We start from the raw sequence: 123,289 nt of genomic DNA on the forward strand, positions 1-123,289 counted from the left end.
CTCGGCTCACCGCGCACCAGCGACCCCTGTGGTCTGGCCAGGCGCCTGCGGGCTTGCCTATAAGCTGCCTAGAGCTGCCTAGTCCTCAGACGCTGTAGCTCTGATGTGGCTGCATGGTCGGCCTGCAGTGTGTAAAAGAAGCGGTCGGCTGACGGCACATGCTTCGGAGGACAGTGTGTGTTAGTCTTCTCCCCTCCCGAGTCAGCGCGGGGATGGTAGCTGTGAGCTGAGCCTAAAAGTAATTGGCTATTCCAAATTGGGGAGAAAATGATAAAAACAATTGTCGACTACTACATTTAAAAAATAGATATACAGTGCCTTGCATAAGTATTCACCCCCCTTGGAGTTTTCCACATTTTGTAGTGTTACAACCTAGAATTAAAATGGATTTAATTAGGATTTTTTGTCACTGATCTACACAAAATAGTCCATAATGTCAAAGTGGGGAAAAACAATCTACGTATTTTTCAAAATTATTTACAAATAAAAAACTGAAAATTCTTAATTGCATAAGTATTCACCCCCTTTGCTGTGACACCCCTAAATAAGCTCTGGTACAACCAATTGCCTTCAGAAGTCACATAATTAGTTGAATGGAGTCCACCTGTGTGCACTTAAAGTGTCACATGATCTCAGATTAAATACACCTGTTTCTGGAAGGCCCCAGAGTTTGTTAGAGAGCATATCTAAACAAACAGCATCATGAAGACCAAGGAGCTATCAAAACAAGTCAGGGATAAAGTTCTGGAGAAGCACCAATCAGGGTTGGGTTATAAAATATATCCCAAACTTTGAACATCCCCCGGAGCACCGTTAAATCCATTATTAAAAAATGTAAAGAATATGGCACAACCGCGACTCTGCCTAGAGAAGGCCGTCCACCAAAACTCAGTGACCAGGTAAGGAGGGCATTAGTCAGAGAAGCAACCAAGAGGCCAATGGTAACTCTGAAGGAGCTGGAGAGATCCACAGCTGAGATGGGAGAAACCGTCCATGGGACAACTATAATGCGGACGCTCCACAAAGCTGGGCTTTATGGAAGAGTGGCGAGAAGAAAGCCATTGTTGAAAAAAACCCATATCAAATCCCGTTTGGATTTTGCGAAAAGGCATGTGGGAGACACAGCAAACATGTGGAAAAAGGTTCTCTGGTCTGATGATGAGACCAAAATTGAACTTTTTGGCTTTAGCGCAAAACGCTTTGTGGCGCAAAGCTCATCACCCTGAGAACTCCATCCCCACGGTGAAGCATGGTGGTGGCAGCATCATGTTATGGGGATGCTTTTCATCGGCAGGGACTGGGAAACTGGTCAGGATTGAGGGCAAGATGGATGGAGCCAAATACAGGGACATTCTAGAGGAAAACCTGTTTCAGTCTGCAAGAGACCTGGGACTGGGGCGGAGGTTCACCATCCAGCAGGACAATGACCCTAAACACACAGCCAAAGCTACACTGGAGTGGTTTAAAAACAAGAACCTGAATGTCTTAGAATGGCCCAGTCAAAGCCCAGACCTCAATCTGATTGAGAATCTATGGCAAGACTTGAAAATTGCTATTCACAAACAGTCCCCATCCAACTTGACAGAGCTTGAGCAATTTTGCCAAGAGGAATGGGCAAAAATTGCAGGATCCAGATGTGCAAAGCTGGTAGAGACTTACGCAAAAAGACTCACAGCTGTAATTGCTGCCAAAGGTGCTTCTACCAAGTATTGATTCAGGGGGGTGAATACTTATGCAACCAACAAATGTCTTTTTTTTTGTTTAATTAACTTTTGTGTCACAATAAAAAATATTTTGCACCTTCAAAGTGTTAAGTATGTTGTGTAAATCAAATGGTAAAAATGCCAAATAAATCCATTTTAATTCCAGGTTGTAACACTACAAAATGTGGAAAAGTCCAAGGGGGGTGAATACTTATGCAAGGCACTGTATATCCAGACCACTAAAGAGAGCTACCACGCTGTATAGCATATTGTACAAACTCTGTGGAGAATAGTAGAGATATCTGCATGTGAATTTGAGAGCATGAGGACAAACACTTGCTGGTTTGGGTCGAGTTGCAAGTTTTATTAAAGCGGTCGGGTTGCGGATAAGAAGATGGTGTTAGAGCGTGTTGCGGGTTCGGGTCAGGTCCTGTAGTAGCAGGTCCGGGTCAGAATCGAGTTGTAAAAATCAGACCCGTTCAGGGCTGTCTTATGCTACTATTTACCAAAGATTTGCTGTTTCAACCACTTCTAAAAGTGGAATTCCTGAAGAGATGGTTCTGTAAGTGACCACTTGGGTTCTGAAGTGAAGGTAGGAGTGTGCAACTGTAATGTATCCTCTATCTGCAACTGTGTTAACTGTGTAAATATAAAATCTCTATACAAAATCACAGCTACAGAAAAGGCCAAACTTTTAAAAGTGCTTATAAAAGGACATGTTTTACTGGAATATTTAGTGAGCATGGTAAAAAAAAAAGATCTGAGAGGAAGCATCAATATGAATGATTAAGAATAAACAATACATTTTCAAAATGTAAGAAATGAAAATATAGGAACATGTAGACAATATAATATACAAGTACTGCGAGTACTGTGGCAAAAATAATATAACTAAATAGACCATATGCACCGAGGTTAAGAAGTTCAACAATAATTGAATGATTACATTACATTATCGTGGTAAACAAATTATATGGTTCAATAGTTCAGGACATTCCAACAACCTGAGTAAATGCAAATGAATTAAATTGATTGAACATGTTACATTTAGAACATAGCTGTGGTCCCTCTTACTGTAGCCATGGGACTATTGCCAAGCCATTAGACTAGGCAATTGGAACTCCCCTTGTGTTTTTGATTATTGGTTAGACCGAAGGAGCAGTTGCTAGGATGGAGATGGGGGGTGGTGTGTTGTTAATTAACATAATAGAGGTAGGCAATTGATTTCATTTCTAATTTATAAATGAATTGGAAGAAAGAGGCATATGTTGAAGGCGTAGCCTCCACCAGAATTTTCCAAAAGCTTTAAAATAAAATGTATTTCTCCATAACACTACTGGTCTGTTTTTCTTCTTTTTCTCAGCTATGGATTAATGGAGCATGGTTTTTGTGACATTCGACGTAAATAAAGTTACATCCTATGAACTGGCAGGCTCAATTTTTGAGCACTGTGTTAAAGACTTGGTAAAATCACAGTCCATGAAAGTCAGAAAAGTCTGTTTGAAAGAGGTACAAATTCAGAAACCTGTGTGCCAGCATAATCCCTTTTTAATCATCCATTTTTATTATTATTATTTGCTCTACATCTAATCAAATGTCGCTTTATTTAATATGATATTTCAATTTCTGAAAGTTAGGTTATTGGATTTAAGCACTGTAATAAATAAAAAAATATATATGTATGGCTCATGTACTAGTGTGATAAGAGGAGACCAGGAAACAACAGTACACTATAATAATACCTCTCTGAAGTAAACACATGCATGTTTAATAAGCCTCTTTGATACATCTGAAGTAAACACATGCATGTTTAATGTGCCTCATTGACACAACGTGAATTAAAATCCTCCTTCAAAAACAGATATATTGAAGTAAGAATGGCCGCTGGACAAAAAAAAAATAACAAACAAACAAAAAAAAAACGTGATTGTCGGGCCCCTTTAGAGCCTGAGCGCCAGTTATTGAACATCTTGGTAGAGTTGCAGATGTCTGCTTTGCTTCCCAGTTATTGCATAAGTGAACTGTTGGCAGATGTAAGTGAACAAAAAAAAAAATAGTGTTGTTACTGGAAACTTTTATTCAAATGGCTTTAATGGAACATCTAATGGCACATCTAGATATTGACGTTATGATGTTGATGTATTTTTTTTTTTTCATCCTTACTGTACGTTTTACAGCTGTTTGCAAATATCCAACAGCACCAAACCTGTGATGTAAAAGGGTAGTTTGCAACTGATGGTAAATAGCAAAATGTACATTCTCGGAAAATAATTAATGCTTCAGTTGTGTTTGTGTATTGCTTTGTTGAACAGTAAGTCAAACTACGGAAGCTGATTAGCGTCACAAATAAAAAATGTAGTGCTTTATTATGAGATAGCAGGGGTGAAATTCTGCCGATACTCTGTACCGTGATTTATTTAATCTGCTTTCATCCAACGCGGATGCATTCCATCCGCTCACAAAATCCAGTAGCTCAACGTTTCTCAAATGTGCGTTCATTCAGCACAGTGCGTGCTGCTGGCATCCTGTTTATCATACTGCTTCTGTTTCTGTTAGCTGCTATTGGCCACCATGAACGTCAGTATAATCAGTGCATGTTGATTGGCCGAGCTTTCATTCTGATCAGATTTCATTTTGGCGTGAGTCACAAATCTCCTCCCATTTCGCTTTGTGTCAGTGTTCATTCATTGGTCAACGAGAGAAGACTTTAGCAGTGCAACGTGAAAACAGTGATGTGAATTATTTTCTTTAGTGTGACAGAGAAACTATTTGAATTATTCGAAATTACCATTGCTGCACATGAATTTGAAGGCAAAAATTCACGTCAGTGTTCGCCATAAATTACATAGTTGATACATTTTAGAAATAATTAACATAACGTGTTTTGCCTTGTAACGATTTACCACATTGCCAGAATATGTTTGAAATTTTCTAAAATGGCAAGTGATGTGTGGGACGGTAGGGATTAACAACAACATGAAAAAAAACAGGATCAAAGTGTAGCTTTAGATTTGGTAAGCGAGTCAAAATCGGGATACAGATGGAGGTGTGCTTCACGCTTTTCAAACACTGGCCCAACTTGCAAGCTACATGTTAGCATAGTGATCAATGTTTTGTTTTGTTTTGATCCTAGTATTTTCTGTTATGAGGATTTTAATAAACGAAAAACAAAACGGTGAGGTGTTTTTTCTTTGTACAACGCCCCCTTTTCTAAAACATTTTGCGATCAAGATAGCAGGGGTTGAAGTGCAGCTCCACAGTGAGAAACTGTAACATCTCTATTACAGTTCCCTAAATGTGAAAAAAATAAAAAAATAAAAAAAATAATCGTTTGCAATTGTGTATAAAATTAAATGGCAAACGTTTGACTAAGCTATTCTCAGTTTTTATACGTTTCTTTCAGTTTTACTCCATTTACCACAACTGAGGGTTTTACAGTTATGGATGATAAGATGACGTTGCTTATGAGAAGAGAACGGTGAGATCACGATATTAATGACGCTAAGTGTGACATGTTACAAGAGACCTATCAGGGCACTGTCCAAGTGCTGAAATAGAAACTGCAGTAAGACCATTTTTATTGTAGTACACTGTAATAAGAATCTTTCGTAACTACCTTTCCAAGCAATCTTTTTCTAACCTAGTACGTCTGGAGAGAAAATATTATATTTTCATACTATTCACATGATAAGACCTTGAATTCATTTAATCATAAGGGACATACAGTTGGTTGTCTGTCAATTTTTACTAATGACAATTTTAATTTCAATAATACAGAGCTACAAACTTTACAAAGATCATTCTTGTGTACATATTTGTCTTACATTTTCTGAAGCGCTTGGAGGATAATTTTCCTTGTATAAGTGTTCCACAAAAAGGATATAAGGATTACACAAAATTCTTGTTTAAGCTTGCATTTAAAGTTAGATGCGTTATATTACATACACGATAATTGGTATTTGGAACATGACTGAAACACTCCTAACGCCCTTTGCCACCGTTCCATCAAGGGTTTATAATTAGCTTCAGCTGGCAGTGATTTGCATAGAGAGGGAACAAGTTCCCTGCAAATGTGAGCAACAGTCATGACCATTCATTACAGCATTCCAGTTATATATTGGGGTGTGTGTGTGTGTGTGTGTGTGTGTGTGTGTGTGTGTGTGTGTCTGTGTGTGTGTGTGTGTGTGTGTGTATATATATATATATATATATATATATATATATATATATATATATATATATATATAATATTCTACTGAGCAGCCTCCAGGCTAACATGTAGCCTTACAGAGCGAGTATTTAAACGAAACTAACTTGCTAGCCTGTACCATTATGTGTCATTTGATTTGTTTCCCGTGCTGTTTCATTCAAAGAAGTGTCATTTGTGGCTTTGATTACTCCAGTCTGAGGGAGCTGTGGAGGGATGTAGTCATACCAAAGATCTGTCTTGTGAAAGGGCGGTCACAGACTGTAAAGATTTCAATCAGGAACCGTTAAATATATGGGATAAACAGAATCCTTCTGGAAAGTGTAGTCGGATTACACTTTCAAAAAGGTGAGTTGGAGAGCTGAATTGATGCCTATGCAGATGCTGGATAAATAAGGGCAACTCAATAGTTTAATCTTGTTAATGCATTGTGAAGTGAAGACACGGCTATGATTTATAGCCATTATGCACTCATTTGAGTTATAGTGTTTACACCACTTGTAACCATGTTCGTAATGCAATTACTTGCAAGTCATAACGTATTTGTATTTGTTTATTATTAACAGTATTAGGCCAATAAATCGTGTTGTTATGAAACGCCAGTGGCATTTTATTTGTTTTTAAATGTAACATACACTTGTGAATGCCTTGTTTAGTGCTTGCTGCTCCATGTGGCTACATCTCCATCTATTCTCCATCTACCAGTCTAGCTGCCCATTAAGCGCTTACTGAATGGACCGCTTTTAAAGAATTTATGTTTTGCAGTCTTCTCTTGTGGTGAGGATTCTTCAAGTGTTAAGTTGTACTACACTGAATTGTCTGATTGGTTTTTTTAAATTGATTTTTTGATATATATATATTTTTTTTTTAACTACAGCCCTACACGACTATTTACGTTTCACTGGAGTAGCATGTTACTTCAAGATGAACTATAGGGAAAGGTGAAACATACAAGGAATCATTACAGTATTTTCATTTTGATAATCAGCCTACGTTGTAACTTTTGCATTGCAAAAGTAACACCCAGTCGAACACTTTTAAATAAATTTGAAAACGTAATTGACATGTTTTAAACGAGTTAATAATGTTATGTGGCTGCAACTCATTTTTTTTTAAAACCCTCCAAATTGCTAATGTTTCTAAACATGCTCCTTATTTTTCTAGATACAAATGTGATATTTAGGTTGGCACTGGCAACAACTGTGCTTTTCTGTAATACATTTAACTACGGTATAAAAAACAGATTATGTAGTCTTGTTAGGTGCTAAAGTGAACAATAAATGCAATTATCAAAATTGCATATGTATAATAAGTTAAAAGCACTCATTCCAATCTTAGTGTGTAATTGCACATGAATACAACATTAAACAATGCCATTTGGTTGGTAATTTAGAATATACACGTAGGAAACACTAATTATTTAGCTTTGTGTGGAGAATCATTGCTGCAAATAATTATACGTCTCTGAGAATACATACCTATACAGCTGGGGGCCTATATTAATTTGTTATTTAGAAACTGATTTTTTTTTTCTGTTTAAGGCTATAGTACAGTATGAAACCTATAGAATGGAATGTGACAGGCGTCTTGCACAGGACAGTGAGCTGCAGCTTAACTGTCTAAATGACTGAGTGGATGGTGCTGCCCTTTACTCGTTTATGGTATCCATAACTGCTAAACACACAAGTACAAATATACGGCAAAACGTAAAAGAAAGTAAATGTTTGATTTTATAATCCCGTAAACTCTCGTGTGTATTTTTTTTATTTAAGTATTACAGTACCAGGGAATACACCTTTGTTTCAATCATATTTTTAAAATTGTAATCCAAGAATCCCAGCGGGGTATAGGTTGATCAAATCAACCCCTCAGCCAAGTAGACAAACATTTTGACTCTCGCCTCCCACCTGCTTTCCCCAATTGAACCGTGTCTCCAAAAGAGCTACGCCGCACCACTTTATGTATTCATAAGTAAATGTTTATTGAACATCTCTGCGAGCCAGTCAGGCAGAACATTACTCATCTGTTTCACTCTGAGACAGAACTTACGTATTTTTCAAATACATTTTTTTAAAAAAAATTACATGTGTACTTATTATGGAATGTCTCGAATATAGGTGGCCTCTTTTTGGGCTCTTATGCAGTTAAACCTTCATCAGCTTTGTCTTGCAGATATGTTTCTTTCATAAATTGCAGAATACAGTCATTTTACAAAACAAAAACTATATAGCCTACAGTACTTGAATGCTAATCATGGTTTTCTGTTGCCTGGAGCACGCTGTGTTTGTACTAAGTGACAACTTGGATGGAAACAAATAATAAAGAGAATAACAAAGTCCTTATATGTACTCGCGTAATGTAATGTTATTTATAATCGTATTGTTTGGATATTGATGTTGCATGGGCGGAGGGGTTATTAATAGGTACTGGTACAAATTAGACCTCACATTAAATGGATGACAACCGATTTTCTAAATGCCTTGATAATTCATCTTTAGGAAAGATGAATATAACTAAGGTTTTATTATACCACGTAGCTGTAAACCTTTTATATAATATAGTGTGCTGAACATACTATTTACAAATTAAATAGCATTTTATAATAATTCCTTACACGATAATACATATTTTCTTTAAAAAAAGATAGACAACTTCCATGAGTGGGACAGCACACGTTGATATTTTAATCTAGTGTGTGTGTGTGTGTGTGTGTGTGTGTGTGTGTGTGTGTGTGTGTGTGTGTGTGTGTGTGTATATATATATATATACCATTTTGAATTCATAACTATAGTTGTATCCAAAAACATTGAAATGATTGCAAGACATACAGTGAAACATCCAATGCAATTACAAGAAAGTTACAAGACAAATAATCAGAATTTAATAAACCACCTAGACTATTTGACTTTTGACGCCACATTACACATTGATATTATAATCAATATTGTTAACTGTTAACTGATTTAAAAAAATGGAAAACACCATTTTAAACACATTCATTTGTCATGTTTCCTTTCCATTTTATAACCTGTAAACTTTATTTCAATAAAGTTTACAGGTTATATATATATATATAAACGCCGCGGTGTTCTATGAAATGAAATGAAATGAAAAAAATCTTATCATACATATAACTGGAAAAAAATGAAAAAACGGATTTGTAAATTATATATATATATATATATATATATATATATATATATATATATATATATATATATATATACTGTAGATTTTTATTGTTACTCATGTTTGCGGTAAAAGTGTTTAGAAGAGATTAAAAAACAGATACCTTAAGTGTCACGGATTTTACCTTCACCTGGAAATTACCAAGAACCGCAATAGCGGCTTCTGGATATAGCACAGAAAGATTTCAATGTCAGGCGGCAAGGATTTCAGGTAGTGAAACAGAGTCAGCAAGCTAGTCAAGCATTCGAACAGTTGGACAGTGCTAGCTTTAGGACCCAGCAGAACGATGTCGTCTGGAGGCAGGAGAAGACTTGCAATCCCTATATTAGCTCGCATTTGGAGAAGATTGCTTATCTCTGAAACATCTCTCCCAGCAGTTAGACGGTGGCCTGTCCTTTAAGTTCCATTCCTATTTAAATGCAGACTTGTCTAAGCAGAAAGGATGCACTAGAGAATTCAAATCCAGAAGAATCTATGTACCATGTATATTTCATCAAATGGACTCTCCAAGTGTCTAATCTTTCAAACCATCTTTTCCATGAGCAGTAACATTTCTGCACCGAGTAAAGGAATCTGTGGATGAAGCTTGCACACATTGTTGTAGGATATCCTCGGCGCCAGAGCTAATTGAAGTGATTTATGTCCCCCTTGAGCGCCTGCTACGTGTTCATATAAAAGAAAATGAAATTTGCAAGCACAGGAGTTGCATTTGGGTCTGGAGAGTGAAACAAGGGGACATTGTCTGCCAAAAGCACGTCTAAAAGTTTATCAAGAAACGTTTTGAAGGAAGATCTGTTCAATATTGTGACAGGATCTTGATCATCATAAGGGGATACTGTGAGTCTGTTTAATTGTGCTGGCCCAGCGGTCCAGGACAGTGATCACTCACTTATTTTGAAGTCACCACTTAGATCCCATACAACAATCTAAGGCAAAGTGGCACTACATTTCAAGGATGATTGACTTGCGTTAAGAAACCTCGACATCCCGTTCATTTAGTCAGCTCATTAACTCCTGCATCATCAACTTATTTTTTTCTCATGCGATTTTTATGTGTGCTCATCAAATTTAGATTTACCACACGTGTTTTAAAAAGGACCCATTGGTCATTATTGAACTTGTTGAACACTGATGAAGGCTGGAGACCATAGGATCACAAAATCTGTCTGATCGCCGTTGAGTGTTTCCAAACGTATGATTTCTCCACACTAGTAAGTATTTTTTGTTATTATTTCATTAAAGTTTATTTCAATATCTTTATAGATCACGTTCTGTTATATTTTGACTTGAGCTAAACTTAATACACCATGCTATCTTTTTACTATTTCAGTTAAATTCAGTCACAAACTGTTGTTACTTTAACCAACTAAGACCATGTTTGACGTATGTTTTGTTAATATTACCTTTTAATATGTGACGTACTTTCAGACTGGATTTTAACAATTTTGTGAACAAGAGTTGTGGTTCTGTTCCTGGCCCAACTGCTTGCCTGCACTGTTTAATATGTTATTTACAGCGCTGTAATTCAAACACAGTATTATTTATGTGTCCTTTATGTTAAAGTGTTTAAAGTAGTAATTCACCCTTGTACTTTAGGTCTATTTGACAGGCATATCTCAATTGTGAATAGAGATAGCGCCCTCTGGTGGCATAATCTACATTTGCTAAAACTTCTTGCTGTTGATTGTGCAGGTGTTCGTGTTTTTGTTTTTGTAGCCGACTATATGCAATTAAAAATAAATAACAAAACAAATACAATGCCATGATACATGTTAAATAATTAGATTTCAGTTGATGTATATACAGTAAAATATAACATAACAGAATCTGAGAAATGTACTTTTTGCTTTTCCAGATAACCACCTTCTTCTTCTTCTTCTTCTTCTTCTTCTTCTTCTTCTTCTTCTTGTGCTGCAGTTTTTGTTTTTGTATTTAGTTTTTTGTTTGACCGAAGTGTAACGAAGCAATCGTGTACATTCCTGTTAGATTATAGTAAAACATTGAATAAATGACATTGGCTACATACAGTCATCTTTGTTTTTTGTTGTTTTAATTACACGCATAGTAACGTATCGATAGAATTAAATGGCACCTTCATTTCGGTGTAACAAAATGATTTCTTCAAGTATTACTAAATTCAGTTTCAAATGTAAAATTATATATCATTTTGGAATGACTGTTTAAAAGTATTTTTTGCATTTAATGAGTTAACCATTATAATTTGATAGATTAGTGCCTGTGTTAGATGCAAATAATTCGCAAGTTCTGCTGACAACTGCCGCGTGTTATTATGTTAGATACATTTTATACATCACCACATGCTTAAAATGTACTAAAAAATGTAAATACGTATTACAGCTTAGTTATACAGATGTGCCCTACAAACCGCCCATAGCTACGTACAGTTCAAATATTTCTCATTGACCACGAATTCTACTAGTCTCCAGCAAGTAGCTACTGTTAAGGTACATGTAATATGTTATCAAAATTAATCTAAGGTTTTTTTGTTTTGTTTTGTTTTGATCAGCTGTATTTTCAGGGGAATGTCGTTTTTCTGCACACAGTATCACAGTGATGGTGGTAATGTGTTATTGGAATTTGTTACATGGGCACCATCTCTCATAATTAATATTGGTTATTGGTTAATAGTTGGCTTCGGAAATACAAATCCTTACTGTAAATTGATTCTGCAAAATAAGATGCTCAAAGAGTTCAGTTAAAAGACAATACCTGTTGTGTCATCCAAACAGCATTGTCCTATTATAGACACAGTTGTACACCATATTATACATTTCTACAATCTCAAGTGTGGTGGAATTGAAGGTGCATCCCACAGATTAGTCAATAGAATGCCAACATGCCTTATATTGTACAGTCTTTATATGACACCTACATTACCTGGAAGTTGAGGTTTCAATTGTATGTGTCAAGTTTGTTTTGACATTTTTAGCATTTGTTGCCAGAGCCTGAGAACAACCTTCTTAAACCTTCCCAAAAAGTTATATACAATATAATTGTTGTTGTGCATCCATTTTCAACAGCACGGCAGTACAGCACATACTCAGAGCCCTGAGTAGGTGTGCATTTACACGCCACTCATTAATATCTCCAGTTGGTACAAAATGAAAGAAAAAAAGGCAGCTGATAACTTTATCTTCTTAATGCTGTTGGGTTAAATAGGTTATGACCGTTCTTTGTCTTGTCATTAAATGTAGTACTAGTGAGCCCTTAATGCATTGCTAATAGATTTATCAATACGGAAAAATAAATCCATCCATATTCCATCTCAAGTCTGAAGTTATTTATGTATGTGTCACAGTTTGTTATGGAAGTTGTTTTCATCCCTGACCCTTTTAAGAAAAGTGTTTTTAATAATATATAAAGGGTACAAAATAAATGTGGTAAGGAACATTTGGTCCAAGCATCAGCAGTCCCTTTGAATATACAGGGAAGGGAATATTCCCTGATCATCTCTGTTCAAAGGAGAAACAAATATGCCAGTCTGGCTAAAGGAGTACTGTTTATTAGCTAGCAGTTATATATCATGAGAGGTCCCAATGTATAAAGCTTTGTTACATTTCAAATAAACTGTAAATGGCAGTTGTTCAAGACGCAAGGCATGAGCAGACTATAAAATCATTCAACCGTGTCACTGCCTCTACTGAAATGTAAACTCTTTATTTAAATGCTTTGGCTTTATGTGGCACTTAAAATCAAAGTGGCTTTGGACCTGTCTGCCACACTAAAATACACTCGGAGGGGATGAGATGAGAGCTTTAGGGAATTGTCTGGGGTTTTTTTTTTCTTTTTTTTTCTTAAATATATTTCGGTCCCCTTAGAATTAATGTTTCGATATTTTGTCAGTGGATGTTTAAAATGGCATTAGCTTGATTATCATTTGCTGAATGTGTCCATTTGTGATTGCTTTTAATGTCAAAATCTTTAAATGTTAAGTGTCCATAGTGAGGTTAATCCTTTTGGTATTTTGTCTTATATTTGCTGTATTCATTCTTAAAACATTGATTGGAGAATGTAAACTTCTGTGAGGCCTGTCAAACAATTACCATCAGCCTTACAGCCGAGACCCTGTTTGGCTCCTGCTTGGCATTTTGATTGTAAGGTGCTCTCACAGAGACATTAAACAGCACACTACTCCCCCGCACTGCTGCTGGGGAAAAAGGGTACCTACAAGGTGTATATGAGTATCTGAACAGTCGTAATCAGCTACTGGCATGTATGGGTGCTGAGCTTTAAAACACCCCTTCATGCACCACTGCCTGTGGGTACAAAATAAAAGCAGACACTCACTAGCATTTCAGAATCTTAAAATCACATGCAATACTGTTCATGTAAAACTAATGTATATTTATGGCTTTTAACCTGGCAAATTACATCACTGAACTGCAGTATTTATATGCAGGTAAAATATATACAGTGCTTGCAATTTTCTTCCAAGGAATTTAGTGCATTTTAATAGAATCCTTTAAATGATTTAATAATTGAAATTCCTACAGTAGGTAGAAGAACTACAAAAACAACTATAACAGGTTGACTTTTAACAATTAGGGTTTGACATTTTAGGGGAAAACTAGCTACCAGTACATAACTGCATGATTATTAAGCAATACATCTGAAGTTATTTAATATTGGGTGTAATTGCTTAAATAAAAGCATTATTCATTTATATATTGCCTTTTAAACCCTAGCTATTCACAATGATTAAAATGTTATAGTAAATCCAGCCACACACTATAAAATGCATTACATTCTCTTTATTATAAGTATCAAGTTTCAAACCTTTTTCAATATAGTTTGAAATGCAGAGGCTTACATTTTGCTCATATTTAACACCTCGAATATATTAGGCTTAATCTAAGACTGAGGATTTATCCGCTACTAAACCATATATTGGTCTTGCTTATAATGCTGAGCACGATATGTTCCTTCCACCATGACACTGAAATGCAAGTATGGAATAATGAGAAAAAGACTCATATGTGAATTGTAAAAGTGGGAATGACCTCTGCATGTGATCTTTAATATTCTTTGGTCCTTATCTAGCCCTGTATTGGTAGTAGCTCATTAGACCGATCTTTTGCAGGCTAACTGGGCCTACCCATATTACTTCTTGAAAAGGTCTGACATTTTTAATACATTAATATTATGCCTATAAAGTAATGGGAGACTATTAATCACTACTTGTATGCCAGCATTTTTGCTATAATTGGCTGCTTCTCTGGAATTTCTTGCACAGACCATCCAATATTCAATACATCAAATTCTAAATTCCATTACACTTTTTCCCTATTCAGTGCAATACATTCAATTACGGTTCTAATCTATAATTTCAGATAATGGTCATTTTAATGGAAAGGAATTACATAGAAATATACAGTATCACCTTACAATACTTTCAACATCTGGAACCAACCTTTATTGTATGGTCATAGTTATATTTATGCATTTATGCATTTAATACTATAAAAGTATTTATTGTATTTGTTTTTCTTTTTATTTATTTATTTTTTTAAACAACTTTTGCAATCTTTCTCACAACCTTAAAAAAATACTGCATGTTTATGCATAGTAAGCTATTGCATTAGCAGATGTCTTTTTGAAATAGTTTATACAGTGTGTCCAAAAACACTTGGAAAGACAGTACTGTACATTACTGCTGGCTAGTTTTCACTTTTTTTTTGTTTTCATAGCTTACAAAAATTGGGTGAAGATTTAGGTTCACTGGTTCTCTGGCCCAGCATTGCTTTCTCCATGTTGCTTCATCAGAAACATTTTATGCTTCATCTTTTTTTGTGCATGTTGTTGCTTTCGACAGATTTTGGAAAGTATCCCGGAGTTGCAAAACATTGCAGGAAAGCATCCGTGTTCTACTAAAGACCCACTTGCACTTATCTACTTATACTATTTTGGTTGTATTTTTTTTTTTTAAAAAAAGAGCATTTAAGTGATTAGATGATTTCTTAAATTGGCCAGTTTCCTTCTCTATTTTGAGATGCTTTTATCCCCTTAGGGTGTGTGACATATAAAAACCTGAACCTGGTTTCCATTGTTGAATTAATAAACATCCGACAATAATTCAAAAAGTATTTCTCTGTAAACCATACACTTCTTTAAAGTCTAAAAAACTAAAACCAAAAAATGATGGTTACAATTGTGCCTTGGTGTAAAGAACCATTTTTGGTTCAATGGTCTTTCAGCTGTAGTCAGTTGTATTTCAGAAGGTTGTATGGCTCATCACATTACAAAGCACATTGCATTTTAATCATAATGAGGTTTTAGGTTATAGTACAGTATCATGCACTATTCTGTTACCTTTTGCATCCATTTCAAGATATAGTTGTGAAGTCCACAAGGGGTACAATAAACACTTTGTCCTTTGCCAGTTGAAAGCAATTATTAGTAAATTGCTTTGCTATGGAAACACTGCTTAACTTAGCAGAATTTTGTCAATGCACACAATCTGTCTGCAAACTGTCTTCAATTATGCTTTAATTTAAAAATCACCATTTAAATGCAAGTCTTAGGCAAAATAGGTAATGAGTTAATTAATTAAAATGGAATGAGATCAGCAGTTTGTGCGCTTTGGTTTTAATAAACAGTAAGTCTGCAAACCTTTGTTGTACTTTTAATTAAGAGCAGTAGTTAGTATGGATACCATGCTTGTATTTAGAGAAAGCATGAGGTGATTACTGTAGGTGGTTCACTGGCTTTTGATTTGGAGTCCTGTTTTTTGATCTGGTTAAGGACACAAATGGTAGTCTTAGTTTTCAGAGGACAGTAGTTGACATCACAAAACCACCAGAGTCTCATACATGGATTCTTCCATTCCCCTAAAGATAGCTCCTACAAGGCAGACTCAAGGCATCCTCACAGGGCATAGTCAGATTGGAAAGCTTATGCGCTATCCCTTATTTGTGGATAAATAGAGATCATCAGTTTCCAGTATTATATGTTTGCGTCTGACATTTGTTAATTTGCCCTGTCTATAAGTACACACTTCTTGCTCTGAACCTGAGAAACAGCAGCATATTAATGCAGTCATTCCCACCCAAGCTGTAACACCTAACACCCACCTAGCATAACCCCCAAAGTCTGCACTTATCATTTTATTTTTTTAATAACCACAAAATGTCAATCTCTCACAAACTGCCAAAATGATAATTTTCACCCTTATTGTTTCCTACAGGGTCTTCGTGTGAGAAGAAAATGATGATTGATGGCAAACAGGCTTTAGGCAGCAGACACTCATCACTTTGCCCGAGATTCTGATTTATCAGCCCGTCAGGCAATCTCTCATGAGCCCTGAACACCCCTCATCCCTTTAGGTTATCAGTTTAAGACCCTCTACTGCTTGCAATAATCAGAGAACTTGCAGACTGACATAACACAGTAAAACAAAAAACTAGCACCCCAAAGCAATTATCAAAAAGCATTACAGATTATGCTGGGACCTAGCCAAAGCCCTCAATTCAATACAAGTTGGATTATTTTCTAAAATCACCTGGGATAACATTAAAAAAGAAAAGAGAGAAAACAAAAAAAGAAACAGTTTTTCGAGAGACCATCAAAGGACAAGATAATGCATTTTCCTGGTTTGTTGTCACTGCAGGCCCTTTGGGTAGCTCTGTCTCATGCCATGCAGCACTACCCTTCTGTTTGGGGACATTATGACGTTTGCAAATCACAAATTTATTCTGATGAAGGCATAACCTGGGATTACATGGCCTGTCAGCCGGAGGCGACTGACATGACCAAATACCTCAAAGTGAAGCTCGACCCCCCTGGCATCACATGCGGAGACCCACCCGAGACATACTGCGCTTTGGTAAGTGTGGATGCTTCTCGTCTTTAATATTCAAATGTAATATTTAAAAAAGGTTGGTTTTCTTGAAGAGTACCCTTTGCCAAAAAGTACACTAAATGACTGATTAGCTACTATGTTTGTTCTACTTTTGTATGCCTCACAAACAATGTGGCATAGCCTTTGCAACACAATGGGAAAAGAATGTTCTGTAGTTCACATAAAGAACTGAGGTCATGATTTAACACAAGCAATAACTATTTTTGGTGATTGGCGTTTGATTGCTTTTACCTTGAGTTTTTAAAACGTGAAACAAAAACACATTGAAAATGAAGGCCATGCCAGTAGTAACGGTACAGTTTGAAAGGGCCTGTCCAGTGTACACTTTAATCATCATGATAAAGTAAAAAAAAAAAACAGTTTTTCAGTTCAATTACTGAATCTGTAGTGATTCAAACGTTAATGTAAAGATGAAGATTATCAAAAAGAAATTAAAGAGACACGAAATTAAAGCTTTGTATCCCTGTGGGCAGGTTAATAACTACAGCTTCTTACAGTAATTGTGATTGGTTAAGAATGTAGCTTCTCAAAAGCATGTACACCTCAAGTGTCAGCCAATCAGATTCTTAGTAGAGCCATCATTAACCAGTCAGTCTATATTGCTTAGAATTACAGCTTGCAATAATTACTACTGGCCTTCAGCTCAGGATGCTTATCTGTCTAGCAAGTAATGCCCACTGTATTGGTATCTCAGGTGAATAGGACCATGGAAGAGCTGTTTCAGTCAGGAAACAAACTAAGCACGGTTTCCAGTTATATATAAGATCAGTGTTATTCTTTAAGTGACCTTAGACCTTCTAATTTTCAAGAATACTTAAAAATCGATCCAAGCAGTAGCAGAAACAGGCCCCCACATTCCCTGCTGTACAACTCAAAACCCAAGCCGTTCATCTATTTACAATACTGATTGCGTCGCTAATGAACCCATTTGGAATTAATAACATAACGACGAAAGAAAGTAAGACAGGGCAATTTCATTTTTTTAAAATGTTTTACCTTATTGTAATATATACATTTATGTAATTGAGTGTATTCCTTGTAAATTATTTAAAATTCACACCAGCAGCCATAATTACATTAAATGGAATGCATTGAACCAGAGAAAGTATTCACCCTTTAAGATTTTTTTTAAATGTTAGTGATGCCAAGCATGAACCTATTGGGCACACTCATGAAAGCACCTTGGGAAAAGCTGTATAAGTTATTGGGTTGTTTTCGAGTATGATAGTCCTGCCTATCACATCACTCAGCAGGAGCCTTGCTTGCTTTTGTAAAATTATCTGCAATTATCTCCAGACTGCAGCTAATTTTCAAGATAGGTTAAACAGAGGCTTTGAAAAGAAGCTCCCAGACGGAAGAAGTCTTGTGCATTTGTACAATTTATGGCAGAGAAGTGCTGATGACTGGAGAAATGTGAGCCCTTGAGTGCTTCTATGGATTTCATAGCCAATCAAAACTAAATTAGGAAACAAAGAGATTATTAAAAACTCCTCTGTGCATGCAATTCCAGCATAATATTATGAGATAGACATTAATATATTCCTGAGAGACCAACAGTAATGCAACATGTCCTTAATTGCTGAGGTTCATTTAATGGTAAAGTATGTTAAAGAAAGAGCCATGAAGTTCCTCCTATAAATAATATGATTTTGGTTATAAAATTAATGAAAAGATGCACAAGTGGCTTTGGTATTGCAGAGGGAATGCAATGTTGAAATGATGTAAGTATATGTTTTGTCAGTCAGCACAATACATTTTGTAATAATCAAAACCTTATGGGAAGCCCAAAAAAATATATATTTGAGAAAATAATAATAATAAAAATGGTTTTAAATTTATTCTTTCACTTTATTCTTTTTTCAGTGACGTGCACAAATATAGGGCAAATTGACCTTACTTTTTGTCATCCAGTACACAAGTGACATATTGTTTGGAAGTCTGAGAATCATTTAAGTGTTTTTAGGTGTTTTGTATTTAGTGGAATAATGCTCAAACAATTGCATTTTGGAGCTTTGAAAAACAGTTTTGTACAATACATTTTTTATATAAACTCTACAAGTACTGGTATCTATTTCACTGTCTATACAATTCTCTTTTGTTTATAGTGTAGATGTAACATTTAGCATGTTGATTTATTATGGGGTTATACTGTTAGTATTGCTTGTCTTATCTCAGGCAGGATTTAATGGAGCAAGTGGTAAAATTAGGTCCCAAAGGTGAATATTTTTCCTAACCAAGAACTGTAGGATCTGTCTTCCCCCAGGACAGTTATGCTCCAATGACTCATTTCATATTTTCTTGGTTTGTTTTGTTGGGAATCAAACCCAATCATAAGCTGTCTTGTTCAGCATTAGAGCATGATAAGTCATACTACCATACAACATCTTTTACCCGATCTGCTGCTGTCAATGCTCCTGAGGGCCATTCACTGGAGTTTGGGAGAGGGTTTTTGACAAATAGTATTAATGCATTTGGAATGACTTTGGTTGAAAACAAAGGTTTTGATAAGAAATGAAAGTTTAAAATGTGTGTTTCTAAACTTACCAGAATGGTTTTTTTTTTTTTCCACCAGGAATGGATATCAGGCTTTTGTTCAATTTTTTATCTGAAAATGCATACTTGTAGGTCACGTTACAATTTATATAGAATTGGAATACGCATTTAAATGACAAAGTCAAAGAGAAGATATTGTTACAGTGGCAATGCTTTCTTCTTGGACAAATAAATCCTGATGTTTCATTTCAAACAGAAACACAATTCACATGCACCCATGGCAATTTTAAAACTGCATAATATGCTTTAGGTAAAAAGCAAGAAATCAAAACTGCTGACTTCAAAAAATGGCATTGAAAGCTAGAAATATTTGCACCCTTCATGAATGAGAAACACATGTCATGTAGGCTGTAGCACATAGTGTTGTTACATCTGAGTTGTTGTTAATTTTTTTGTTTATATACCACTTTAATATGTTTAGCCAAAATGATGTAACATTTAGGGGTAGATGTAAGGATACACGCAAAGTGATTTGCAGGTGCAAAACCCCCAAAACGTTGCCGTAAATCACGTTTAGCCGCTATAAAATCAGATTTTTACCAGTAAGTGAATGGACCCACTATCAAATTTGTACTTTGCCATCATTAATCCATTACAGTTATATTGAAATGCATTCAAATGAGAAAGAGCATGGAATTGGGTGGGATCTGGCTACTAAGCGTGCCAAACATTATAATTTGATGTAAGGATTTTGCCTTGCACTTAGGCAATTGCTGACCCTCCAAAAACTTTACACCTCTTTTTACAAGGTGCAAACCATTGTAGAAGTGAGTAACTAAGAGCTGTATAAAAGCACACACCTGCAGAGACCTGTTATTGGCAAAAAAAAGCCTAGACCCATTTACTTCTCTTAAAATATTTCTCCTCTTGCTGGAAATGGACATGCAGCTATAAAGTTTGCATGAGTGCCAGTAAATAGTTGGTGTTCTTGTGAGGATGCATCGAGGGCAACTGCCACATAGCCATCTGCCGATTGCGTTTTCAAAGAAAGTCATTAACAAGGTGAAGGGAAACTGCAACATTTTCATTTGAATGGAACAGCCTTCACCATGCATGACAACACACCTCGCAGTTTGAAGTGACATGATGCTGTAAGGCTTTGTCACCATGCAGCAGTTCCTGTTTCTAATTCCTAGTGACACGCAGTGTTTAATTCACAAAGAAATGTAAGGAGCAGCTGGGACGATTCCTGCAGACACGCTATCTATAATAAGCACTGCTTATTTGCATTATTCATCAGTTAAGGGTACTGATTTGCATGTAGTTCTGCCTCTCTCACTTTGCCAGAGCATGCATCCAGGAGACTACATTTAAGGTATACAGCCAACATGAACTTTTTCACATTTCTCTGCAGTGTTTAGGTGTAATAACAAAAAAACAGTGGCTGCCCACAGGAATTGTATAGTGGTACAGATTACTTATTTATTTGAAATAAATAAATAAATAAATAAATGGGAGAGGCATTCTACATTCTTTTGTCTTTTGCAAACCCATGAATGGTTAGATTGAATGTAGTGTTTTGCACCTGTCATAAATATCTTTAATTTGCCATTAAGGTATAGCAGCCCAGTACATTTCAGTAAACAGTGAATTATATTATTGTTCTCCCTGGTAAAAAGGTTGATCAACATGTTTTCAATATTTTACAGATGTTAAGAGGAGCTTTGTTTAAAAGCAGTATTATGCTTAAAACTGTTTCCACAATATGACACAAATACGCCTGTTTTAATAACATATTGTTTGTACAGGTCTGACAGTAAAACAGAGCGGTGTAAATGTGCTGCATGGCAGGGAACAAGACATCTGTTTCAAAATCTGTAACTTCACCAGTGGACAGGAAACAGAATGCTCAATATAAGGGGTACAGTAGATACTGCTGTTGTTCACAGAAATACATTTTCTAATTCATTTTATGAGACCAAATCTGTACCCTAATATACAATCTATAATAAATAATGTAACTTCATCGGCTGGTTTTATAGATCTCGATTAAGTCCAGTCTTGAGACTACTGTAAATCTACTGTTAATCAGGAACTGTGAAACTTGCTGAATAAGTGGGGGGCCTAATAATAAAAAAAGAACTCTCTCACATATTTTCACTATGGCAAAGCACAGTTGAGTGAAATGCCATGACAGAACAAATCTGGTAGAATGAGTTGTTTCAGCTGGCTCTGTTAGATTCACACTAAATGCTTGTCTACGCGTGTATTCAAAATGAAGTCAGTGGTTAATAATTGTCACTTAACTTTAACTGTGATAATTCATCTTCAAATGCAGGGTAATTCTTCCCTTGAGAAAATTGAGAAATGATAAATCTTGCTTTAAAAAAAGAAAAATTACAGCGGCATTTTGGATAACACAATAGTGCTTTCTGCTATATCTTAGTGCTGGCATTTTACACCACGACCACCATATCCTTTCATTATTTAATATCTGACACCTTTTTTTCCCAGTGGGCTTGACAAATCTTACAAGCACTTCACCTTTTTTTTTTTTTTTTTTTTTTTAATTGACAAGTTTATTTCATTTTAATTTGGTTTGAAGCTAGGGGACAGACGTCTAGTTCTCTGTAACAAGTTACCAACTACTAATTTGTTCAGATAAGTCTTTGAAGTCATGATATTGGATTTATTCAGAGTACTAACAAAATATACAACTTCATTTAAAAAATTGGATCATCATACAGCTAGCCTACATATACCAGAAATAAAACCCTTAAAAGCTGGGGTGTACTGTACGTACAAAGGTAAGCCGACTTGGATTGCCTTTAGCCCAAAGCAAGCCTGAGCACTAAATATCCTCCCAAATGAGCCCAAATCCCAGGGTACATTAACCACCATCTTAATCTATATTGCTTTATTAGCACATAGATTTTACCCATCAGTTATTTTCAGCCCTTGCTCACACAATTGTTTTTCTGCATTTCACATACCTTTAGTTGATTTTTGTATTAAAAACATTACTGTCGGGTATGAGACTGAATCAGTGTACCACATGGGTATTTATTCCTGTTCAGGATAAATTAAAGATGTAGCTGTACAAATTCAAGAACAGTGCAAGCATTATTTAGGGAATACAGAAAGAGCATACCTATGCTGCAATCAGCAAGTAAGGGTGTCTCTGGTGTACAATGGGAAGCTTCATTAGCTGCTCAACCTACCTTAAAAAAAAAAATAAAAAAAAATAATTGTCCTCCCATATAGTAGCTGTATGTTTTAGCTGTGACATTTCATTTTTGGACTGAGCCTGGTGTCCTCCATGTTTCTTTTCAATCTCGCCCTTGGTATAAGACAGTGACATAGTGACGGCTTTGTTCACACAGCCAGCACAGCGTCTTCTGTGAGTAGCAAGAACATCAGCATAATCAGCTACTATGAAGAATTCACTTGATTCTTCTCCCTCAGCACATTTACACATGGTTCATGTGGTACTAGTGAAACTGGCTCACATGGTTCATGTGGTACTAGTGAAACTGGCTCACATGGTTCATGTGGTACTAGTGAAACTGGCTCACATGGTTCATGCGGTACTAGTGAAACTGGTACACATGGTTCATGTGGTACTAGTGAAACCGGTTCACATGGTTCATGCGGTGCTAGTGAAACTGGTTCACATGGTTCATGCGGTGCTAGTGAAACCGGTTCACATGGTTCATGTGGTACTAGTGAAACCGGTTCACATGGTTCATGTGGTGCTAGTGAAACTGGCTCACATGGTTCATGCGGTGCTAGTGAAACTGGTACACATGGTTCATGCGGTGCTAGTGAAACTGGCTCACATGGTTCATGTGGTACTAGTGGAACTGGCTCACATGGTTCATGTGGTACTAGTGAAACTGGCTCACATGGTTCATGTGGTACTAGTGAAACCGGTTCACATGGTTCATGTGGTACTAGTGAAATTGGCTCACATGGTTCATGTGGTACTAGTGAAACCGGTTCACATGGTTCATGCGGTACTAGTGAAACTGGCTCACATAGTTCATGTGGTACTAGTGAAACTGGCTGACATGGTTCATGTGGTACAACTGAAACCGGTTCACATGGTTCATGTGGTACTAGTGAAACTGGCTCACATGGTTCATGTGGTTCTAGTGAAACCGGTTCATATGGTACAACTGAAACCGGTTCATGTGGTACTAGTGAAACTAGTTCACATGGTTCATGTGGTACTAGTGAAATTGGTTCTTGGAATGCAGTCGTTTTTCTCAGTATATGTTTGAACCAGGATCAGCTTCACGTGTAGAAACCTCTGATGCAGTTCTGGGAACAATTAACTACAAGGTATTATAGTAGGAACTAGTTGAGCATTGATGTGACTTGAATTTCCAACCAGGCATATCTACAACATAAAGGAAACATAAAGTAGAAAACATCATTTTTAACTTTGCAGTGTTGTGTAACGGTATTTTACTACCTTTTTAAACAATTTGACCATTTACTAACTGACTATCTGTTACAACTACTCAGTAGGAAGAAGAACCATGTAAGAGAACTTGAGCCTTATACACAAAGCTGTAAGTCGTGTTTATCTGAAAATGTCAATAACCTGAATATTAAACTTAATTTTATTCATAACAACAATAGTGCTTCTTTCTCCTACAATTGTTTTAGAATGAATTCCCAATCTGCCAGCTGCTGATCAGATTTTGCTTGTAGATGAGGGAATGACAAGTCTCACTTGCAGTGCAGTTTGCTAATGAAAATCAGATGATTGTTATTAACAGAAAAAAAGTGTATGTTTTTTCTTCCTTGGAGGCAGATGCAATGATACATTTAATGAAATCCGTACACAGCACAGCACAGTACTTCCCACAATACTTGTAATTCACAGTATATGCTTTGAAATCGTCTTTCAATTTGCTACTAAAGTATTAGATGTTATAATATGGAGAAGAGCCAAGTTATACAACAGAATGTGGGTGTCATGGTTTTAATAATTAGATAATACCACAACTATTTTTACAGTGGTTCATTAAGGATGTGAAAAATATGTATTTAAGAAATACGTACTACGTCAATATCACAAGATATCCATATTTTAAATTGGTTATGTCGCGATCACCATTATTATCTAAAATGAAGTTAAAATCTTGTGATCTCTACACAACCAATTTGAAATGTCAAGACACTTACATAATGGATCCTAGTCACAAAACTTGAAGGTAATCAACACTCTAAACAGTTTTACCAGGCATAGCTAAGATTCTTCTGCAATGACTGATTGACCAGGCATGCCTGAAGAAAGGTAAAAAAATGGTGTGATAGATTCTACAAGTACAGATACTGTATGCTGTAAATGGCACTGTGTCTTAAAATGCATAATCCTGAAAGATATTTTATCACCTTGACTCGTATGTGCTTTAGTACAATATAGACTCTCCATGTCTTGGAAAGCAGACATAGATAATAATGAAGTGTTCAAAATGTATACATTTCAATAACATTTTTAGTTACTGTAGTTTTTTATTACATGCTCCACTCTGTCTTTATACATGGTCTTGTAAGGATCTTTGGATGTTTGTTTGTTTCAGTGATAGCTTGTGAGTCTTTTAACTTGTGAACAATTTGCTGGATTGATTAGAAAAATGGAATGCATCTTTTATATAGTGAGGAAATGAAACACGCACAATTGCAGGTTGTTATGACAAAGTGTTCCCCCAAAAACACTGATAACACTGGCTACTAATAGATCCACGAGAATAATCATTCGCAAGCGAGCATTATTCTAGTTCCAGAGAATTCAAAAGGCTCCTGTTGCAGGATACACTGAAGGTATCAAAAATAGAAAAAAGGGTTAAGGTATCTTGAATATGAGTGTTACAATTCTGCTCTGGAAGGTGGGGTAGGGGAATAGGATCATCTGGCTTTTATAGGAACAAAATAGACAGATTTATTTATTTTTTCTATTCTGCATTTGACAAACTACGGTACAGTATATAGATCTCACGATTTACATTTTTTTTTAAATGCAGGTTTTTCTATAAATAGCAAAACGTGTAAAACACTAACAAAAAGAAATAACCTTGTGACAGTTAGCTGGGTGTTATGCCCACATTAACAGTGTCAGTGATGCACACATTAATGATCAGATGGAATCAACCACTAATAGGTAAAGCTTTGTCACATTCCCAGGTGAAGCACATGTCTCATAGAAGCATCTGTTGCATTTGTTATTTTACCAATAGATTGGAAAAATAAATCAGATACAGCATATTATATAACCATCACAGTCCCCTGTAGAACAGATAATGTAACTAACTCTTATTATGAACCTTATAAAAGTATTTTATAGTAAAATTATAGCAAAGTGTAATAAAGCATAGTGTAAGCATTGTAAAGCGCAGGGAGGTTTGTAAAACATGGCGAACTATGGTAAACTGTGGTAAATTCATATTGCAACCATGGGAAAACTGCAAAATTACAGTGCAGAAATACTATGGTAAACTATAAAGGCAATTAAATCAAGATGCTGAAGTAATAGTCTTGAACTCTTGCCCTTCTGAGGAAGTTTTCTGTTTGGTGGACTAGATTCCTCTTCTCCTGAGGCTTCCTACTAAAAAAACATGCTAACACTGTCAGATCTCAGCTAGCCCCTGGATTACAAGGATTGACAGGTCACAAATACAATGATCTGTTTTGTCTGGCCTTAGCAGTACTGTGAAAATTTTAAATCAATAACAATGATATCAGAACTGGAAATGAAATGCAAAAATAATTCCCCTGTCTTCCTGCACATAATGACATTTGCTCTTTTGATGAATTGCTAATGTGTTTTTGGCCAGAAACTATCAACAGATTGGTCAAGTTTGAGCAGTACAGTGGGATGATGGGGCTTTGTATCAGAGCTGTATCAAGGCTGAAGAAATGTTGTGAAAAATGTAATCTTAAAACATCAAGCGAAGACCATAAAGACTGCATTTCAATGAGATTACAATGCAAGAAGAACAATGTAATCATATTTTGGTGGATTGGCAGCTTTTTCTGTTTTGCTTCGTAGGCAATTGGAATTCACTGTAACATTAAATTTTATTCACAGTATAATCATTTTAAAGGATAGGTTAGCAATATCTATTTTTGAGAAACATCAGCAGAATTGTGATATTAGGGCCTTACCAATCTTTAAAATGTTTGGAGCATAAACTCTGCCTTTTATTTTGATTACAGTGCTGTACCACATGATAGTTATTAGTGTATTATTAAATAGATGATTATTTAGCATTTGTATTGGTATTTAGTAGCACTGGTTTCAAGGATGGTTTGTCAAAGTGGTGTCTTATTAAAAATGCTTTAACTCATGAGTTATTCAGAGTCACTTTGTGATTAATCCAATTAGGTTTCATGAATAGGCACAAATAAAGAACTAAAATATCTTATTACAAGGAAAAGGGGATATTGTTGCTAGTTCTAATAAGTGGTAAGAAAATGGATTTTAAAACCTTGGCTCTTACTCATTTAGTGGTAATAAATCAATAAGGCAGTAGTCTTAAATAGAATACTGTGGCCTTTAAATCTCAGAGGAAACTGACACAGAACCCCACCATAGTTTATATTTACATTTCCTACTCTATGTCTTGTTAAGTGGAATATTCACAACATAAAAGGCACGAACCATCCCTTGAATTAGCTTGTCTAGCTGATTATTCCCACAGAGAGAATGAATAGTTAGAGAATTAGAGCTTGCTGATTAGGCTGTTTAACAATTTATAACAGTCACAGGATCAACTATGAATCAAGACTGCTAGAGAATGTAATGCCAGGCTGTGAATATATTGTCTGCATTTTCTGTTTTGAAGGCTGAGCAGTTGCATGACTGGCATATAAAGCAATAGACAGGATTCCTGCATGGAACGGAGTCCTATAGCAGTATCTACTGATGATGAAGTGGACTCATTTCCAATTATATTTTAATTGACCACTGTACTCTGACCTGCATGTGTAAGTCTGATTACAATATCTTTGACACACATTTGTATTTATTAACAGTAGTACTGCAGTATATTACATAAATAATTAGGAACTGTAACTAATATAGTAGTGTTGAACATTCAGTATTTTACTATTGTAAATAATGAAGTCATACATTTTAAAATATATAAATACAGTATGTTTGTTTGTTTGTTTGCTTCTATGGAACAACCAAGAGAAACAGCATTTATTTAGTACTTTTTGATAACTTGCATCACATGTTCTCAAGAATGTTAAAGTATAATTTGAGATGAATGCATCTCAGTGCTTGCTACCTGTAGGAGCAGGCGGACAGGGGATATGGTCTGAAAGCAGAATCTATTGCTTCTGTTCATTGGCTCTAAGCAACATACAGGCACCTTGTTTAGTGCGTAGAAACAAAAGGTAAGCACGTTGCAACGCAGTCCTGTGGTTTAATTAAAAGGCACCCAATTATCAAGCTGTGAAGATGAAGATGAAGGAATATTTCATACTTGCTCACAGTGTTATATTTTTTCCTCTGTCACCACAAACTATGTTACAGGAATAATCCACATTTTTTATTATTAGTCCCTATGACTCTTGTAGGTGAAACACATGCAGATGAGTCATCTTTATAAATTGAAACGGCTGAAGTTAGATAAACTTATTTTCATACCTTTAACAGACATCACCTGTTGCTTAAAATTCCAGATCCAAAAAAGGCCCTTAAAGAGAGAGGCCATTCAGAGAAGGTTTAAATCAGCTGCAGCCTCAATTGTCAGCTGGCCTGCTGTCTCTAGGCCAAGGCAATCATCGGTGAACAGTTTAGGAATTGTGTGTAGCAACCTGGTAACGCAGTGCTTTTTGAAGAAAAAAAAACAGTAATTAAATCAACCCAGGTTACTGTAAGGGTAAATTCTAACAGCTATGCAATTACAGAAATTGTGTAACAATTTTGACTACTGAGTAAATTGTTTAATTTTTAATTAAGTAATTTGCCAAGTTACCCATCTGACTTTTCTATTACATGCTTTTTAAATGTCTCTTCATGTGATATTTAAAAAACATGTGCATCTACACATACTGTATAGTAACTTACTGATCTTACTTTGTACCTAAATAGTTGTTAACCCCAGAGCCCCCATTAGCTCGGCACTAGAGAATGAATATGCTTGGCAGAGGCAATTACAACAGAAAAGTACTGGAGAAAAGTTTAGGAAGGAAGGAAGAACATTGAATATTTATGTTATATAAATGTTTATTTATTTATTTATTTATCAGTCATTTAAGTTGTAAGGTTATCTCACACACCAGGACAATATTGAAGGAACCTTCAAGGGATGCCTTTTGCCTTAAGATTATTTTCATTATAAATTATTGCAGAAACCTTTTGCTTCCTACAGTTCTTGTCTTTGATTTAGACAAAACTTGGTATGTTGAATTGGTCGATAGAAAAAAAACACCAAATTACAGGTTTTTATCACACATCATTTAGAACAAAAGTTCATATTAAAAAAAAAATCACAGAGTCAGAAAGAAAATGGAATTAGTCAGTTTCTAAGTACCATCAGTAAATTCATGACTCTCTTGTGTTAATCTGAAGAGGTGAAGCTTTCAACTATTTTTGTGATTGCAGTGCAGTACTGTAAATTGCTAAAGATATTATTTATTCTGCTGGCCTGAGATGGGTACTGTGTTTTTCTTTCTTTGTTCACCTTATTGTGTAGGTGTATTAATTGACTGTAGCTTCGAGGGATGAGGTCTCACACTGACTACAACAAATTACGGTCATTATTAATTTCTGCCATACCAGAATTTATTAAAAATTGCAGGTATGTAGTATTTGATGTAACATTTCTTGTACTTGGATTAGAAATTCAGGCACAGATATGAGCACCTATCATCCAGAGCAGCTTGACTGGGGTTTGACTTGGTCTGATTTCATAGGGATGTTCACAGAGTTATGCAGTAATCTATGCATGTTTATCAGTAAGCAATCACAGCTGCAAATAACTACAGCACACATTAAATAGTAAAACTGATGAGGAGTTTGCATCCCAGAAATGCAATGATTACATGCAAACAACAGATGGAACTGAATTTTTATATGTTTACTTATTTCATTCCTAAGGTGTGTTTGTTTTTTGTTTTTTTTCAGAAGTCATAATTGGGGTTAATGTTTAGGCTGTCAAAAGCAAACCATTATGGATTGGTTCTATCTATAGCCATTGACAAGAGGAAAAGGGTAAACCACGATCTTTATCTAGCTGGTCATCCTATCTCCCTGTTAATATGCACAATGCATTTCAGAACTCTAGAGACGTTCAAAGAGCAGCTGACTGCTTTAATTGCTTCTGAGATGAGTATTTAGATTAATTATTCTGTTTGTACAGCATGTTCAGGAGTCTGAATGCCATTCTGGCGATTGATTGCTCGTTCGAACTTCCTTGTGGTTTTGCGGCTAGAGCGACCCTAAGGATACTACATACCCAGCATGCTTATGGTTTTGTTACAGGTTTCATGACACATATATCATTTTGACTTTCTATAAACGTAGCAATTATATATATATTTTTTTGTTTTTGTTTTTTTAGATAGGATAAGAAGGTACAGGACACTTACACAATACTAATTCTACCATGAAAGTAGAAAATAAACCTTCTCGTTTAATGCTGCTGCTTGAGTTGTGTTTAGCAGTGGATTATAGCACTGCCTTTTAACTCGGATTTCTAAGAGCGGATGTAAGCCAGACCAAATGGGCAGAACATCATCTGACGCCAGAACATCTTGTAGATAAGTATGCCATGTGTTGCTCTGAAACTGACACTTTATTGACACACTCTGCTGAAGAATTGTCCCAGGCTTGAATATATTTGAAGACATTACTTAATAGGCTGCAAATAAGATTATGTATGGGGGGGGGTCAGTAATAAATCCACGGTTTATCGGTGTGATGCAATATACAGTTATGGTAGTTTTGCTGTTTTTGACAAAGAGTGGTCTGAATTGATGCTTCATTGCACTCCTATGTTAGTAAGATTGTATCTTTGCCCCTTTATGTTCTAGAAAGCCAGCGAGTGCCTTAAAAGCTATTTATCCCTTCCATTGTCTTGTATTGATTGGTCTAAAGGTGCAGCACTTCATTAGAAATTTGTTAGGCAGGCTCCTTGTAGAATCTAGAGGGTTATTACGGACATACAGATTACATTTTCAAATGTTTTCGGTGTATTTGGCATGCGGGAGAAGGAGACAGAGTAAAAAAAAAGCTCATGTTATTTTAAAATGCTCTTCTGTATTATTTAGCACTACTTTCAGCTTCATATCTTGAACAACCAATGACAGAGGCAAGACAGAGGGCTGTTTCTCAAGGTCAGACAGCAGCAGTCACAGGGCTGTTTCAGCTCTCTGCAGTGTGGTGTCTTTCCCTGTCCTTCTCTGAAGCAGCTACTGTGTGCACAGCTTATGATTAAAGTGACTATGGGCTTCATTTTATTGTGAAAGAAATTCACGGAACAAGAGCAAGGGCTGAGAAGAATAAGCCTGGGACTTGAAATAGAAATATGCCCTCGTGAAGCTGAGACCGAACCACTCTGCCTCCAAGGCTAGGAAGCTAGAGTTACTTCCCCTGTGGGAAAATGAAGAGAAGGATAGAGGATACATTTGAGAAGACTGGAAGAAGTCGCCCAGACTAACAAGGAACGCCTATGCTGCGGGAGGTTGGCATGGCCAGACCTCCGAGACAGAGCCACGTGGGGTGACAGGAATCCTGAAAGAGAAGGAAATGAACATTCAAAGATGCCAGAGAGGAACACTGGCATAGATGAAAGCAAGTTTGTTAGTAAAGAATACAGGGTTGCCCCCTGGCTCAGAGAGATACTGCCCTCACAGAGATGAGACCGAATTGATTGGCCTCCAAGGCTGGGGAGCATGTATGCTGCCACCAGAGGAACCTGGAATGGTAGAGAGATTGTTAAGACTTGGCCGGGGGTCCCCTCTGACTCTCTGAGAATCTTCCTCTCATAGGTCGAGGCCAGCTCAGCCCCCAAAAGAGGACCCCCGGCTCCCTGCATCTGCGCCACCAATGCAAAAAATAAAATAAAATAGAATGGTTAGTAAAGAAACGTACGTTAATAAGTGACGATCAATACTGGCAGATTTTTTAATTTATTAAAAAATATAAAATATATAAAAACGTAATTGGGAGGAGACCTATGGTGGTCCCGGTGGAGAGTTGGCCCCCACTCCAGACATACTAGCAATATTGTGTTGGGCTGAATAAATATCAGGAAGTGAAGAACAAATTATTTAATATATATGGTCCCCCCATGGGGGATGTATCAGATATTACTGAAGAACAGATATTTCACCAAAATAGAAATACAATAAATATATTTAAAATAGCTAATCACCAAAATCTGATATGAGTGGGGATCTGGAGAATTTCACTCTTGGGAGAAGGGACACCTCTAACGGCAGAAACTGGCTATTGCTCGATTTGCGACAATGAGCTTGATTTGTGACAGTGAGTTTGTCGTTTGCAGTGAGCTTGTAGCTTACGGCTTCAGTTGAGAGTTTATGGCTACTGCTGAAGGAGAGAAAGAATATTGCTGAATGGATTGCCTGGTCAAGATGCAGCAGATTGCATAGGGAGCATTATAAGATAGAACGAGATGACATGAGCGTGAAATATTGGTAGCTGCAGTGCCGGGCGAGCGTGGCCAAATCAAGGATAGGACAAACCAAACACCTTAACCATTCGATCGTGCAACCCATGATTCAATGTGCATATCCACGATCCACTACAGGCGCCATTATTGGAGCCCACTCAGAGGTGTGGGTAACAAGCATTGCCACTCCATAATTAATGTAGACAGAACGAACATAGTCGTGAGCATAAGAGGCACAGTGGTAATGAAATACTTTAGCATGAATGAATCTGTTGCTACAAATTCTGGAACATGAACGGGTCAGCGGGGCTGAGCTGGCAGGCTTGGGGTTGTACAAACAAGTAAACACAACAAAACACAGAGCAAGTAGGATAGGACCATCAATCCCCTGATTCAATCGTGCTATCCCATGATTCAATGCTTGTATCACTACAGATGGCATTATTGCAGCCCACTCAGAGGTGGAGGTAAACAAAGCATTGGACAGAGCAGAAGAAACTGACTTTTTCTACAATTCATTTTGAAAATCAGCTTATTACCAAAATTGCATTGGGAATTATTGGAAGCCAGAACGAGGTGTCATGAATACGTGCTGCCATAATTAATGTAGACAGAACCAACAGTCATGACGATAATGTAAACACAGAGCACTGCTGACGGAACACAGAGCAGGGTGGAGTTTACACAGACACGGTGAAGCCGAGAGAGATATGGCAGAGCCCACCAAACAAACACATATAAATTAAAACAAACTAGGGGAACCGCTCCTGTACAAATTTCTCACAACCAAAGCACAGAAAAATGAAACAACGTAACCAAATAAATGCATATACCAAATAAAACGCATATAAATTAAAACAGATTAGGGCGAATCGCTCCTATCAAATTTTCTCACAACCAAAGCACAGAAAAATGTAACAATGTAAGCAAAAACCTGGTGACACATAGGGAAGCACAGGTGGCAGAAATGAAAACAACAAGTGGGGTCTGCAGCACTGCGTGGCAATATGCAAACGCAAAAAAAAAACAGGGCTTCAATAGGGAGGTTAATTGATAGATTAGCTTAATTAATAGATTGGCTTGATTAACTAAGGAGGATGAATAATGCCTAAAGGCTACAAGAAAAAACAATGTCAATGCTATAAAACTGTAATAGCACACTACATGTAGGTGCGGCTGATAGACGCATTACATGCTTGCTAGTTTTATATCATTTTTATAGCAGTGAGTGTAAATCTAGCAATGTTGACATTGTCCCATGTTCTGTTTTAATAACACTTGACATTAAGGGCTGGATTCATAAAGCATTCTACTCCAAGTTATTATAATCATTTCTTCTTAAAGGAAAAACACCAATTGCAGTTCTAAATATAATAAGAAATAACTTGAGACTACTTACAAATCTGTATGTGAGATATGAGTTGCTTATTTATGGTTTGTGTGCTTTTTTCCAAATTATCCTTATTATGCATTGGAGTAAAGAATAGCTTTGAGAATCAGACGATTTTCTCTTAATAACAGTGTAATTACACAACAGCTACAAGTGGTTGTGTAGTTACATTGCAACTACATGTTTAATTACAAATTAGATTGAAATTTAACACAGGCCAAAGCCAAACATGGACACATACAAAAATAAATATCTTTAGTCTTGTGGTTTACCTACTTTTATTTGTATTTATTTTTTTTCCAGTTCAGCTACTATAAATATATGAAGACAATCCACTAAAAGATTCTGGAATAGTCTGGTGCTTAATATTTCAGACCAACTTTTGTTTTTTAAAAGTCCTTTTAAACTGTAAAAAACAAACGTTTTTAAAACACTGTCACCTCCTGTCAGTCGCTGCATACTAAAGCAATTCAAATAATGAAAAAAGGTATTACAACTCATGTCTTAGTCGATAACAAATCCCTCCCTAATACTTTTATTTTTTTGGCCCTCGGCATGGTTTCCATTTTATTGTAAGCCCACCTAATGAATATTTAATACAGTGTACTTGAAGGTTCTGTGAAATACACAAGATATGGTGGTGACTGGCAGCTACAAAACATCTTCAATAAACCCTGTTCAGATGTCTGCAAGCCTGAAGCATAACAATTAAAAAATCCACTTGATAATAACTCTGTCATTGGTTGTGACAGCTGTCAGGATGTGAATGTGATTTTAATTAATAAAGATGAATGCACTGAATACCTGTACTGACAAAACGGACCAGTCTTATTTCTTCTCTTTGGGGAATGGATCAGTTTCCATCGACAGTCATACACCCGTTACCATGGATGCAGATACCTAAGTGAAAACAGAAGATTACAATGTGCTTAAATATTTCTTCTTTCATAGAAGATATCCTTCTTTAACCTTTTGTTCATTACTGGATCAAATAAATCATTAAACCCCAACTTTACTGTCTACTGTATCATTGACCTTTGCTGCAATGTAATAGTTCACTCATTCATGAGTCTTGGTATATCTGCTCCTAGTAAAACAGTGAATGTTGCTTAGAGCAGAGTTGGAATGGTCTGGAAAATGCGTTTCTTAGTTTTCACAAAGTGATGTTCATTTACTGCTGGTTTCACAGGCGCTAATTATCGCTAATCTGGGACTGCCTTACCTAAAGTAACATTAGGAATTTCAGTATTAGGGCACAAAACACACCATCTGACCTTTTTTTGAAGCAACAATGAGTGTAACAAAACCATTGTATCTGTATAAAACAAGCAAGAAACAACATCATTCAAGCTGTTGCAGCAAACTAAACATTTTTGTTTTGCCAGATGTTGTTTATGTTCCTATCCAAACCCTCCCCTAACACTCCCCTATCCTAAACTCTTCGAGGCAGCTCTTAATTTAAAACTTGTATTAGCTGCTAATTTACTGTCCCCAATAACGGGTCAAACTGTGCTGTTCGTTCATGCTACGAGTTGATATCAAGACAACAAGAAACAGTGCCTGATTGAACTGCTTGGCTTTCTCCTGTTAAAAAGGAATTCTGTGTGGATTACTTCCAAAGGGTGTCACAACACAGCAGACGATTTTAGAATCTAAAGAGCTCTACCCCAGTGGTGCACAAAGTGGGGCGTGCGGAGGGTCAGTAAGGGAGGGTGCGACTGACTAAAGGGGCAGGTCTGTAATATATATATATTTAAAGGGTAGAACCTTTTTAATAAATTCATAAATGACAACTAATAGTCCAAGTTCTTACCTTTCAAATGAGCCATTGACGATCACTCTAGGGCTTGTAGAACCGGAGAAATTATGTTTGAAGTGGCAAGTATGTCAGTGAAACTGCAGAACAGAGCCAAAATGGCAGCTTCCATGTATGGTTTAACCAAAAAAAGTCCAGATTTAGCTAGTTACATGTATTTTTTCACTGATTTATTTGTTAAGTGTTAGATAAATGTTGCCAAGTGTAAAAAAATTAATTAAATAATTCACTGATTTATTTGTTAGAAACACGTCAGCTAAATGTTCAACAAGTGTTATAGACTGATTTTAAATGCTGAATTTGTGATAAGCTTATGTATTTAGCTAAATCTAGACTTGTGGATAAGGAAAAATATGTGATTTACATTAAATCAGGGGGGAAAAAACACCTGTTAATATACAAAGTTAAGGTCTAATGTTTTAATATGTGTGTCGGGGGGCGCAACAAAATGTATGCTAAAAAAAGGGGGTGGCATTTAAACTGTTTATGCACCACTGCTGTACACTGCACTTCGAAACGCAGTAGAAGCGGGGTTACAGATTATGACATATTGCTTGTTGACAGATCTCTCGACTAATCAAAACATAATGAAACAGACTCCAGGAATACAAGCACCAATAAGAGCAGCGGGTAGGTGAATGTAAGAATGAATAAATAAATAAATAAATAAATAAATAAATAAAGCGAGAAATCACGTCCCGAGTTGGTCATTTGTAGATGTGCGATGATGCTAATAGCACGTTTATTATTTATTTATTTATTTATTTATTTATTTATTCATGCATATTTGGTTACTTGAAGAGCCAGTTAGGTTGCTGACCCCTGCTTTAGAGGCTTATTTTTCTAGTGCAGTGGTTCCCAACCTGTGGTCCATGAGTAAAATCCTGGTGGTCCACAAACAACTCCCAAAATTTATTTACGGAGTTCTAAGCAACACAACAAACAGCTCGTGATCATGTAAACACGATCATACTGAAGTGTCATTCTGGGCCTGTGACCGGGTAAATGAGATAAAAAACGCACTTTATTTCTTTGACTTGCTGGGCCACCGTAATTTGCAGTACAGCTTGTTAACGCATATCATTGGATAGGGAAGAAATATAATTTCACTGCCTGCTTGTTTGTTTTTTCCTGTGAGGTCACTGAGACGAGCATTTAATTTTTAAAGGGCAGGGACATTTTCAACAGCACAGAGAAACAAAACATGACACAAGAACTTGTTTACAGCTAAGAAAACATGAAAACACTGTAAATCTTATATATTTGACTTATTATATAAGAACATTATTCTCTCATGTGTTTATATATGTTTTTACAACATTTATAAATAACAAAAAACAAGTGGGCAGCAGTGTGGAGTAGTGGTTAGGGCTTTGGATGCTTGACCAGAGGGTCGTGGGTTCAATCCCAGGTGGGGGACACTGTTGCTGTACCCTTGAGCAAGGTACTTTTAGATTGCTCCAGTAAAGACCAAACTGTATAATGGGTAATTGTATGTAAAAATAATGTGATATCTTGTAACAATTGTAAGTCGCTCTGGATAAGGGCGTCTGCTAAGAAATAAATAATAATAAGCAGATAATATTTCATGAATTGAATTTGGCAGGTATGTTTTTTTTTTCTTTATTACTGATAATAATGGAATTAATTAACTATGTTATTTATAAATATTTATCTTGAGAAAATAATCGAGAGTAGTTCCATTATTGCTTATAAAAACCCTGAGAATAAACATGTATTATGTCATTCCAATCACTCTGGTGAAAACAAATATGTCTTGTAATTTGCCCAAACATCAATATGTCTCAATAAAACTTTCAGGATGTATTGTAAGGTCCTTTGGGTCATAGAATAACAGGTTTTTATACATGTATATCTAAGCAGAATATATGATAATAAAAAATATTTAACGTTTAAAAAAACAAAATAAAATAAATGAAAATACCATGTTGAAAAACAAACGCAAAGTCTATATGGTTTCTGAAGTACTTTATAATGTCCTCCAGTGTTCTGAAAAAAAGGACGCCATTTCCAAGATGCTACTGTAAAAAATAGATGTTTTGGTCCTGGGGGAGCATCCCACTGAAAAACACTTGGTACTTATTATTATTATTATTATTATTTATTTCTTAGCAGACGCCCTTATCCAGGGCGACTTACAATCGTAAGCAAACTTAAACTTATATATAGGAAGGCTTTGTGGTCCAGTGGTTAAAGAAAAGGGCTTGTAACCAGGAGGTCCCCAGTTCAAATCCCACCTCAGCCACTGACTCATTGTGTGACCCTGAGCAAGTCACTTAACCTCTTTGTGCTCCGACTTTCAGGTGAGACATAATTGTAAGTGACTCTGCAGCTGATGCATAGTTCACACACCCTAGTCTCTGTAAGTTGCCTTGGATAAAGGCGTCTGCTAAATAAACAAATAATATATATATAAATTATAAGACATTTATGTAGTTTGCATTTTTCCCCTTTAACTGTTTTCTTTTATTATGGGTGTGCAGTAGTTATTGGCAACTCAGTGAGTGCAATAAGTTGCATTAGAAATGGAGAGATTAATTTGCTACATGAGGTAACTGTTGCGGGAACCTGCACTGGTATTTACATTTACTGGATCCGAGGATGAATCAAGCCTCGGTGCATTATTTGTCAGGAGGTTTTGTCAAACAAAACTCTTAATCCTGCAAAATTGAGATGCCATTTATCTACAAAGCATTCAAAATGTGAAAAGAATACTTTTTTAAACAAAACAAATAGGAACTTTGCCATCAGCAACTTTCAAAATGTAAAATGACAACATGAACTGATGAACTGGTAGTGAAGATTCAAGCCTAGGAATCTCATTAAGTTAGGTATGTTATATAAATACTTTACTTTCTACATGTACTTATACATATACACCTACAAATTAGTTTCAAAATGCTGTTGAGAAAAAAAGCGTAGCAAATAGTCAGTGGTAAAATTCCAAACACCAAGATGGTCCCTATTTTGAAAAAGGTTGAGAACCACTGCTCTAGCATAATGCAAATGTATACAGGAAAATGTAAGGAGAATTGATTTTCTTGACTTTACACAAAGGTCAACCGAAATATATTTCAAGGAATTACCAGCAAAACTGCAGAAACATCTTTAAAGTGTTTTCCAAGTTCCTTTTTACATTAAAAATAACAAATGCAATTGAACAAAACAGACAGGGTACTAAATCATGTATTTTACAATCCTCTCCCTTGCACATTAGTATGCCTCATAAGTCTTAGGAGTCTTATAAACAAGGTTGGAGCTCTGTATCTATTCTAGTGGCTTAGTTTCCAATCACATTACAGTACCAGGAAAATACAATTGAACTACCATGTTTTAGTACCTAATGAGATTCAAAGAAGAAATGTTAGACACCCTATGTGCAGAACTGACATTGCATCTCAGGGTATCCCACACATCAATGAAACAGAATGCAGAGGCAAATCATTTTCTACCTACGTTCTTACTCATGAATGAGTAAAAAAAAAAACCCACATGAGCATGAAATGAAAACCTAACTGTTATAAACACACATCTGAAAACCAAATGGCTGAAGGAGGCAAAACAAATTGTTTGGAAACATTTATTTTTTATTTAATATAAGTATGAGTAAATGGTGCCTCCTGCCTCTGAGGAAAACTTACAACACAGCTTCCAATAAACAAACCACAGGGATTTGGACTCAGAACATTATTGAACTCAGACCTTTATTACAGCAAGTGATGAGCTAACCTGACCTTGAACTGCACGTCTACAAGTTAACCTAACTGTATGGCTCCTGACTTATCTTGTGAGTTCAAGCTGCCTCTCCCAGTCACATTGCACCTAGAACTAAATCAACAGCCACCTTTCCCCCAAGAAACCAAAGGTCTTACACACTCTTACCATTTAAACATCCTACGCCACACAAAAGACAAGTTAGTCCCCAAATGGAGAATAATACTACCAATACTGCCCATTGCTGCTTGACTGCTATCAAATACAGTATGAATACAAACATAACTTATACTGTATGTAATAGTTTGTCAAGTGCACCTGTTAGCCAGCTGTCAGTTGTTTTGCTTTTATGTGCAGGAGCTTTGCCTTCTCAGAATGATTTCTCATCCCCTCAGCTGAGCTTCTCATATGCTGTGGTTTGCGTTTAAGGTCTGACAGGGGGCACTGGGAACTTGTACCCTTTCAGAAACAAAGCAGCTGATGCTGCCACAAGTGCCAGCCGGTGTGGTCTTTTCTTTTTCTTTCTGCCTTTCCCCTTTGCTTGGAAATCTCAGTGGAACGATAGCCCTCAGAACCTTTCTGCTGAAGGAGGAGGGAAAGGTTACATTACATATTTATTAAATATATTTGTACTCAATATCACAAATCATGGATTGACATCCTATCCAGGCAGACTGTTAGAAGGTCAGTAGGTAACGTCCCTTTGCTTTTCTAGTTTGCGTTTAACCACTGGTGATATAGAAAGCATGTTGCAGCTTAACAAGGCACTCTGTCCTGACTGGGACAAATAAGTAGCTGAAATGTAATTTAAGTACCATATAGCTAGTGCTTTTCTTAAACAATCTTATGATATAATATATAATATAATCGTATAAAAGTTCTAATTTAACTGACATTTTAGCTGAGGGAACAAAAGGTTTGGAAAAACAATAATGTAACACAATCAAATTTATATTTGATTGAATTCTAATTACCTACAATGATATTTCCCCCCCAGGTAAAATGTTAATTGAATTTGGAGCAGTGTTATGTTATTGTTTAGCATAGAGTATACTGATATGCTGCTGGTGTTGATAATGGAAGAACATATACATTATTAAGCAATCACTGGTAATTTGCCAGTTTAAACTTCAATAGGGGTAACCTGCTAACATTCCCACACTGTGTTTTAAAGGGCATCCTCCTGTTGACTATACATTATACCAAGGTTGTATCAGCTCAGCAAGCGCTAACCACTCCCTGACATTTGTTGAGGAAAGTTAACCATGAAAATTCAGTGTTCTATGAACAGTATAAAATTTTCGGCCCCCTCTAACTGCCCTGTGCAAGGAACACTTGGCGAGAGAGTGCCACAGGTCAACAGCGCTTTATTCAGCTCTGACAAGAGCTGACTGCCAATTACCAGTCCTAGTTTCAAAGCTTTTTTTCTTTCCCTCTCTCTTTTCTGACTGCCGTAGCACTATTCCCTTCCTTTTCCATCATTCCCTTGTTGTGGGGCTACGGTACAACATGATGTGCCCTCAACTCAGCATGCCTTTGTGATGATCCCTTGTTCATTACAGTATGCGACTTTAGAAAAGACAGCCCAATAAATGTTGCCTCATGTTTTGCCTACTTTATTTCAGGGGATATTCTTAATAAAATGGCTGCACTGTATAATAATAGCATACATTAACTGGCAATTTCTTCAATGGGCTCGCCCAGTTTATATTCCCCATATTACACGGCCGTGTGAAATGGGAAACATGCGCTCATTAATACCAGCAACAGAGCGCTACCCCAGCACGAGCTGTCAAACTGTCAAACAGCAATACATTTCCACAATTCTCTGGTGTGTACTTGATAAAGAAAACCCTCCAGAGCCCTCCACGTCCAGTGAAAACCAGGTAAATCCAAGAGAAACGCACGTTTCCAACATCAAAACAACCTCGGCAACAGACCCTCTATTCAATCTCGGGGAAAAAAAAAACGAATTGACACGGAAACCTCACTGCAAAAAAACAACACAACTGGCAAAGCACAGAAGAAGAAAAATGCAGTTCCACAACACCAGATTCCATGAAAACCACAGGAAACTTGCTGTTTTAAAGTTACAAGTTTAAACTGTTCACTTACAGTCGCGTTATAACTCCTAGTACAGACTGAACTTTAGAACTCTGGCAGGAATAAAATTGCTCACCAGAGATTATAAAAAATACTGCATGGGTTAGTGTGTGATAAATGAGAATTGAATGCCTACCCCTCAGTGTGCACTACATTCTCATATCAGACACTACTCCATGCAGTATTCTATATTTATTAGAAATGCTTCACCAAGGAAATGACAACTGATACTTTGGTTGTGTATAATTTTACTGATCAAGGGAGTGCTATCATAGCTTACCCATTGTTTGAACTAAAAGCCTGGAGATTGGTGAAATTAGTGCTGCCTCTTGAAAGACCTAATGTTTGCTGGAGAACTGATTACCAACATTCTTGAAATCTACTTTTAAATTTTGTTTTCAAAAATAAATCTAAACTCACATTTACATATGAGAAAAGACTAAACCACAGTTACAGAATTACAGTAGCAATCCACATTTATTATTAATCTGAGTTGACCTGGCAGTATGCCATACACTGTAATGGATAAAATGTGTTTTGATACTTATCTCAAACCTTAGGTATCAAGTTTGTGTAATTGGAGTGAAGGTCACATGGGACCTTGATGCACCATCACAACTAGAAGAGAAAGTGAAACTACCAAGAATCTTACCAGTTCATATTATTAGCAACCAAGACCAAATCTTAAAAAGAAGCTTCCTTGTCATGCAACCTGGAGGTTTTTTCAGATCACTGTATTTTAGAATAAGACAAAAAACACAATAATGCAAATGCTGGAGATGTTTTTATTCTTACATTCCAGTATAAATATATTCAGCAATTAAATGCAAAATGAACAGGACCATTTTTGCTATATATCTGGACTATAGGTGGACGACGGTGTAGTACAGGGGTCCCCAAACTTTTTTTTTTACCAAAGGGCCATATATAAATGTGTACTCACCTTTACAGGCTGGCCCAGGAAAAAATACTATAGTAAAACTGTAGTGCATTTACTATAGTTTTATCACAGTAAGTTACCATTGTATTTTTACGGAAACTATAGTTTTACTATAGTATTATTTTTCCTGGGCCACTATAGTAATTACAGTTTATACTACACCTTCAACTATAGTAATTTACTATAGTATTAACATACTACTGTGTTTACTGTAGTTACTATATTGAAAACTACAGCTAATAATACATAATTTACTGTAGTTTAACTATAGCTTCAGTTTGAATGCTTTCACATAACTGTACAAGTTGCATACAAGCTTCCCTTTGCCCTGCAGCTTTGTATTGAGGTCATTTATGTGCTGTGTTATGTCAGTTAGGAAAGCTAGTTTCCATATCCATTGGCTGTCGGAGAGTTCCTTGACAGGTTGATCCTTTTCAGCCATGAAGGTGTTAATTTCAGAGTGAAGCTCCAAAAACCTCTTGAGCACTCTGCCGCGACTGAGCCACCTGACCTCACTGTGGTACAGCACATTGTGGTACACTGCATCCATTTCTTCCAAATAACTTTGGAATGGCCTATGATTCAATCCACGGGAACAAATTAAATTTATTGTGGAAACCACAGAGTGACTGTTGATGGATAATGCAGTGTAGTCTTATTGGTTTTGCTACATTCATGGATTCTACGTGGCTGTGAATTCGACCCATCAGCCCGGCTTTTCTTTCCCAGTAATATTCCTAGCCCCGTCAGTAGTTACGCACTTCTTCAGGTTATACAAATTTAAATCCAAATGTTCGAAAGTATTGTACAAATTAAAAAAAAAAAAGTCCGCTAGCTCTTCCGTAACAGTAAACGTTTCATCAATACCTCGAATGAATACAAGTAACTGAGCTGTATCAACTATGTCATTACTCTCCTCCAAAGCAACGGAAAAAAATTCGACATTTTGGCATTACATTGTAATTGTGTTAACAGTTCGCCACCCAGATCCTCCACTCTTCTGGTAACTGTGCTAGCTAACAGACTTACCTAATAGTTCTCACTTTTCTGGACATATTTCTTCTACCACTTGCAGCGTACACTGCTTGACTACCTATCCTTCTGTAAAAGGTTTACCCCCTGCTGCTAATAACTGTGGTAGCTGGCTCTGAATGCGGCAATGTTTTCCTCAAATATCCTCTTAAAGATATTTTGCTGGGCTGCAAGGTTTTTCTTTAGATACAAGTTTTTCCTTCCAGCGTTCACTCGTATATTCAGAGCACTAATCTTGGTGCTTTGTTTCTTAATGTCTCCGTATGTTATAATCCTTGAAAACGGCAATGGTTTCTTGGCATATCAAACAAATAATTTGGTCTTTGCTCGGGACACAGAAGTATTCATCGGTCCACTTTTCATTAAACTCTGCGACACTCTGCATCTACCTTCCTTTTCTTTGACTGAAGCTAATGCGGTAAAAAAAATTTGGTCACAATATGTTCACGTCTTCAGTATTGAGTAGGAAATCAACTTTTCCAAATAACATTTTTTTTTTAATGCCGAGGCCTATAAATGTGTTGTGTCACCGCGATGATAACTGCTTGTATGTGAGCGTTATTTCATTGGTTGTTTCCCTAGCAACTTGAATGGAGCACGCTGCGAGTTTGCCCGCTGAGCCAGTGGAAGTTAGAAGAGGCATGTCTGTGAATGTTCTGTCTCTGTTCCTGCCTGTTTGTGTGTGTTCTTGGTAGTGTGAGAGTGCTTAGATCGCATAGTTTTCAGTCAGAGTAATTTTTTATAGAAATTTTCCACATTAGCAGGCCGGTCATGAAAGTTGCACGTGCCGGATTTGGCCCGTTGGCCATAGTTTGGGGACCCCTGGTGTAGTATAATATTTTGACACCTTTTTATAGTGTCCTGGTGGTAAGAATAATATAATAGTAGTATCATGACATGCACCCACCCCCTTTATAAGGTTAAAGTTGAGGCTGGGGTCAAATGATACCAGTACTGGGAATGTACTATTTTTCAACTGAACTGAATTGTGATGTTGAGTGGCAGCAGCACATTTGTAGTATCATTCTTAGCAGTTTATGCTGGCACAGTCATTTCTGAAGAAACTGATGAGAAAGGGACTCAGGGTACTGACCCAATGTTTTTTAGTTTGAAAAAGATCTGTCGGTGCAGGTGGGTTGCATTACAAAGGTATCTGATCTGATAACACAAACTCTGCGCTTACTCTCTGTCATCCTTGTCAGTTTTATCGATCTCAGCCATGGAACTGTCAACATGAACTAAGAGCAAGTGAGAACTGGGAGAACAAACAAATAAAAAGGGCTGGAAAAAAAGGTTCTGTTGACAGAAGGGAGAACAATCTTGAAACACATAGACAATAAAGAGAAGTAAGGGGAAAATGCAGAAGCACAGCTTAAAAGAAAGTATGTAATAATCATTTGGGAAGGAATGTTATCAAGTTGTATTGCCTTTTATTCTCTCTCTCTCTCTCTCTCTCTCTCTCTCTAAATGTGTGCTTTTTTAATCTGATGTATAGAGAATAATATTTCAAACAGGACTAAATAGTATTTCTGATTATTGTTTTAACATATACTGTACTGTCTATCGTTACCTGATTAGTCACATAAACAACAAAACATCTTGTGTCAGTGTGCTTTATAACAATACATGCTCTGCTCTCTTTCCCCTGTCAGTTTAGCAGTATAGTCATGGTGCAGCTAAACTCTGGTGGCCTGACATTTTTTAAATGTTTGGCAGCGTAGCATCACCTGAACTGTTTTCACCTCATGCCACACAAGGTGTATTGTTATTCTGATACTCTCGAGTCTCAAACATATTGTCTTCATCTGTCTCTTTATAAATATAACGGTAAGGTTGTGGCTCCCATTTCCCCCACAATGCAATTTGACTCACAAACCTCTGGTGAACTCTCGTTCCAACTAAACTGTAAGAAACATGGCAAGACCGCAAAAATTGAAAGTCGTTCTCTGTTAAAATGGAACTCGATGCGGTGGACAGATTGAGGAAAGGTGAAGCTCAAGCAGCAGTTTCTAAATATATAAATGTTTCAGAATCTACATGGATGGCTAAAAGAGGAAGAAAAACTAAGAGGTTTTCTTGATCAAACTGACTAAGAGGGCTACTCAAGAAAAAAAAGGCGCTGCGCTAAAGACAATGAATTAGACAATGAGTTAGGAGGTCCATCCGATTTTAAAGCAAGAATTGGGTAGCTGCAACACTTTCAGAAGAGGCATGCCATCAGTCAGGTTTCCATATGCGGGGAAATAAAATCTGCCGATCACGAAGCTGCATTTTTTTCCAAATGAGAGCACTGTTAAACAGTTGGAGGGAATCGTTTTGAAACTTTAAACTACCAATTGCAGTGACATTTTATTCTATTTTTTTACTCTGTCTTTGAATCAGACTTTATTGAGATCAAGCTACTGAAAATTGTAGAATACAGTAGCTTTGAATTACTTCATTTGCTTTTTTTTTTCTTTTGCTGCTTAGACATGCTGTCAAAAGATAGACTTGAGGAGGCCACAGAGTCCAACATGTGGGTTTCAGCATCAGCCAGTTCTTCTGTTATTTTTTTTAGTTTTATTTTTTCTTTCCTTCTGGTGTTATCAGCCATATCGGTGGTCAAGGTTATATAGTAGTGAGCGATTTGGGGTGAGAAAATAAAAATTATTATTATTTTAAGGTGAAACCCGCAGAGCTCTTTTTTTTTGTGTCTCATTATAACGCCGCCATACCGAAGTCCACAGAAAATGGTTTTGAAGTTCACACCACAAGTTTTTTTCTTTCTTTTGTTGTATGTTTTGTAATTCATTTTCTGTTAGGTCACTGAATCGCACTTCAGCAGTTTTTTCATTCAGCCATTTTATTGTTTAGGAGTGGAGGTGGAGGGCGTTCCTTTGAAAAGGTGTGGGACTGACAGTGATGTGAACCAATCACATGACTGACAGGCTATTGCCCGGTGGTGTAAGGATGTGAGGGCAATAATTTGATCTATTTATCCTCCTATGATGAGGTTTTAACCAATCAAAGACCAGAATTTCCCAATCACTGACTTGGGCAGCTAAAACCACTCAGGTTTGCTTCACAGTTCTCACGCCCAAACTCTGTGAGAAGACATCACTACAATACAATACAGTACAATAAGAGACACCCTACACACAAAGTGTTAACTTAGAAACAAATCTGTTTATCATGTGGTTTCATCTGCCTTCTGGGTATTAATTAACACTACTGTCTTTAGCACCTCTTTTACAATGAACGTCACCTGATTTATGTGATGAGGTAGAAGAGGAGGAATGTAAAGCTATTTTTTTTTATTTCACCTTCATTAAAGGATAACTCCTGGTGGTTTTGTGACACTGTTAGCTACTGGGTCAAATACTGCCAGAAAGAATATAAGGGTTATAAATTGTAAAATAAAGAATGTATCAAACTGTGGACTGTTTAAAAAAAATAAACTTCAATGGTATTATAGTGATTGCCTCTTGGCACAATTTTCAAATTAATAAATATTTTTTTGTGCTATGATCTTAATGAAAATCTTAATGGAAACATTTAACAAATAATTATGTTTAACCATCCTTGGAGGTAAATAAAGCAGAGATGACCACAAGCTCTAGATCTGCTGTAAACCCGGATGGGTAAGTAAAATTGGAACATTTCTGCAGTATCATTCAAAATTCTTACAAAGTCATTGTAAACGCCCTTTTTAATGCAATATGCATTTCATTAATGGAATGGATTTAATCATATGTGACATATGAAATATTAGCATAGCCCTCCTTAATTACCATAAAATGACACCCACTGCACGTAAACCCATATCAAAATAAAAAAGGACAGTCAAATGGATTTTTTTCCAGAAATAATAGTGCTGCTATCATAGTGTGCAACCTCTATTTTTGCTGTAAACATAAGCCATTCTTGGCTATATTATTTACCTGTAAGGGATAGCGGGATATTACTGTCTCAATACAATGTGGACCCCTGCATATAGTATTAAACCCTCACTATAAAAATTCTATGCAGCTTCTCCTCATTAATTGTAACAGTCTCCCTACCCTTTGCATGCTAAAAACAGAAGTCTGAAAATGGGTGAAAGTGCAATTCCCCAGCTTCATGTGTCAATACATTTTCATTTCCAGCTCCAAAAAGTTAAATCCTCCGAGGGATGAATACTGCATGGTTTTGCTTCCACCTGCCAAGATCAGAATTTAAACTAGTGTTTGTAAACTATTCAAACCAGCAGAAGATGGAAGTATCTGTAAAACTACAGTACTGTAAATCACCAAATAGTTATTTGAGACAAAATTAAGAGAAATATGTATATAATATATACAATACATTTGTGTTTTGTTATTTTATTTTATTTAGTTATTTTTCAGAAGCCGCCACAATTATTCAAAATTTGTCACATGGTATACATAATGTAGATAATGCAGGACTCCATTTTGTCTCCTGTTGTACTGTACATTTATCCTCCAAACCAGTTACACAAAGTGAGTTCCGTGCACTGCACTCAGGGGGCTTGATGTTGCAGAGGGTTTGTCCTTCAGTGAGATCACTTTACTGTTACCCGGAGACCTCCGTCCCAGTAAGTTACTGTTGCCTATTATTGACTAGGGAGATGTCATTTACATGTTTGGAAAAAAATGAATGAAACAACTTTGCAGGTTTGCCTTGGGCTGTGGTGGTTCAACTCATAACTGTCTGATGTATACTAATATGGGTCTGTTACCATTGCAGTCTCATTTTGCCTGTCTGCTTTACAAATGTAGAGATGGTGATGGTCCAGGATACTTACAATCCCATTAGCAAGGGAAGTTAATGAGTGCTACATTTTAAGGAACACTGAATGTAAACTGAAAATTCCCTGGATGAGAACAAAGATAGGCCAGACTTCTTTAATGTACAGAGCCCCTGAATTCTCAAATCAGTTACTGCTTGACATTCAAAATGCAGCTTCACTGGGTAAATTAAAATATTTCATAATTACTTTCTTGTTCATAGTATGTAATCACTGACTAATGAGAAATGTGTGTGAGAATCGATGATGTTAAATGTGTATTTGTCTACTACGTTTCTTGAGTCCCTCCTCGGAAAACAAGCTGGCAGTGCCAACTTAATTAGGTTTCCCTGGTGTGTATGTGTACATTTCAGATAAATAAATAAATAAATAAATAAATAAATAAAAGGCTGTGGTGACTCAGTAGGGTGCGAGAGCTGTGGGACAAATGAGCGTCCTTTTACCTTTGGATAAGCAGCACTCATTTAAGCTGCATATTTAGACAACAATCTCAGAGGCAGTGGCATCCAATAATTCCGATGATACGTAGTATAGTACCATAACACATATGTAATTTATGGTGTCTGGTTTTCAGTGTTGGGCACGTTACTGAACAAAGTAACATATTACTCGTTTCTTCGTAAAAAAAAAAAAAATGAATATAATGTCCTTACTTATTACTTAATAAAAAAAAGGTAGCGTGTTATATTACTCATTATATTTATTTGTCTTGCCTTGTCCTGCGAAACAGTTGTTGTGACTATTGTTTACTATTTAACTGTATGTCTGGTAATTAATGTATTAAATGTGTCAAAGGTTTTTTAAATGTTTGTAGTATAGCAAACAAACAACTCTTAATAATTGACTGGATATAGCAAACTGTAATTATTACAATACATGTAGCATCACCTGAACTGAACAAGTTACATAAAGGCTTTTTATAAGAAAATAGCGAGCGTTAGTTGGGAAAAAACTGACATAATGTATATAAAACATTGTGTTCGATAAATTACTTAACCTATTAGATACACAAGTATTTTGTAGTACACACTTATGCATCAATTATACCGTAGTATTTTCCGTATGCTTGAATTTGAGTTCTTCAAAGCGTACATTCAGTCAAACTATTTTAAACGTTTTGTTTATAAATCTGAATAGTCCTTGTTGTATCACATCAAGAGGAGCTTAGGTTACTGAAGAGGAAGCTGTGTATGTACCTGTCGGGATCTCTGTTATGACTTTATTAAGCTCTGTACTCAAGCCAGTTAATCCTGATTGTGCGCACACACGCAATGAAAGCTGTGTTCAGGGTTTCCAAGTGTTCAAAGAAAATAGTTACGTCTTTCGGGACTGTTGTAAGCCTAGTTGTTTGTGTTTCCGGTTTGATGCCGTGCTGACCTGTAAATACATTAAAGAGCAGTTTACGATCGTGATTACTTAACTGAAACGTACTTTGACTTTAAAAGAAGAAAAGACCACCAATGTAGGTGTATAACAGGGAAAAGATAACGAGACAAGCCTGTTTATTTTGTTGTGGAAAGTAACTAATATTATTACTCCCATAAAAAATTTAGCGTGTTCTATTACCTCGTTATTGATAAAAATGTAATATTATCACAGTAACCTGTTACTTTAGTAAGGTGCTACTCCAGCTTTGCTGGTTTCTTTTACTTATGGAAACCCTTCACTTGCCACTGCTTTCATTTGTTTTAAGCAGGGTTGACAAAATTAGTTTCACCATCAGTTGTTGTTGTTTGGTAGCCTGATATTCTAATTACCACATACTACCAGAAGCCTCAGCTACAGAAGAAAAACATGGACTGTTAATGAAACAAAGGAAGATTTATACTGCATGGAAAATCTAGAAATATAATTATTTCTTAGCAAATGCTTGACTGGAATTTTTTTGGAAAAGGCTATACATTCAGAACAGTAAACAGCCTGTTTTCCATTCTGGATTTTCACCCTTTTAGCCTCCACCCCCATAGTCTCGACTCATGGCTAAAAGGCTATGGTCAATGGCAGCTGGCTTTGTGACTGTTCAGCTTTTCACATGCACATGCAAATGCAAATGTAAAGTTGACATTTCTGTTTCATGGGAGCTGCTGACAGATTTAAAAACAAAGACCTATTAATGTTTTACTCGGTGGAGTTGAGTGTTTAAGGTCTAATATAATATCATAATATTTCAGTTTACAAGCACATGGGGGAGGGTTTTCTTATCCTAAAACATATTTGAGTATTCACCTTTTCCTACAAAACATGCATCAGCAGTTTTAGGGCAATAGTTACCAACTGTAAAAGGTCCACCTGAATAATAACTACCAATGTTATAGTAGGCAATACTGCCAAAAAAAAAAAAATACATAAATAGCATATGGGCACTATTGATTTCTTATGAACTGCCGACACCTACAATATTTTATCAATTTACCTTAAGCCTTTTCTAATTCTGATTTATCTTTCCTATAATCAAGTTCAATATCTCCAAGGTAAGTAAGGTTATGGCAGCAGTGTAGGTATCACTGTCTCAAAAGCTGCTATCAGAATTAGTTTCACACTTTTTCAGTATATGGACCTGGATGACCTCCACGGCCTTTACCAGTTTGAAGTCCTAACCGTAATCCTCTGCTGGGATTTGGCCAGGTGTCTATTACGGCCTGTAATCTGTGATACATCTTCCAATATTCATGCTGCCGCGAGGTTAAGCCCCTCTGTCTTTGTTGCTGAGTGAAAAAAGTCCACAAGGTGTTAGCTTGTGCAGGAAGAGAGATTGAAAACCAGCAACAGCTTCAATCAAGTCCTGTGCCGGAGAGAAATCTTTCTGAGCAGGCAAGGTCTCATTTGAGTAAGAGCAATCAGATGAACCCTCGCCTGATTTGGGAGGGGGTGGGTGGAATGAAATAGGCTTTCTTAAACTAACTTTGCTCCTAATAGCCATATTGTAACTCATACTGTCAAATGTTTGATTTTCAAAGGAAGCTGTTTTTTTTACATGTAAAGAATGATTTATACATAGAAATAGATCACATAACAAGCTGTCTTCAGACTGCATTGTATAAGTTATTGATTCCACATGGGAGAGCCTCCTTTTTTAATCCAGGGCAATATTAACTGTAACTGGGGGCTATGTTTGCAAAGAATATAAAGTATATTTGCATTCATTACAAATCTGATATTATGCCAATAAGTAATATCCTCTTAGTATTTCCTCTTGAGATCTCTGCTGTCCATAGAATGTATTTTTAGTGAACAGTACTACAATATTAAGAAACCTGTGTTTTTCCTTAGACATATCTGTCACATGAGTTGGATATGTTTGGTTTGTTAGATCAATGTCAACCATTTCTGTCAGTGGACAGTAAATGTATATTCCCTAGTTACATCTTCTATCTATGATCATGTAATCTGGAGGCTAGAACTGTCAATCTATGAACCATCTCTTTTTTATTTAAAAAAATGGGTCTAATAAAATACCAATTATGAGAACAAAAGTATCTTGTTTTCATGATATATACATCAGTAGAATGACAGGAAGTATTAAGTTGATTTACAAATTGTATTTTTTCAAACCAAAAAGCATTTAAATTCAAATTTAAAGAAAACCTCTCGAGGTATTGAAAAACTTTTTTAAAAATTGCTAATTGATGCAAAGCGGTGACTGACAATTAAAAAGGAAAGGGGTTATGAAAGTACTTTAACAGAAAAAGTGCACGTCACGTTCTGAAAAGAAAGTACAAATCACGTCAATACCGTAATTAGTAAAAGCAGGAGGAAACAAACCATTAAGAATTTCTCAAAGGCTTCGTGAAATCAGAAATGTCACATTGTGTGAGGGTGGGAGCTATATCATTTGTAATGTGGCTTTTATGATTAGCTAGTGAAATTACCTGGAACGTTTTTATTGGGGATGACAACTGCAGGATTATCACAGCTCACTGGCTTCCTGAGAAATTTTAACTTAGACCCCTTCTCATTTCATCAATGACATACAATATTGGATTCATCTCAGATGTTTTTGGGAAAAGACATAATTAGTTGCAATTTAGTGTGACCTTTATGCCTAAATAGCTTCACCATCTATAAACTACATGGCTTCATCTGATTCCTTGTCTGCGTGGATAAAATTAGGATTAATAGGAACAGATTCTATAATTACAGTCTGGGCTACAGCACTACCGTTGCCAATTATTATAATGTTCCACAAACCATTAATCTCCTAATAGAGCACTCAGTGCTGTAAAATAAAACGGAACATTCCCATTGATTTTCAATGGCTATCTGCAGTACTTTTCTGAAGGCTCCAGATTAGAATGGCCAGCAAGCGTATTGATCTTCACACAGCAGTGTTTTGTTGTTAAATCAGTACTAGGGTAGGCTCTAATGAAAGGTTCTGCCCTTTGTGTTAGTATCTATCCACCATGACAGCACGGCATTAAGCTGCGTAATTCTGTGCCTGATTGAAGAAATCAATAGAAATATATCCTTGTCTGATAAAGAAAAGTTTCTCTGTGTTTCGCTGGTAATCATCCGATATCATATGAGTTACTTAAGCAGTCAGGATAGAGTCAAATTCCTTTTAGTCAATAGCATCTTAAGAAGGAAATATGTGTTACTGTCCAGAAGTTTAAAAAGGCAAAAACCCATAAATGATGTATGTAAATATATTATAGTTAGCCATCAAATATTACTGTATATACAGCCACATACTAGTAAGTACATGGTTCCCCACAGGTCAGGCATTATAGGTAATATCACATATTATGCCGATTTAGTATGTCCTTTGTTCAATCAGGCAGCCACACTCCATTGACTCCATATGCACGACTCATCAAAATGATCTGAATTTGAACTGAACAGAGGGACAACCAATATCACAATTATGCCTGTGATGCCTGACCTATGGGACACCCGGCAACATATTTATTGGTAGTCAAATCATTAGTATAAAAATACTTTTCCTGTGTACTAAAGTGGTAGTGGATAAGGCCAATACACTATCTAAATGAATAAATTAGCCCCCCAAAAATGACCTCTATTCAATTACAAAGAAGCAACAGCTAATTTAAAGAAAGCCACTTAAAACTGCAGTATCCAAGACGAAAGAAGAGTAATAAGAACACAGTAGCTCACGACAAGTACGTACTGTAGATACCCCAAAGCACTGCAGAGCTACGCTTCATTTTCACCTTGCCTTGGAGGACAAAAAAAAGTAAAAGCTTATTATTGCAAGCATTTTTTCTCTACCTTTCTGAACTCCAGTCACCTCAGCATGATTTCAGACAAAGTCGCTGACATCTCCTACCTAATCAACTGGCGGATTATCTTGTCTGATAAATTGGAGCTAGTATCTTGTGAAAAGTCTTTCCAGAAGTACTTCCCTAGCTTGCAGCTAATAGGACATCAGGTGTCTGGATCAAGCCCCAGAGATTGTAGTACATTGTGGTGTAATGATTTGTGGCATACAGTACAAATGTTTTAAAAGAGGGTATTTCTAAGAAGCAAAGTCTAGGCTTGATCAATTTGAGTCAAAAGATAAATGCTGCAAAGTTATTCTTTTCTGCCTATGTATATATTGTGACCCAGCCCTTGACTCAGGCTCATTTGCACCCTTTAAAAGACTGACCCAGACACAGAAATTGAATTTTTAGACTAAACCTTTTTTTTCTAAACTAAAGCCGCTTTCCCAACAAAAGTGCTCTTTTTAATTTTAACCTTTTTTTTTTTTTTTTTTAATTTAGCGCTGTGGCGCAGTTTTATTTACAATAAATCGAAATAAACACACCAAAACAAAAGCCTAACTACTTTACTGAGCACTAACTAAACTTTTTCTTTAGCTGGATGGCTATGCTGTTTACCAGCCACCAAAACACACAGGTGTACACACAGTACATGAAAACTTAGGAACACACAGTACTTCCTTGTATGACCACATGGGTCTCCCCAACACATGCAGCTTTCTCACCCTGGCACACAGCCCTGACTGCAGGGTTTCCAACCCTTTTATGCAGGGCCCTCATTAACTCAATTGAAGCCAGATATTCCTCTCTGGCTCCTCCCCCTACTCTGCCACTATATATATATATATATATATATATATATATATATATATATATATATATATATATATATATATATATATATATATTAGCAGTTAAATAAGAATTATTAGCTTACAAGTATACAATTGTTTTGCATTTTAATCCAGTAACTCAGATAGCAACAGCAATGTGTGTGATGAGCTGTTGTATACTATACTGACTAGTCTTTGTTGGAACAGACATGTATTTATTTAAACTTCCTAATAAGCCTGTCTCATGAAGAAATGGATTAGTGACTTTCACATAATTTGAACATGAATTTGAACTTCTGAGTGTAATTAATGTGATATTTTGTAATGTGATACTTTGTACTGTGATATTTTGTAACAACTGGATAAGGGCGTCTGCTAAAAAATATATTAATAATAATAATAATAATAATAATAATAATAATAATAATAATTGTACAACTGGTTGAGTAATTAGTGTAACCCCAACTTTCCAATCAATAAGCATTTAGGATATTTAAGGAAAGGTTACCTTGCTGCAGTACCTGTGGGGGGATATCTGTATTAAATTACAAATAACAATAAGAGAACTATTCTATATTAAACGTTTTGTTTGTTCCCCCCTTTGTTTTTTTTTAGGAGAATCCCTACATGTGCAATAACGAGTGTGACGCCAACACACCAGAGCTGGCACACCCACCAGAGCTGATGTTCGATTTTGAAGGCAGGAACCCGACAACTTTTTGGCAGTCATCCTCCTGGAAGAAATACCCAAAGCCCCTGTTGGTCAACATCACTCTGTCTTGGAACAAGACCGTTGAGCTTACAGACGATATACTGATAACATTCGAGTCCGGACGTCCAGAGCAAATGGTTCTTGAGAAGTCCCTGGACTACGGCCGATCCTGGCAGCCATACCAGTTTTACGCTACAGACTGCTTAGACGCTTTTACAATGGAGCCGAAAACAGTCCACGATCTCACTCAGCACACCCTGCTGGATATCATTTGTACAGAAGAATACTCCAGAGGATATGTGTGGAAATATGATAAAACAGTTCGCTTTGAGATAAAAGATAGATTTGCGCTTTTCGCTGGACCTCGGCTTCACAATATGGCCTCCCTCTATGGACAGCTTGACACAACCAAGAACTTGAGAGACTTCTTCACAATCACAGACCTCAGGATAAAACTGCTGAGGCCAGCGACAGGAGCAACAATGGTGGATGAGGACAACTTGTCAAGATACTTCTATGCTATATCTGACATAAAGATACAAGGAAGGTAAGACATTTATGGTATTTTGAACTGTACTTCACAGTCTTCTTACTATTTTACTGAATAATTCAACTGAGCTTTATAGTATCTCTCATAAAGGAGTTTATGAGCTAAATATTTTTGGTATGTATGCGCACTAGATGCCTTCCGAATACAGTAAGTTGCTTTCGATACTGTAATACACTACTAATTCTGCATTTTAATGGCCTGATTTCATAGTAATTTTCTTTCAAGATTGTGTTTATACTGTATCATGGACATTTTTTTTCATTTTGCAATCTTATTTTAATTTAGTAGGTATCGCCTGCAAGGAACACAATCTCTAATATAAAGCAAATTAAAGTATTACAAACCCCCCTGCTGTGGGAACAGAAAACCAGCATTGTTGCAGGGGGAAGTGTGATCTGGACTCACTGTTGTTGCCAAACGCTCCTGAATAAATGTTGAGAATTTTATGGGTTAATTTTATGACCCATGGTGTGTGAGTGATTAAAAATGTCAAAAGATGTTTAAAAATATAGTGCTGCAATGTGGACAGCATGGAACATGGCAAAGGTAGCATAATGTGTTTCTTGTAAACTTTACATGCTGTCCCATAACACTTGAAGGGTTTAAGTTAACATTAAATGTATTCGATTCTGACACTTATTTTTATTTAGCTACTGATATATGACAGGCTTCATGGCAAACTATAAATCCCATTGCAACAGTAGCAGTACTTTACAAGAAAAACAATTATACAGGAGTTATACAAAAAAGTGCAGAGAAGAAGACCTAATTGAACAACCTGCTGAAATAATTCATAATTGTCCATTATGTAATAGCGCCGGCCGATAGAGCACCTTTTTTTCCATATACAGCAGTTTCACACTAATTGTTTCATCAGCTCTCTTTAGACACTTAATGCAGTTCAGTGAGAACATAGTTTAATGGCTGCTTGACATGGTTAACAACCTCTCCAGTTCTGGCTTTGATCCTCCAGCAGAATTCTCTCATAATTTCAGATACGGTATGTAATATGAGCTTCCTATATGTGTTTTGTAATAGCTTTTCAGACTAAGGATGTAAAAATGTGCGTTTGAATGTCATCACCTTAGAAGCACATTCAAATGATCTCCCCTTGTGAGCCTATGAGACAAAATGTCCGCTGTTTTTCACACAATTCTGTTTATTTGTTGTTATCTTATTTACTTTCTAAATTAATGCAGTGACCCCAAGGATAATGAATTGGTTCAAAGCTGACACTAATCAAATACAACACATGCAATTTCAGTGAACGGAGCATTGCGTTTTTCAATTTCAATATTTGTCGAGAGAATGACAGTGGAGTGCAATACAAATAGAACCAGACGAATATTCAAATACAAACATGCACGTAAACTGTGAAGCTTTCCCTTCTGTTTCATAAGCTGAGTTGATAACTTCTTAAAGAAGAAAATCAACCTTTTTACTGATTAACAATTTGCAAGTGTACTGTCCTACTGCATCTCCAGCTTAACTAAAGAAAACCCTGCAATTAGAATTCAACAAAGCTGAAGACAATCAAAGCATGATATTGTTCTCTCAAACACTGCGGCAATATTGAATCAGCTCATTTCGAATCTGAAGGAGACTGAATATTTTACAACAGCAATATCACACATGAAAACAGTCCTTTCTAATATATGATTTTAAATAACTAAACATTATTGTAACATGATTGTACAGTACTTTACATTATTATTAATAATAATAATAATAATAATAATAATAATAATACTACAAGTAACAAATGCACTTAAAAGTCACCTTCAAGTTTAAAATCTTTTTCTGAGTGTACACTATACTGTAAGTGAGGTCATCTTAGGTTTATTACAAATATTGCCCCAGCTGTTCACCTTGTTGATTGATAAAGCAGTCTTGTTTCTGCAAAGTGGTGATGCTCTGGTATTAGTCTGATCCTTTGGGAAAGGGTGGCTGCTGAACTACCTTTCTGTCTCACTGGCAGCCAATTCCTGCCGGCATGAAGACGCTGTACTGAGTGCTTCGTAAGGAAGAGGCCACTGGCCGAATGTAGTAATATATCCTAATAATGTGTCTGCAGCATGTAATACATCATTCATCTGTTCAATGGCTTACGAATGGCTTCCTTCTGTGCACATCATGGTACCTATTTTAAATCATGTGAACTACCAGCATGAAGCACACATGCATTTACAGTTTACTTTATCGTGTATAACAGACTGCAAACCAGGCTTACCAGAACGTGTCTTTCACATCTCAGTGACAGTACACTTACCATGTCAGCATGGGATACAAAACAGACTGCAGAAATCACATACTGTAGTATGGTTCTAAGTTAGGTTACAAAAGACACCGTACCCTTCCATCCTCATAGCCTTGCAACTTTTTTCATTATGGTTTTATTATTTCTTATACAAATTTGCACTGATGCCACCCCACATATATATATATATATATATAGATATAAAATATTTTTACAAGGAAATGTAATGAATAGAATGTGCCTGTCAGCTTGGCTTAAAAAGCTCGTTTTTTGGCTTAACTGTAGGCAGTTACAATCCCCTGTACGAGACTGCCACTCTACTCCAGGTTTAACAAGTATAACAAAATAATGTACTGCTTAGGACCTGAATTAAGGTTTAATTGGTTCAATTTAACAATTACTCTTAGTACATGGCTGTATCAAAGACCTTGATATGAAGGGCCACAGTTGCCCACCTCTACTTTACATTGTTACCATAAATTAGTTTTTACATGTTTGTTGTATAACGTGATTTTTATTTGCTTCACAAACAGCAATCTCTCTTTCTATTTATTTAGAACATGCACACATTGGGCTAGCAGAGGGTAGCATAGGCATATAGCCGTGAGGATTTACAAAATTCTACATTTAGTTAATTATCCAAATAGGAAAATGTTATTCCCTCATTTCCCCAAGGTAATAAACGGCTTGTGTTATTTTGTATTTTATGTTAAAGTGTTTACTGTTTTCTCCGAATGACTATTCTCTATACAGTCTTTCTTTCTGCACAGGAAATAGAAGTTCTTAACCTGAAGTACAATTTTAAAAGGCTGCAGGAGCAATTTCCAGCTGGAAAAATCCTGCATAATTTGGTAGATTTCTGTAGCCTTTACAGTATTGTGTAAAAGCCATGAAATCTTAAAAACCGTAATGCTTACAGTGCTATAAGACTGTAAAATATTACAATCATATTACAGACACTAAACTAGGTTTCAAAACTAAACCTACCATATAACACACAATTATTTTCCTGCATCTACTTCTGTTTTCCCTGCAAACACAAAAAATAAAAATTAATAATATTTATGCTGATTATGTATATTTAATTATAGATGACAGTGGCTCCACATACGAGAGATACAAATTGATCTGTAGCATTAAAATACAATTGAAGGATTTATTTATGCAATGTGATAAATAATAGATACACCTGATTGATTAATAAGCATTTGCCAATTGCCTTCCTGCATCAGTAGGCTAAGAGATTTCGAGACAGCAAAATGTATGTGTCTTTCCTAATTACTCTGGAAGAATCTATATAGAATCTTGATTTTTTTTTAAAAATGATCTGATCAATAATAAGTAATTAAAGCAGGAAAAAGCCAGCCAAGGATCCCTTGATTGCGAGCATATAAACACTGTGCATTATGTACAGTGAGGCACCTAACCCTGTGTCAATTAGCTGATGAGAAGTTTTATAAAAAAAACATAGAGGAGGGTTTAGTCTAGTATTTAAATACCACCTTAATAGCTCAAAGCTTAAGCTATCATATAGAAAAAAAAAACAAGTGGTAAAACTTAATAAAGAACAGTATGACACTATAAACTCAGGTTATTGTAAAAACATTATTATTTAAGCTTAGTAATATTCAGGAAGTAAGTGTAACATCCACCCACCACATACCATGCTAGAAAATATAGCATTTCTGATTTATCTTTCCTTAGATATTCTTTTTTCTTTTTTGTATCTTTTGAGTCTTATTTAATACTGTTTGCTACACCAAATGACATTGCAGGCAGACACAGTGGTATATCATCAATAAAGCTTGACCAATGGGTCTTAACCCTGACCACTGCAGGTCCTTGAGGCATTTCCTGGGTAAAGAGAGACTGTTAATTGTGTCAGAGTGTGTGCAGAATGACTTTCACTTGAGCCAGATTAAGGAGGGAGGCCTCTAGAGATGAAATGGTAATGCATTAACACAATGCACCGCCTGATTCTAGACTCAAGGTTTACTGTCTACAAGTAGAAAAGTATTTTTTAGACAGAATTGCTAACTGTTTGCTACAATGCTGAGTTTACACTACTATTTTCTCAGTGTGTTAAAAAAAATTAAAACAAGACAGAAATATTAACAATTAGTTTTCTCTCTTTGAAAAAGGTGGCAGAAATTTTACACAATCTGCCTCACCATGTTTTTAAATAAATTGAGATTAATCTATTGAACAAAGATTGATGATCTTTAAATTGTAGATTACCCGAGCCAGTTTTGCTATGTCTGTTGGATATCATAAGTTACTATTTATCAATCACTGGCAAAAAGGTGATTTGGAAAAAAAGCTATTTCCCCAATTTTCCATACTGCCTCTGGGAATCCAATTCAATTTTCACCAACATTTTGTAGCAAAAAAATAAACAGTGAAAAAATTCAGGCTCGCGGTTTACCAGCAATTCATATATCATTCAGTCCTATCTCAAAAAGACCACATTTTAAAATGACCAATGCTGGAAGACCTGTGCATTCAAATATGCTTTGGAGCATATGATTATATGATTGTGTGTTGGGTGTGGGGGAGTGGGAGGTGGGATTTACAGCACAATATAGATTTTGAAAATGTAGCAGAAAAACTTGAAAAACTAAAATTGTAAGTCGCCCTGGATAAGGCCGTCTGCTAAGAAATAATTAATAATAATAATAATAATAATAATAATAATAATAATAATAACTGTTTGTCTTTTGGGTTTTCACTAATGCCTTCATCAGTGTACACCAAGTGTTAGTCAGCTTGTTATGGTGCTCCATTCAGATTGCTAAAAAAACACGCATACAACTTGGACTGTGGAATTAAAACTGTATGTCTAACAGGATGTCGGCTGGAGCTTTTAACGTTGCTACATCTTCAAGGGTTAGAACTGGTAATGGAAGTGCCTGTTACATTAAGATTCCACCGAAGAGCACCTATAAATTATCAAATGATGATTTGCTTTAATAATAATGATCTATGTTCATCATAGAAAATCGTATATCTTTACAACACAATCAGCAATTTATAATTTTTTTATTCCTTTACATTTACTTTAAAGACATCTGTTTTACTTATCGATCTGCTGTGAGGTGATTCATTGTCCAATTAGGATTCCTACCCGAGTGTTCTTTAATAGCCAGCAGTCTATCTTTTATTTCTTTTGAGGTTGTAAATGGGGCTTGGGAATGCAGGACAGAAAATCTATTTGTGCTAATTCCACATTTTTTTTTTAAATAAGTATTTCTAGATGTGTTTTCATCTCAGCCTCATTTGAGTTTAATAAATGGTGTTTTGTACTATTGCACCATCTAATGTCAGTAAAGAGAATGACTGTTTTTTTTTATTAAAAGTCATGCGATGCGTAAAGTTCTGTAAAAAGTTCTCTATTACTGACCGACGTGCATGATTTTGAAATGTACTCAACCAAAAGGCTTGATAAGTATTAAGAATACTAACTTGGATATATTTCACCTAATGGGTATATTGCAATCGAACAATTAAAAAAGAACAATGGAACACGCTGCTGCTAAACGGTAAGTGCAAGCAAGTCACAGACTCCATTCTGCGTCAATAAAGCTGACCAGTAACAATAAAGAAGTATATGTACTTGAAAATAAAACAAAACTAAAATAATACAGATGTTCACAAAAAAGAGGTTATTAGTGTTGGTATCACCCTTATAAAACCAGTGGTGTAGTCCTAAATCTTAAAGCACCGGAACGCCAATTAAAATATAGATTTCTTTAAAACAAATTATACAAACTCACGTTTTATTTGTACATTGCACTTGAGGGAACATTTAATAGGTAATGCACGTGTCTCGCATGCGACTTTTAGGCTACTCCCCCAGTGCTGCCATATTGATGTTTTTCCAGCCAAAGGTTAATGTTGTCTCTGGTGGTTTGGTTATTTTTTATCATGAATGGTTTTTTTTCTGTTCCTTTAGATTATGTCATCACCAGCGCAGAACTTCAATCACCACGATTCCCTGTAATATTAATACATTTTTTTGTTTTTGAAATGTAAAAAAAGAGCGGTACTGGTATTGTAGGTTATGAGTAGGGGTCTACTTAAATCGCGGTAAATCTACGTATTTTTCACGGGTATGTTGCGGAATAAAATTAGGATTTCGCGGACATTTCGCAGACCTGTTTAAACATTAAATAAACCTAAGTAGACAGTATTTCAGAACACTATAGAGCCTAAAAATAATGGTACTTGCTTCCTTACTAAAAGAGTGCTGGCATTTGTTAAAGGCAGGCATACAGCATCCCCCCGCAGTTGACTTGCCCATACATTGAGACTGCACGTTCTGCATCCACTGAATTGGTTGGAAGTTAAGGCAAAGCTTTGCCAAGCTATACAGATGTGGAAATCGATTCGAAACAGCCCAAAAACTCGGTTACACAAGGGCATTTGGCATACTTTAATAAAGTTAATGTATGCAGTATGTTCGTTGTCATGTTATTTGTCTCATCCAATAATTTATTTTACTGGTACCGAGTCAAAACAAAGAAGACGTGGCTATTCGGGTCTAAAATTCCAACTGTAAGCAGCAGGTTGAAGCAAGGTGGCTGTGCTGGATCGTTTTAGTACCGATTTAACTTGCAGACAGGAATACTTTTTGTCTGGGCTGACTTTCCAGTTTGGTTTCTGAAAGCTGTTTATTTTACGTTCTGTTCAGCAGCCTCTGTGGTAGCCTTTTGTTTAATGTGTGATTCTGAAGCTAAATAGCGATCGATCGTATTTTCTCCAAATACACATTAAGATATGGAAAACAATTACCTGCATGTACAGTTTATTTGGGAAATATCTTGAAACGATCATCAGCCGAAATATACTTTGCTTTTTTTGTCGTCCATTTCTACTATTTTACCTCCAATGCTGAAAACTAGATTTTAGCAACCTAAATCAAAACAATGCAGCACCAACTTTGTCCCACCCCCTACTGCACAGTACTACAGATCACATAAAAGCAGTAAAGACGCACTGATAGGCTGCTTAAAACTTTGTCATTTGAATAGTAAACAAGAATGTTAACTGCTTTGGATAATTTATTTTGTAATTGTTACTTGTGGACGTTTTTTGTTTGTTTGTTTTTTGCTTAAGTGCAATGCACACGGGACGGCAAAGGAATAAAAAAAGCCTATCTACAGAAGGAAGACCCGTAGTTTGCGTCGCTTGCGTTGTGCAATAGTTCATTTAAAGACTTGATGTAGACTTTCTATAGGCAATGTATGTATGTATGTTTGTATGTGTGTATATATATATATATATATATATATATAAATAAAATATATATAAAATAATAAATGAGCTTCAGTGAGTTACAGGAAAATAATTCCGTCTAGGGTTTTCCGAGATGGAATTGTTTTCCTGTAACTCACCGAAGAGGACCATCTATTATTTTTTATAATACATGGATACCCTTGTGATGCTAATATTAAAGAAGACAAGGTTCAGCTGTACAGTTGTTCTTTTTTTAAACGTAGTGTTTCAGTGCTGTACAGACGTTCTATGTCGTTATCCGTTCGTGCTTCAGCTTTATTGGATGATTGCCTTTACCTTGTTTTAATTTCCCGTTCCTCTCTAGTTTCTCTGAGATACGAATGTACCAGCTTTACATCATTTTTTAAAAAAAAAACATATTCTCCTTTTGTTGGTCATTAATGGACATTTCTGTTCAGTGTATGTTGTTGAGTGATTGAAAACGAGACATTTTTGTGTTTGAATTGAAAGCGATGGTCTCAAGGAGTCGAATGGGTCTAAGTTCAAGTAAATTTTGTAGCGGAATTACTACTGTGGTATTATGCCTTTTTTTAACGGATCAGGATGCAAATATAGCCTTCATCTATGTATTTTATATATATATATATATATATATATATATATATATATATATATATATATATATATATATATATATATATATATATATATATATTATTATGTCTGAATCCTAAAAGCCTACATTCCTTCTTAAACTGCAAATCTTTGGAAGACCTTCCATCTGCATCCAGATTTGAAAAGCTGACCTTGACTTCTCTTTGACTTTAGCACACTGATTGCTTTGACATCACTGTACACAGAGCTGACTTTGATCTCTGCATACATATTTCAGAATTAATTTCTTCACCATAAGGCTGTCATGGCCCCATCATTTGCAGTTGGCAGAGAGCTGGATCAGTTTCTTGTTCCGCGGAACTACCTGATCCAGATTCAATAAGCTTGCCTTTACCTCCACATTGAATTATACAGTAAGCTACCTGCCAATCGGAAAGCTCAATTCGCAGGCAGTATTTTTAATTTAGAAGAAATGTTTTGCATCAACATCTTTCATTAACAACATAATTAATTCTTCACTGGAAACCAGACTGTTGTGAGGTAAAAGACCCTTGAGGCTGTGGAAAGCGACATTCACTTTCTCTTTCTTTCTTCTGTATATTCTCAAGCTAAGATTGCTTTGTCGGATACCATACAGACATTTTTTGGAAGAAATTAATTTTATTTGCATTACAATGTGCTATTTAAAAAAAAAAAAAAAAAGGTTGTTAAGCCTAAACAAAAAAATAAATAAAAAAATATCCATGTGAAATGAAATGTAAACAACATAGTACAAGTATACATACGTTATTTAAGATCAGACTGTGGAAGGATTTTGTTCTGTGCAAAGTTTTCTTTCATTTTTCTGCAAGATTAAGAATGTTATTAATGGAAAGCCTCAGAGCTCTTCTCCTTTTAAAGAGCAATTATTCTAGCAGAGAGGTCAAATCTATCTAGTCCTATAAGGAATTATAATAACTGAAGAATGGATCATTGTGAGGTGAAGATATGCAAATGAAGGCAATAAAATAAAATAAAATAATGTTTTCCCTTCTGTACTACTCCGGTGGTCTTTGAAATAGAACAAGTCTTTGCACACCACGCCTGTCTGCTTCCTTGCACTGTGGCAGAAGTGGGATGTACAGCACAGTGTCAAGGAGTGACAGCTGGCACATTTCAATGCTTTACATATGGTTTCTGGCAACATTGAAGAGACTTTAACATTTATTTCTTAAATCAAACTGGACATTTTTTTTTTTTTTTTTTTTTTTTTTACTAATTCAACCAGATGTGTGTCACATTCATACATGTTTCTTGCCAATCATACCTTAGCGTGGATATTGTAAATAACAAATAGATTTGGTAATAATTTATAATCACAGATAAAAGTTACATTTTTGCAGAGATGAAAAATAAACAGAAAAGCTAAACTTACTACTGTAGTTCATAAGCAAGCTACAAATACAAGCTTGTGTATACTGCAGATTCATGTATTGCTTAACTTACGTACCATAGATGGAAACAGTTAATTTTATTTATTTAAATTCTCATGCATATTTTGGAAAGTGAAAATCCATAGTCTCTGGTAACATCACAGCCAAGGCTCCCACGCATCTAATGTCAGATTTCCATCTGCAACGTTAAACCATCCAGTAAAACATTATCTTGTTCCAATTTCAAACTGGGACTGCTGCCAGTAACATCTGCAGTCAGCTATCCAATATTATACAAAAAATGATCAAGGACTTACTTTTAGGCATTACGTTTTTGTATAATTGCCATTGTTTAAATCCAGTCACCAAAAATGTATTCAAACTTTTGGAATACGATTATTAATTGGCACCTCTTCCAGTGTGCCTGCGTGTACAGTATTTATGTGGCAGGTAGTGGTTTGACACCGTCTCTTGGACGATCTTCCATTTACTCCATCAGAGCAAGCTGAATTCTGTTAGCCCGCAATCCTAATTGGGGCTGACAGAGTTCCAGTTCAAGTCAGTTTGTTACTGTGGATGCAAATAGAAAGGAATGATTTAATTTTTATTATTTATTTGTCCCAAAGGAAGACTTAAAGGTTGGTTGAATCAGCTTTATGATATTTTCCCCAAACTAACTAACTACAAGGGTTTTTGATACAGTGATCCTACTTCGCAAATTTCATGTGTTCCTTAAACTTTAAAATAATTCACCATTCAACGATAATTGAATTCTCACTCAAATTCACTCCTTGTCATGTTATAGCAAGTCAGTTTTCTCAAATACAATATACAGTATATGTAGTTTTATAGGATTTTTTTTTTTCTAAAGAGCAAACCCTGATATTCTAACAATTGATCCGAATGGTCTTCACTGTGCATTGGCTGGCTTACATATGGTTGATGTAAGAGAAGGCAAAACAGGATGCAGCTAAAAGCAGTTAAAACTACTATTTTTATTTAAACAGGAACAGCAGTCAAAAGGACGCTCTTTTTAACAACAGGATAAGTAGCTCAGTTAGGCAGTACCAACCACACAACACAACACAACACAACTCCAAGCTGTGTGCAGGTAGCTCATAAATAGAGATCTCTCCCGAGCCGTATTGGCTCACACACACAAGGGCACATTTCCATACGCTGACTGGCGGAACCGAACACAAATCACAATGCAGCCAACAGACCCCTCTCTCATACAAGCTGCACTGTGCAAGTGACACCCTAGGCAGCATGCTAGCACTGCCTAGACACGAAACACGCTTCTGCTCACAGACTCACGCAGGGTGACACACACAAACAGCGGGGAAGACAGGACAGCACACATGCACACCTGTACAGCAACACACAGAAATACACTATTTACAAGAGAAGTAATAGTCCTGGTCCCCCCGCAAGTTCAATGCAGCACACAAAAAGTCCCATTCGGTGGTACTGCTGGACATGGCTACAATATCAAATGGCAAATCTGTTTTGGCTTCTTATAAATCCAAACAGTTATAATCACCACCCCTTTACTAGATGATTAACTCCTAATGCTTGGCTCACTATATCTTTATGGAGGCCATCAACACTCGCGTCTTTGCTTGATATTTATCAACTGTTTGTTATTCCTTAAGGCTAAAATCAAAAGGCAGTGGCATTTATCATCTGTTTGTGTTTTAAGCACCATGCTTCTAAACATTGACAAACTCATTACCATACCATTAACTCAGATCAATGTGGGGTTTAGCTGTCAACTATCTCATGGAGATAAATGGTTGGAAGTGCTTGTGATTTTTCACCTCAGTACTCATTTCATCTGAAAATTGGAGTACTGGAATTGCATTGCGGCATAAGCTAATTTGACTAATTTCTAATGGTGTTGAGAAACTCAGCAGGACTGCACATAACTTTCTAAGTTTGTTTGTTTTTTGTGCCAAAGGGCTTGATCAATTTTACCATTGAAACATGAGCAAGCATAACAGTATTATTATTTTTATTATTTATTTCTTAGCAGATGCCCTTATCCAGGGCGACTTACAATTGTTACAAGATATCACATTATTTTTACATACAGTGACATTATTATTTTTTTTTTTACGCATCATTTTTTACATACAATTACCCATTTATACAGTTGGGTTTTTACTGGAGCAATCTAGGTAAAGTACCTTGCTCAAGGGCACAGCAGCAGTGTCCCCCACCTGGGATTGAACCCGCGACCCTCCGGTCAAGAGTCCAGAGCTCTAACCACTACTCCACATTGCTGCCCAGTAAAGTGGTAGTGTGCAGAAACCTTCTGCCTTACGGGATATTGTCTTAAGCAGTGCAAAGCAGAATAAATGTGCTATTCCCTTATAACTAAAAACTACTTGAAGCAAGTCAGGTTACCAAGATTTAATAAAAAAAATACCTTTGGTGATTTAAAAGAAAGTTGGCATTTCAGATAAGGTAAAGTATACATCCTTTTTTTATTAATCCCAATGGAAGTGTCCTAATATAGAAACGTATTGTAGGGGATTTGTGATAAGTTTCAGGAGACAGGTGGGAGAACCCTGCAATGACAACCTGACAGCAGTGTTTCAGTCATGAGAAACGGGTACATCCACAAAACCTCATACATATTCAGGTCGAGTCTTGCTTTTCTGGTCAATCTTGCATATAATACCAGGTTGCTTTATTATATCTTTCCTCAGATAGACTCAAATCAACTACACCACAAATAACACATCCTGGCAAAAAAAGAAAGCGACACTGTTGATGAAATTATTCTGATTTTAGACATTGATTTTCTTTTTTTTATTATTATTATTCGAATTTAAAATTAGCAGCACTGTTGACATGACATTGTCACTACATTTTTATGTCTCAAGTTGAATTTGGTGTCCTTTGAATGACAAGTCTCCTTCCATGACAGTAGTCTAGAATTCAAATCATCTTGGGGGGAAAAAAAGAAAACAATCTATCCTTGTAAACATCTCTGCCTTAAAGTACCACAAATCTAGAGTGCCACACATAAGAACATTTGAAGGTAAAGCAAGCTTTTTTTTTTTTTTTTTTTTTATAAGTTTTAACATTGTAATTTTACTGTGTGTTTTGGGGTATTTGTATGTCCATTTACAGCAATGGGTGTCCATACAATATACATTAGTCATCACTGTCATCCTTAACCAGCAACAACATTACTCCCTCCCTCCCCCCCCCCCCCACACCCTGCCTGGTTTAGACCGCTTACATGATGACTCTTTTTGTTGACGGATTTAAATGACAAATGCTGTTCCTGACCTCACCTTCACACAGACTTTAATCCTGTTTTGTGCTTGGTTCAGACTTCTGTGATGAGACAACAACCCATTTCACAAACAGATACCATGTAATCAGTCACAGCTGGCTGTCAGCATAACCCCTCGCACAACTGCAGGGGATATTAAATTGCCCCATCTTCAAACCAGTTAGCTAGAATATACTTGATTATATATACTTTATCATTTCTACTTATGGTTAACAACAAGATGCCTGATTTTAAATATAGCAATTTTTGACCTTGAAGTGAAACATTTCCTGCTTTTAAACATATACTGTACCTGTTTCTAAAAAATTTTTAAACTGACTTTCTTTTGCGTTCTTCAGGAGGATAACTTCAACACTGCTGTACTATTTGAGCCTTTTTAGAATACTCACACATAAACTGTGTTAATAACCACTTGTAATGAAAACCATTCTGTGCAGCAATGTATTCAGGGCTACCAAATTTAGTCAATCCTCTTTAGCGACAAACTTGTTTTATGAGTTTATAGGTATAATATTTCATTCATGGATACTCCAGCTGTTCCCCGTGTTCCACGATCTACAGCTTGTTTTGTTTTGAAAGTTTAGATTTAATAACATTAATGTTGTTGGGCAGTGTGCAGTTTTTTTTCAGAATTTATTGCTGGCTGTCTTTTAAAAGCTCAACGGTGGTCCAAAATTGCAAGTCAATGTCATCTTAAAAAGTGCAGGTGAATTCACAAAGATGCATTCTAGGATCCGGTAAGGTCTCTCGTACTGTGACACCTGAGAGAGAGATAATGTCATATTCAACAAGGTTAGTTCTACCGGGCAAGTCAGAAAAAAACATTGCTGAACTCCTCAATAAGCTTACGCAGTTCTCGTTGCTGATCTAGAAACAACTATTCCCCCATCAAAATGTCTTTAGTGCTAGAGGTCTCTAGACCGGGGCCTAAGTCATCCTTTACTTCGCCTGGGGCTATAAATAAGGCCTCCCTTGCCTGCCAGGGCTTTAATATATTTACGTGATAAATTTCACGTTCATTACGGCGATCGGGCTGTCTAATTTCATAATTCACCTTTCCTATAGCCTGAATCACTTCATATGGCCCCTACCATTTAGCACATAATTTCAATTCCGAGGAGGGAAATAGCACCATTACCTGGTCGAAAGGTTTGAATTAGTGCATTTTTATTGTAATGATGGTGTTGCCGGTGCTGAGCCGATTTGATGTTGTCCTGGGCCAAACAACCGACCAAATCCAGGCAATCTCTTAGTAGGAGCACATGCTGCACTACATTTTTGGATGAGCCTTTGTGCTCCTCCCACCCCTCTCTCAACAGATCGAGGATGCCGCAAGGCTGTCGGCTGTACAAGAGCTCGAAGAGGGAGAGCCCTGTCGAACTCTGCGGCACCTCTCTCACTGCAAAAAGGAGATAGGGAAGAAGCGATGCTTTTGCTCTTGGTTTACAAAACGTCTCAGCATCTGCTTTAGGGTCTGATTAAAGCATTCCACCAAACCATCCGTCTGTGGATGATAAACAGATGTCCTGATGGGACGTATTTTTTATATTTTATAAACTTGCTGTAACGTATTAGACCGAAAGTTGGTTTCATGATCAGTCAATCTCTTTGGGGATCCCTGCTCTAGCCATAATCTGCACTAGTTCTTTGACAATTGCAGCTGTACTAGTGGACCTCAATGGAACTGCTTCCAGGTATTGCGTTGCATAATCTGAGTATACCCATAGTCAGAAGGTAGCAAAGGGCCCACTATGTCCATTGCAATGCATTTAAAAGGAGTGGAAATAATCGGCCGTGGGACCAAAGGGGCAGAGCGCACTCGACCCGGCGCTACTCGCTGGCAGTCTGGGCATGTGGCTACATATTTCGACACATTTCTATGAAGTCCTACCCAATAAAATCGAGCCAATATTTGCTCCCTTGTCTTGTCAGCTCTGAGGTGCCCTGCAAAAGGGATATCATGCGCCAGCCTCATGACCTCAGTCCAACAAGCCGGGGGAACCAATAATTGTGTTATGGGCTGTCCTGTGCCCGTAGCAAGGTTTATCCTATAAAGTAATTGCACCTTGATAAGGAAGTGTGGAAATACTAGCACCCCAGTGCCGTCAACATCCTTACCTTCAATAGTCTTGCCTTCACACTGACTTGCACTTTTGGGCCACTGTACAATACTCCATAAAAGCTCTAACAAATACACCATTTCTGGGGAGAATTATCACTGGTGCACATCCCTAGTGGTCATGTTTATACTGGTCTCATTTAATCTTGCTTGTTCAGAGACGGCTGAGGATGGTGACGTCAGGCCAGAAACAGGAACTGAAACACACAGGCAGGAACTCGGGTGCAAAGCGCACTGCAGCACCAGTTTTATTCAAACAAAAATAAATAAAATATTTAAACACAACAAAAACACTGCTCACAGAGCAAAAAAAATAATTAAACAAAACAGATCTCAAACACAAAACAGACCTAAGGTCAGGCTGATCCTTTTTACTTTCTTTTTACTTTTGTTTTGCACTCTCGCTCTTGTTCGCTCCTCTCGAACACCCACACGGAACACAGAGAGAGCTGCAGTGCAGGCTTATATATTGGTGAATTTAACAAAATAATTACAAACACTTAAACAATAATTCACTAAACGGCACCAGCCACATTCTCACAAGATGTCTGGCAGATATCTCGTGAGATGGCTGCTACCATCGCATCTGCCAGACCACATCCAAACCAAACAATAACAAAGAAAACGTTGTATTTTTAAATAACACAACATCCATTCAAATCAACAATAATAAAACACTTGACTATTCATCATCCTATTCATAAATAAATAAATCATAATATACATTCTCCCGTCACAAAATAATACATATACCTTTTTACACGCAGGGCTTTGCCCTGCACCCTTTAATTATGTGTAAGGCTTTTCCTACCACCCTGCTACAATGCCAAATATCAACGAGTTCAGAAAGAGTAATAAATGACAATTAAGGACACACCATGGTATGATAATCAGATGACAAAAATAGGGGTATAAGGTACCCCTTTAACTTAAACTGTGAGAACCAGTCCATTTAGTGAAGGAAATCTTATCATTGTTTATGTCTTAATTAATTTACTATTCTGGATATCCTATTGAAATAATCTCTTTCATTGCTACAGGGGTCCTAAGTAAAACAATGAGACTTTTTTTTTTTTTAATTTAGTCGTCGCCAATGGTTTTTACCCCGGTTTTCTCCCCAATTTGGAATGCCCAATTATTATTTTAATCCTGGTTCACCACTGCAAAGTATCATGCACAGTCAAAACAGCTGGATAAAACAGATTGCAAACACTAAACAGTCTGGCCAAAATGTAAATTGCAGACTGCACAGAATAGGAAGTAGAGCTGTAAGTAATAGACATGTTTTAAATACAGATATCTGCCACAGATAAGTTATAGTAATGGCATCTCTTAATGTGCTTTGGGCTTATACATCCACATTATATGGTCTGATAAAAGACATAAAACACAAATTCATGGTCGAATGCCAAGGTAGTAATCAGGATCCGAAATGCGATGCTGAGCCGTTAAGCAGCTTCATCCAATTACTAAATCATGGCAGTTTGCCATCCTGATAGGTTTACTAGTGAGAGCAGGTCCTCTTACTATCATCAGTGAGATGTGCACTCACTAGGCTGTTAGAAGAATTTGAATCTTTTAATCTTATAAAATTATCACCCTCTAAAAAACAACAACAACAACAACAACAACAAAAACATCACAGCTAGTTGCAGCCATTTCAGACTTAAAATGCCAGGGATTGTCTCCACTATACTTCACCCTGAGCAATTCAATAGTAGAGCTACCACTGACACAGGGCAGGTTAGAGACGGTTTGAACTGGAAGGCAATAGATTTGTAGACCTCTGCAATGTGTTTGACTCATGGGCATCTCTTGTAAGTAACCCCCAAAGCAAATGTGATGTGGCAGCTCTGTTGAGTATGCAATGGTATTTACCTAAATACAAATTTAACTAATCATCTGCACTCACCTCCAGGACACTGTTGTTTTGTTAACATTTGACTCTAAAATTCTGTTTAAATGCTGCCTGACATGATGAAGTCTGAAATTAAATTACCAATGCTGGTGTATTTTCAATTATCAAGCTGTAGAAGGCCTCTTAATGGTGACATGAACAGCATTTAGTTACTGGAAATTTGGTCTAATTTGTTGTAACTAGTTTGATTACTTCAGCACCTGTACATATGATTAAAATTAATTGCCATCCATTTAGCTTATTAAAAAGCCTTCTGTAGGGATACAGTTCACGTTCAATAGTTTCTAGCAATGCACACAAACTACTGTTTAAAAGATTTCACCATAACATGCAATTGTATTTCAATTTGCAAACTTAATATATGCATTTAAGTTGAACCAAGTAATATGTTACATTTTTATACATGTTGCTTAGCGAAAAAATATACAGACCCTATAATGAATAGTCTAGTCTTGAGACATGTTGTCAGCTGTTGATTCTTGGGTATATTGGTAGAAAGGCAAAAACATGTTTATAATTTAAAAGTTGGTATCTTCTGTAAGTGACATACAGTAGGTGGTTTTGACCTTTGCAGATGTATTTGTGAAGGCTTAAAATAATAAAAAAAACATGTACCATATGTTTATTTAGGAACCTAAACCACACCATGGGAAGTTTGTTATATAAAATCTTCTCATTCTCAATAGGAGAACAGTAACGTTACTTATGGATTGTAAGAAAGAAAGGTTCCATAAATAAACAGTCAACACAATTATATCCAGTGTTTTTTTGTTCAGAGTCATCTATGTGGGTGGGTGGGAGAGTTTTTTTTTTTTTTTTTTTTTTTGCTAAAGACAATCACTTAGTTTTTTGTACTTACAGTATAAACTTAGGGGGCAAGTCAATCAAACTAATTCAAACTAATTTCCCTGCAGTGCAGTATTGAAACTTCACGTACCCTCTCTGTAAATTTTGCAAAGTTATTAGGAAGTTGCACGAAGTTGAGTTGATCGGAGGGAAATTTAGTTAGGGAGAAGTTTGCAAACTTCACTCCAAAAAACTTGCCCATATATATATATATATATATATATATATATATATATATATATATATATATATATATATACAGACGTGCTCAAATTTGTTGGTACCCTTACAGCTCATTGAAATAATGCTTCATTCCTCCTGAAAAGTGATGAAATTAAAAGCTATTTTATCATGTATACTTCCATGCCTTTGGTATGTCATAGAATAAAGCAAAGAAGCTGTGAAAAGAGATGAATTATTGCTTATTCTACAAAGATATTCTAAAATGGCCTGGACACATTTGTTGGTACCCCTTAGAAAAGATAATAAATAATTGGATTATAGTGATATTTCAAACTAATTAGTTTCTTTAATTAGTATCGCACATGTCTCCAATCTTGTAATCAGTCATTCAGCCTATTTAAATGGAGAAAAGTAGTCACTGTGCTGTTTGGTATCATTGTGTGCACCACACTGAACATGGACCAGAGAAAGCAAAGGAGAGAGTTGTCTGAGGAGATCAGAAAGAAAATAATAGACAAGCATGGTAAATGTAAAGGCTGCAAGACCATCTCCAAGCAGCTTGATGTTCCTGTGACAACAGTTGCAAATATTATAAAGAAGTTTAAGGTCCATGGAACTGTAGCCAACCTCCCTGGGCGCGGCCGCAAGAGGAAAATCGACCCCAGACTGAACAGAAGGATAGTGCGAATGGCAGAAAAAGAACCAAGGATAACTGCCAAAGAGATACAAGCTGAACTCCAAGGTGAAGGTACGTAAGTTTCTGATCACACCATCCGTTGCTTTTTGAGCAAAAAGTGGGCTCCATGGAAGAAGACCCAGGAGGACTCCACTTTTGAAAGAAAAACATAAAAAAGCCAGACTGGAATTTGCTAAAATGCATATTGACAAGCCACAATCCTTCTGGGAGAATGTCCTTTGGACAGATGAGTCAAAACTGGAGCTTTTTGGAAAGTCACATCAGCTCTATGTTCACAGACGAAAAAATGAAGCTTTCAAAGAAAAGAACACCATACCTACAGCGAAACATGGAGGAGGCTCGGTTATGTTTTGGGGCTGCTTTGCTGCGCCTGGCACAGGGTGCCTTGAATCTGTGCAGGGCACAATGAAATCTCAAGACTATCAAAGCATTCTGGAGCGAAACGTACTGCCCAGTGTCAGAAAGCTCTGTCTCAGTCGCAGGTCATGGGTCCTCCAACAGGATAATGACCCAAAACACACAGCTAAAAGCACCCAAGAATGGATAAGAACAAAACATTGGACTATTCTGAAGTGGCCTTCTATGAGTCCTGATCTGAATCCTATCGAACATCTATGGAAAGAGCTGAAACTTGCAGTCTGGAGAAGGCACTCATCAAACCTGAGACAGCTGGAGCAGTTTGCTCAGGAAGAGTGGGCCAAACTACCTGTTAACAGGTGCAGAAGTCTCATTGAGAGCTACAGAAAACATTTGATTGCAGTGATTGCCTCTAAAGGTTGTGCAACAAAATATTAGGTTAGCGGTCCCATCATTTTTGTCAATTCCATTTTCATTTGTTTTATTATTTACAATATTATGTTGAATAAAAAATCAAAAGCAAAGTCTGATTTCTATTAAATATGGAATAAACAATGGTGGATGCCAATTACTTTTGTCAGTTTCAGGTTATTTCAGAGAAAATTGTGCATTCTTCATTTTTTGTGGAGGGGTACCAACAAATTTGAGCACGTCTGTGTGTGTGTATATATATATATATATATATATATATATATATATATATATATATATATATATATATATATTGCTATATGTTCCAGAGGACAGGGGGGTTGAGGATGTGAATAGTTTGGATGAACTACAATAATAATAAGCATACTGAGTGGAAAGAGATGTGAGACAACAGCCCAACAACAGCAGAACTACCATAACGTTGGTTCCAGTTATGCTGTCATGAAGTAGCTTTTCTTTTTTAAATGTAACTTTAAATTTGAATTCCAGAAGTTTTTAACCTTCCAGCAGGTTAAAAGAAATGCTTGGTTTTCAGAAGAAGCGGGTGTTCAATTTTATAGCAACATCTTCCCCATCGAGTCACTATGAAACAGGAGCCACACTGTGAGCTCAATGAATATGTATAAATGACCTCTACAGGGCTCGTATTGACGCTTTTTATACTGCCTTAAGCAAAATTATCACACAAAACAAAACATTTATACTCACAACTATATGAATTTGCAGGCAGACAATGAATTTGAATGTGGCACACATCCCTGGTTGAAGCAGAAAAATAGGTGATTTAATGAGGAGTCTTTATTGCAAAAGAACCCAAGAGGAACATGACATAAAAGCTTTGTTAAACAGACTTTTGTGGACTAATTATCTGAAGTTATATTTAATCGTCATCTCCTCCGAGTATAAGAGCAGAATAAGAGCCTATAGACTTGCATTTTATTTTTATTTTTTTATCCTCTGCCAAGGGCAAAGCCACTGGGGTTTGGAGCAAGTCCACCTGTGATACAATTTTTGCATAGATGAATCTCTTTATCATAATTAAAATATAGAAGGTGTTTCTGGATACAATTATAGTTAAAAAAAAAAAAACATGTGCACTTTACATTCTGATTGGAAGCATTATTTATTTCTAAAATGTGTATTTTTAAACAGGAATGCATTCTTCCTTTTGGTTAGATTCAGATAATTTCACTCAGATTCATATCTGTGTGTCACACAATTTCTCCACCATTTACCAGATATTCCATAGCTTGAATAAAACTGTTTTCTTTTCTCCTATTACTATACCTTCCCAATTGAAGGCATTACGTGTCTGATTCCACTGTACTACACTGTAGTATGTTTCAGTGTCTGAAGAAATTTAAAATTGAAAAAGACTAGTAGAAACGTTTTTTGTTGAAATGTAGTTTCTCAATTCAGCACTATTGAGTGTTTAATTGTAATGGATGATACAGTGAAGTATGGAATTGAACTGCTTTTCTATTAACAAGAAAACAAATACTGCCTTACAGAACCAACACTCTTCCTAGCCATGTAAGACCAGCTGAAATAACATCTTACAGTTTCAGCTGTCATTTTCAAGCTTCCTTTCATGTAATAACACCTGTTCCAGGAGAGGATAGCCTGTGCTTTTGTAGATAATATTACACCAGGGAGTGCATCAAAATGGCACCACTAAAGTTACACAAAGGAGATCCATTAACTCCTAGCCACAGCCAGGACTGTAACAGTGTTTTAATGGATTTGATCCCAGCAGTTTTAGTCTATTAGAAAGCCTGTGATTTACGTAATGATGCATTTTCTTCATAACTGAAAGTATCTTAGCTGTGTGAATTCACATGCATGAAAGAAATCATATGCATCAATAACATTTTGCTGCGTGATAATGATGGCTTCTGACTTTTAAATCTGGCCCATTTAAGTACATTTCCTTGATTTTTTTTTTTTTAATTAAATGAGCAGATTTATATCTTGGGTCAGCCTACATTTCTGCAAACCTAACTGTGAGCACATTAAAACCAGTGCTAATTCAAGTTATTCAAGGTATTCAAGTTCACAATGTGTTTTTTTTTTCTTCTAAGGTTTGTGTCCCGATGTAGGTACTGTAGCACTATTGTCCAGAGAGAGATTTTCTGCCCTGAGGAAGTTTTAAACCAGTAAATCCTTCATAACCCCAGACAGATATAAGATAACTCCCAGGAGGGGCGTATTATTACTGATACACCCAATACTTGGCCAACTCTTCTCCGTTTCTCATGTATGGCTCAGATCACTATCATGAGGCACAAATATAACCTCTGCTGCTGTATATCGAAATCAATGTCATTGTTTTATTATTAGCAAAGCACACAGTTCCAGTACTGAAAACATAGTATCTTGGGTGAAAGAATACACAACAGATTAGCAGTGGAGAGCAACAAATAAATGGCCATGCATTCCATTCCCACAGAAACTGTGGATGGGATTATTAATGACAAACTTGCCAGATTGGTTTAGCTCCCATAGTTAGTCTGCTTTTGGCTGGTTTTGAAATTGAAGAAAATGATTAACCATTTAACCAAAATAAAAGTATGCACTGTTATTATGTGACATAATAATGTTATTTATTCCATGTTGACCTGGGGCCCTGGTTGAGCTCTGCTCCTTATGGAAAGGTGCCTATAACTGAGCCACTAAACAACTGTTTTACCTTGGACATCCTGGCCCATTTTTGGCTAGTCACAACCTTCACTTAGTTTCTTGGATTTGACACAGACGTTTGCAATGAAGATTATAAATGTATGATAGAGCTGACATCAAGGCAGTAAGAGTTGCATTCTAAATAACCCCAAACCGCAGCAGCGTTCATGTAAATGCAGTAAATTGATCCCCCAGCCTGGGGAACATTGCTTTGTTAGGTCCCACACAGCCACCCACACTACTAATCCACTGATTTCTCTCAACTCTCTCTTGCAGCTTTTTTACAATAAAAATGTTCTACAATAAATCCCTTCTGATTTTACAGGCTACTTCTTGAGGGAGGGTTGACAGCCAAAACAATACTTTTAGCTTTATGTTTTTTCCAGCTCTGTATTTTAGTCATTATATGATTGTTTGTTTGTTTTTTTACTTAGCTGGGAATGATAAGCTCTTCTCAACAGAAACAAATATTAATATGTTGCTTTTCAGCCAAGCTAATTGTGAGAGAACATGTTGGAATTCACAGCTACGACAGCAGTTTATCTCTTGTGAATCTGATACAGACTCGTCCTTTTTAATCAGAAAGAGAAATACAGACCTTCAGCCAAACAAAATAAACAAACAAAAAGGCGTCAAGGGCAAACTATGCTGAAAATGGGTTTCAGGTTTTTTTCTTTCTTTTAATTGAACTTTGCAGCTAAAAAGCTGCAAGTGTTGACACTGTCTTCTTTTTGACAGGTGCAAGTGTAATCTTCATGCCAACACCTGCGTTTTTGACGGCGGAAAACTGTCTTGCGAGTGTGAGCACAACACCACAGGTCCAGACTGTGGGAGATGTAAGAAAACTTACCAGGGCCGTGCTTGGAGTGTTGGCTCCTACCTGCCAATTCCAAAGGGAACTGCGAATATCTGTGAGTATCTTTTTACAAGAATGACACCTAAAGTGCAGGGTACTCTGTCTTGTAATTCAGTGTAAATGCACCACCGGTGACAACAGGGGAACAGGAAAACAAGCCAAGGGATGAACAAGTATTCCATTAGGGTTTGATCATAACAAACAAGAGCCATTACCTTTTGTATGTATGTATCTGTTTATTCTTAAAAGTCAGTAGCGTACAAAAATGATGAATCTACTTGATAGTTTATAGTCCAATCAACACACTTTTTTGGGTCATGGTTTTATTTGAAAGGAAGGAAGGTAATTTAGCCATTGTGGTATTAAAAAAAAAAAAAAAGAATGAAAGATGGTTTCCATACAGCGATATTCGTAATACTAGCTGTTGATAAAATGTTGTAGATAAAATGCAGTTAAATAACGATGGTAAGAAATGATTTCCATATTAAATTGTTAGGCTGAGAGTCAGGGTCATCTTGGGAAACAAGGTGACTTACTCCCAAGGGTATATCATGGTTAAATAACACTAGTGAATAAATAAACATAATGCACATAATACTGTATGTATTTCTGACATCAGCCTCTTCACCTCTATCCACTTCATTCTTAGTCTTAGTCTGTTTACTCCCAAATCTAAATCTAGTGCAGACGTAAGTGTCAGCTACAAGGGAGTTCTCACATGCAGCACAGTACAGACCAGATGGTTGAAAACAGGTACTTTGCCCCCCAACACATTGTTCATGCTGGAGTAAGCCATTGCTATTTCCTGATGAATGCATTATGTTTCTGTCTTCAACAGTATACTATAGGGCAATTTGCAGTTTCAATGCAAATAAAGTGAACAGTATATTATGCTTAAAAACAAATCCCAGTATTTATTTTACAAAAATCATGTTACATATGAAAGTATTGTCGAAAAGGTCTACACTCAAAGTGACTTTATTGTTCTTTATGAAAGAAGGCCTTTTAACGTTTCATTATCAGCTGCTGTCATTTTTCTTTTGGTAAACAAGCCCATGTGATTACTTGTTTTCTGCTGAGCATTATGAGAAACTGAAATGTACTTGGATGGAGGTTAGGCGATTTAATTTACAGCATAGTATCAACAACAGAACATTTACAAGTACCTTTGCAGGTGTACCCAGCCGATCAAATTTTGTTGAATAAAAAATATAAATAATAATAATAGATGAATAACTGCATACACACATTGACACAAGCACTGTGTTCTCTTCCAGAAAGAAAGTGAAATGAAATAATTTTAGCAAAAGCTAATGTGATTTATGAAACAAATTAGAGTCAATTTCAGTAGAAAGATATTAAACATATGGTAGCCGTATGGAGACAAATGAGTTGAAAATACAAATTTCATTAAGATTTAATACTTTTTTATGGTATATATATACAGTACTGTGCAAAAGTTTTAGGCAGGTGTGAAAATATGCTGTAAAGTAAGAATGCTTTCAAAAATAGACATGTTAATAGTTTATATTTATCAATTAACAAAATGCAAAGTGAGTGAACAGAAGAAAAATCTACATCAAATCAATATTTGGTGTGACCACCCTTTGCCTTCAAAACAGCATCAATTCTTCTAGGTACACTTGCACACAGTTTTTTAAGGAACTCGGCAGGTAGGTTGGCCCAAACATCTTGGAGAACTAACCACAGTTCTTCTGTGGATTTAGGCAGCCTCAGTTGCTTCTCACTCTTCATGTAATCCCAGACAGACTCGATGATGTTGAGATCAGGGCTTTGTGGGGGCCAGACCATCACCTCCAGGACTCCTTTTTCTTCTTTATGCTGAAGATAGTTCTTAATGACTTTCGCTGTATGTTTGGGGTCGTTGTCATGCTGCAGAACAAATTTGGGGCCAATCAGATGCCTCTCTGATGGTATTGCATGATGGATAAGTATCTGCCTGTACTTCTCAGCATTGAGGAGACCATTCATTCTGACCAAATCCCCAACTCCATTTGCAGAAATGCAGCCCCAAACTTGCAAGGAACCTCCACCATGCTTCACTGTTGCCTGCAGACACTCATTCGTGTACCGCTGTCCAGTCCTTCGGTGAACAAACTGCCTTCTGCTACAGCCAAATATTTCAAATTTTGACTCATCAGTCCAGAGCACCTGCTGCCATTTTTCTGCTCCCCAGTTCCTGTGTTTTCGTGCATAGTTGAGTCGCTTGGCCTTGTTTCCAACTCGGAGGTATGGCTTTTTGGCCGCAAGTCTTCCATGAAGGCCACTTCTGACCAGACTTCTCCGGACAGTAGATGGGTGTACCAGGGTCACACTGTTTTCTGTCCTATTCTGAGCTGATGGCACTGCTGGACATCTTCCGATTGCGAAGGGAAGTAAGCATGATGTGTCTTTCATCTGCTGCAGTAAGTTTCCTTGGCCGACCACTGCGTCTACGGTCCTCAACGTTGCCCGTTTCTTTGTGCTTCTTCAAAAGAGCTTGGACAGCACATCTGGAAACCCCTGCCTGCCTTGAAATTTCTGCCTGGGAGAGACCTTGCTGATGCAGTATAACTACCTTGTGTCTTGTTGCTGTGCTCAGTCTTGCCATGGTGTATGACTTTTGACAGTAAACTGTCTTCAGCAACCTCACCTTGTTAGCTGAGTTTGGCTGTTCCTCACCCAGTTTTATTCCTCCTACACAGCTGTTTCTGTTTCAGTTAATGATTGTGTTTCAACCTACATATTGAATTGATGATCATTAGCACCTGTTTGGTATAATTGTTTAATCATACACCTGACTATATGCCTACAAAATCCCTGACTTTGTGCAAGTGTACCTAGAAGAATTGATGCTGTTTTGAAGGCAAAGGGTGGTCACACCAAATATGGATTTGATTTAGATTTTTCTTCTGTTCACTCACTTTGCATTTAGTTAATTGATAAATATAATCTATTTTATAATCTAGTCTATTTTTGAAAGCATTCTTACTTTACAGCATTTTTTCACACCTGCCTAAAACTTTTGCACAGTACTGTATATCTAGTAATCTGATATAATTATGCAGGTTATCCATCACTATTGAAGAGACTGTGAGCACACCTGTTGCATATTCCATTAAAAAATCTGTTATCCAAAAGTGAGTTTTAAAATAGGAAGAGTGCCAGAATGGCAGCTACAGTACAACTATTTTACTGTCAGTTCATATCAGTTTTCATATCAGACATATTATTTGTGTTTATGTATTTTATATAGGAATGCGGAATGTTTCCATTAGTAGGCAAGACTGAGCATCTGGGCTCTATAATAAATAAATAAAGTATGCTTGACTAATCTCACAGCGTACTGTGTATTGAAGTCCAGCAATAGGCTTTTTGGTGAAGCTTTTTTGTTGCTCTGCCCGATGGTATGTCCAAGATTATAAAAATAAGAGGTTTAAAATGTATTAGTTCCATATAGGTCCATCCCAAGGTTATTCTACCTGTACAATATACAAAGGAATGATTTCGTTTGTGTCCATTTGAAAGCACAATATGGTAAATTGCTGTGACAATTTGCATGTTTTGTTACAGAAGCAGATACATCAGGATACAATTACAACATCAGAAAATGATTATATAGAAATGAATAAACTTTTTTTGAAAAAGAGGGATTGGCTGCAGTAGACTGTACCTGTAATTGTACACTATTCCGTCGCTAATGACGACTCTTACTGTTTCTTGTATAGCACATTCAACTGGTTTAGCCTAGAATGAATTGTCAACAATTTTAATGAATCTATTGATTACCTTCACTGAGATCAGACTAAGCATTGCATCACAGATTAGGCGGTCCCTCAGATGCTGACAGGTCATGGAATGCAAGAATGATGGTCTCAAACTTGTAAGGGTCTTTCTATTGCATGAGCTGCACCCGAGCTCTCTTTCACATACCTATTTCTATGTTATTTCAATATGTATGACTTGAAACATGTGTTATATTTTTTACTACTTCTAATGTATCTTCTTTTTATATATTTGTGTTGCCTTCTGTTACTGTTAAGTATTCTAGCATGCCTGAGATGTGAATCTGAATAGGTTATTCTGCCAGGAAAATGTAAAAAGGTCGATCAAACTCGTCTTAATATACCACCACAACTTTTATATAACTTTGCCAGCTTGTGTTTTCTATTTCAGTTATGCATTATATTTTAGTTTAATGTCCATTTAATATAATTTTTTCAGTAGGGAAATAAATGCAATATGTCTGGCACAAGTTAAAAAGATATGTGTGTGTGTTGGTTAGGGCTGTACAACTTGTAGTAATAACCAAAGGAGTGAACACAAGGATTTAATAATCTTATTTTAATCATTTCCCTACACCTTTGGAGAGGCCTTTGTATTTTGTGTGACTAATATTGACTGATTTATTAGCTTACAGGGTTTTTCTTTTCTTATCTTATTTTTTCTTTTACGGTGGATCTTATCTTGTTACATAATACATCATTAAGAAATGCATAGTTAAACACGTACCTCTCTTTTTTAGGCAATTCGTCAATTTGCTTTTGATAATAATTTTACAACCTTACCAATGCCTGACATATAGGTCAAATCGGAATTTACTGCACAACCCTAAAAACACGTTGTTGTGACGTTCATCATAACTAGGTAGTTGATAGGAATAACAAGACTGCATCCTTTATTGCTGGCAAGAACTCATCAGTTTTAGTTTTTAATTAGTATTCACCACCACAAGCGCTGCCAAAATGCCCTACCATGCACTGACATTGTTATTCATCATCAGATCTGGAACTGTGGAGCCACACTGACAAAAAAAAAAAACACACTGTAGCGTTGACTGACTGCTTAATACACCTTTTTCTAAGCTGTCCATATGTTATTTTGTTTAAAAGCAGCAGACACCTGACTATGCCATACTTTTTATTTTGTTTGTTTGTTTATTTGTGTTTTTTATTTTATAATGTGTTTTCCCCATAACCTTTTTTCAAGAACTTCACAGATGTTTTATATTTAAGACATTTTAGTTCTTTATGGCATACAGTAGCTTTTTTTTGTACAGATTGTGAAGGCTAGATCAGCCAAAGTACACATCAGCACCACCTAGTGCACAAAACTGTATTTTCAGAAAAACTAAAGGAAGGTAGATGGTGCCAGCTCTTACTTCTATAAAAACACATTGACTAATCTAGCATAAGTTACATATATCTATAGCAGAAAACTAGAACCAAAGACCCTCATGCGTGTCACTTGGTTTCCAAATCTTGCTTTGTTTTTCTGTTCCCTTTCAATTCGAAGACGACCAACAACAATACTTCTGGGATATGCCTGGCACAGGTCAGGTATTTACTGAGCTTTTTATATCAGAGCTGCCGATAGGCCCCTCCAGGGAGTGACGTCTTCGGTCCTGCCTACCGAGGGATAAAGTAATTACTCTGCGGAGATCACGTTCTCCTTTGCCTCTCACAATCAGGTAGATAAGGTAGGTATAACTAACTTCTCCAGTTGCGTGATTGATTCTTTGTAAAAAGAGCTCTCACTTGAATTTTTCTGCTAATTCCACTGCAATTTATTGCTGGAAGTCGGCCTGCCACTTCCCCATAATCGGAAACTCTGCTTCAGAGGACTGAGCTAAAACACTGTGCTCCATTTAAAAAAAAAAAAAAAAAAAAAAAAAAAAACTTCTTACTTTCAACAGCCTACATTGCTTGGCAACTGTAGTCTGCTTTCTAACCTACAGCATCTGCTGTCAGTTTTTTCCCCTGCTTTTTGCAGCTAAAAAAAAAAATAATAACAATAACAAATAAAGAAAAGAGAGACGCTTCCTCCACTGGGGCCCAGCTCTGCTGCACCTGCTGTTGAGTCGACGCCGCTGGGCTGACCTTGCCCACCCACTCTGTGTGTGTGGCCTAAAAAAAAAAAAAGGTAGGGTATACACATTGTTTGTGTATACCCTACCCTTCAGCATCTGTTGTTTTAAAAAAAAATACAATGTGTGCTTCCTCCTCTGGGTCTGAATAGCCCACTGTAGAGCAGACTTGCATACACTGACCACCCACCTCGGTGCATAGGTCCAAAAATAAAATAATCTTTTTCTTTTTGTCTTTTTTCTGTATATTGTCTGTAAGCAGTGCTCCACACCGCTGTAAGCTACGTGCTGTATCGGTTGTGTGACTGCACGCGGTCCAGACTAGACACCTGGCCGAGTAACCTTGGTGCTTACGCCCCTGGTGCTCGGTGCCTTCAGAACACTCGGCGCCCTCGGTGCCTCGGCACTTCTGTGCCCCCGATGCCACAGAGCTTCGGTGCTTAGACGTTCCCTGCACTGGTGCGCTTGGTGCCCTCAGTGCATCGGTACCTTAGAGCCTTGATGTCTCGGTGCTTCGGCACCCTCGGTGCTCCAGAGCCACGACATGTCGGTGCTTCGTGGCCTTCGGGCACAGGCGCTCTCTGCATCAAAACCCTCTGTGTCCTCGGTGCTTTGGTGCCTCTGCGCCTCGGTGCATTGGTGCTTCGACACCCTCGGTGGGAGTCCTGTCCTCTCCCCTCCTCCATCTGCCTTCCAGCCAGTCACAGAGCATACCCTGTGCACAGGCTTCAGCCCACTCACAGTCTCCTTCCAGGGGCAGTCGCTCACGCAGCCGCTCACAGTCTCCTTCCAGGGGCGGAAAGGTCAGTCCAATGACCCTGTATGCCCTAACGGCCAATGCAGGATCACAGAGGCCCACCTCAAAAAAGTGTACGCAGCTGAAGCGCAGGTAACGCGCCTGGCCAACACGACAGGTCTCCTAACAGCCTACCTGGGTGGCATCCTGTGATCGACACCCCTTCCTGAGCCGGTAGCCTCAGAGCTGCGCTTGGTCTCCGGTACACTGCTAAAAATTTCAGGTTTCCAAGGGCCGTGCACTCTACCAGAGGAGTGGCTTCGTCAGGTGCCTTATTGGCTGATATCTGTACTGTGGCTAGCTGGGATACTCTGCATACATTCACCAGGTTCTACTGGTTTAATGTGGTAGATCCCTCTGTGCCTCACACCACAAAGATTAGTTCGGTGATAGCGAGACGTCCCTCATCTGCTGTCCGCTCACGCTCCCTCACAATGGCTTTGATATACTTTCCCAAAAGGATTGTTGTTGGTCGCCTTTGAATTGAAAGGGAACGATAGGTTACAGATGTAACCCCAGTTCACTGAAAGAGAAGACGACCAACAAACCTTGCGAATTCGCATCACTTGCATTCGCGGGTTCCATGCAAAAGAGAACGTGGTGACTACTTAATCCCTCGGTAGGTGGAACCAAGGACATCACTCCCCGGAGGGGCCTATCGGCAGCTGTGGCAAAGTGGTTAAAAGTGTGCAAGTGCAGGTGATCAGTGAACAGACAGACAATGATAATCCAGGTACAAAGTTGTCAGTTAGTGCCTGGTATGCTGCCTGACCCTCCCCAAACAGGCAGAGTCCCAGCTCAGGCAGTTCGGATATAAAATGCTCAGTAAATCAGCTATTGGTCGTTTTCTCTTTCAGGGAACCGGGGTTACATCCGTAACCTATCATTATTCATTACATCCTTAAGATTTATTTTTGGTTCATAGCTATATTTTCTCTACTTAAAATAAGCTTCCAGTTAGCTCCCCACAAGGGCTTTATGAATCATCAATGTGAGACTAAAGGTAATACATTTTAGTACTTGCCTTCAATGCCTGTGGAAGCTTCCCCATGAGGAAAAAAAAACAACAAAAAAACAGACTCAGTGCATCTTAGCAGCAGCAGCAATTAACTCAGCTATTTGATTGAGACTTCTAATCAAATTCAGGAGTGAGTTCAGATGAGCATAATATCTATTGTCTAAGGGCCAGGTGGCATTTGTGGTTAATCACAAGGAAAAACTTGGAAGTGAGAGTTGTTTTTCTTTCTCCTTTTTCACAATTATTTTCCATCCAGTGTTTTCACACAACTGAAGTTCCCCTGCTGCTTGTTTTTACTGCTTTTCTATTTTAAGTACTAATTTGCATCTTTCTTCCCTTCCTGACGCTGTGCTTACACCTTCAATTTCTTGCAGTGTTATTTTTTTATTATTATTTCCTGTAGGCTTGCCCCATCTTTGTATGTTTGCCATTAACCATTCCTCGCTGTTTTTTTTTTGTTTTGGACAGTTTCTAAATATTGACTCCCCCAATATTATTGTTTCCTTAAACCAATCCCTGAAATCCCACATGTGAATGCAACTTCACAGCCTGAGTCGCCATCTGGCTTCTTTCTTGCAAATCAATTATTCTCACTCCTCCCAATATCTGCAGGTTTTAGAAACTGAAGCCCCCTCTAGGGGGATGGCAGTGCTACAACTCAATTCTACAGTCCTTTGTCAGTGCTACACCTGGGCCTTAGAGGTCTGTATTGAGTTTACAGCTCCACTTGTACACCCCTCCAGAAAACAAGTAACTTTGCAGCTCTGCAAGAGTGCCCTCTAGTGCATTAGTAAGGGAACTGCTTTAGTATGCGCAGCATTGAACTCCCATTCCATTGAAAATGGTTACGTGATTAAAGCCCAACTTTACAATACATGGAAGTTTGAAGTTAGTATCGCTGCTTCTGCCTAGGATAACATGACTATCAGGTCCTTAGACAGTACAAGACTTGTAAAGGTAAGGGTATCACTTAGCCAGGTAGTTTTATTTGAGTTGCTATGCTGCGATTCCTTTGCAGGTAGAGATAATTAAGTACGTTCAGCTATATGATAGTAAATTATATTAAATAACTGTGTCAGCAGTGGATATTCAATTAGGCGGATTCGTTAGTGGCATGTTACCAACAAGAGATGAAGTTACAAGTAGTATATCGGTTTGTATAGTTTATTTTTATTAGCTTCATTGTAAAGGTCTTCTATAGAGAAACTGTATTTCAGCCAAGGCCTTATGTTAATTGAATAATACTCTACAGTGCTAGGATGAATGCTATTGTTTACATTCAGTGGAGTGGGATAAACACACATCCAGTAGAAATGAAGCTGATCCATCATAATTCAACCCATTTCACAATGACATGTTACACAGGCATTAATAAATGCACAAAAGTACCAAACTTTAATTGACAGAAAAGGTCTGGAAATACAATAAGCTAACATCATTTCTACAGAATGCTTTATATATCTTTTATATTATGCACCTTGCATAACTGAAGTGTGTACAGTCTGATAAATTAGTAATTAAATTGATAACCAGGGATCCAAGTTTTCCGCAATAATAAAAAAAAATTCTCAGAAAAACAATAAATAAATACATAAATAAATAAATAAATAAATAAATAAATAAATAATACAAAAATCTGCGTTATTCCGCAATTCAAATAAAAGGCTAAAATTGAGTGCAAATGTAAAACTAAAAATGTTCCCACAGCATAGAAAATCTGTGTTTTTCTGCGTTATTCCGCAGCAAACGAATTCCTAGGATCCCTGTTGGTAAGCCAGCTGTGATATTTATTTAGATTTTATCATTTGTTTCTAGGGTGGGTAACACTTTTGCCAGGTTTCAGTTATTGTATCTTTTAGTATGGACGGATTGCATCAGCACCTCCCAGAATTCCCAATTCCAGCTCCTGCTGGTTAACGAAAGTGCAAGCCCAAAGTATTACTTTGTAAAATATCTTGATCTGGAACTGGTTTAAGTAATGAGACACCCTGAGCCTAAAGATGAGAGGCAAATTAGCTGTTACATTTTCTACTTGTAGATACTGTAAGTAACCTTGTTTGCATTTATTAATGTGGACTTGTCTGTGTCAGCAAACTATTCATACTTTTTCAGTTTTCTTTCTTGATGGTAATTAATAATTTGCCATTAATAAGATCTAATTTGTCAGTACTGTAGCATTAGGGCAGCAGTGTGGAGTAGTGGTTAGGGCTCTGGACTGGAGCGTCGTGGGTTCAATCCCAGGTGGGGGACACTGCTGCTGTACCCTTGAGCAAGGTACTTTACCTAGATTGCTCCAGTAAAAACCCAACTGTATAAATGGGTAACTGTATGTAAAAATTGTAACAACTGTAAGTTGCCCTGGATAAGGGTGTCTGCTAAGAAATAAATAGTAATAGTAGATGCATAATTGTTATACAGTTTGTGTTTCACAAACCAGTGGGGTCAAAACTGGAAATAATTTTTAAATTTTGGGGATAAATCCCATTTCAATTATCTGGATTCATTCTAAAATAAAGATGAGATTTAAGAGAATATCAAATTATTAGTTAACTATATAATATATTTGTGAACAATATTATCCAGAGCATATGCCTCATCCATACAATACAAAACAAAAAAAAATAATAATTCCATTCAAACTTCAAACTACTTTTGCTTCCTTAATTCAGCCTGAGAACAGAGGAGCAGAAAAATCAATGAGGTGCCTGATCAACATGAGCGACCTAATGTGGTCTTATATAATTCTGTTCAATTAAATCTGTATTACTGAGTGTAATGAAGATAACTGTCAGGTGCGGTGAAATGAAAAGGATGGTGATAGAAAATGAATCTAATAAAGTGGCACATGATCTTCAACAGCTGGCCCAAGCTGAATGCAACCCATTATATAAAAGAGGTTTGCTGCTGGTACATAAAGAATAGATACCGATCCGCTGTAAAAAGAAAAAAAAAAAAAAAATTTGTTTTATAAACCCAATGGTGATATTCAAACCATAATCAGTTAATGTAAAAAATGTGCATAAACCAGGAATATCTTCAATAAGAGATTACTTTTGTGGAATCTTTTCTTTATCCAAACAACCTAGGATTGATTTCACATGGGCTAATGACCACGGCACAGATATTAAGGATTAGACAAAATGCTCCCCGCCACCCAAAAAACACACTTGCATGATGGTTTTGGTATTCTGTCAGTATTGCTATGATTCCTTACTTTGATCAACACATTTAGCAACATCATTATTTTTCAATATACAAAGCTGGCATAAAGTTGCTTGGGGTATAGGCACATGCTGTGGTTTATCTAGCCGATGTACAAACCATGGGGAACACAGTGAATCAAAAATAAACAAATGTCCAATGGGGGTGACCTTTCACATGGTTAACTGATTGTTACTGTTAACACCACTGAGTGATATGATACAGAAATAATTAGCTGAGGCCTCAAACACACAGCTTTGTATTTGCTCAGAGCAATGTTTATTCTATCATAGTGTACTCTGTGGCTTGTTCTGTGCCTGAACCAAAATTCAGCACTCTAGGTTGGCAAGAATAGCCACAGTATGTGGATATAATACTGAACAGCAAGCATCTATATGCCAGACCTGTACTTTATATTTGTACCTGTTTGAACAGTACAAAACTAGTAGTTCATATTAAATTATATCTGATTACTGTGCTTAACACAAGTGATTTAAAATCATCCTGGGAAGGTAAAATAAAGTGAACAATTAAACACTTTCCTTGATAAAATGAATTTATAGACATAAGTTAGTGAGTTAAATATGCACTTACAAGTAACTTTGTTTAGGAATACAATGAACACAAGCTATCACTCATCATTCAGTTTAATGTTCAATGACCTTTATCTAAGAATTGCTGCAGTTGAAAAACAGAGAAGTAATGCACTGAAGGTCTAGCAAAATTGGCCTTGACATTCCCACATCTCCATCTGGCTTGGTGAATTTGAAACCTGAATGGATAGACATTGAGATGAATATATACAGTATTTAAAACTAGAATAACTTGAATTCCTATTCTTGATGACTACACTTTTTTATTTTTGTATTATATTTGTAGTATTCTATGTAACCAACATCATGGCTCAGCACACAAGTGTCCTCGTGTTTTGACCTGCTTTATTTTACAGAAGGTCATAAATTTGGCCCTTAACTATGCCTGTCAGGTCTGGATCAGAAAGAGAGATGGGATGATTCTTGAGATATCGATTGCACATAGCAGGGGGTGCTTTCCTCTCTGATGATGTTAGTAAGTGCCCTTCAGGAGGAAAGGAAATAATCACAAATCCTTGAAGCCAAGAAGGCAGCTGCTTGGTTGCTCATCTGATGCAGACATCACACAGATGCTGGTAGAGCTCCAGCTAAAGCACTCTGTTTAGAAAATGCACATATAGTTGTAACCTACAAGTACGCAATTGTGATTGATGTGTGAAAAAAATTGTACCATCAATGTGACTGTGAACTCATATTTCATTATTGTATGTTGGGTTAGACCGACAGCTGTCTCAGGAATCATAGGAAGTCCAGGGGTCAAAAAAAGTGCAAAACACATTTCTAATTAAAATCAAGGCCAAATACAGCACCTTAAAGGTAACAGGTAAGTCATTTTAGCCACCATATTAATTTGTTTTGCACACCCCTTACTTTGTTCGTGCCTCAGCTGGCAGCTGTCACTTTGCAGTAGCCATTTCTTAAAGAGAATAATGGATAGAAGAAAGACCCTGACAAGATATTAATAATCAAGAGTTTTAGACAGGCTTACAAAAATTAGGTTTTAAATATACTACATAATAACCTAGAACCTTATTGCTATTTCTGTTTTTTTACAGGGTAAATTGTATGGGTAAATTGGTAAATTTAGCAGAAAAAAAAGGTTGTAATGTCACTGCACAGTTCATGGTATCATATTTATCATACTGCATAACTGTTTCATTAAACTATATCTTATTTGTCTTTTATTCTAGGTATTCCCAATAACCCTGGTCCAGTTAGTAAGTAAAAATCCATGTGTAAAAAGCTTTGCTTTGCCCTTGCAGTCCAATTTTCATTTCTGTGTTAGTTCCAATTTCGTCCATAGATACATTATAGTACATTAAGCAGTTATATGAAATTGAATTACAAGCATACTTAATGATAACTGTACACAATTTGATTAGCATTATTTCCTGCTATTGCTGGGAACAGCAGTGCGTTTCAGACAGAGGCTTTTTATTAAAATGAATATGAATAATTCTATTTGGAAAGAACACATACTCTGGCAGTGGAAAACTTGCTGATTATTTAGTTTGGGGTTTTGGTGTGTTTTTAAAACTGCTTGAAAGCAATATCGATTTTTTAATAACAAAACTAGGATTGTCTGGCAGTATAATGCCAGAAAGGTCTTGGTAATATAAAATAGTGCAGTAATGGAAGGCATTATCTTTTCCAGCCAGTATTCCCTGGAGCAGTGTGATGTGTACAGTAACAAAAGCTGAGTGACTGATTGGAAGATGAGCCACAAGTCACAGTGCATTTAAAGCCTTGCATAATCTAAGTTTGTAATGCAGTTTAAAGAAATGACAGGCTGCTTTTCTGAGATTTTTTTTTTTTTAATGCAAAAAAATATTTATGGGGGAGATCTCAAAACAAGTGAAATTACCACAGAAATGGATAATGGGTTAAGTAGAACCTTAAAAGCCTATGCTGGTTGTTGTCATTGTTTTTTTGTTACGTGCATGAACTGTATTGTAATTGTGCTGCATGATTTTCACATCATTCAAACATCATCCACCACATTCAGCACTTCTTTCTATCAGCAGATGTTTGCTTAAACGGGAAACTCAAAGGAATTTATAGTATCTGAGGTGAGCGGAAAGTACACATTGTTGACAAGTGGTTGACGATGCCAAATGGCATTGGAATTTATGAGCTAAATATGTTTGTTTTTAATGACTTTTCCAATCCACCATCATTAAATCTCCTCCAGCCTCTATAATAACCTCAATTAAAGAGGAAAAAAATAACAGCTAAATCCACTTTATGAATCACCTCACTGGAATGTTGTCCATTTTTAATGCAGCATATTTTGTCTGTCAAATCAATAGGACAAACTGGTGACAACAGCAACAACTTTATATTGTTACCCAAATAACATTTAAGTCCAGCCTGAAAATGCCTGACAAGAAATTTGATTACATTAAATGCAATACAGTTTCAAAAAGCCATTGTAAATGTGTGGCACCATATAAGTAGAAGGCTTATTTACAAAACAAATCTATTTATGTTAACAAAAAAAAACGTGTCCTTTCTATTCACCTCGATTTTATTTTTCTCCCTAAAACCTGAGATTCCCATTAAGGCTGTCAGCTGTCTTATTATTAATATTAAATGATGCTGGCAGTAAGCAGGGTACCTTTTTTAAAGGATGTTATTGGAGCTTGAACTAAGGACCAAGAAGCACACACTTAGTCGAGTGTTTGCAATTAATGACTCCCAAAATAAATTATTACTAATTGTTAACAATGTAAAACAAATAAATTGAGTTTTAGTACATGCTATTTATTGTTGCAATAAAGAGCAGAGAGAGAGAGGGTTCTTTTAGATAACTCTTTAATGTAGATACAGGCATGTTAAATTCCTTAGACTTCAGCTATAGTTACAGGAATTCAAACAGTACCTATAAATATAACCCTTGAGTGAAGCTACCACAGTGTCAGAAGCCAATATTGTTTTAAAGAGAAATTAAAGAGGATACAGCACAAAATGAGCTGTTTCTGGGAGGTAATGCACATTAGCAGGCTGTATTGCTGTCTCTGCTTCACAAGACATTGAGAATACTCCATTTCCAGCTCTTCAACACTGTTATTTCAACAAAAATAAATAAATAATTGTATGTAATTATGAGGTTATACATTATATGACCATACGCAATAGACTATCTTGAACATACACTCAATTAAAAGATCATCATAATTAACATATTTTATAGTGCAATTAAAACAATATGTTGAAAAGTAGTCCAAGAACAATCTGTTTACAATCTTCCTTTTTTTTTAAAAATCAAGTTGAATATTTTTTTTTTTGTATCCTTTATACAAGGGCTAGATTCTCAAAACGCTGCTCCAAATTTTCATTAGTATGTTTTTTTTGTTTGTTTGTTTGTTTGTTTTATCAGAATGGAAAATACACCAAATATGGTTATCAAACCAGAAACTGCAATATTCCAATAACAATTTGGAATTAAAAAAAAAAATAAAAAACTTTGAGAATCTGGCCCTATTTCTTTTGACAAAAAAAAAAAAATTAAAAGTTAAGGTAACAACTATTTTCACAACTAGTACCAATCTCATAGGACAGATTCTATATTATTTTAATTCATCTGATTTTAAACTGCACAATTACATACAATATTCAAAAGTCTGTTCGATTTCTTTTGGGATGCATCAATTGCTCGTCTTCGTCAGCCTTGGCAGTCATATGTTGTGCTTTATGGGCAAATTAAGTAAACCGATGTCTGTAGTTGTCTTTGTTCACTTAGTATTGTACAGGTAACAATGTGTTGTGTAGTAGGTGCAATTAACAACTCCCGATTTCTCCTGATGCATGCAGTATGGCCGAGTGTTTCGTCTCTAGAGGTTGCTAACAACCGAAAGCAAGGTAGGATTTCTACAAAAACAAATACTCCTGCTGAAGTAAAGTTGCTTTTTAGAAACTCCCAACACCACGGTTATGTAGTTTACTTACATGCATTGTAAATCGTAAACATATTTTCCAGTTACTTACATTAGCAGGAAAAAATAAATAAAAAAAATTGGTTTTGCAGTAAGTTCATATTTAATATTTATATAAGGCATATATATGCCATCATATTACATGCTTTGCACATCTCTACATAAAACATAATGACTTCCCAAGAATGACTAATAGAATTCCACAGTTAAGAAATTTCCCCATGGAAGCCAGCTCTGTTTGACAAACATTTTCAACAAATTTTTGTAGCTTTAGATGACATTCCTTTTAAATTAGAACTGGAGTATGCAATTATTATTTTTCTCAACTGAAAAGGCTGTAGGGATTTCATGTACATTGATTTAAGACAACCTCTACCTAATCCCTGGTGTAGCTGTACTTTGCAAACATCATGCAACTGCTCTTTATTGTCACAGACCAGCAAAGTGAGCCTGCACTGAGAATTTTAAAATGCTGGCTGAAATTCTTCCCAGGTTTTAGTTTAGATGAAGAGGGTTCTACTAGGTCATATAGCCACAGGTCCATTGGCAACAGATCAGATTTAAAAAACAGACTGTCTGTGCTGTGCCTGACTTGAGAACAGACATAATATAGTACTTAAAGGTGTAATGGCATATCAAGTGTTATTAATATATGTGCATACTGTACATACAAATATTATAATTACACATTAATTACCTTTCTACTTTAGTGAAAATGCTGTACTGTATCTCTGCAGGTATTCCTGGTATTTTTTTTTTATTAATAATGTTTAACAAAAAACACCCTGTGGAGAAAATAAAAAAGCAATGCTCTTTTCATCACAATTGGCTTACTTCTTACCGCGTACAGTATAGCAGAAAACAGAATTCAAAACTTTTGGATATTTTGTAGAGGAAACACTGTTATTGAGGGTACTGATTGGGAACAGTAATAATGTGATAAAACATCAACATTTTATATTGATATATAACATGCTCTTCAATTAAAAATGAACAAATCAACAGTAGTATAGTATTATTTCCCATTGTGAATGAGGTCTAACATCATAACGCCAGTACATGTTAGAAAAAAGTAATTTGTTGAGGTGTATAAAAACCCCAAGTCTTATTGAATTTAAAAATACATATGTTCCATCAGTTGCATATAATAGCAATAATACCCTCGACATCAAGAACCAGAATTACAAACCACACCTGGACCGAATTACTGACCAGTAAATCATCTCTGGTAATTCTGCTTAAATGGCCTTTACAGTAGCATTTAATGGGTTCACATCCCTTCAAAATGACCTGTAGGTAAAGAGTCTGAAAGTGCATGTGTGTTTTTATAGCAGTTGTTTGAAGAATGCTGATGTGCTGTCTCCAGTAGAACAGACACAAATATTGAACATATTTAAATATTTTAAACTATTTGTTACAGGTGAAATTGTTAACTTTTATACTGGTATCTGAAACATGGCCCCAAAAAGTCATACAGCATATCACAGGTATATGTGGACTTCCTAGCATACATACATTATTAACCCTGCCATTTGAAAAACAATTATTGTAACTTTTCCACAGATATTTGAGATGTTTTATTACCGCTGTGTCTAAAAATCCATTCCCAACTAAAAATGTGGCAGTAAAATGAAACATAATTATCACATTTATAAATAGCATTGTTTTCACAATGCCATTTGCAGTTGAAGCAACTGAAGCATTATCAGCTGGATACTGCATCCTGTTTAGTTAGATATCACTACCGAGTTTGAGAAAACTCCTACACAAATTATAATATAGCATACAGTATGACATATGTTCAAAATTTAAGGCAGTAGTTGTTTTTTAACTGGAAAAAATAACCTAATACACTACTTACTGCTTGTATTCACCCATAGTAATGTTTTTTTTTCTCTCTGTTTAATGTATCACATTATCTTTTTTTTTGTTTTGTTTTTTTCAAACTTATCTAGTTGCTCCACAAATTGCTTTGCCAACTGCCCCCTCTGTTCAAGTTACAAACAGCAAGAGAGGTAGGAATTCTGAGATTCATACAGTGCCCCCACCCTGTGTTAGTTTGTGTTGTTTGAACTTGCACACTGTATGAATCTAGAATACTCGTGAAGTGTATGTGGTACTTACCCGGCACACAACCAGACTAACCCCTTTTTAGACTAATACATAGTATGCTTGTACAGTATATAACGTTATAGTCACATTACAAAGATATTGATCATTTTAATTGTGTATTACTGTATGGGATGGGGTAATATTTCCCTTTCAATACAGATGAATCACTGTAGATTACTCTGTTATACAATAGTACTAAAAAATAACAGCATGATTCTTATGGAACCAATAATTACTGAATGCTTAAAATAGTATACTTAGTTTACACACACGTTTGTGAATTGCTGTATTATACCCAGAAAATGTATATATATATATATATATATATATATATATATATATATATATATATATATATATATATATATATATATATATATAATTGTGCATATTTAAAATGAAACACATTTACCATCTGGATATTACTGTGAACCCAATGAGAGAGAAAAGAAAGCAGTCGTTTTAGTCACTTTGTTTTTGCTGCTGCACAATTTAGATTGTAATCCTGCTGTCACACCTAAATGTGGCATTATTCAGCTTTTTTGTCCATGATTGTTGTAGGTTACCTTTGTAAAGGAATATGATTAATAAAATACATTGTAAATAGCGAATTGCACACAATTTGGATTTTGACTTTTTCCTCTGAAGCGAAGCATTGGAATACAATATTAATGCAGCACTAAGTAAAATCACATTCTAAATATAGGTAGGCCTTAAAGGGGAAGTCATTTTATCCACAAGATTGGCCTTTTTTAAATAACTGTCTTTATATAACTTGCCAACAATAATCTTCTGCAACTTAAAAATGCTTAAAATGAATTAGACAAATAGACAAACGTTTCAACTTGCGCCTTCTTCAGTATTTGACTTACTTTATTATATCTTCAGCTTTCAACATCTGTGTATAAAGGCTATTTCTGATAGGAAGGTGCTGCATTAGGGGATGGGAGGGGATGATGCACAGGTATGCACAAGAATAAGAACTAGGATCAGAAAATATTGCTTGTGATAAATCAGTTGCTATCATAAAATAACTTGTGAAGACAGTCTACTGTAGTTATAAATGTTGCTTCAATGGATGCTTTCACTGTTATAACTGAATTTCAGTATATTTTATAGATACACTTCATATAATACTAACTGGAAATGTGTAGGATGGTTTGGCTCAAACAAATAAGCACAACATAATAGTAAACTGAAAATTTAAAAGCAGTTTTTTTTAGGATGGTCAAGAGTTCAATAGCTTTGTAATGGATTATAATACAACCTGTAAAGCAATATTTGTAGTGTAACAATATAGTTATTAGATTTAAAGTACAGCCTCTGAAATAATGTCTAAAGTTTTGATTTTGTAAATGAACAACTGTAGTATATGTGCTTACCTCCATCCATAACTTCAAACTTCTGAATAAAACTAAAGACACTTTTAGGTATGCAATGTACATTGTGTATATATTATATTGCGTGTAAGTTTGTGTGTCTGTGCGTGTGTGTATGTTTGTGTATGAAACAAATATTTACAGTTCTGCATCCCAGAGTGTCATTTTAATTATAAGTTCATGGCAAATATCATTGTGCAGTACAGTGCCTTCCTGGCTCAGAATAAAATAATAAAGAAAAGCTGCTATCTGAAAGCTCCAGCTCCTTTTTCATTTCCCTAAACTTTTAATTTAAAAAAACAAAACAAACATACAAAAAAAAAAACAGTCTTGCAAATATAGTTCCAAATTGCATGGTATATTCATGCCTGCCAAGATTTTAACCGACATCGCTGAAAATGTTTAAATTCCTCAATTTATTAGAGTTTCACGTAACTTCCTGTGTTGTTGTTGTTGTTGTTGTTATTGTGTTCTGGTTGCCCATCCATTGTTTCATGTGCCTGAAGCTAATGCTATCTAACAACATGCAGCCCATTATAAGCCTGAGGTGAACTGACATGTAAGCCAGCTGTCTGTGTCTATGCTGCTATTTAGCCATTGCTCTGTGCCTAATCTCCATCTTACTCAAGCATGTGACCTGCTCTCTGTCTGCTGCTGTATACACTTTTGTATACATTTCTATTCTTCTTTGCAAGACTGCGAATGCTTCGGCCACTCCAACCGGTGCAGTTACATCGAGCTGCTAAACACAGTCATTTGCGTCAGCTGTAAACACAACACTAGAGGGCAGCACTGTCAGTTATGCAGGCTCGGCTACTACAGAAATACTTCAGCAGATCTGGACGATGAAAATGTTTGCATAGGTCAGTTTCAATGCTTATTCTTTCAGATCTGTGTGATAAGTTATTTGCCATTGCTTTTTTTTTTTGAATGAGCTTTTTCAACAGATCAGATAGCTTTTTTTCTGCAGGCATCTGTTAATCACACCTCACTGAAGACAATGGGAAATTGCCGTAATAATGAAAATTGACCAATTTGGGCCAGATTTTGCTCCAGTAAAAAGTTTGCACTGTTTGCAGTGTTTCGTGTAACTACAAATAAACAAGTTAATGGTAATTTAGCACATTCATGGTTTTGTTCATTTTTTTTTTTTTTTTTGTGTAATTTACAGTTTGCTCTTTCTTTTTGCAAACTTTGCACAGGAGCAAAATCCTAGTAAATAGGACTCTCGTTTTAAAGCTTATGCCTAGCATTTTTGATTAACTCTGCATAGAGAAGCACATTGTGACAACAGCACTAGATGACTGGTATTGGGATGGACAGAGTACAAAGCAGAGCTATGTAATATATTCCTTGGTGTATTTCAATTAATAACCAGGTGCAGTATAAATCAGGCTATAACAAACATTACTGTCCAAAAATACATTGACATTATACCTCATATATATATATATATTAGAGTCAATAGTAAAATAATTTTGAATAACATTAAAACCAAAACAAAGGCAAGATCACATCTGAAACAGTAGTTCCTATTCCATTAAATATTATTTTGTGAGGTCCAATAATGTTTTCCAGTTGTGGTCCTTGACGTACAGTTCTGCCCAATTTCACTTTGTCTTTGTATTTTTGCAACTGCGTCAAATACAATGGAAGCCCAAGCAGTTACTGAAAAAGTAACTATCTGTTTACTGATACTGTGGCTCCCTTAATAGCTCATCATGTCCTCATTGTATTGAATGCAGCAAATAACAAACCATTAAAATACTATTAGCAGGTTTTAATTAGATACAGAGTGGTTATACAGCCAACTGGCATCTTGTACTGATGCTTTGTAAGCCCTTTCTTAACCAGAATGAAAGGACAGTAGATATTTGGGCATATTTTAGAAAGTGTTGATTTACGCTCTAATTCACTCCTGTTTTCTTTTTGTATTTTTTAAAGGAAACAAGTTTGTTTAATGAGAAACAAATCAAATTGGTCGATCTAAATACTGTCACACTTTTAACTCTATATTATTCCTCCTGCTGTTTTCCACAAATTGTTCTTTTTTTGTGAACAATTATTTTTATAAATTTTTCTTTTCTCCAACCCTTGGGAAGAGGGAAATGGGGGAGACAATACAGATAAAAAAAAATATCACAGCAATACTGAAAAAGAATATAATATTGACAAAAACAAAAATATTACAACAAGATACAATAAACTATTAAAACTAAAATATCAAGGAAAGAATATAACTTAATTAATTGAATAAAAGTTGTCCTAGGGGGAAATGCCATAATATGCACTTGATCTTACTCTTACAACTGTGCCACTTTATCAGCAGTAGTATCCCATGCTGCCATCATGTTAGCGGTGGCTAAGTGTAGCCAAGCCATAGAGCTTCCCAAAAGAATGATGTCATGTAAATAGATTAACCAGACAGAAGAAAAGGAGATAGACGACTCCACCCAACCTTTCAGGATAGTTTTCTTGGCTGCCGTCATCCCTGCCAGGAAAAGCCTCCTAGATTGTAATGGCAATGCTAACTGAGAGTCATCAGCCAGCAGAAGTAACTCAGGAGGGAGGGGCACAACAACTGCCACTAGAGAGCCCATAGTAGATACAACAAACTGCCAAAAGGTAACAATTTTCAGGCACTCCCAGAACATATGCAAGTATGTGCCCAACACTCCCAAGGCACAAGGCTGGCAGGTAGGATCTGCTACATTGGTCATTTGTTGACCTGCTTATTAACATTACAAAGTACAATAGTGGCACTATTAAGGTCGGTCTATTTTTGTAAAATTATATCTTTTTTTTTCTTAGTTGTAAAAGAAAATATTCCCCATTTCATTTTTCCTTTTGAAAACACTGAATTTGTATAGCTGTTACCCCGCTCTCATAAATTCATAACTATATCTTGACATCTTTTTTTTTTTTCTGGAAAAAAAAAATGTAGATACATTAACATTTTTTTTTTTACTTTTTTTGTTGATGAAGTATATCTACGGGAATATTGATTATACTGTATGCATGAAATATTAACATTATACATCTGAAATCCATGTTGATCTCATTTTCAATTTTAATGTCATTATAAAATGTCTGCCAATATGGTAAATATATTGTCTGATCGTTTGACAATGCATTGAGATTGAAAATAATGGATCAAATACAGCATTATTTTAACAATCAAAATACAGCATTATTTTAAAAAGGAAGTTTGAAAAACTTTATTTCTAATTAACACCTTGATACAGAAATGAAATTAAGAAATGTAACATTTATTTTATGGCCCTGGTTTTAACAACACAAGCTTTTCAAGTTTTTATTGCATGTCTGCAAGCACACCATTGTCTGCAGTGAGTTGGAAGTGTAGACTAAAGGGTCTCAAATCTATTGCCAATGCTCATTTATCTAGGTTTGTTACAAAGCCATTGCCATGTCAGGTTTTGTATGCAAAACTACAGTTATACCTAGGAACATATTGGTATTTCACTGTTGTTTTAATATTTAAAATTTTTACACTAATGGGATGTTGTGATTATTTGCCAAGAGCCAAAAATAATAACTGAGTAAATGTAACGCAATTTACTTAATAATATTTACACAATGTCTCAAGGTAAATCATATCACTGTATTGGACATTAATAATTTAAGGCATGCTCAAAGAATGTTAATTTGAGATTGACTGTACACCAGTCACTCATTTTTCCCTTCATTTTACAACATACTGTAAATTAATGAGAAGCTTTCATTTTTGTGTGGCAGAAAAAATAAATCTTGTTCACATTAGAATGACTAATACAATAATTCCCTGTTGATTTGCAGATGACAAAATATTTTATTTATTACTCTAAAATAATAAATGCAAATGTAGTGTCAGATCAAAGCAATAGTATTCTTAATAATATAATGTCACACAAAACATGAATTCTGATTCACGGCTTCCGAGTATAGTATGTTTTAAGATTCATTTTGTCTTCAAAACAGCAACATCTTTTTTTTATGTATTTATGTATTTTTTGTTAAATATATGTGAGATCCAAAAAAAATGGTATCTAAATGCATTATTTAACTCATTTTATTATTTTTATTATTATATTTTGCAAAGTAGAAACTTTGCAAAATTCAAATAAATAAGAAAACTACAAAATATTATTAAAACTGCCATCTAACGATCACATCTTTTGGAGCCCTTTTTATTAATCGTACGGCGTGCTAGTAAACATTTGTAGTTCTATGCATTTACCTGGGTTCTAGTTTGTTATTATATATATATATATATATATATATATATATATATATATATATATATATATACACACACACACACAAGACTGTGTTTTGGTGAGCTAGAGGAAAGAAAAATTGGTTACCAAAAATGGTTACCATCTTTAGCTAGAAAGTAGCAATTTAAACAAATACAATACCAAAAGTATTGTTTTTGAGTTCAACTGTGATGCTGTTGAACTCAAAAAATATATATCTTGGTCATTTTAAGTGGAAAATTCTTGAATAAGATACAAAGTGAAGGTTATTTAGAATAGAAATATAGCTAAATAAAGAATGATCAACCCATTCAGGCACTTTAAATGTAGATAATTGATTGTTATAAGCAGGTCAAGTGATATGTAATAACAGAATTTTACTGACATTTTTTAACAATTTGGAATGTATATCGATATTGTGTTATACAGTATTATTAGTGTGATTTAATTTCCAATCAAACAAAAGGAAGATCACACATAACATCAAGTAGTATTGTTTCTTCACATTTCACAGCATATTTTATTGTGTCAGCTGTCAGCAGTTGTGAGAACAAGTGATGCATTGATCTTTAGAAGAAAAAAAAATCAAATGAAAATGATTCTCTCACCTTATACTATACTGTACAAGTGATGGCCTTCAAATAATAGTAGTTTTAGGGAGGCTTGTTAAATCACTAACCCGTGGACGAGTCTCTAGTGTGTATGTATGTGTGTTGTCTTGTTTCTGCAGACTGTAAATGTAATCCCTTTGGCTCAGACAATGTTCGCTGTAATGGCACAGGATTTTGTGAATGTAAGAAGGGAACAACAGGGCCTAAATGTGATGAATGTCTGCCGGGACATTTATGGCACAATGGCTGCCAACGTAAGTAGAACACACCAGTGCAGCCTTTCTCTTGCACCTTGCAGTCATGGCTTCTATTGCTAGCATGAGTAGCTAAATATGTAGCAGTAGCAGATATAACATGATTCCATTTTATTGTTCTGATTTGATAATCTACTGTACCGTATGTTGGATTTGTTCACTAACCCGACTGCAAGTCTTTTTTTAAGCTTTAATGTGCCGCTGGCCTGCATGATTGAGTTTCATAAAAAGTAAAGCTGTAAAAACAATAAGCATATGTGCTGGTTCTGTTTGGTAAGCAAAAATGATATGCAGCCTAAAGCATGGCCTGGGTTTTTAACCACTTTTCTATAAGACTTTTTAGAATTGGTTTCTAAAATGTGCATTCTTCTAACCTACCTTTACTTTAAAATATTTTGTCTCCAAGATCAAATTAGTTTTCACATAGAGCATCATCATTTTAGAAATGAGGTGATTAACAAACAAATGTTTTCTTACAGTACTCTGGTGTGCTTACTTTATTTTCAAGATTACAAGTATATTCTAAAAATATAACCACCAATCTTGTTCTAACTTCAAAGCATACAGAGAATTGTATATACATAGTCAACTCTCATTAATACTAACCTTTAGAGACTGACAAAATTGTCATATCAGTAATTCTTATTATCAGGAGTCTAAGCCAAATGCATACTGTCAGTTTTTATTGAAGTTACAGGATCACTGAAATACAATTTCATTTGCAGTACAATGAAAAGTATGATACATTTAAGTACTGTCCATTTTATTGAAATTATGGTTGTAAGTGGAATTTTAAAAAGTATGCATTGCAACTTTGTGTGCATGTCCCATTCTGATCATCTGCATTTTTAAAACATCTTTCTTTTTTCTTGTATGCTGGTGCATTATCCACCCCTTTTGTCTGCAAGGATAATGCTTTTTTTTTGTACTGGTCACTCGTTTCTATGCTTCATGGAAAGGCACTGATGAATGAGCACTATGGCAACTCGAAATGCATCATAGGATCAGTAGTCCCAAAACAGCACTAAAATACAGTACAGAGGTGCTAGTCTGGAAGCAAGTTAATCTAGAGCAATTTGATTTATTCATTTTTTTCTTCCCGGGGGGTGAAGGGGGGGTGGGGGTGTAGGGGGGGAATCAAGTCAAAACATTTTGACTTTAACCATAACAGTGTACCTGAAAAACTGACAAACAAAAAATACCATGTAAGTGTGGTACTAAACAAAACAAAAGATATATATGATCTGGGGGCTTTGCCGTGTAGGCTCTCTGTTTCAATGCAAGCTTTGTATCTGTAGGCTTAAGCCTCTTATAATCATTTCTTTAGAAGGAGCTAAGGGCCTGGGAAGCAGCACAAGGGCATTTCTTGTGTCTCTCTAACCTTGTATAAGGAGGAGGTCTGTGCTTCAGTAACCCAGATGCAGCAAACAAAAGCCAATAAAACATCAAAAGCTGTGCAAACAGTGCTGTCTTGGATAGAGGGCCTTCAGAAGTCTCCTTTGAGTAATGAATCATGCTTTCCAGTCTGCCAAAGCTGTGCATGCATGTGATATCAATCAGACAAAGAAAACAGTGTAAACTGCAAATAACTAACAGTGTGCCATGAATGAGGAGGTGGTGTTGCTACTGCATCACCCAATGCGTATTTGATTGCTCAATCCCTAGGATATATATATTATTGTAGGGCTCATAAAAAATACAGTACTTGTTACAGAATGGGCACTTACAGCTGATAAGATCGGTCTGTGTACATATGAGTTATATCCTTTTTAAACAAAGGAGTTTGTGCAGGCTGAATTAGTTGGGTGGAAAATGCAGTACCAGCCCCTGTATTTAAAACATCTAAACTATGGATCAGATCTTTAACTGTTCCCTTTGCTTGCCACACCCTTTGTTCTGGATTTCTCCCCTTTGTTACTTACATCTATGATATGTATCTGTACCCACACGAAGCACAGCCCACTATGTGCTCCATACATCTATCCATCTGTCCTTCACACCCCATCATTTCACAAGTTAAGTTGGTCATGGCAAAAATTGACCTTTGACCCCCATGTCATGAAATACCAGACCATCCTCTGCATACACCATTATACTATAGATAGAAAACCAATGATACATGTGTATTGTAAATGCACATGTACAAATGCTGTACAGTTACAGAGGTAATAGTAGGTCATGTCAGCCATCAAAAATAGGCCCATCCACTGCCTTCTCAAATGAGGGATTGAACCATTGCTTCTAGCCCATACGATTTTTCACAAATGTTGGTTCCTTGTCATTTTTGAGGAAGTTCTTGACCTGGAAGTCTGTCTTGTCTCCCATCTTTCGCAACACATCCTGCAGATGCTATTAAGGTGTCTAGTTTTCACTTTGCTTTAATTGCCATCAGATGCTCTGGGGAAAACATTATTTCATACACCTGTAGATCATTATATTTCATTTTAATTATTTAGAACAGATGCTGTGTCATCCATATACAAGACATAATAATGTTACAAGATTTTTTTTCAGGTGGGGTTTCAGGGGCTAGCAGATGTTATGTTCAGTTTAAAAACAGTAGTACAGCACTGCTATTACGTTATGGACTGTTGCAATAGCTACCGTAAATTGAGGCAGCTGTGTTTTGACGGCAGTTGTAAAATAGTTGGAGAGACATGTGGGTCTGTTTTGTTGTCCTGTGAATACATAACAGCAGACATCGGATTTATATTACTACTATAGTTTTAATACACGTCAATACGTCAATCTTGGTCCCTAAATGACTAGGTCTGATCCATTACAATTTGACAGGCTTGCTAAGACTGCTGTGCTTGTAGACTACCACTTTACTCCATTATGCATACCTTGGTATGGAATATCTCTTTCTTTAAGGGGTTCTCATTTGGAGGACATGCTTCCTACATTAACCAGAAGCTTTTCTGAACTGTGCCCTAAACACAAGGTTTTTTCATAGTCATGTATGGAATAAAGGGGGCAATTTCAACAATTCAAGCTGGCACTAGAGGGGGATTCTAAGTGCATTTGAAGCAGTTAATTTACATTTACAGTACAGCTAGTAACAATTTAATTTAGTAAATTTCCACCATTCGCAATCAGGTGATTGCGAACTTTGAAAGCTTGACATTGTCCCCCATTTCTAAAATAATTTAATTTTCAGGTTTTTTATTTTATTTTGTTTTTTAAATCTCACATTTTTTGTCATAGAATTGACAGGTTGAGGGAATTTGTGTCCATATTATTGACACTAGATGGTTGATTTTACTTAATCTTTAGGTCCATATGTATGTCACAGTGAGGTCTTATAATCAATAATTAATACAAAAGAACTGAATGCTTTCATAAATATTATACATGGTATACAGCTGTAATAGAAACATTGATATTAGCACACATAACCAAAGATATTAGATTTCAGGGTTGAGACAGTTAAGTCCCACAACCATTTTGTAGGTATTGCACAGTACTGAGGTCTCGATGTATTAAGATAATACTTACAGACTCACAACCGAAGACACAATAAAACAAAGTATAATAAGAGTATATATTACACAGTAGTACACATTCATATATGTTCAGGGATTCAGGGTTATCCAACAGTTGGTGGTGTATTGGTGAAAAGTTGTTTTTTTTGTTTTTGTTTTTTTTTAATCACCCCAAAGCCCATTTAAAATGGTATAGTTTTAAAGCTATATTTGCCACAGCTGTATGACATTCTGTATGGTACAATCCTCATATGTTGCTATGACACCATGAAACAATGGTTCTTAACCAGAGGCCCCAGTGAGAACCTATAAAAATAGTACCCTGTCACCTCACACTTCAAAAGGAAGGACTGGATAGTTGTAATGTTTTAATGTTTGTATTATGACCCTAAAAAGAGGTGGAAATTGCTCTGAAGAAACAAACTTGCTACATCTGCTCTAAGGTGTCGGAACATTGCTATCTTTTATTGTACAGAATGTTGTGCTGATCATGTCAAGAATAGTTCTTTATGTAATTAGCTTGTGCAGTAAAATGAGCTGTAGGGGGTCCGCTGCCACACTGGAGGGCCACATATACATCGCTCACAAGTGAATACAAGTGAGAACAAGAGATGAATGACTCTAACAGGGCGTTATCCTCTTAACAGTGGAATGTGTCCTATGTACTGTATGTATGTACTGTTTTATATCAATTTTAAATAATTATAAACTTCAAGCACGTTTTATCTTTAAATCTTTAAGTATGTTTGTGTTCTGTTCACTTATTTTACTACAAGAGACTGTCTAGAGCAGTGACTTATTAGGAGGGAGGATTCTTTGTGTTTTGCTTTCTTGTAACTATTTTATATGGTATTACACTACACATGAGGTGTAGTTACAATGTAATTAACATGTCCTCCTCCTCTTCTAACAGAGCAGGCACATGCCCTAACAAATTAAAATATATAAATTAATTTAGCAGCACAAATCAAGAGGAATGACTTCAAAATACAAAGCAAAGAAAATGCTATGCAATATTTTTTTAATTAGCTGGGAACAAATTAGTATTGGGCTTTTGAAAAGTTAATTTTATTTCTTCTGTCCCTAACCTTTCGCTTGATTTTTTGCAGCCCGTGTGTGCGACAATGAGCTTCTGCGCTGTCAGAATGGGGGAGTGTGTCATAACCACCAGCGCTGCCAGTGTCCTGCCTCATACACTGGCATTCTGTGCGAGAAGCAGAAATGTGAGAACGGAGGTTGCGACAACTCAAACTCTGGCCAGGGAGCTCTCTCTCCTTCCAACTGCCCAGTGCTACTGCTGCTGCTACTGCTTCTGACTGCCCTGCTACAAGGGATTAGTTGTCATCCGACACTTTAAAAAAAAAAAAAAAAAATCTTATAAGCAGTCCACTGGCTTTAGGATCAGGCTGTGTTAAGGAATGTGCCAGAGCAAAAATTTAAATAAAAAACAAGAAAAGACAAAAATAACAAACTGAGCAATTGCTTCATAAAGCTGACAAGAATATGAAGGCCAGTGAAGTAAGCCATAACTAACTATTCTCCTGGAGAGGGTCTGGAGTCCATAGACTGTTTTTCTTCAGCCTCACCAAGGTAATGGCAGCTGCACTAGTTATTGCCATCACAATGCGAGCTGCAAAGACTACGCTGGGTTGCTTCAGAGAATCGGGGGGCAGATTGCTATTGGCTAGTCTGATGCAGTGCAATATATAACTGTCCAGTGTGTGTGTTTGTGTGGACCAACCAGACAGAGACATTCTTTGCTGTCAGTGCATTGTGGATATCAGGAAATCCATTCGGACTGCCATGTTGGACCCGCCACAGTCGCAAAACCCCCTATAACCTGTGCTTTTGTGAACGTAACCCTTGTTGGTTGAAAGATTTTTTTGTCTGATGTTAGTGACGCACATGTGTAATAGCCCCCCCAAAAGCAAGTCAAGCCAATCCTATCCTTGTATATGTTATAGAAACACTAGATCAGTATGATCCTAGTGTTCATCTGAAAAGAATGGTGGTTATAGAAACATCAGTATATTTATCCTTTTGTATAAAATGAAGTTATTTTCATGAAAAAAAATGAATATGTAGATTTTTCTTTTGTATTATTGCCATTTTGTGTTAAAAGGCAACATGTTAATATAATTATTCCTGAGAAATGTTTTATTCATTATTATTTAATTGTGCAGAGGTTTCTCTGTATTGGCAATGTGCTGGCATCAAAGAATATGAGTTTATATATATATATATATAGTACTAAAATATAATAAGATTCCACCAAAGGACATTCTAAATGTTTTCTTGTTGTTTTAACACTGGAAAAGTTAAGTGAATAAAAAATAATTCTGCATAAAGTGTTTTCAGTCATTCTTTTTTAAAATACATAAGCTATGTTTTTAGGAGAACCTCTACCAAAATCATCATCAACGATATCTTGGAGCTACCTTGATCCTGTTCAGCAATACTGGAAGTCATAAGTAGTCCTCCATATGAAAGGCAGTTGTGAATGAAGAAAGCTCTTGGCATCTAACTGAACATTCCATCTTTCTTATTATGTAAGGAAGTACCACTAGATACAGCCAGCATTACCACAAGGTACACGGTTGTAAACCGATACAGTACAGATATATGCATATGATTTTTCTTTTGTTATATACTGAAAGTAAACTGGCCTGACAATATATATATATATATATATATATATATATATATATATATATATATATTATTAGGATATCCTTACTTGGAGACACATGTATCTCTTGGTCCTTAAAGAACCCAACATGTATCTTACTGGCAAGTAAGTGAAGTCCTTGCTGTGCAATTCAAACCTGTCCCTGATGCCACTGGATGAATTGACTGGGTCACTATTATACTCAGTTCCTGGAGGGCCGCAGTGTCTTCTGGCTTCTGTTCCACTCGAGAGCTCAGTTACTTAATTGGTCTAATTATTAGATTAATTGGACACATGTAACACTTCTTTTCAGGCCTCAAAATGCTTCACAGGTACCTTGAATGAAGTGCAGTTTTGAAATCATCAATGTAAAAGACCTAACTGTAAAAGTTAATTGAGAGCTTAAGTTGGAATGAAAACTACAAGACCCTTCAAGAATGGAATTACTAGTTATTGCAGACCCAACCTGCTCTTAATCAGCTTTGGAGTTATTGTCCTTGCAACCTTCATCTCTACGTCAGTGTTAGAGACAGAGCCCCCCATCAATGCTGCTAACATCTTCGATTGAGTGTTAAAAAGTCAACAAAGGACATCCATTCAACTGTTTATTTAATACGTCCTATGTAGGGTGCCTCTTATTCTGTGGACTGGCTGCTCAGAAAATGCAGTGATTTCTGTTATTATATGACAATGAAAGACACCCTACATATCAGTAGAATTATGTCATACTGTATGTTCTGAACAAGATGACTATCTATACATAAGATGTACAAGAAGTTTGACAAATCTTTAACAGGGGTTTCTCATATGTGATTTATAATAAATAACCTAATATAAATACAATTGGGTTATTGTAAATGAGTGCTGCTAAATGAATCAGTATCTGATGAGATTTACTAAAGGAAAGCCTTGGCTCTGTGCCAGTGAGCTCTAAATGGAATTGTTTCACTTGCTGGGGAAGCACGCCTGTGACTGAGGTAGAAAATAATATTCAAATCCCAGGCAGGAGGAGCAGGAATACAAACACAGCCAGGATACAGGTGACATATGGTAGGAGAGATTACTTGCAATTAAGCTGTTTTATAATAATAAAATGGAAAGAGAGATTGACTTTTACTTTATTACCTTGGAGAAGATATTAAGTTGTCTTGGTAGAAATTGGCTTAATCAGAGACAGAGCCAGGAATGAAAGATTAGAAGACATTTCAATCATAACACATTTATGTCTTTGTCAATTTTAATTTAACGAGCCTCTATATCAGTTTAAAGAGCTCTGTGTAACTTGTTTTAAACTTGTATCACCAATGTTGCATGCATTCTGTCAAGGTTTTAAACATATTTTCAAACAAAAGACACATAAGAACCTTTGCATTTGTATCTATTAAACCTATGAGTGGATCTGATCAAAAAGTATATGAATGTGCTTTCCCTGTTCTACAAAGCCCCTAACACACACCTGCATTATCAAAAGAGTAGAGTTGTATATGATTTAATCAGACCCAGATCTACTTATATGCAGTTTTTTTTTATTTTAATGCTCTAATCAAAATGGTACTGTATACTGTATCAGCTGCATTGTAACGCTTATTTACCATAATATTTTGAATACAAATCAAAATTCAAATCAACAGGCTCATTTGCCTTCTAATCTGTTTAAATCCCCATTTGTAAAGTAGAATTTGATGCACTGCCAGTAAGCAGGCAGAAATCTTCTTATTAATACAGCAGAATTAGAGCACATATTCGGCATATAAAGGACAATAGCTGTCCTCTTTTTTTTCTGGACAGCTGTGAATTCTGCCACAAGGTCAGCTCAACTGAGATATAGCCTGCTCTGGAGTCCTTCTTGGTTTGAACACACCTGTCATTTCCCTGGTTTGTGCTCTCCCAGCAAACTGTGCCTTTCCATAACGTTGACTATTCTATCAAAGCTATGAGATCATTTTTCGCATTATAAGAAGATTTAGAGCATTGCGTTGATTACTCTCGTTATTTAAAAACGTACAAACAGGTAATTTAGACATACTGTATTTTTTTTTAGCACCATCTGTGGGAAAAGCTAGTTAACATGCAGCACTTGATAAACAGTAAGGCACCCAGCTAAAAACAGACATATTTACTAAATTAGTTACATTTTAATTGCTGAGCGCAGGTGTAAACCCAGTATACCCCAGGGTGTAGATTGCACTGCATGCCTAAATTTAGAGCTCGACGTTTCCAACATTTTATTTTTTTTGTTTTAGCCATTACAAATTGTGTACAATGATCATTCATCAGAGCAACAGATGCAATTTAACACAGATCAATATTTCTTCAACTCCACTATGTGGGTAGCAAGCAATAAGTATAAATGATGTTACAAGATTGGCACTGCCTCAAACCTGAGCTCAGACCATTAGGTGCAATGGGCCCAGCTGGATTAGCATTTATTTTGTGTTAAAAATAGAAAAATGGAAACGATACAAATGATACAAATCATGCTTCACAAATCATGTTTTATTATGAAAGGAGCCAATCACACTGCCAACTACCCTTTATATTTGTTCTTGCTAACAGCATGTATTGTGCATGCTGTTCTGATCCAGTCATTTTAAATGCGTGTGGTTTCTGAAATCACAGGTAGCTTATAATATAATCAGCAGAAGATCAAGAACTGGAATACAATGGTGGTACAATCTACTCATCTATTCATAATGAATCACCTGGCTGGTCAATTTTGTAAATCTGATAATTCTTTGATGTGCGTGATCTGAATATTATGGATACTACCTTCTGTTGATTTGCATTCATTTAGAAAAAGCTCATCAGCTTTGCAAACATTGAATATCTCCTTGGAGTTTGTCAGAGGGGCAGCAGTGTGGAGTAGTGGTTAGGGCTCTGGACTCTTAACCGGAGGGTTGTGGGTTCAATCCCAGGTGGGGACACTGCTGCTGTACCCTTGAGCAAGGTACTCTACCTAAATTGCTCCAGTAAAAACCCAACTGTATAGATAGGTAATTGTATGTAAAAGTAATGTAATTGTATGTAAAAATAATGTGAGATCTTGTAACAATTGTAATTCGCCCTGGATAAGGGCATCTGTTAAGAAATAAATAATAATAATAATAATGAGAGCAGGGATATTTTGCAGCATAAGCATGCACATTTTAGGTGGTGAAACAGAGACTCTTCCACTCATTCAAAGAGTGTATTCCTTTAATTGCTTAGCTACACAGATACACAATGTTAGAAACACAATTGTCACTTTTTAATTTACCATGTTATTGAATTGTAAGTATACACCTGATGATTAATGGACACTTTCTAAGTGCTGATTGAACTGTGAACTATTATTTATTTAGCAGTCACTAATTTGATGAAAATGTAAGTTTAAAAACATCTCTACAAGAAACAAACATTAATATATTGGACTTTAGCCAGACAGAATTGATTTTCAGGTATTCATTTTTTAATTACCTTATAAATCCTATAACAGTCTCCCTCTGCTCCACTTCCTTAAGGAAAAATGGTCTGTAACTCATTTCAGACACTGTAACAAGCATAAAATAATAACATTGTTACCTTGTGAACATTACATCAGATGCACTCTGCACTCGATTTAGTCAATGGATAATTTACAGCAGTAGTCCCCAGACTGGTATTGATGGTCTTAAAACACTTTGATAAAAATAATTCATAATCTCAGTGTGTGAGTAATGACTATACCCTGGCCAAGTTAACTCCTAACCTCACTTTACCACCCATCATTAAGGGCAGATTCTCTTAAAGAAAGGTGGCCCTACCATTCACTGTAACATTATTTGCAATTAATCTTCAAAATGTATTGGATTTATCCCGTTCCTGTGTGTGGTACCTATAACACAGTAACATCTCCTTTATATTAAACCAGTGGACCTTTTTAAATTAATTCCCTGTCACGATTAGGTATTATTGAAAATGCAATATTTCACAACCAAAAACACTACTCGCAACCTTGTACTGTAGAAATAAAAATGCTTGCTTTGCTAACCACAGAAATAAAGGAACTCTTACAACTCTTACAGCAATGGAGTATTTCAAAATAGTACACAACCAAAAAATTTATTTTAATTATTTATTTAATGAGCAGAGATCTTGACTAAATCTGTTTAGCATGATTACCACAGGCAGAGATGTGGTAAAGGTATATAAAGTATGTGAGGTGTTGTAAGCTACTTACTGCCTGAGTACCAATAGATAACACCCTAAGCCACAGGTGCAGGACCTCAAGTCATTGTAAGAAGCTGTTTTCCAAAAAAGTGGACCTCATGTTTATAGTTACATGTAGTTGTGATACCCACCCTACAAGGGAAGGATTGCAAACTGCATTGCACAGCAACACAGATGCATACCGGTACACAAAATTTTAGATACTGTATACTTGATAGCCTTTAAAAATGTATTTACTCATTGTTTCTCTTCAGAACTCACAACTTCAAAGAACACATGTTGTATACCAGCTTTACTTTGTATTCTAGAACGTCTAAACTTCCTAGACAATTGACAAATGCAGCTATTCTAATTCAGGAAGCTCTATCTGCAAGACAATCATTAAACTCTAAAAACATGGTTTCTATACTGTGTTCATCACTTGGCAGCAATTTCCATTGAGACATGAATGTATTATACTTCCTTCCCCATGACTGAGAGAGTTGTTATGCGCCTGGCAATTTATGTTTTAATTGGGACTAAAATTGCAATGTTGGCACCATTTAATTAGCCCTTTAAAACACTGCTGAATGCAGCAATAAGTTTCACATAGTGCTTGTTAGTATACTGTTACAGGCTACAAATAATTACTATAAATGATTTCTTAAAGACTCATTATAATCTTGCAAAGTACAGTATTTGGAGTAGTGGGTCATCTACAGCATAAATAATGTTAGCATACATATACACATTTAAAAAACCTTCAAATTAAAGGGGATCAGTTCTAAGTGTGTGAGTGTGGGGGTGGGGGAGGGCACTGGGAATTTGTACTTCTGTATAAATCAAACCTAACTGCAATTCTTAATGTTCATCAAATATAGAAGATATACAATTGTTTTTGACCCTTGAGGAATATTTCAGTGTCACTATACATTGAAAGAAGGTAATAAAAAAACTAGAATCGCATGGCCTGCAAATTTTGCTCTTGTTTAGATCTAAAAGCCAATGGACATTAAACTGAACTTGTTAAACTCTACACTCACACATATACCCAAGCATTCTTTTTGTCTTTTTGAATGATTCACCGCATTGTGTGGTTGCAGAACGCAATGATGACTCTCTATTGCAACACTGAGGTCTTTCTCTTGGTGTGCCTGTTCCAATTCTACCCACCCCCCCTTACATTTAATAATTTTTTCTTTTAAGCGGTAGTCAGATACTGTAAACAACTTCAATGGCATTACTGTAGCTGTGTTTAATCACATCTTTTAAATTCCAAACCACTGAATCACCAGTCAGAACCATGGTAGAAACAGGCTGCTGCATCTCAGGAATACTCATCCAGGGTTAAGTAGGTCTTCTTGGGTCGGAATTAGAACCAGCATTATTATATTCATTCATCATAGTTTTATTTTGTTCAAAATGTTCACAGTCAAAACTGGCCAACAAACATATTATTTTCAAATGCCAATAATCTCTAGCGACCAGGCAGTGTGACAGTGCACCAGCAGCATAGTAACAAGGCATATTTATTTTCATCCAGAACAATATAAAATGAAAAATTGGTCAAGATGCAATGTTTAGACTTTTTTCAGAGCATGAGCACAGATGACGTTCAATTGAAAAAGGACTTATTTAAGGCAGTGCGACAGACCAACAGGGGAGGCATTTAAAGAAAAACCAAGCTGTTTTCCACAAGGGCTTTCTGTTCCTCTACCTACAATCTCTGCATTGACTGTGACTGGAAAAACTTGTGGGTTTTAAAAACTTACAGCTTGAAATGTTTCAGAGAAAAGTCTATTATATTATTTCATAACTCCAATTTTTGTATTTATTTTTTTATTCCACGTCTAGGCCTGACATCTTGTATATTGGTGGCATGCTTCCCATGTATTTTTCACAGGAAAAAAAAATAAAATAGATTCCATGCTGAAAATTATTTACAAAACGCTTGAGGCAGTCATGATAGGGGAAAACATTCAAACCTATCTGACTAGATGACAGGGTAGGAATGGATAGATATATATATATATATATATATATATATATATATATATATATATATATATATATATATCTTACTTGTCTCCTTTCTTATGTAAAAGTATCACCTATGAGTTTTCCAGTCGTTTGGCACTTTCTTTTGCTTAATACAATCTGTAAAAATACGCAACAGTATTGTTGTCAGTTCTTCACCTCTTTTTTTCACGATGTCAATCGTTGTGCCATCTTCTCTGGGTGCCTTTCCTGTCTTCATATATTTGATAGCATGTTTCACTTCTTCCGGTAGAACGTCTGGAACTTCCTCGGGTTGCATTTTTTCCATCTCGTCTTCATCATCTGCTACGTTGCTGTTTTCATCTTGATAGAATTTTCTGTAAAAGTCTTCGACTCTCTTCAAAATCAATTTGCGGTTCTTGATGGCAGTCCCGTCCTCTTGTTTGATTGCTAAAATCTGTTTGTCCCGACGAATAGTCTTTGTTTTGCTTTCTTCATGCTTCGGTTGTTTTCAATAGTTTTCTCTAATAACCTACAGTTGAACGACCGTATATCCTCAGTAATGCACTTTTTTTACTGTCTTGCAGAGCTCAATGTATTCAATGTATTCAATGTATTCAGAGCTGCTGTTTGTTTCATTTCCCTTCTTTTCTTCATGAGGTCTTTTGTCTCCTGTGTGATCTCCTGGTCACATTTTGTACTCTGTGTTCCAGCGATGTTTTTTGCTGTTTCTGCAATTACTTGCATCACTTCCTCATAGATTTTGTTTACCTCGATTGCTTCACCTATTTGCAGATCTTGAAGAGTGCTGAATCTATTCTTCAGTTCCAGTTGAAACGCCAGGCTTTGCTTCTGGAGCATTTCTACGTTGATTGTGTTGGATTTCATCATCACAAGTTTCGCTCTCTCCAGTGCTGTGTTTAGGTGTATTTTGCATCTTACAAGTCTGTGGTCACTTCCTGTGTTAAAATTGTTTAGTACTGAGACATCTTGTACAGTGTGCTTCTTGTTGGTGAGTATGTAGTCAATTTCATTCTTCACTTCATTAGGTCCTCTCCATGTCCATTTCCTGATGGGTTTCTTCTGGAAGATATTCATGATAAATAAGTTCTTGTTCTCTGCAAATTCATCTAGTCTGTCGCCCCTCTCGTTCCTGTCACCACGTCCAAATTTGCTGACCAACTTCTCATCTTCTTGCTGGGCTCCTATTTTGGCATTGAAGTCACTGATGATGAACTTAGTGGCTCTTCCCATTTTCGTGTAGTTCTTGTACTTCTTCATAAAAATCTTCGACTTCTTCAACCGAACAGCTTGTTGTTGCTGCATATACTTGGATGACCTGAAGTTCATACTTCCTTGAAACTTTCATATCAGTCTTGCAGACCTCTCTGATGCACTGTCAATCTCTACTATGTTATTGTTGATTCTCTTGTGGACACTGAAACCAACGCCTCCTGTTCCTCCATCTCTAGCGCCTCCGTAGAAGAGAAGATGTCCGCTCTTGAGTTCTAGTAGTCCTTTGTCTTTTTGCCGTACTTCGCTTCGTCCTTCGATGTCCCACTTGATTTGCCATAACCCGGTGATTCTTAGCACCCTCTGCCTTCATGCCTTCATGCCTAACCGGCCGCTGCCTTGGTCGATGGCAATCCAGCCTCTGGGGAATAACGGCCATGTTTTTGTCTGTGCTTTCATGGGGGAGTTGGCCATAACTCATCATGCTGGCCAGACGGGTTGGTGAGTGCCCCTTCTACTTTGGCAGAGTATGTTACTCAAGCTTTCACAGCATGGCTGAACCTGCCAGAGTCAGGGGACCCCACAGTACTTCATCTTGAGAACCAGTTGTCATCCTCCTGACACTTTGAAGCAGTAGAAGTTGGACTTTAGGATATATATACAGTCACCTCCAAAATTATTGGTACCCTTGATAAAGATGAGCAAAAAAGACTGTATAGAATAAATAATACCAGTACTGAGCTATATTGTAATTTTCCAACATGTGGAATATATTTGACTTTATTAATGATTCAATGGAATCAACCATAATTACACATTTCTCAAATTATTATTAAGTGTCACAATTATTGGCACCCTTATTTTCAACACTTTGTGCACCTTCCCCTTGCAAGGATAACAGCACTGAGTCTTTTTCTATAATGTTTAATGAGATTGGAGAACACATTGGGAGGGGTCTTAGACCATTCCTCCATACAGAATATTTCCAGATCTTTGATATCCTTCGGTCTGCGCTTATGGACTGCCCTCTTCAATTGAAACCACAGGTTTTCAATGGGGTTCAAGTCCGGAGACTGAGATGGCCATTGCAAAATGTTGATTTTGTGGTTAATTAACCATTTCTTTGTGAATTTTGTGGTGCTTGGGGTCATTGTCTTGCTGGAAGATCCACTTACGGCCAAGTTTCAGCCTCCTGGCAAAGGCAACCAGGTTTTTGGCTAAAATGTCCTTGTACTGGGTATTCATGATGCCGTTCACCTTAACAAGGCCCTAGGGCCAAGATAAGCCATGTGGCTCTAAAAAAAATGAAGACTCCTCCTGTGACATATAGTATCTATATATATAGTCTTTTATAGCTTATTTACCTTAAATGAATAGCAGTTTGCTGATTCTTCCACACATCAACACTTTGAATAGCATCTCTCTATATTTCAGTCATCCAGCTGCAGGACTGAAAAGCAATTTTGAAATCTGATTGTAATTTTAAGGTTAGGGATAAGGTAAAAATCTGGGGTAAAATTATAATTTAAGATTAGCTTTATGTGTCGATGCTCCTGGAGGCAAGGGATGCAAAATAACTTCAGCTTCATCAGAAAAACAATCATGGGCTTTTTAGTGGATATGTACTAGGAATTATAACTAGGCTCCATAACTATGGTATGTTGTTTTCAAAACGAGAAAAGAATAAACATGACTGTATCAGGGCTTTTGTTTGAGTCATGTCTTTAAAAGACTATCTGTGCTTGTTTAGGAATACTTGGGAAAGCATTCTAAGAGTTGGGTTACATTTTTATTTACTGAATCAGGGCTTTTACGGGCATGCTTTTTAATCTTATTTGACAGATCCTCATGTTGGAAATCAACATATGATTTTTTGGAAGGCAATGCACTTTATCAACAAGCCAGGAGCTATTAGGCCTAAGAAGTCAACATCCTTTTTAGCTCCACATTTGCTTTACTATAATACAGCACTGAAACATTCACAGTATTTGACAGAAAGTTTAAGCAAAACCTTTGAAGCACAAGAAAGTGAAGATTTTCAGGCCATTTAAGTGTTTAAGCTGCCATGCTTTGCTTGTTAATGTGTGATTCATCTGCATTCATTCCAGTACTGTATGCTATAAATAGGCTTGGCAAATGTAACCGATTGTGAACTGATATTTTTGCTTTTCCTTATCATATATATGACGTGATTTCAACCTTTTGATTGTTGAGGCTGACATATGGGCTGCAGAAGTTTAGCACCCCTTTGTCCTTAATACAAAGGTGAAGTTCATAGAAAATGCTGTATAATGAATGAACATGTGATTGCTCACACACCATCTACAAAATTAAACATTAATAAGTATTGTGGGATAAAAGGTGCTAATCAGGAATTTCTATCTATTTGTGACCTGACTATATATAGTAATGTGTTTCATTGGTATCTTGAAACAGAGTCACTGTTTTACTTTAAGAATCACTACAGGTTAGATAACAACAGTTCTAGTCAGGATCTGTGTTTAATAATTCAGTTTATTTCCTGTTATGTTGGATCATAATTCGTACACTACCTGACATTCTGTTTTGAATACAGCTCTGTAACAGGGGGGAGAACTGTGCTGACTCTTCTGGTCTTTGATTACTGTGTTTTATTTTCTCTTTTTGATTTCGCCTTTTGTTATTATTATTATTTGAGAGCACCTGTGAGTGCTTCAGCAGGACTGTTTACCTGTGGGTATTTCCGTGGTCCTGTTTACCATCGCTGGTATTCAGGCCATGGACAACAGCGCCCTCTGCGGGCTAAAACAAGCACTTGCAAAAAAAAAATAAATAATTATAATAATAAATAAAACTGGGCACCTGTGCGGTGTTTCAAGTACACCCTTCTGTCGCCCATGTCAGTGAATTACCCACACCCTTCCACAAGCTGAGATTGGATTTTACAGCTGTGGAGCAGTTATTAATGGGCCTTTCCTAAAAAAAACTGGGTTTCTACACGTTTTAACTTACATTGTCCAGCTGGTTACATTGGTCCGAAATATGACATTTAAAATACTGTCAGGAAACAAAATAAAACATCTAGAGAATTAATGATATGCAACACAGCTGCCTGTCACATAACTGGATAGGGGGCTACAGTATGTCATGGCATAGACATCAGCCTTTATTGTTACTGTCAACCTGGCATTGTGCTGATCTGATGAAATATCAAATAAGCCTCGAATGCACTGATAAGAGTATTTGTCATTTGTTATTGTTACATCATATCAGCGTCCAGGTTGTACCCCCTATCGGAAATCATCTTGTTCATCTCTTTGTAAAGCCGTGGCCGTGCATGATCATTAGCTTATCTGTCAACGAGGACTATCTTGCCACAGCATGACTGCTGGAACCAGGCATGATTTTATTATTTATTTATGCACTTATTTATTTAACCAGGAGAGTTCCTGTTGAGACAGTGGTTTACAAGGGACTGCTGTTAAGACAGCACAAAAACTGCAGGAGAAATAAACACACACAAAAAAGGGCTATCCCTCTGGATTTTTTTTTTTTTTTTGTCACGCAAAACCTTGATGTGTATTCTGTAATGTTTTAACCCATGGAGCTCTTCATGAGAGGAATGGTGCAGCTGTATTGAGCTGGTAATGAAATCACAGGTAAAGACCTCGACTACAGCCTCCCCTAGAAACCACGGTAGCAGTATGCTTTCACCTGCCTGGTTTCTTTGTTTAGCATTGTTGTTCCTACACAGCAGCATTGTGACATGTCCAAATGGTTTTATATAATTGCTATACTAAATTAGCATCTATAAAAACTGTCAGATGATGGAACCTGGACACTCTGCATTAGGCTAAATAACAAGTTGACACATTTTTCAAACAAAGCACGCAACAATATTAAAGGGACATGCCAACCAACCATTTTGTGAAGCAAAAGAATAATCAAAAAGGTCTATTTGCCCATGAAGGGAGCTGTGTAGAGAATTCTATCTGCAGTAAGTGCTCTCTAATTAGATGTTATGGGAACATTTGCATATGACCTTTATATAATCTGCATTTATAGTAAGGGAATACGGCCCTGTCTATGAATACATATTAAGAAATAAATTGATTCAAAACTTGTAAGAGCTCCTAAAGGTAGACAATCACATTAATGGATTTCAGAATGATTCACCTGGTAAATTAGTTTCAATCTGGTTGGTTTACAGCTCAAGCACCAGCAGATGCATTAAGACCAGCCACGCTGGTCTGATCAGAAACAACGAGGCATTGGATTTCATTGCCAGTTCCAGGTGGGAAGACTACAATATTTGCATCAAGGTACTGTATTATTCCACTGTGTCATTTGATTATGGTGATTAACACTTATCAATTTGGCACAAGTTTATTTCCACAGTTTAAGTATGCCATAAAACAAATCTCAATGAACTTGAACGTATTACAGAGAGAGCACACAAAAATCACATGGTCAATATGCTACTACTGCTAAAAGTCCCTTTGCAACAGCATAGTTTCTACATCTTTACACCAGTGCAAAAACTGTTATTGCTGCAACTTAGAGTAAATTTAACAGAACATGGTAAAACGGTATAGTCTGATTGCAGCCTTATGAATCTTAGCATGTATTTTAAGAATAGGCTGTATATATATGTATTAGAGTTGATTTTCTGATGGCTAAACATGGATATTTGGAAGTCAAAAACCATGACATGTACCAACTCCCATCATAAAACATTAATTGTGCAGTTTCCCATGCTTATATTATGCCTTTATTTAACCTATCAGGGGTTATCAGAGATTTAACATGCCTTCCCTATACTTGTATTATGGTATTCAGTTGGGTCTTCATATTTGCATCCCAGTGGTGATGCGGACCTAGGGAAGCATGTGAACTCCAATCTGATAAGCCCATGCACATGTTTTAACCCAACCAGCATATTTTAAACCTGATAGATTGGGAGCCTGTAAATACAATACTCAGAACATCAGTATCAGCAGAACGGAATTGCTAAAGATAACATGCACAGCACGGAAATGCAGATTTATTGAATAAGATGAGTTCCTTACAGGAATATGCAAGGCCAGGGGAAAATTAGTAGGTTATCATGAAACAGTGCAGGAATAACTGGAAACGTAATTACTGAGCCAGAACCACCATGCCATATTAGACAAATAAAGGCATGATAAAACTGCCGAATCTGTCTTCGATAAGCACTTGAGCCATGAAGTAAGGAGGGACAGAATAGCTGACAACAACAGATTTCAAAATGACAAATGAAATAGGAAGAGATTGGGAGGCAGAAGCAGAAACCCATGGGACTGTGCACAAATAACTAGAAAAATGGTTTGTTAAACAGCCATATAGCTTTAATATCTGTACATCATGTATACTAATGTGCATTATATGCAAAGCTATAGAGACAAACAGTACGTTTGGGACTATTTTCTGTTCTGCACCAGCACAAGTTTGCCTCCATTTCTTTATTAAATGTTAAATGTTATAAAGTAGTAAAAAGCAACAAGGAATGCGAATGTGGCTTGCACCTACCTGTAAAACCAAGTTTTGTCTTACTAGTCTTAAAAAGCTTATATTGTTATTGTTTTTCTTCTTGTCAAAAATAGGCAAGCATTTTTGCAATCAGAACAAAAGACTAAAGTGTATTACTAAAGTAGCTATATTTTTTTACTTTGTGAAAATAATAGATTAAATACTGTCTGTTTAAGTATATGTATTTAATGCTCCTATGAGTTTTATATTTTGGTATCTGAGCTTTTAATTCAAAATCTGGATTACAAAAAATCTTATTTCCAGGACTATATTATTATCCAAAATCAATAGAGAAATGTGCACAGTATTTTGTATGAAATCAGTATTTGTTAGGAAAGTGTGGTCTGGGTGAAGCTTGCACACTTATGTATAGTTCAGATAAGGTATTTATGTTATTGAATCCTGAAATGCCCTGCTTGCCACAGGCAGAAGCAGGCAATTGGGAATTTGAGAGATTGTCAAGTGGCTCCATTTTTAACTGCATTCACTTGACAGTTTTAAGATTTCAGCTGTGGGAAGCACAGACGGCAAACCCAGAGCAGGCTGCTGTAGAGTGATTAATTCAAGGGTGACAACTATTGTATGGAATAAGCTACCACTAATGCATCCATAACGTCAAAATACCCATCTCACTCATTCACTCAAAACAAGCAGTGTAGACAAATGTTTCAGATCTAAAAATAGTAATTTGCTGGATTAAAATAGGGGGGCCACCAGCAATCTCTGGTTTTATTCAGGGCAGCAGTGTGGAGTAGTGGTTAGGACTCTGGACTCTTAACCGGAGGGTCGTGGGTTCAATCCCAGGTGGGGGACACTGCTGCTTTACCCTTGAGCAAGGTACTTTACCTAGATTGCTCCAATAAAAAAAAAACCCAACTGTATAAATGCGTAATTGTATGTAAAAAATAATGTGATATCTTGTAACAATTGTAAGTCGCCCTGGATAAGGGCGTCTGCTAAGAAATAAATAATAATAATATTCACAAGAGATTATAATATTATTCACAAGAGTAAATAAAATGCTTGTGTCAAAGTATATGGTCCTGGTATGATATTGTTCACAATGTATTAAACACTCTGGCTTAAGTTTCAATAAGTCTGTTTGAATTTTATTTCCTGCAGCTAAATTCAATGATTTTCAAAAGAGGATGATTTGAACAAGTTGATTATGGGGGCAATAAAAACTGACAGGAGTGCATTTATGTCTGAATGCCTGAAGGTTTGCAGAAAGCACAGCTCTGCAGCCAGCTGACTACATTCTGTTAAAGTACTACTCAATCCAAAACTGGACTCACAATTGAGTGAAAGCACTGACAAGACAGGATTGAACAATCAGTACTTTCTATAACTGCTGCATGTATCTTATCATGTTCAAGTGTGCAGACAGAAGGGAGTCTATTACAGTCAGCACTTGGATATCCCTTACCCAGATACAAGCGAGTCGCATTTTAAGAATTAAGAATAAAATCAATCCACATTATATATATGTAACAAATTAATGAACTTACCTGTTACGCACGATTTCCGTCTCCTTCACCAGTTTTCTGATACAAAGCCCATCTCTTCAGTGTTACAATGTTCTTGTTTATCCGTCACAGTTTTTTTTTCTCGCATCTCAAATGAGTCTGTCTTTATTGTGCAGTTACACAGCGCTTCCTCCAATTTCACATGACGAAAATGCAGTAAAAACAAAGAGAACAAGACAAGCTACGGTAATGTAAAAGTTAATCATTAAACAGTTTTAGATACTGTGATGCATTTTTTTAAAAAAATCTGTGATCTTTAGTTGCTTTTGTGCATTTTCATTTGCAAGTGAACTGTGACATTACCCAGTGGGCACACAACGTTATACTGACGTTGTGTATTGGTTGTATTTGAGTCGCGACATAGGGCAACCAAAATATAACCAACGCACAACGTCTCACTCAGAAGCTGCTCAAACTGTGTCTATACTCAAAGAGTTTAACACACATAGCTATACTTAACTTGGAAACTGCTTGCAAATGTTGACATTTTTACAGTGTTAAAT

The 123,289-nt window shown here is 36.4% G+C and overlaps 1 protein-coding gene across 10 annotated transcripts; it reads left to right on the forward strand.

Annotated features, from left to right (window-relative positions):
- Positions 1–6,085: 6,085 nt before the first annotated feature.
- On the forward strand, positions 6,086–108,029 carry LOC117416670 (netrin-G1-like). 10 transcript variants are annotated; one of them, XM_059034878.1, is made up of 10 exons: positions 6,086–6,258; positions 16,304–16,942; positions 54,597–55,240; positions 78,042–78,214; positions 90,824–90,850; positions 93,447–93,494; positions 95,524–95,583; positions 97,755–97,922; positions 102,046–102,180; positions 106,775–108,029. In XM_059034878.1, the coding sequence occupies exons 2-10, from the start codon at positions 16,697–16,699 to the stop codon at positions 107,020–107,022; spliced, it is 1,749 nt and encodes a 582-aa protein (XP_058890861.1). In that variant the 5' UTR covers positions 6,086–6,258; positions 16,304–16,696; the 3' UTR covers positions 107,023–108,029. The 10 variants fall into 10 exon arrangements, with proteins under 10 accessions (XP_058890861.1, XP_058890860.1, XP_058890862.1 ...); XM_059034877.1 differs by lacking the exon at positions 6,086–6,258 and adding an exon at positions 9,380–10,310; XM_059034879.1 differs by lacking the exons at positions 6,086–6,258; positions 93,447–93,494 and adding an exon at positions 9,380–10,310.
- Positions 108,030–123,289: the final 15,260 nt, after the last annotated feature.

This window comes from Acipenser ruthenus, chromosome 12, assembly GCF_902713425.1.
Source record: "Acipenser ruthenus chromosome 12, fAciRut3.2 maternal haplotype, whole genome shotgun sequence".
Lineage (NCBI taxonomy): Eukaryota > Metazoa > Chordata > Actinopteri > Acipenseriformes > Acipenseridae > Acipenser > Acipenser ruthenus.

Bases quoted from the DNA above. Each gene is read 5' to 3' on its own strand.
- LOC117416670 (XM_059034878.1), top strand. From the start codon at position 16,697: ATGCATTTTCCTGGTTTGTTGTCACTGCAGGCCCTTTGGGTAGCTCTG. The intron at 97,923-102,045 runs GTCAGTTTCAAT...TTGTTTCTGCAG, and splicing joins CGATGAAAATGTTTGCATAG to ACTGTAAATGTAATCCCTTT. The intron at 102,181-106,774 runs GTAAGTAGAACA...GATTTTTTGCAG, and splicing joins ATGGCACAATGGCTGCCAAC to CCCGTGTGTGCGACAATGAG.